The sequence below is a fragment of the Canis lupus genome, chromosome 26, assembly GCF_048164855.1.
Source record: "Canis lupus baileyi chromosome 26, mCanLup2.hap1, whole genome shotgun sequence".
Lineage (NCBI taxonomy): Eukaryota > Metazoa > Chordata > Mammalia > Carnivora > Canidae > Canis > Canis lupus.
Genome location: NC_132863.1, coordinates 45,608,196 through 45,750,367, shown reverse-complemented (window position 1 = coordinate 45,750,367; position 142,172 = coordinate 45,608,196). Strand labels below are relative to the sequence as shown.

The 142,172-nt window shown below is 48.4% G+C and overlaps 2 protein-coding genes, 2 long non-coding RNA genes and 1 pseudogene across 17 annotated transcripts; 2 read left to right on the top strand and 3 right to left on the bottom strand.

The window, feature by feature from the left end:
• Positions 1-33,731: 33,731 nt before the first annotated feature.
• Positions 33,732-35,882, bottom strand: LOC140617804 (phosphorylated adapter RNA export protein-like; annotated as a pseudogene).
• A 7,948-nt stretch (positions 35,883-43,830) lies between these two features.
• GNAS (GNAS complex locus) lies at positions 43,831-111,179 on the bottom strand. Of its 9 annotated transcripts, none has more exons than XM_072801592.1 (13): positions 111,052-111,179; positions 58,979-59,051; positions 55,719-55,763; positions 51,397-51,451; positions 51,191-51,310; positions 49,142-49,239; positions 45,914-45,968; positions 45,709-45,782; positions 45,536-45,594; positions 45,307-45,427; positions 45,001-45,131; positions 44,606-44,673; positions 43,831-44,369 (listed from the first exon to the last, which is right to left on the bottom strand). In XM_072801592.1, exons 1-13 carry the CDS (start codon positions 111,092-111,094, stop codon positions 44,223-44,225), a joined length of 1,089 nt encoding a protein of 362 aa, XP_072657693.1. In that variant the 5' UTR covers positions 111,095-111,179; the 3' UTR covers positions 43,831-44,222. The 9 variants fall into 9 exon arrangements, with proteins under 9 accessions (XP_072657693.1, XP_072657686.1, XP_072657695.1 ...); XM_072801585.1 differs by lacking the exon at positions 111,052-111,179 and adding an exon at positions 96,920-98,828; XM_072801594.1 differs by lacking the exon at positions 111,052-111,179 and adding an exon at positions 65,655-65,681 and having other exon boundaries at positions 51,397-51,455; positions 55,720-55,763.
• Positions 57,707-67,758, top strand: LOC140618718 (uncharacterized). 3 transcript variants are annotated; one of them, XR_012018795.1, is made up of 2 exons: positions 57,707-57,782; positions 66,960-67,758. It is a non-coding gene; the product is annotated as an uncharacterized lncRNA (long non-coding RNA). The 3 variants fall into 3 exon arrangements; XR_012018796.1 differs by lacking the exon at positions 57,707-57,782 and adding an exon at positions 66,286-66,730; XR_012018794.1 differs by lacking the exon at positions 57,707-57,782 and adding an exon at positions 66,286-66,850.
• Positions 100,745-134,803, top strand: LOC140618717 (uncharacterized). Of its 4 annotated transcripts, none has more exons than XR_012018791.1 (5): positions 100,745-101,540; positions 103,146-103,322; positions 107,616-107,715; positions 109,731-109,865; positions 131,402-134,803. It is a non-coding gene; the product is annotated as an uncharacterized lncRNA (long non-coding RNA). The 4 variants fall into 4 exon arrangements; XR_012018792.1 differs by having other exon boundaries at positions 100,754-101,540; positions 109,731-109,821; XR_012018793.1 differs by lacking the exon at positions 109,731-109,865 and having other exon boundaries at positions 100,776-101,540.
• LOC140618715 (neuroendocrine secretory protein 55-like) lies at positions 111,094-112,205 on the bottom strand. The gene has a single exon (XM_072801595.1). The coding sequence runs from the start codon at positions 111,835-111,837 to the stop codon at positions 111,094-111,096; it is 744 nt and encodes a 247-aa protein (XP_072657696.1). The 5' UTR covers positions 111,838-112,205.
• Positions 134,804-142,172: the final 7,369 nt, after the last annotated feature.

Below are 142,172 nucleotides of genomic sequence, written 5' to 3'. Positions count from 1 at the left end.
CACAGAGAGAGGCAGAGACACAGGCAGAGGGAGAAGTGGGCTCCATCCTGGATCTCACCCTGGGCTGAAGGTGGTGCTAAACCACTGAGCCACCAGGGCTGCCCAGGCAGTGTTTTTTAGAACTTGATGCAAGCCCAGTGGAAACCTATATATTTGAAAAATCCATTTAACTGTGCAACAGAGCAGCTTCCACATAACTGTCAATTGGAAGTGATTAATCTGTAAAGGGATGACATGCTAAAAGACAAATATCGAGAGAAGAACCTGATAGAATTCTGTAATTACCTTGTATGTGATGAATTTGTTTAATTAAAATCACAGGCTTGTGGACTGATACCAGTTTGGGCTGTACCTATCTGCAGAAAGAGGCATTTTCAGAGATGACACACATCAAATCTCATTACAGATTAGCGTTAATAGATGAATTTTTGTGATTGGTTTTGATTACAGGGGACACTCACTTTGCTCACCAATTAAGTGGATGTTAGTCCAAGTGTTTTGCTAACCAATGTTAGTGAAGAGTATTCTGTTCTCGAGAGTAGATCTATATACCAAAAATTATTATTATACTTTAAACTTCATCAGTTAAAATTTTGTAAAGTTTGTTTCCTCTCTTAGTATAAAAGTGCCCATTATTGAGTTCCCCCCCTTCATTCACAGAGCCTAACATATTTACTCTCAGATGTTTTCTCTAAAAGCTTACATGTGTCTCACATTTAGGTCTTTCAACCACTTTGAGTCTATCTTTGTGTGTGGTGTGAGGAAATGGTCCAGTTTCATTCTTCACGTGTCTGTCCAGTTTTCCCAAAGCCGTTTGTGGAAAAGACTGTCTTATTTCCTTTGGATATTCTCTCCTGCTTTGTCGAAAATTAGTTGACCATAGAGCTGAGGGTCCATTTCTGGGCTCTCTATTCTGTTCCATTGATCTCTGTGTCTGTTTTTGTGTCAGGACCACACTGTCTTGATAATAATGGCTTTGTAGTAGAACTTGAGGTCTGCATTGTGACGCCTCCAGTTTTGGTTTTCTTTTTCAACATTCTTTTGGCTATTTGGGGTCTTTTCTGGTTCCATACAGATTTAAGGATTATTTGTTCCAGCTCTGTGAAATAAGTTGATGGTACTTTGATAGGGATTGCATTGAATGTATAGATTCCTGTAGGTAGCATAGACATTTTAACAATATTTGTTCTTCCAATCCATGAGCATGGAATGTTTTTCCATTTCTTTGTTTCTTCCTCAATTTCTTTCATGAGTGTTCTATAGTTTTCTGAGTACAGATCTCTTGCCTCTTTGGCTAGGTTTATTCCTAGGTATCTCATAGTTCTGGGTGCAATCGTAAATAGGATCGACTCCTTCTTTCTCTTTCTTCTCTCATTGTTAGTGTATAGAAATGCCACTGCATTGATTTCATATCCTGCCACTTTGCTGAATTCCTGTATGAGTTCTAGCAATTTTGGGGTTGAGTCTTTTGGGTTTTCCATATACAGTATCATGTCAGCTGCAAAGAGTGAGAGTTTGACTTCTTCTTTGCGAATTTGGATGCCTTTTATTTCCTTTTGTTGCCTGACTGATGAGGCAAGGACTTCCAGTACTATGTTGAACAGCAGTGGTGAGAGTGGACATCCCTGTCGTGTCCCTGACCTTAGTGGAAAAGCTTTCAGTTTTTCCCCATTGAGAATGATATTTACTGTGGGCTTTTAGTATATGGCTTTTATGATATTGAGGTATATTCCCTCTATCCCTACACTGTGAAGAGTTTTAATCAAGAAAGGATGCTATACTTTGTCAAATACTTTTTCTGCATCTATTGAGAGGATCGTCCTTTCTTTTATTAATGTAGTGTATCACATTGATTGATTTGTGGATGTTGAACCACCCTTACAGCCCAGGAATCCATCAAAATCCTAGAGAAGAACACAGGTAGCAAGCTCTTTGAGCTTGGCCACAGCAACTTCTTGCTAGACAGGTATCTAAAGGCAAGGGAAACAAAGGCAAAAATGAACTGTTAGAACTTCATCAAGATAAAATCTTTTGCACAGCAAAAGAAACAGTCAAAAACAAACAAACAAACAAACAAACCCAAAAGACAACCGGCAGAATGGGAGAAGATATTTGCAAATGACACATCAGATAAAGGGCTAGTATCTAAAATCTGTAAAGAACTTATCAAACTTAGGGGATCCCTGGGTGGCTCAGCAGTGTAGCGTCTACCTTCAGCCCAGGGTGTGATCCTGGTGTCCCGGGATCGAGTTGCATCTGGCTCCCTGCATGGAGCCTGCTTCTCCCTCTGCCTGTGTCTCTGCCTCTCTCTCTTTCTCTGTCTCTCATGAATAAATAAATAAAATCATTAAAAACCTTATCAAACTCAAGAACAAAAAATCCAGTCAAGAAATGGGCAGAAGACACAAACAGACATTTCTCCAAAGAAGACATATAAATGGCCAACAGACATGTGAAAAAATGCTCCACATCGCTCGGTATCAGGGAAATACAAATCAAAAACCACAATGAGATATCACCTCATACCAGTAAGAATTGCTAAAATGAACAAGTAAGGAAATGACAGATGTTTGGGAGGATGCAGAGAAGGGGGAACTGTCTTGCACTGTTGGTGGGAATGCAAGTTGGTGCAGCCACTCTGGAAAACATTCTGGAGGTTCCACAAGAAGTTGAAAACAGAGCTATCATATGACCCACAATTGCACTAGTGGGCATTTATCCCAAAGATGCAAATGTAGTGATCCAAAGGGGCACCTGCACCCCAATGTTTATAGCAGCAATGTTCCCAATAGCCAAACTGTGGAAGGAGTCCAGATGTCCATTGACAGACGAATGGATAAAGAAGATGTGGTCTATATATACAATAGAATACTACTCAACCATCAAAAAAAAAAAAAAAATGAAATCTGGGGCACCTGGGTGGCCCAGTGGTTGAGTGTCTACCTTTGGCTCAGGTCGTGATCCCAGGGTCCTGGGATAGAGTCCCACATCAGGCTCCCTATAGGGAGCCTGCTTCTCCCTCTGCCTATGTCTCTGCCTCTCTCTCTGTGTCTCTCATGAATGAATAAATAAAATCTTTACAAAAAAGAAATGAAATTTTTCCATTTGCAACAACGTGGGATGGAACTAGAGGGTATTATGCTGAGCGAAATAAGCTAATCAGAGAAAAATAATTATCATATGATCTCACTCATATGTGGAATTTAAGAAACAAAACAGAAGATCATAGGGGAAGGGAGGAAAAAGTAAAACAAGATGAAATCAGAGAGAAGACAAACCGTAAGAGACTCTTAATCATAGGAAACAAATTGAGGGTTGCTAGAGGGGAGGGGAGGTGGGAGGACGGGATACCAGGGTGATGGGCATTAAGGAGGGCACATGATGTAATGAGCACTGGGTGTTATATAAGACTGATGAATCACTGACCTCTACCCCTGAAACTAATAATACATTATATGTTAATTGAATTTAAATAAAATTTAAAAAAAGAAATAACCTTTGATTCAAAAAAAAAAAAAAAAAAGAAAGAAAAAGAAACTTTGGTTGAGTTTTGCTGGTAAAATTAAGGGAAAGTATCCATAATTGTCTGAAAAGGCTTTTAAAGTATTCCTCCCTTTTTTAACTACAAAAAAGAAAAAACCAAAAAACTTGCATATTAGGGATGCCTGGGTGTCTCAGTTACTTGAGTGTCCAACTCTTGATTTTGGCTCAGGTCATGACCTCAGGATCATGAGATTGAGCCCTGTGTTGGGCTCCACAGTGGACATGGAGTCTGCTTAGGAGTTTTTCTCTACCTCTGTCTACACCGCCCCCCCCCCAAAAAAAAGCTTACATGTTAGACCAGATGGACTTAAGAAATATATAAAGACACTATACCCAACAACAACTGCACACACATTCTTCTGAAATGCGTGTAGGACATCTTCCATGATAGACCACATATTTGGCCACAAATGAAGTCTCAAAAGATTTAAAAAGATAGATATACAGAATATCTTCTCCAATCACAACGGGATGAAATTAGAAATCAGTAACAAAGAAAACTGGAAAATTCACAAATTTGTGCAAATTAAACAACACTTCACCAGTGGATGAAAGAAGAAATCATATAGGAAATTTAAAATATTTAGAGATAAATGAAAACACAACAGACCCAAACTTATGGGGTGCAGTGAAAGCAGTACTAATGAGGAAATTTATAGCTATAAACACAGTAAAAAAACAAGAAAGATCTCAAATCAGCAATCTAAATTTACAACTTGAAGAACTAAAAGGGAGAGAACACTAAACCCAAAGCTGGCAGAAAGAAGGAAATAAAGATTAGTGCAGAGGCGTCTGGGTGGCTACGGTCCTGGGATTGAGCATCACATTGGTTGACTGCTCAGCAGGGAGCCTGCTTCTCCCTCTCCTTCTGCCCTTCCCCCAGCTCGTGCTCTTACTGTCAAATAAGTAAATAAAATTTTTAAATAAATAAAAATGTGGGTACCTGGGTGGCTCAGTCAGTTGGGCATCTGCTTTTGGCTCAGGTCATAATCCCAGGGTCCTGGGATCAAGCCCCACATTGGGCTTCTCAGTGGGGAGCCTGCTTCTCCCTCTGCTGCTCCCCCTGCTTGTGCTCTCTCTCGCTCTTAAATAAAATATTAAAAATAAATTATTTAAATAATTTAAAAAATTAGAGGAGAGATAAATGAAATAGAGATGAGAAAAACAGTAGAGAATGAATAAAACCAAAAGTTGATTCTTTGAAAAGATCACCAAAACTGACATGCCTTTAGCTACATGTACTAAGAACAGAGAAGACCCAAATTACTAAAATCAGAAATGAAAGTGGGACCGTTACTACCAATTCTACAGATATAAAAGGATTAAAAGAGATTACTGTGAAAAACTGTATGCCAACAAATTGGATAACCTAGATGAAATGGACAAATTCCTAGAAAGATCAAACCTAACAAGACTAAATCATAAAGTAGAAAATCCAAATAGACTTATAACTAGTAAAGAGGCTGAATTCAGTACTCCAATCTCCTGAGAAAGAATGGCCCTGGACCCGTTGGTTTCATTGCTGAATTCTACCCAATATTAAAAGGAGAATCCTTTTCAAATGTTTCCAAAAGATGGAAGAGGAGTAAACACTTCCTCACTCATGTTCTTTTTTTTCTGTGCAAAAAGTTGTTTTTTATTTTTAATTTTTAATTTTTAAAAAGATGTATTTATTTTAAAGGGAGCGGGAGCAATAGGGAGAAGGAGAGCAGCGAACTCCCTGCAGAGTGCAGGGCCCAAACCCACGGTTCTGCGATCATGGCCTGAGCCAAAATCAAGAGTTGGACGCTCAACTGACTGAGCCATGCAGGCGCCCCAAAAAGGTATTTTTCTTAAAGCCCAGGGACAGGACAGAAACAACCGCACTATGATTATGAGGAATGATTGATTTTTATGGGGCTACCATTACTCTGATACCACAGCCAGATAAAGATGCTACAATAAAAGAAAACTGCACACCAATGTACTATACTACAATAACAATGATTATTGCAACTGATGCAGAAAAAGCATTTGACAAAATTTAACACCCTTTCATGATAAAAACATTCAACAAACTAGGAACAGAGGGAAACGATCTCCACATAAAAGCCACCTTTGAAAACCCTCAGTGAACATCATAGTCACTGATTGAAAATTGAAAAATTTCAATTTTTCAATGAAAAATTGAAAAATTGATTTCCTCTAAGATCAGGAAGAAAGAAGGATGTCCGCTCTCACCACTGCTATTCAACATTGTGCTGCAAATTCTATCTAGACAGAGCAATCAAGAAAGGCAAGTAGGAGGTGTCCCAAATGGGAAGGGAAAAAGTATAATTGTGTCTCTCCCCAGCTGATATGATCCCCTGTATAGAAAACCCTGTATAGATCTCACACACACAACCATTAGAACTATTAAATGAATTAGGCGAAGCAGCAGGACACAAAGTCAACATACAAAAGTGAGCTACATGTATATACGAGGACAATGGGTAACTTGAAAAGGAAATTACAAAACCAATTTCATTTATAATGGCATCAAAAAGAAGAAAAAATCTAGAAGTTAATCAAGGAGGTGAACTATGTACAATGAAAACTACAGAACACTGCTGAAAGAAATGAAAGAAAACATCAGTAAATGGCAACAAATCCCGCTGTCATAGACTAGAAGACATAATATTGCTAAGATGTCCACACTACCCGAAGCCGTCAACAGATCCAGTGTAATCTATACCAAAATCACATTTAAAAAATTCTGGGTTCGGGATCCCTGGGTGGCGCAGTGGTTTAGCGCCTGCCTTTGGCCCAGGGCGCGATCCTGGAGTCTCGGGATCGAATCCCACATCGGGCTCCTGGTGCATGGAGCCTGCTTCTCCCTCTGCCTATGTCTCTGCCTCTCTCTCTCTCTCTCTCTGTGACTATGATAAATAAATAAAAATTAAAAAAAAAAATTCTGGGTTCTACAGAGTAGAAAAGCCCCATCCTAAAACTCACATGGAATCCCAAGGAACCCTGAATAACCAAAACCATTTTGAAGAAGAAGAGCTGGAGGACTTACATGTCTTAATTTCAAAACATTCTACAAACTACAGTAATCAAAATACTGTTGTACCAATGTAAAGACAGCTAGACAAATGGAACAGAATAGAAAGGCCTGAAATAAGCCCTAACATGTATATTCAAATGATTTTTGACAAGAGGGGCTGAGACCAGTCAATTGGGACAGGGTAGTTTTTTCAATACATGATGCTAGGAAAACTGTGTAGCCACATGCAAAAGAATGAAGTTAGACCCTTACCTAACACCATATACAAAAATTAACTCAAAATGGATGAAAGATCTACATGTAACACTTAAAACTGAAAAACCCTAGAAGAAAACAGGGCAAAAACTTCACAACATTGAATTTGGCAGTGATTTTTTTGGATATGACCCCAAAGGCACAGGAAACAACAACAAAAAAACCCCAGAAAAATTAGGGTCCCTGAAAATTTAACAATTTTGTTAATCAAGACAGTATCAACAGAGTAAAAAGTTAACCTCCAGAATGGAAGAAAATATTTGAAAATCAAAAAAAGGAATGAATATCTGGAATATTTAGAGAACTCCTAAAAATGACAAAAATCAACCTGATTTTAAAAATGGACAAAAGACCTTAGTAGACATTTCTCCAAAAAAGATACACAAATGGCCAATAAACACAGGAAGGATGCTCAGCATCACTAATCATTAGGGAAATGCAAATTAAAACTACAATGAGACACCACTTCACACCCATTAGGATGGCAACTATTAAAAAAAAAGAAACAGAACTAGTGTTGTCAAAGATGTAGAGAACTTGGAAACCTCATGCACTGCTGGTGGGAATGCAAACTGGCGTAGCCACTGTGGAAACAGTATGGCAGTTCCTCAAAAAATTAAAAATAAAACTACCATATGATCCATAATTCCATCTCTGTATATACCCAAAGAATTAAAAGCAGGATCTTGAAGAGATATTTGTATGCCCCATTTATAGCAACATTGTTCACAGCAGCTAAAATGTGGAGGCAACCAAAGTGTCCCTGAGTAGGAATGGGTAAACAAAATGTAGTTTGTACATACAGTGGAATATTATTCAGCTTGAAAAAGGAAATTCTGACACATGCCACAACATGGAGGAGCCTGGAGGATATTATGTTACGTGAAATAAGCCAGTTGCAAAAAGACAAATACTATGACTTCATTTATATGAGTTAGTGTAGACAAAATCACAGAGTTGGACAGCGGAGTGGTGAATGCCCAGGCTAGGAAGGAAGGTAAGTGGAGAGATATTGTTTAATGGGCATAGAGGTGGATTTTTTTTTTTTTTTAAGATTTTATTTACTTATTTGGGAGAGAAGAGAGAGAACATGAGTCGGGGGAGAGGCCGACTCTCTGCTGATCACAGAGCCCGACACAGGGCTCAGTTCCTGGACTCTGAGATCATGACCTGAGCCAAAGGCAGACGCTGAGCCACCCAGGCGCCCCTTGTTTTGTTTTTTTAAGTAGGCTCCACGCCCCTTGTGGAGTCCAGTACAGGGCTTGAACTCATGACCCTGACCGAGATCAAGACCCTGAGATCAGGACCTGAGCTAAGATCAAGAGTCGGTTGCTTAACTGAGTCACCCAGGCGCCCTTAGAGTTTTGGTTTTAAAAGATAAAGAGTTATGGGGATGGATGGTGGTAATGGTTGCACAACATTATGAGTGTGTTTAATACTCCCGAGCAGCACACTTAAAACCGGTTAAGATAGTGGAAGAAGAGGAGGAGGAGGTGGAGAAAGATCTTGCTCCGTGGTCCTAAAATCTACTTGCTGTGTTTTCTATGGACGAGCGCAGGCCTCTGCTCTTAAGACATCACAGAGGTCTGTTCTTCTTTCCCTGGGCTTATCTGATACTTGGAAATACAGTTGACTCCAGAACAACATGGCTTTGAACTCTGCAGATCCCCCATACGTGGATTTTTTTCCCCCAATAAATGCAATAAGTGTCTTTTAGCATTCTTACAATTTTCTCAATAGCATTTTCTTTTCTCTAGCTTACTTTGTTGTAAGGATATAGTATATAATACATGTAACCTACAGAGTATGTGTTAATTGACTGTTTATGTCACCAGTAAGGCTTCCACTCAATAGTAGGCTCTTAGTAGTTTAGCTTTGGGGGAGTCAAAAGTTATAGGCAGATTTTTGACCATGTTGTTTGAGGGTCAACTGTAATCACCCCGAATCTTTATTCTTTCAGAATAAAGTCTTTAATTCCCTTGAAAAAGATGTTAATATGATACTAAATAGATTAGAATTCATGCTGATATTATTAATAGTCATAGAAACCTAATTGGCTACAGATGGAAGATGTTGGAGAATGAACAAATTATTTTGAATACTAGTAAGTAAAGACAGAGAATTAAGCATTTACCTGTCTATCCTATACATACTATATATTTGGTAACCAAATAGTAGATTAGGGGAAGTTTCTTTTCAAAGAAGCATTCCAGCTAATACATGAGAAAGGAAGGCGACTCTTAGTTTTTGACCATATTACAGGCACTGATGAATTGGAATTGGACAAACATATAATGACATGTACCCGTAATTATGTTATCAGAGTAGTTTCTCTGCCTTAAAAATCCTCTGTACTCCACTTATTGATCCCTCCCTCAACAATGCCTGGCAACCACTGAATTTTCTTTTTTTTTTTTTTTTACTGATCTTTTACTGTTTCCATAGTTTTGCCTTTTCCAGAATGCCATATAGTTGGAATCACACAATATGTAGCTTTTGACTTAGTAATATGCATTTACATTTCCTCCGTGTCTTTTCATGGCTTGATAGCTCATTTCTTTTTAGCACTGAATAATATCCCATTGTCTGGATGGACCACAGTTTATTTACACATTTCTCTACTGAAGAATATCTTGGTTGCTTCCAACATTTGTTAATTATGTGTAAAGCTGCTATAAATATTTGTGTACAGATTTTTGTGTGGATATAAGTTTTCAACTCCTTTTGGTAAATACTACGGAGTGTGACTGGTGGATTGTATAGTAAAAGTATGTTTCATTTTGGAAGAAAAAGCCAAACTGTCTTGCAGAGTAGCTGCGCCATTTTGCATTCCCACCAGCAATGCGTGAGCGCTCCTGCTGCCCCCCACCCCCACCAGCACGTACGTGTGAGTGGATTCCATTATTTCACTTTGCATTTCCCTGATGACATATGATGTGGAACATCTTTTCATGTGCTTATTTGCCATCTGTAAACCTTCTTTGCTGAGTTGTCCATTAAGATCTTTTTTAGTTGTTTTTTTCCTCAATGTTGACTTTTAAGGGTTCTTTGTATATTCTGGATAACAGTCCATTATCAGATGTCTTTTGAAGATATTTTCTCCTGTTCCATGTCTTGTCTCCTCATTCTATTGCCACTGTCTTTTGCAGAACAGAAATTTTTAATTTGAATCAAGTCCAGCTTATCTGTTCTTTCTTTCGTGGATCATGTCTCTGGTGTTTCATCTGAAAATGCATCCCCATATCCAAGGTCATCTTGGTTTTCTCCTCCGTTGTCTCCTAGGGGTTTTACAGTTTTGTGTTTTACATTGAGATCTGTGATCCATTTTGAGTTAGTTTTGTGACGGGTGTGAGGTCTGTGTCTAGATTCATTTTTCAGCATGTGGCCTTCCAGTAGTTCTAGCCCCATTTGTTGAATATGCTGTCTTGACTCCTTCATATTGCTTTCGCAATCAAAGATTAGTTGACTATATTTATGTGGGTCTATTTCTGAGCTGTTTGTCTATATTTTTGCCACTATTACCCCATCTCGCTTACTGTAGCTTTACAGGAAATCTTAAAGTCTTGGAGCACTGGCCCTCCAACTTTGTTTTTCTCCTTTATTACTGGGTTGACTCTTCTGGGTCTTTCACCTCTCCACGTGAATTGTGGAATTTTTTGGTTGATACCCACAAAACAACTGCTGAGCCTTTGACTAGGACTTCAGTGAATCTATAGACTAAGTGGGGAGAAACTGGCAATCTGACAGTATTGCATCTTCTTATTCATGAACACAGAGATCTCTGCATTTATTTAGTTCTTCTTTGATTCTGATCATCAGAGTTTTATGGTAGATCTTGTACATATTTTGTTAAATTTATACCTAAGTATTTCATTTTGGAGTGCTGATGTAAATGGTACTGCATGTGTGCATGTGCATGTGTGTGCGTGTGTGTGTGTATGATATTCCACTTATTCATTGCTGGCACATAGGAAAAGCAATTTACTTTCATATTTTAAAATTGTATCCTGCAAACTTGCCAGGATCGCTTATTACCTCTCGGAGTCCCGCCACCCCCATTCTTTGGATTTCCTACATGCATGATCGTGTCATCTGCAAAGACAATTGTAGGTCTTCCTTCCCAATCCATATACCTTTTATTTCCTTTTCTCATCTCTTATTGCATTAACTAGAAATCCCAGGACAGCGTCGAAAAGCAGTGGTGAGAGGGGACATCCCTCCCTCGTACCTGATTTTAGTGGAAAAGCTTTGAGTTTCTTGCCTTTCAGTGTGAGGTCAGCCATGGGAGGAGGGGGGGTTGAGGATATTCTTTATTTTTTTATTTTATTTTTTTTTTTGCAGATATTCTTTATAAAGTTGAAAATGTTCTCCATTTCTAGCTCACTAAGAGTGTTTATCATGAATAGGTGTTGGGTTTTGACAAATGCCTCTTCTTCATCTATTAATATAATCATGTGGTTTTTCTTTTTTAGCCTATTGATGTGATGCATCACACATTAATAGATTTTCCAATGATGAGCCAACCTTCTTGCACCCCTGGGATAAATCCCCCAGGGTCATAGCATATAATTCTTTTTATACATCATTGGATTCATATGCTATTTTTAATAGTTGACCTAGAGTTTGCAACATGCAGTTACAATTAATCCCAAACTTGTTTCAAATAACACTATATCATTATACCATGTCACAGGTGGTACAAGAACCTTATAATAAGAAATGATTCCTTATTTTTTTCTCCCATATTAGTATTGCTGGTGCCATTCCTTTCACCTATACATAATCCTACATAAGTACTTGCAGGTACATTGGCACACAAAATTGAATACTGCTGTTACTATTTTGAACAAAGTATTACTGGTTAGGGGATCCCTGGGTGGCTCAGTGGTTTAGCGCCTGCCTTTGGCCCAGGGCGTGATCCTGGAGTCCTGGGATCGAATCCCACGTCGGGCTCCCTGCATGAAGCCTGCTTCTCCCTCTGCCTCTCTCTGTGTGTCTCTCATGAATAAATAAATAAAATATTTTTTTTAAAGTATTACTGGTGAGATCTATTAAGAATATGAAAAAATTAAAGTTTTTATTTTATCTTCACCATTCCTACTCTGATGCTTTACCTTCCTTTAGGCAGATCTGAGTTTTTGACTACATTACTTTTCTGTAAAGAGCTTTTAACATTTCTTGCAAGGCAGGTCTACTGGCAACAAATTCCCTCAATATTCATTTGTCTAAGAAGATCTTTATTTCTCCTTCAAGAGGTACAGAATTGTAGACTGGTGGGGACTTTTTCCTCTCGAAACTTTGTAAAAATTCTTTTTTAAAAAGTATTTTATTTATTTATTCATGAAAGACACAGAGAGAGGCAGAGACACAGGCAGTGGGAGAAGCAGGCTCCCTGCGGGGAGCCCAACGTGGGACTCGATCCCAGGACCCTGGGATCATGACCTGAGCCAAAGGCAGATGCTCAACCACTGAGCCACCCAGGTGCCCCTAAAATTTCATTTTAGTGTCTTCTTGCTTGCATGGTTTCTGAGAAGTCAAAAATAATCCTTACCTTTATACTCTATAGGTCAGGTGGGTTTTTTCCCCCTCTAGCTCTTGTAAGGATTTTTTTCTCTATTCATCTTTGATTTTCTGTAGTTTGAAAATGATATGCCTAAGTGTAGTTTTGTTTTGTTTTGTTTGTTCGACATTTATCCTGCGTGGTGTTCTCTGAGCTTCCCAAATGTGTGGTTTGCTGCCTGACATTAATTTGGCAAACTCCGCAGTCATTATTGTTTCAAGTATTTTTTTCTGATTCTTTCTCTCTTTCTCCGTCTGGAATTCCCATCACACATATGTTACACTTTCAGTTCTCTTTGCTTTTCCATTTTTGAGGATTCTGTTGAGATGTCCTCTGGCTCAGAGACTCAGTCACGCGCAGTCAACGAGTAAGCCCATCAAAGGCATTCTTCGTTTCTGTTCCAGTGTTTGTTTGATCTCTGGCATCTCTTTCGGTTCTTCCTTAGGATTTCCATCTCTGTCACCCTGTGCCTCTGTTCTTGCACGCTGCCTGCCTCATCCATTAGTGCCCATGGCACGGGTGGATGTTGGAAGCACTGTGGGTCTGGTCCCAGGCCACCTCGACAAGGCCAATATTGCAGAAACGCGAGTGAAATGAATGTTTGGGTTTCCCAGCACGTACAAAAGTTATGTTCATCCTATGTTGTATTCTATTAAGTGTGCAATAGCATTATGTCTAAAAACAATGTACATACCTTAATTTAAAAGACTTCATGCTGGGACACCTTCGGCTCAGGGCGTGATCCCGGGGTCCTGGGATCGAGTCCCACATCGGGCTCCCTGCATGGAGCCTGCTTCTCCCTCTGCCTGTGTCTCTGCCTCTCTCTCTGTGTCTCTCATGAATAAATAAATCTTTAAAAAAATAAAAAACAAAATAAAATACTTCATGCTGAAAAATGCTAACCGTAATTTGAGCTTCCAGCGAGTTGTGACCACTGATCGTAGATGACCGCAACAAGTGTAATAATGATGAAAAAGCTCAAAATATTGCAAGAGTTACCAACATGTGACACAGAGACATGAAGTGAGCAAATACTGTTGGAAAAATGGTGCTGACAGACTTGCTGGCTGTAGGGTCGCCTTAAACCTTCAATTTGTGTAAAAAAAAAAAAAAAAAAAAAGCGGTATCTGCAAAGTGCAATAAAATGAAGTATGTCTGTATGTTTTCATAGTGTTTTAAATTTCCAGTCTGATAATTCCAACATCCCTGCCACATCTGGCGCTGATGCTCTCTGTCTCTTCCAATTGTTTTGCTTCGGTTTATTTCTCTTGAGAGCAAAACATGATGTACTGGGTAAAGGAACTGCTGTAAATAGGCCCTGGTAACGTGGTGGTGAGGGTCAGAGCTGGTGGGGGAGCATCCTGCAGCCTGTTGTTGCCCGTGATCGGTCTTTTCAGGAGCTTATGGGCCTGGACTTGACTCACCCATGTTTCTCCCACGGAGGTGGGGCAGAAAGGCTGTAGCGGGCTGCCCTGGGGTGTTCACCTTCCCCGGGCCAGTTGGCTCCGGTGGGCAGGCCTGGCCAAGGACAGGTCACACTGGGGTATTTAGAAATATTGGGATTTTTCTCAGATACTTATTGTGGGAATCTGTTGAGCTCCCACTGTTAAATCTCACAGCACTGGGGGGACCTCTCCAGGAGGGGTCTTTACCTGGGGGGTGTTGTCAGTTTGGCTCCCCCTGGGGTGGTCCTCCCTGGGCCCACCTGCCCCGTATGTAGCAGCAGGTCCCTGCATTCGCTTTCCAGCCGAGAGGCAGCGCTTTGCCCTGTGTCCTCTCTCTCATGGATCCTATGTCAAGAAGCGCTCTTGACTTTTCACTCTGTTCAGCTTTTTACTGGGTCTTAGGATGGAGTAGCAACTCCCACACTCCTCACGTATGGACCGGGAAACTGGAAGTGGGCCCCACAATGCTCTTTTGCAGATAAATTCCTAGAAGTGGATAGGCTGACTCAGCACTCGTGTGACCCATGAAGACTTCCCTCCTTCCCCAGCTTAGCCTTCGGAGTCCAGCATGGAACCATCTCCTTACCGATGCCCTAATTCCACGGCCCGTCATCCTTTTACCACATACACCCCCAACCCTGGGAGACACTCCCTGTGTCATGCCTACAGCCGGGTGGCTAAGGCTTACAGAGAAACAAAAGCACACAACAGGGCAACCTGTTTCCTGGAAATTCCTAATCACCAACATCAACCAAATGGTTTATCTTTATATCCTGCTTCTCCCTTCTGGTCAACACCTTCTCCCTCTCTCTGCAAAGATGTTTCAGACTTTCTGTTTCCCTCCCCAAACCTCTGACGTCACCAGGCTCCAGCCAGGAGGCCTCTGCTACAGAGAGATCATCACGGAGGCCATCGCCTCGGTGCCCTGCCAGTGAAGGCAGATCCTCGTCCCCACCGGTGCTCACGACCCTCCCCACCCTGCCTCTCGGAAGCTTCATGCTATGGATCTATGGATCTATGGAGGACTCCTTTGTCCCCAGATTCAGTGTTTCCTTTCCAAAATAATATATATATTTTTTCCCTTCAACATGTAAACCTATTCAGGTAGCTTCCATCCTAAAAAGCAAAGCAAAACAAAGACCATCTTTCCTTGACCTCACCTCCTTTGGTCAGCACCCCATTTTTCTTCTCTGCTTGACAGACCACGTGTCCCAGTTACTCCTCCAACCTGAGTGACATTTATTATTCTAGTGTTTTCTTTGGGTCAGGAAGCAGAGCCCAGGGGGGATGACTAGCTTCTGCTCTATAGCCTCTGAGCTTCAGCTGTTGTCCCCAGACTTGGGCTGGCCTTCCCTGCAGGCTTGCTCACTCACTCGGAGGCGGCTGGGGGCTCTCTGCCGGGGACCTCGGGCCTCTGCACGCACCACTTGGGGCTCCTCTGTGGCATGGCAGCTGGATTCCAAGGAGGCAAACACTACGAAAGAGAACCAGGGTCAGTCAAGGTCCTGGAGTCAGAAAGTAGATGGGGGGGTGCCACGGGCTGGGCAGAGAGGGAAGGGGGGCTCGTGTTTCATGGGGGTCACAGCTTCCCTTTTGTGGGTTGACAAGAGTTCTGGAGATGGGTTGCATGACGGTGTGAATGTACTTTACACTAACGAAGTGTACATTGGAACGTGATCAGAAGGGTAAGTTTTATATGTTTATTTTCCTTGAGAGAGAGAACACGAGAGAAGCTGCGTCGTTTTTATGGCCCAGCCTCACTAAGCCCACAGCACCACCTCCTCCGTCCTCCATTGGTCAGAGAAGTCACAGGTGCGCCCAGATCCAGGGCTGTGGGGATGGACTCCCCCTCCCGATGAAGAGAGGAAGGTTCTGGAAGAACGTGCGGAACGGAAGACAGTGCTGTGGTGTTTGCAAACACAGGCTGCCACACACGCCGGGCCCTCAGCTCCCACAAATCCCTCTTCCCTCCAGGCTGGTTTTTGCTGTGTAGCTGCTCACGGGAACGTCACAGATGATTTCCATGTGGATAAATCAGCTGGGTTGTCTTTATTTTCTTTTGTTGTGATGTATAGAAATGTTCCAGCATCTTCAAAAGGGGAGCGAATAGCATAAAGAGCCGCCCAGCATCACCCAACTTCCCAAGTACCAGTATCTGCAAACCCCTTGCTTTGATTCCTGCCACCCTCCATTCAGTGACTTTGTAGACAAGCTCATCTCTCTCTCTCTCTCTCTCTTTAAAAGATTTTATTTATTCGTGAGAGACACAGAGAGAGAGACAGTGACAGTGACACAGGCAGAGGGAGAAGCAGGCTCCCTGCGGGGACCCTGATGGGACTCGATCCTGGGACCCCGGGATCACGACCTGAGCTGAAGGCAGACGCTCCACTGCTGAGCCCCCCAGGCCTCCCAAGCTCATCTCTCTCGACCCCCCAGCAGCACTGGACAGAGGTGGCCTCTCCCTCTGCCTTGAGACACTGGCTTCCTTTGGCTTCCAGGGCACAGATATCCTCCAGTGCCCCTGTCCTTCTAGGCCTTTCTTTCTCAGTCCATTCCTTTATCATCGTCTCTCTGAAAGCACTCTGCCTCGGAGGACCTCAGTGCTTGCCTGGGCCTTCTTCTCGGCCACCTGTCACAGCCATGCCCTCGTGCAGGTGGCTCCTGGGGCGGAGACCACCAGATGCCAACACCCATCCATTCCTCCTCCTTAGGAGCGCTGACTGGTAGCCGGCCGTCGGGCTGCCCAGGGAAAGGCCACCATTCCCAGCCTCCCCTGCAGCGAGGAGCGCCATGTGACAAAGCTGTGGTCATTGGGAGGTGAAGGGAAGTGACCCGTGTGAACTCTGGGTGGCCTCCTTCTCTCCGCCCCTCCCGGTGCTTGGATGTTGTCCTCGTGATGGGCCACCAGGCCCCTGGGGATGAAAGCATCCCGGGCCCTGGGCCACCTCCTGGGGTGGGGCCACCACACCTGTACCTTCTCGGGCTCCTCCGGGGGGCACCCGTGAACCCACTGTGCTCCTGTTCCTTCGGCCTAACCCGAGAAGCCAAACTTAGATCCTAACTACGCTGTTTCATCAATTCTAAGACACATTTATTCTTTTCATTTTAATTTCTCTGCAATCAGACCTGGTCAGTTCCTGGCAGGTGGCGCCTTGTGTCTTCCTCGGTGGCAGGGGAAGCAGGGCGCACCCCGACCAGGGGCATCGTGGCTGCACGCGGTCCCCTCCCACTGGCTCTCTGGCACTTCTGTTTGATGTCTTGAGGGCAACGAAGCCATCGTATCTGTGATCTGCCCGCCGCCCCCCAAAGTGGATCCAGCACCCCCAGGGACCTCCCGCCCACTCACCACTCCTGTCCAGGCCATCACCCATGTTTGGTTTTTCTCCTCTTTGCCATGTTTTGCTGCTAATATGGACTGCCGTCATGTCTGTTCTGAATTCCAGCAACACCCCACAACTGATGGCCCTTCTTCCATTTAACCGCACCCCCGGGCCCCTCACCACACCACAGCCAGAAGGATCTCAAACCCATGTTCATTCTTGTCGGTGCCTTTACCCAGAATCCTTCAGCAGGCCGCCCGATGCTCTTAGGACAAGGGCCCTCTCAGAAGCTTTGGATTATTCCCCCCTGTGACATACAAGGGCCCCAAAGTAAGAGCACCGTGGGTTGAGGTTCCCGGGGCTATGGGAGCCTTCCCTGACTTGGCCTCCCCCCACTGCGAGGGACTTCCCATGCACGTGTGTAGACACCCTAGGCCACGTATCCAAACTCTGTCCACACCCTCAACCACAAAAACTTGCCTCTTGCTCACCCCTTGGTCACCCCTCGGGCCCAGAGTGCACACACTCTGTCTGTCCTTGGAAAGGTGGCCCTGGGAGAGGAGACTTCACAAGGCCCGGAAGAAGGTGGGAGCTGTTTGGGGAGGGGACTCCAGGCTGTAGGGGGTTGGAAGCGTTGTCTAGGACAACACAGGCTCCAGACAGGCACCGCAGATTCCTTGTCCTGGAGCGAGGGACAGAGGCCAGCCAAAGCGGAGGGCTCTAAGGACCTTCAGTGGGGCCCCAGCTGCCCAGCCCCATGGGCAGCGCCGCGCTCATTGACATGGGTCCTGGTCTGTCAGCAGAGCCCACACGGGCCTCTCCCTCACACCCTCTGTGCCCCAGTCACCATGACCTCTACTTCCCCAGACAAGCTCTGTCCCTTCTCCTCTTGGGGCCCTTGCACATGCAGATCCCTCACTTTGGGACACTCTCTCCTGCTCGTCACTTGGCCAGCACGTTCCTTAGCCCCTCGATAAATAGGTACAGGTCTGAATCATAACAGTTTAAACATATTTTTTAAAATATTTATTTATTTGTGATAGAGAGAGAGAGAGAGAGAGGCAGAGACACAGGAGGAGGGAGAAGCAGGCTCCATGCAGGGAGCCTGACGTGGGACTCGATCCCGGGACTCCAAGATCGTGCCCTGGGCCAAAGGCAAGGCGCCAAACCACTGAGCCACCCAGGGATCCCCTGAATCATAACAGTTTAAAACATTTGCCAATTTCTAATCAGAAAATCAGCTCACCTGTGCCCAGTGAGCAGAACTGCAAATTGGCCCAACGTGAGCAGGTCGGCTCCGTATCAAAACTTGACATTCATTTCTTCATTCAACAAATATTTATTGTAATAAATATTATGTGGGTGAAATGTCTTAGGTTCATCATCACGTCCAGATTTAGGCGCATTAGGGTCTCCTGCTACCTACTCTCAAGGCCCATCCCCTCCCCCTTTACTGTATTACTGAAGATGGTTAGGCCTCTCTTGTCCATTGGTTTGTAACCTTCCCCTTCCCCAGAGGATGCAGACTCCTAGTGGGGGCTGTGCCTGCTTGTTCACACGGTATCTCGGGGGCTTGGAGTAGTGTCTAGTGTGCACACAAGTTATATTGGCTGAATGAACCAATGCATCTCACTCTTTGGTACATGAAACCAACCCATCTTCTCAAAAGCTTGGGCCAGTTTATGCTCCAACCAACCACACCCGAGCATGCTGATGTTCCTCCCGCGAATTCGCAGGCTTTGAAAACGTTTATTATTCACATGGTTCAGACATGTAGTACCCTTCATCGTCCTGCTTTCTCAGAATCATTCATGTCTTTTTTTTTTTTTTCAGACTTCCATCGGCGTGGCCATCTTGCATTAATCTCTGAGAACTCTTTGGCATAAATGGGGTACCAATGCTTTGCCCGACATGTAGGTTACAAATCCCCCCACTCCCATGTGTCCTTAGTCTCTTGGTCTCGCTTATAGAGATTCTGGTGGTTTGGTTTGTTTTTGTACTATGGAAGTTTAGTATGTGTTGGGTTTTTATTTATTACATTTAATTTTAGCGTCATGGTTAGGTATTTGTGAAGGCTCTAATTCCTTCAGTCACCATATGTTTTGCTAGCTCTTGACTGGGCTTCCCCCCCTTAAATCTTTGTCCTTATAAAGCACATATTGACATCACGAATGAGGCAGAAAAGGGGCATTTCTGGGTTGTCCCTGTCCATTGTATTTGCTCTTTCTCTTTCCCCAGTGGTGCAACCTCTTGGTGGTCTGACATGGTGTGACCTCATCCAGGTGTGACCAGACATCTCCATCTCTCTGGCCACAGGGATTGGTCCAGGGAAGGGCATGTGATATAGGTTGGGCCAATCAGAATTTCTCTCTGAAATAGTTTTTTCTACCCCAACGATTAGGAAAGAACCACTTTCCTTAGGCTACGCTTGTTAAAGTACTCTGTGTGTTTGGTGATAGAGGCTACCACGCACATGTTGGGGAGAGCTTCTCAGAGACAGGGAAAGAAAGATGGAGATCTGATGACATTATTTGAGCACCTAGATCCAACGGACCCACTACCCACAGTGACTTTTGAGTTACTGGAGCCAATATGTTCCTTTAAAAAAAATGACTTGCAATCAGAGGCATCCTGGATGCATGACCTTACTTCCTACACCAAACACTGAGCTACGATCATCTATCTCTTTGTCTGCCTGTAAGAACATCCCTCCCTTCCTCTCACCTCCCCGCACCCCCCACTTGTCCTGGGAAAGTTTTCTCTTCTATTCCTGCCCTGTGGTTTAAATAGAAGCTGTCATTTTATAGAGCCACCTTCCCAGTCACCTTTGTTTTTAAACTTAAATTCAATTTAGGGGCCCCTGGGGGGTCAGTTGGTGAAGCATCTGCCTTCGGCTCAGGTCATCATGGTCCTGGGGTCCTGGGATTGAGCCTGGCATGGGGCTCCCGGCTCAGAGGGGAGTTTGCTTCTCCCTCTGCCTCTCCCTCTCCATTTGTGCTCTGTCTCTTGCTTTCTCTCTCTCTCTTTCAAATAAATAAATTAAATCTTTTTTTTAAAAGAAAATTCAATTTAATTAACATAGAGTGTGTTATTAGTTTCATAGGTAGAGTTTAGTGATTCATCAGTTGCATATAACACTCAGTGCCCATCACATCACATGCCCTCCTTAATGCCCATCACCCATGGACCCCATCCCTCCACCTCCCTCCCCTCCAGCGACCCTCAGTTTGTTTCCTAGAGTTAAGAGTCTCTTATGGTTTGTCTCCCTCACTCTTGTTTTTCCTTCCTTTCCCCTATGTTCATGTTTTGTTTCTTAAATTCCACATATGAGTGAAATCATATGGTATTTGTTTTCCTCTGACTTATTTCACTTACTTAATACCCTCTAGTTCCATCCACATTGTTGCAGATGGTAAGATTTCATTCTTTCTGATGGCTGAGTAGTATTCTATTGTATATATACATATATAGACCACACCTTCTTTATCCATTCATCTATGGATGGACATCTGGACTCTATCCAGTTTGGCTCTGGTGGACATTGCTGCTATGAACATTGGGGTGCAGGTGCCCCTTTGAATCACTATGTTTGTATCTTTTGGATAAATACCGAGTAGTGCAATTGCTGGGTATTAGAGTAGCTCCATCTTTAACTTTCTGAGGGGCCTCCATCCGAGTCACCTTCGATTGGCTCAGGCATGTCTCCTGATTCAAGCCTGACCTATCTTCCTTTCATGAGATTTTTTTTTCTCCGAAGAGTTGGGAGATGAGATGCGGAACAGGAGTATATCCATATTCATATTAGGCTACATCCAAAAGATCCTAAAGAATATACAGCAAAGATCTCTACAAGTAACTCTTGAAAATCAATAAGAAAAATATAGAAACCCTAATAGAAAAAAAAATGAGCAAGCAATTTACAAAAGAAATCTAAAATCAATAAGCATACGAAGAGATGCTTAAACTCATTAGAGATCATAGAGCTACAATTTAGAGCAATAACAGCTATCATTTTACACCCATTTGACTGGCAAAATTTAAAAAAACTGGTTATTGTCAAGCATTGGCAAGATATGGGGATAAATGCACCTTTGTGTCTGCTTATAGCGTGCCCTGGAGTAGCCATTCCGGAGAAGGATCTGGTGCCCTTAGTGAAATTAAGCACCTGCCCACCTGTCCAGAAATCCCACTCCTGGTTGTAGTCCACAGCAATGGTCCAGTGGGCCTGCGGGGGACACATGCGGGATTGTTCATCATACCATCGTTTGGGGGGGGGGCAGGGAGATGAAGGCAACATGAGGGCGTGTGACACTACTCCCCGGGACTGTCTGTGACTATTCCGACCCTCTCTCTTTCTATAGTCGCATGGTAGGACTGGACTTCCCTGCCATTAAAAGTTACGTGGATCCATGTGACATTCTCTGACCATCAAATACGGCTAGAAGGTATGTGTCTCACATTCAGGTGAAAATCAAGTCAGTGCACGACATTCTTTTACCTCTGGCATAGCACCTGGCAGCAACAGAGATGGGGCACGGGTCCCTGGGTGGTTGCAGGGAGCAAAGCCCTCCTCCCAATCTAGAGTGAACAGGAAGCACGAATGAGAAGTCAGCCTTTGTGGCTTTAAACTATTTCAATTTGGGGCATCTTTGTTACTGTAGGGCAATACACTCTGACTGATACAGCGGCCACGTGTGGACATTGGAAGCAGTGTGCTAGGCACACACACAGCAATGTGGGTGGATCTTAAAAATGGTTCTAGGGGCCCCTGGCTGGCTCAGTGGTTGAGCTTCTGCCTTTGGCTCAGGGCCTGATCCTGGGGTCCTGGGATCCAGTCCCGCATCGGGCTCCCCACAGGGAGTCTGCTTCTCCCTCTGCCTGTGTCTCTGCTTCTCTCTGTGTCTCTCGTGAATACATAAATAAAATCTTTAAAAAATGGTTGTGGGTGGGGGGGAAACTGAATGAAGGTCTCTATCATAATACCATTTACATCAATTAAAAATAACGTGCCCCAAACAACTCAAGCATTTTTCTAAGAACACATCCACACAAAAAGGGTACACCTCAAACATACTAGAATTGCTGTTGATGGTGGGAAGAGAAATACAGCTAGGGGACTACGTAATTCAATGAAACAAGTGGCCCTTGCACAGGCCAGTGATGGCCTGGCCGGAAACTGGGAGTGAAAATTAACTCTTCTCCTGAGGCCCAGGAGAAAGATTCCCCCTTTGAATCCCCTCCCTGGAAGCATCTAATCATACCTGTTTACTATGTATCCCCTTAGGGAGCTTATATTTATCTCATAAATATAATGTAGTATGGTATAATAAGTTACATACAATTTAGTATGTAGTACATCAGCTTTTACATGTATAATTATATGAAATGAATATATGCAATAATATTAAAATATAGCACAATATTAATCTATAATACAATTTAGTGTTTAGTATATTGATTATATATAATTCAATACGTATTTCATGTGTATGTGTGATTTTTTTTTGTATTTTTTGTATGTGTGATTATAGATGAAACTATGTCATAGAAATATATTTGTTGTAGTATGATGTGTTATGAATAATTTATACCATCCTGCAACGTGGCACAAATAGTATCTAAAGTCTCTTACAATTGATCAGAGTATTTAAAAGTATTTGACAGGTCCTAGTGCATCATAAACACCCAAGAGGTGTGAATTTTACCGTTACCGTTGTATGTATATGAGTGGCAAAGTATCAAACAGTCCTGGGGATACTCCATCATTTCTGTTTTTATCGTTAGGGTCACACATAGGTGAGCAGTAGCACACGAGGCAGTGCGGGCGCTCAGCAAGTGTGCAGTTGAGTTACAGTACCTGCAGGGGCTACGTGATCAACTTTACCTTCTACTTTCTCAGGGTTTTAAATCCAGTAGTGGGCAGCCCGGGTGGCTCAGTGATTTAGTGCCACCTTCAGCCCAGGGCGCGATCCTGGAGACCCGGGATCGAGTCCCACGTCGGGCTCCCTGCGTGGAGCCTGCTTCTCCCTCTGCCTGTGTCTCTGCCTCTCTCTCTCCCTGTGTCTCTCATGAGTAAATTAATAAAATCTTTTTAAAAATCCAGTAGTAATTACTATTATTTTTGGCTAATTGCCCTGGAAGTGTAACCAGAACTTGCAGAGTGAAATTACATAAGAGTGATGAGCGCAGGCACTGTTCTCGCTCCTCCTGACTTCAAGAATGTCGAGAATATCACTGGCTGTGGGACCCGTGCACACACGATGTCGTATCCTTTTATTACTATGCTGCCAAGGACTTTAGAACACAGCCAGGAGGGGGCCCAAAGGTCTCACATGCCCTTTGAACCCTTACCAAGCAGCACTATCAGCCTTTTCTTTGGACCCATTAATATGGGGAATCCCACTGGCCTATTTTGCGATGCTCACCCTCTGCCTTCCTGGGATAAACCCCTCGGGCCGTGGTCCGGAGCCTGTTTGCTGTGATCTCCATCATCTCTCAGTCTGTAAAGAAGTGTGTCAAGCATCAGGGTCAGAAGACAAAGCGTCATTTCAGGAAGAACCAAAGGAGCAAGATGTGTTGCCAAGTTGTTGAACTGTTGTTGACAAACCCAAAGCTGCAGTGGAATGCAGAAGAGAAGTGGTCAGAATTGCTTGTTCCGAGGGCACGGGCAGAAAGCTGGCTCTCAAAACTCATCTGAATTTAAGCTTTTACAATGAGGATTTGGGTTTCAGAAGATACATTGAATTACACCTGAAAAAGCCCTTGTCTTGATCAGGTGTGTAGATAATTCTGTGTCTGAATTGCCTGGTTGAAGAAGAAGTAGGTGACTTATAAGTTCAATTTTTATTTGAGGTAGGTAGGTGTAAAGAAAATCCTGGGTACTTTTTTATTATTTTCTTTTTTTTCCTCCCCCCCCCCCCCACCACACACTTTTTGTATAGAAAGAAATACAAGACTCTGAGCTTTTACTTTCAACACATCAGTGGGTTTCATTGAGGGTTGAACCTTGATCGAGTGAATTCATATTGTCATAGGCACACCCGGGGGAATCCTGTGGTTTCTGTACTGGTATTGCTACTTAATAAAAGTAAGAGCCTTAAGGCAAATGATAAGCTACTATTACAACTTCAATTTATTGCTAAAACTATTATAAGAATATTTGAACCTCTATATGAAGATAATGGAAATGTTTATAGTTGTGGATGGAAGCTATTATAGAATCCTACATGGGGTAATTTCTCAATTGGTTGTACAATAAGCTATAATTTTATGGGTAAAGGTTTAATGCTTTGTTATCATGTGCTGTCGTTTGGAATTTAACTTGTAGTACCTGCTGATTTTTAGATTTTCGGTTACTAATTAAGGAAAGACCTCTTCTTTTTTGTGAAGTGTATTCATTTCTGCGTTGCATTCTTGTTCCTGGAGATAAATAAGAATTATTCCAGCTATTCCAGTGACAATAATTCTCTTCTATGTGAAGTCAAGAAAACGTGAATTTTTCCTTAAAACTTGCTGTGCTTGCAGTCTGGTTTCTCCCTTACTTGGTACCATTTTTCTTGAGGGGTCTATGCTTCTTTGATCTATGTCTTTTTATGGCCAATCTCTGTAATCTGGTATTAAAAAAAAGTTTTCGGGCAGCCTGGGTGGCTCAGCGGTTTAGTGCCTGCCTTCGGCCCAGGGCATGATCCTGGAAACCCGGGATCGAGTCCCACGTCGCGTTCCCTGCGTGGAGCCTGCTTCTCCCTCTGCCTGTGTCTCTGCCTCTCTCTCTCTCTCTTGTGAATAAATAAATAAAATCTTTTTTTAAAAAAAGTTTTCAGTTTGAAGCTAAGGAAAGAAATTGTAGCAGCAAATTACCCAAATGGAACTACATTGGAGGGTTCCTCAAACTCTAGGAGCCTAAGACATTTCACACTTGAAAGGCATCGGAAAAATGTTGTCATTGTGGACACTGCCAACAAAGGCTACTTAATAATTGAGAAAGACAAAGCAGAGGGAGAAATATTGAATAATTGCAGATTTACCAAATACAGTGTGATTTTTAATTTTTTTTTTTGCAGTGTGATTTTTAATGGGTCTTCAGATGTTTGCTCAGCACTATTAAATTATAAAACCCTAAAGAACATAGTTTAGAATGTCCTCACTGGCCAGTTATTACAATGTGCAAGGATCCCCATTTTGCTAGTGATCTATGAAATTTTAAAGCAATACCAGACAATCAGGGAGTAAAAGATGAGAAAACACAAAAGCATTCTTAGCCTTTGTCTGAAGGGCTGTTTGGTAATCCCAGCCCTGTGTATAATTATCCATTGCTTAAAGTCCCTGTTCACTGAAACCCAGTTTAATGGAGACTCTCTCTTTCCTTTGAGGATCCCCAACCTTGGGAAACAGGGTCATAGAAATTTTTTTCTTTGATTGTTTCTTTTAAAAAAAAAAAAAAGTGAGAAACTGATTATTCCCTCCAGCTCATGGATCCTTATTTCCAGCAGCTGATCTCAAATATACTCAGACTTGACCTCCACCTCTGAAGCAGTGCGTGTGTAGAACAGTCCAGGCCGGTGGGGGGGTCAGGGAAGTCCTACACTCACCTCCCCAGAATCGAGAGAGCCACTTTGATGAGCTCACTCATTTCACCAGGAAGTTGATTGAAATGCCCTCCTGTTTCCCCATGGGGTCATTCTACAACTCTGCTTCCAACAAGTGAGTCTTCCCATCACCTGCCCTCTTCCTTACCCCACCCCCAAGTCCACCTGGCCCAGCCAAACTCTCCGCTTTTGGCTTGTGTTTCTATAGAGCCTCGCTGTGGAAAGGAAGGACCCGAGAGGCCCAGCCAGAGAGCCATGGGTGGTGTCATGAAAATCCTTAATTATAAGCACACATTTGTGTCTCAAAATGTGTGCTTCAGCGACGTGGAGCACACCCGGGACCTTCCACTGCCCCAGCTCCTGCCTCGCCTCACATTTCTGGTCTCAGGCCAGTATCACCTCCTCAGGCAGGGCTTCCCTGATCACGCTTCTGAAGTGATGCCACCGCCACCACATGACCTTCCTGTAGATGGACCTCGTGACCCTCCGAGTTACCTTGGTGATGGAGCTCCTAGAACGAGAGGGCTTTCCTGCCCTGTTCGCTACTGTGCCTAGCACCACGCGTAGTGGGGAGGAAGTACCCAGTAACTGTCTGCTGAGTGGGCAAAATAGTCCATGCTATGACAAAAAGTGAAAATATTTGTTTTGGGTTTTTAAGTTTTCATTTAACTTCCAGATAACATACAGTCTAACATTAGTTGCAGGTGTACAGCATAGAGATTCAGCGCTTGCACACATCACCCGGCGCTCGTCACGACAGGTGCCCTCCTTCATCCCATCACCTCTTCCCCCAGCCCCCACCCACCTCCCGTCTGGTGACCAGCAGTACGTCCTCTGTTTCTGAGTTCACCTCTCTCTTTTTTCTCCTTTGCTCATTTGTTTCTTAAATTCCACATATGAGCAAAATCATATGATGTGTGTCTTTCTCTGACTTATTTTACTTAGCATGATACTCTCTAGACCCATCCATGTCAGTGCAAATGGCAAGATTTCATTCTTTTTTATGGCCTAGTAATATTCATATATATTGCATATTATTTATAATATGTATATATTGCATATATGTATAATATGTATATATATACATATTTATAATATGTATATATACATATATATAATATGTATATATTGCATGTATATATATATATTATTTATAATATGTATATATTGCAAGTGGGGTGGGGAGGTCCAGAGGGAGAGGGAGAGAGAATTTCAAGCAGACTCTGTGCTAAGCACAGACCCCAGTCCGGGGCTCAATCGCATGAATTAGTGTTTTGTGTCCTTTGGGTAAATACCTAATCATTCAATTGCTGGGTTGTAGAGTACCCCTATTTTTAATTTTCTGAGGACCCTCCATACTGTTCTCCAGAGCGGCTGCACCAGCTTGTAGCCTTACCAACAACGCAAGAGGGTTCCCCTTTTCCCATATCCTCACCCATACTCATTTCTTGTGTTTTCAAAATATAGAAAAATTACTCTTAACAGATTTATGCTGAGAAACTACCAGAAAGAACACCGTGTTGATAAAAGACTAACCTCAATCTTTATATACCAATAATCCTTGCAATCTTGCTCCACTGAGCCCCCCCAAAATGAAATCCCATTGTGGAAATGTGCTTGGCTTCCCCGCTCCTGAGGACAGGAGCCAGATCTGCCTGGGTCACCATCATCTGGTTTAGTTCTAGTCTAAAGGAGGCACTCACCAGATTTGTATTAGAAAACAGTTCTCCTAAACAGTGCGTTGTTGGTGGGCTGCATCATGGGTTTATTTCCATTCTAGCAATTTGGGGTGTTTTTTTTTTCAAAAAATTAAGTGGGGTGCTTGGCTGGCCCAGTCAGCAGAACATGTAACTCTTGGCCTCGGGGTCTTAGAGATTACTTAAATAAACTATAAATAAAAACCAAAATAAAGTAAAATTAAGTGTCTTGGGTCAGAGTTTAAAATATCAGGCTCTGGACTCGGACTACCTGGATCTGAATCCCAACTCGGCCACTTTTGGCTGTGTGAGCATAACCCTAGGAAATGGTTTGGCTTTCTGCTCCTCAATCTCTTCATCTGTAAAACAAGGATGATAAAAGCCCCACATTGTCCCTCAGAAAGCTCTTAAACCAGGGTCAAGCAGGTCATAGGCACTCAGTAACATGGTGGCTCTTACTGTCATCATGAACCACTGAGGTGGCCATGTGATTTCTTTATTTTATTTTTTTTTTATTTTTTATTTTTGGCCATGTGATTTCTATTCATAATTATCTGCAATGATAAACCGTAACATTAAAAGGCTTAAAAAATTTAATCTTGCAATTTAGGGTTTTCCTTTTTTTTTTTTTTTTTTTTTTTTAGGGTTTTCCTTTTTAAAATTTGTAATTAAAATGTCAAGCACAGGGGCACCTGGGTGGCTCAGTTCATTAAGTGTCTGCCTTCGGCTCAAGTCATACACCCAGGGTCTTGGGTTCAAGCCCCACCTCGGGCTCCATGCTCAGCGAGGAGTCTGCTTCTCCCTCTCTCACTGCCCCTCTCCCCAGTCATGTGCTCGTGCTCTCTCTCCCTCTCAAATAAATAAAATCTTTAAAGAAATGCCAAGCTAAAGAAAGAAAGAAAGAAAAAATAAAGAGATGTCAAGCATATACAGAATGAGTTGGAGCTATAACATACAGCTCGGTGAGGATAGTTAACAGAACTATATTGTATATTTGAAAGTTACCAAGAGAGTAGGTCGTTAAAGTGGTCACCATGAGGATAAAACCAGGTTTGTAACTATGAGCGGTGATGGATGTTGACTAAACGTATTGCGGTGATCATTTTGGAATCGATACGTATATCAAATGATTATGTTGTGCACCTGACACTAATACAATGTTATGTCTATCATACCTTAATCAAAAACTTTAGAGAGACCAGGAAAAAAAAATTTAGAGATGAGGAACCCCCATGGACTCATCACTCCATTTCAGCAAATACCAGCTCCCATCCAGTCTTGTTTTGCCTCTGCCCCTGTTGGTGATGTCCCGGAGCTGGATGCCCGGGTCTGCCAAGAGCTGGTCATCTTCCTCTCTTCTCAAATGATGAACCACAGGGAGTTTGAATTTAACTGTGATGGGCATGTTTACATCATGGAATTTGGCAAATACTCCCCATCGGGGCTCCCCTCCCCCCACCTCTGGGCCAGGGAGCCTGCTGTTAGGCCGTTACCAGCACACCCTCGCTCCAGCTCCCCTCCTCCCTCCGCCCAGCTAGTTTATTTGGGGACATCATATTTTGTTTCAGTGGGTACACCTAAACCATGAGAATTCCTTAAAACAATATAACTGTAATTTCCCATTGCATGTAAAAAAGTTCCCACAACTTTTTTTTTCACACAACTTTCAAAAATATTGTCAAATGTCCATCACTGTTCCAGTTTCCCAGATAATTTTGTGATTTTTTAAAATAGTTGGTTTGGGGGTCCCCGGGTGGTTTAGTCGGTTAAGGGTCTGCCTTCTGCTCAGGTCATGATCCCAGGGTCCTGGGATGGAGCCCCATGTCAAAACCCCTGCTCGGCGGAGAGTCTACTTCTCCCTCTCCCCTGCCACTCTTCTCTCTCTTTCTCTTTCTCTCTCAAATAAATAAAACTTTAAAAAATAGTTGGTTTATTCAAACCAGAATTCCACATAGGTCTGTACTATGGGGATGCAGTATTTTAGAAAAATCTAAAATATGGAAAGCTCTATAGGACGAAGAGCCTGATTCCTTTTTTTATTTGATTTTTTTTTTATTTTTTCAAAGATGTGGGATCCCTGGGTGGCGCAGCGGTTTAGCGCCTGCCTTTGGCCCAGGGCGCGATCCTGGAGACCCAGGATCGAATCCCACGTCAGTCTCCCGGTGCATGGAGCCTGCTTCTCCCTCTGCCTATGTCTCTGCCTCTCTCTCTCTCTGTGTGACTATCATAAATAAAAAAAAAAAAAAAAAAATTCAAAGATGTTATTTATTTATTCATGAGAGACACAGAGAAAGAGGCAGGCTCCCCGCCGGGAGCCCGATGCGGGACTTGATCCCAGGACCTCAGAATCACTACCTGAGCCAAAGGCCAACGCTCAACCACTGAGCCACCCAGGTGCCCCTGAACCCAGCTCCTTGAACAGTGAAACTGTAAGGGGGTTTGGAGAGGGAGCCACAAATCAAATAAGACATATAAACCAAATGCAACATGGTGCCCTATGCAGCCAGTGGTCTCCTGTGTTTTCTCCTAAAAGCTTTATTATTTCACCTTTCCTGTGTTATTGATCCCCCCATCTTTACTGGGGTATAATTGATGATTTAAAAATATAGATTTGGGGCAGCCCGGGTGACTCAGTGGTTTAGCACCACCTTTGGCCCAGCATGTGATCCTGGGGTCCCGGGATCGAGTCCCACGTTGGGCTCCCTGCATGGAGCCTGCCTCTGCCTGTGTCTCTGCCTCTCTCTCTCTCTCTCTCTCTGTTCTCTCTTATGAATAAATAAATAAATGAAATCTTTTAAAAAATAAAAATAAAAAATATAGATTTGAGTTGTACAGCCTGATGTTTTAATATATGTCTACATTGTGAAACTATCACGTAGTCAAATTAATGAACATACCCACCACCTCCCCTGGTAACCATTCCCTTCTTTGTGGCCAGAACACTTACCACCTACTCTTGAGCAAATTTCAAGTACTCAATCCAGTATTAACTGTGGTCACATTGCCGTGCTTTCGATCTCCAGAACTTATTTGTATCACTGAAACGTTACCCCTGGCCAAGATTTCCCCTTTCCCCCTTCACCCCAGCCCCTGGGAACCACCATCCTCTCTGCCTCTAGGAGTCTATTTTAGATTCCACATGTAAGGGAGGTCAGGCGGTGTTTTTCCTTCTGTTTCTGGGTTATTTCACTTAGCATAATGTCCAGATTCATCTATATTATCATATGTGGTAGGATTTCCTTCTTTTTAAAGATTGAATAATATTCTAGTGTGTGTGTATGTGTGTGTGTGTGTATATATACTATATATGTATATAATATATATATTTATATATATAAAACGTTTTCTTTGTTCATCTATAGACAGACTTAGGTTGTTTCCATGTCTTGACCACTGTGAATCATGCTACAATTAACGTGAGAGAGCAAAGATCTCTTCAAGATATTGATTGCATTTCTTCTGTCTCCATACCCAGAAGTGGGACTGCTGGATCCTAAGTTCGTTCTATTTTCATTTTTGAGGAACCTCTATATTGTTTTCCGTAGTGGCAGAACCAATTCACATCCCCATCAGCAGTGTGCCAGGGTTTTCTGTTACTCCGACACTTCTCTTCTGCCTTTTGGATGACAGCCATTCCAATACGTGCAAGGTGATACCTCATGGCAATTTGGAATTCCATTTCCCTGGTGATTAGTGCCATCGAAACACCTTTTTTTTTTTTAAGATTTTATTTATTTATTCATGAAACACACAGAGAGAGAGGCAGAGACACAGGCAGAGGAAGAAGCAGGCTCCATGCAGGGAGCTCGATGTGGGACTCGATCCCGGGACCCCAGGGTCATACCCTGGGCTGAAGTCAGGCACTAAACCGCTGAGCCCCCCAGGGATCCCCAAAACACCTTTTATACGCCTTTGGGTCATTTGTATGTCTTCTTTTGAGAAAAACTTATTTAGTTTCTTTGTCCATTTCATAATTGGGTTCCTTGGTTTTTTGCTGTTGGTTTTTGGATATATATTTATTGGGTATTAACGCCTTCTCAGATATGTGGCTTGCACATATATTCTCCCTTCTGTAGGTGGCCTTTTCATTCTGTTCATTGTTTCTATTGCTGTGCAGAAGCCTTTTGGTCTGACATAATCCCTTTATCTGTTTTTTTGCTTTTGTTGCCTATGTTTTTGGTCGTATCTAAAAAATCACTCTCCAAACCAATGCAGAAGCTTTCCCCCTATGTTCTCCTCCTCTTCTCCTCTCTCCTCTTCTTCTCTTCTCTTCTCTTCTCTTCTCTTCTCTTCTCTTCTCTTCTCTTCTCTTCTCCTCTCCTCTCCTCTCCTCTCCTCTCCTCTCCTCTCCTCTCCTCTCCTCTCCTCTCCTCTCCTCTCCTCTCCTCTCCTCCACGCCCAGTGTCTGGAGACCCTGAGATCAAGACCTGAGGTGAAATCAAGAGTTGGACATTCAATCGACTGAGCCACCCCTATATTTTCTTCTATTCATTTTATGGTTTCAGGTCTTACTTTTACCTCTTCAATCCATTTGGAGTCTATTTGTGTATATGGTGTGAGACAAGAGTCCAATTTCATTCTTCTGCGTGCAGATACCCAGTTTTCCCTGCACCCTTTAATCAAGAGACTGTCCTTACCCTCATTAGTACTTTCATCAAAAATCAATTGACTAAAAAATAAAAAAAATCAATTGACTATAGATGTGTGGATTTATTTTGGGGCTGTCCATTCTGTTCTATTGATCTATTTGTCCATTCTTATGCCAGTGCCATGTCGGTTTGAATACTGTAACTTTGTAATATATTTTGAAATATATTTCCATGTGATTCCTCTAGCCTTGTTCTTGTTACTCAAGATGGCTTTGATTATTTGTTTTGTTCCATAATAATTTTGTTCCATGATAATTTTAGGATTTTTTTCTATTTCTGTAAAAACTGCCTTTGGGGTTCCAATAGAGGTTACACTGAATTTATAGATAATTTTGGGTAGTATGGACATTGTAACAATATTAATTTTTCCAATCCATGAACATGAGAGGTCTTTCCATTTACCTGTGTCTTCTTTAATGTCCTTCATTTTATAATTTCAGCGTACCAGTCTTTCACCTCTTTGGTTAAGTCTATACATAAATATCTTATTCTTTTTGTTGCTGTTGTGAATGGGATTGTTTCTTTCTTTCTTTCTTTCTTTCTTTCTTTCTTTCTTTCTTTCTTTTTCTTTCTTTCTTTCCTTCCTTCCTTCCTTCCTTCCTTCCTTCCTTCCTTCCTTCCTTCCTTCCTTCTTCCTCTTTTTCCTCTTCTCTTTTTCTCCTCCTCTTCCTCCTCTTTGTTGTTGTTCTTCTTCTTCTCCTTCTCCCTCTCCTTCTTCTCCTTCTTTGCCAGTATAACATTTTAAATACCCAGCGTTTTTTTAAGATTGATTGATTTATGATAGACATAGAAAGAGAGAGAGAGGCAGAGACACAGGAGGAGGGAGAAGCAGGCTCCATGCCGGGAGCCCGATGGTGGGACTCGATCCCGGGACTCCAGGATCATGCCCTGGGCCAAAGGCAGGTGCTAAACCGCTGAGCCACCCAGGGATCCCCCAATACCCAGCTTTTTGAACATAAGGTAAAACAGTCTTAGACAGGTAACCCCTGGGAATTTTTTAAATGTCCATGGCAATTACACAGATATGGATCACATTCAGTCTTTAGTGTTTGATCAAGTTAATTAAAAAGAAGTCAAAAACAAAGTTAAAGTTAAGAACTGATACTTCTTTGAAAAGCTTCTCATGTTAATTTACTTCTGGACAAATAAGTGAGAAGAACCATGAATGTAAACCTATTTTAATTTCAGTCTCTATCCTTAAAATTGTCTAGAAGTTCTTAGAACACAGAAAAACTAACTTTGAATACATTTGTAATAGATTAACAATTTATGGACCCTATTAGGATCTTTTAATGGAATGTTTTGAAATCAATCATAATTCTCTGCAAAGATAAATCAGAAAAAGAAAACAAATTTTTGAATGGCATGTTACAATGTCCTGGAAAAAAGTAATTATCAGCTGGTAATAATTAACACACGCGACAGATTGAGAAATTAAATCCTCTGCTATACGCTTTTAAGTATTTTGTCAGATATGAGGAATGTTTCTATCAATAACATTCATCTTCTCACAAATTCAATTTTATTTTAAACAAGAAAATAATTCTTTCTCTCCAGATTTTTATGTTTATCAGTACGAAGTGAAACAAAGCAATCTCAGGAGATTGCTTATTACAGTCTTAATTTAGGAAGTTTTTTTCCTCCAAAATGTACTAAAATGTGTCCAAATCATGAGAATGATGAATGTCAATGGCATCCTCTGTGTCTGTCCACCTTTGCCTCTCCGTGGCCTTCTGAGGGCTTATCTTTTTCTTGTCTGTTTCATTCGTGCCACTTGCAAAGGTTTCTCATAATGCATCTCGATCTTCTTAAAAATTTACATTTTTGGGACACCTGGGTGGCTCATTGGTTCAGCTCCTGCCTTCGGCTCAGGGCATGATCCCGGGGCCTGGGGATCGAGTCCCGCGTCAGGCTCCCTGCATGGAGCCTGCTTCTCCCTCTGCCTGTGTCTCTGCCTCTCTCTCTCTCTGTGTCTCTCATGAATAAGTAAAATCTTTAAACAAAAAATTAGATTTTTAATAGCTTGTTTCATCTTTTTTCTCCAACACTTGTGTTCTCTTCCTAGCAGCCTTTTCATGTTCATACTCCTTTTGATTTTCAGTGTAGAAAACATCCTTAATTTGTTCCTCACCGACACTAGGAATGTTTCCCAGGAGATCTGGGAAAACACCACCTGGTGTTCTTCTTCAAGTGCATCCATCATGAAAAGGCCAGCCGCATTTTGTTCAACTTTGGCATTTCTATCAGTTCATTTGCCTTTTTGTTCCCAATTATCCTCACTCCTTGTGCTATCAGATCTTTCTTTGGTGCCTGCAACCCGAAAGAAATTTTATCAGCCGCTTTCTCATGTGGATCGTCCTCCGTGATCTGATACTGGCCGGTACAGGTCATTTCTAGTCTGTCCCCAGGCCTGTCTTTAACGGGTCAGTTCTGGGTGAGGTGACCTCGCCCATTTTTCTCTCCCTTTGATCTCATTTTTTTGCCACCACGCTTCTATTCATCTAGGTCTTTGTCTGATTCCTTTGTATGTTCTCAAGATTTCCTCTTAAGTTTCCTAGCAAGCAAATAATTGTAGGTCCCCCATCGTCTGGTTCTGTCAACAGCACCCTCCACTCCCAAGATACCGAGTGGCCACTGCGCCTCGATTCTCTTCCGGTAGCCCAGCACCCCGGATGGTGTCACCTTCTTAGGTCCAGGCACACGTGGTTTCTGGCTGCTCTGACTTGGGAGGAGGCTTAAAATATTTCTGTCGCTTGCATTTCAAAGAGAGCTATTATCATCTGCATCAGAAAAACTCTCTTTGCTTGAATCCATACTTTTTTCTTAAGATTTGATTTAATTATTTGAGAGAGAGAAAAAGAGAGCATGAGCAGGGAGAGGGGCAGCCCCCCCCACCCCCCACCGAGCAGGGAGCCTGACTTGGGACTCGATCCTAGGACCTCTTTGGTCATGACCTGAGCTGAAGGCACCCACTTAATGGACTGAGCCAACCAAGCGCCCCTGGATCCACACTTTTAGAGTCTGCTAATGTGATACACCCGGGTGCATATTGGTGTTGCTGCACCCAGGGAGGGCCTCCCCGTGCTGCCCCCACCTAGTGTTTTCAGTACCTGCAGCAGCCTGTCACTGGGAGCAGTGGTGGTGTCGGAATCCAAGTGGGAAAGCTGCGCATCCTCCATGTCACCAGCCTCCCGCACCGTCTTCCCACAGCCTAGACTGTTTTCTCAACTTCCTTTTTGGATAATTTGTGTTTGTGTATAGAAACATGACTAATTTTTGTACGTTGATTTTTAATTTCGCAGCTTTACTGAATTCATTTATTAGTTCTAACAGCTGTTGTTGAGCTTTCAGAGTTTTCTGTGTATATGATCATGGTCATCTGCAAACAGAGATCATTTTACTTCCTCTTCTCCCATTTGGATGACTTTTATTTCTTTTTCTTGTCTGATTGTTCTGGCTACAACTTCCAGTTTTATGTTGAACAGAAGTGCCAAGAGTTAGCATCCTTGCCTTGTACTGGATCTTAGAGGAAAAGCTTTCAGTTTTTTCCCATTGATTATGGTACCAGTTGTGGACTTTTTTTCATACTGGCCTTTATGGAGTTGATATAAGTTCCTTCTATACCTATTTTGCTGATAGTTTTAATCATGAATGGATATTGAACTTTGTCAAATGTTTTTCTGCATCAATTGAGATGATCATGTACTTTTTATCGTTCATTTTGTTAATGCATTGTATCACACTGATCGATTCGCATATATTGAGCCATCTTTACATCTTAGGGGTAAATCCCACTGGGTCATGGTGTATGATCCTTTTAACGTGCTATTAAATTTTATTAGTATTATATCATTTATGTTCATCAGGGATATTGGCCTATAGTTCTCTTTTCTTGTGGTGTCTTTATCTGGCTTTGGTGTCAGGGTGACACTGGCCTCAAAACACGGGTTTGGAAGTGTTCCCTCTTTTTCTATTATTGTGGAAGCATTTAAGAAGAATTGGTATTAATTCTTCGTTGAATGTTTGACAGAATTCACCAATGAAGCCATCTGGTCCTGGGCTTTTCTTTGTTGGGAGGGTTTTGATTACAAATACAATCACCTTATTTGTTATTGGTTTGTTTAGGCTTTTATTTCTTCTTGATTCAGTATTGGTAGGTTGTATGTTCCTAAGAATGTATGTATTTCTTCTAGATTATCCAGTTTGTTGGTGTTTAATTGTTCATAATATTCCCTTACCCTTTTTATTTCTGAAGCACCTGTTGTAATGTCTCCTCTTTCATTTCTGATTTTAAAAATCTGAGTCAGGGCACCTGGGTGGGTCAGTTGATTAAGCATCTGCCTTCAGCTCCTGGGATCAAGTCCTATATCAGGCTCCCTGCTCCGTGGAGAGCATGCTTCTCCCTCTCCCTCTGCAGCTCCCCCTGATTGTGCTCACTCTCTCTGTCAAATAAATAAAATATAAATACATAAATACATAAATAAACAAACTGAATCTTCTCTCTCCTTTTTAAAAAAGATTTTATTTTTAAGCAATCTCTACACCCAACATGGGACTTGAAACTGTCAAGATCAAGAATCACATGCTCCAATGATTGAGCCAGCCAGGCACCCTTGAGTCTTCTCTCTTTCCTTAGTCTAGCTAAGGACTTCTTTCTTTTTCTTTTTCTTTTTCTTTCTTTCTTTCTTTCTTTCTTTCTTTCTTTCTTTCTTTCTTTCTTTCTTTCTTTCCTCTCTTCTTTCTTTTCTTTTTTCTTTTTTCTTTTTTTTCTTTCCTTTTTTTAATTCATGAGAGACACACACAGAGAGAAAGGCAGAGGGAGAAGCAGGCCCCATTCAGGGAGCCTGACGCGGGACTCAGTCCTGGGACTCCGGGATCATGACCTGAGCCAAAGGCAGATGCTCAACTGCTGAGCCACCCAGGCATCCCTAGCTAAGGATTTCTTGATTTTGTTTATCTTTAAAAAAAAAAAAAACTAATGGTTTTTTCTATTGGTTTTCTATTTGATATATGTCTACCTAATCATTATTATTTCCTTCCTTTTGCTAGCTTTATGCTTAGTTTGTTATTCTCTAGTTTCTTTAAGGTGTAAAGTTAGGTTGTTTATTTAAGATATTTCCTCTTTTTTTCCCTCTCTCTCTTTAATGTAGGTGTTTATCACTATAAACTTGCCTATTAGTACTGCTTTTGCTGCATCCCTTAGGTTTTGGTAATTTGTATTTTCATTATTATCTCTCTCACGATACTTTAAAAATACCTTTCAATTTTCTTTTTGACCCAATAGTCACTTAATGTATTCTTTAGTTTCCACATATTTAAATTCTACATATTTTATTTTATTTATTTTAAAGATTTTATTTATTTATTCATGAGAGACACACAGAGAGAGGCAGAGACACAGGCAGAGGGAGAAACAGGCTCCATGCAGGGAGCCCAGTGTGGGACTCGATCCCAGGACTCCAGGATCACCCCCTGGACTGAAGGCAGCGCTAAATCACTGAGCCACCCTGGCTGCCCAATTACACATATTTTAATTGATTTCTAGTTTTGTTTTATTTTATTTTGGATGGGAAAGACACTTGGAATAATTTTGATCTTCTTAACTCTGTTAAAACTTGTTTTGTGACCTAACATTGCTTTATCCCATTACTGTTAAGAAGAAAGTTCTGTATATATGTTAGGTCTACTTGGTCTATAGAATTGTTCAAGTCAGCTGTTTATTGATTTTTCTGTCTGGATGTTTTTTTTTTTTTTTTTTAAGATTTTATTTATTCATTCACGAGAGATGGAGGGAGAGGTAGAGACATAGTCAGAGGGAGAAGCAGGCTCCTCACAGAGAGCCGGATGTGGTCCTTGATCCCGGAACCCCGGGGTCATGCCCTGAACCAAAGACAGACACTCAACTGCTGAGCCACACAAGCATCCTCTCTCCAGATGTTCTATCCATTATTAAAAGGCTATTGATTTCTCATGTAGATCTTATAAACTTGTTCTTTACAAAATTCTTTTTTTTTTGTAATTACTTTTCTGTAGATTTTTTGGGGGAACTTATGATAGTTACATAATTTGCGGTACAAGATAAAGTAAAAGTTTTACTTCTTTCTTTCAAATTCTCAGGCCTCTAATTGCTTTCTTTTGTCTAATTGAATTGGTGTATATTTCCAATACAATGATAAATAGTATGGTGATATGGCATCCTGGTCTTTTTTGTTTCTTGTTTCTGACATTAATGGGAAAGCTTTTAGAGGTTTCTCATTAAGTAAAATATTGGTTTGTTTGGAGTGAAAAAATGTGTAGAGATACTTAATATATCTATATTAATTGGTTACTTAATCATCAGTTATAATATATTTATATCTATATTTAATGTGTGTATAATGTGTTTCTAATATTTAATACATTTACATATATAGAACATAGGAAAGTACATTTTAAATACTATATGTTCATATACACACAATGTATTTTATATATTATATATACACACATACATATATATATGTAGTATACCTATAGTCATTAAGAAAGCACCCATTACCATTTTATTGGATTTCCAAAAATATAAATGGGTATTAAATTTTGCAAATATTACTATTCTGCTAAGATTGAACCAACCTTGAATTCATAGAATAAATCTCATCTAGGCATGATGTATTATTTTTTAAATGTAATATTGGATTCTATTTGCTTATATTTTAAGATTTTCACATTAATATCATAAATGAGATTGGTCTGTAATTCTATTTTTGGATGCAGTCTTTGGCATATTTTAAAATCATTGTAAGGGGTGCCTGGGTGGCTCAGTCAGTGAAGCGTCTGTTTTTGGCTCAGGTCATCATTCCAGGGGCCTGGGATCGAGTCCTGTGTTGGGCTCTCTGCTCAGCCTGCCACTCCCCCTGCTTGTGCATGCTCACTCTCTCTCTCTGTCAAATAAATAAATAAAATCTTTAAAACATTTTTTAGAAAATCAATATTATAATTTCTTTACAAAAATAATTTTGAAATTTTCCTTTGGTTATACTCTGGAATAATTTAAGTAGTATTGGAATTATTTGATCTTTAAAGATTTAGTAGAATTCTCTGTGAAACTACCCAAGTCTAGTGCTTTCTTCCTTCCTCTCATTTAAAAAAATGTTTTTGAAGTATAGTGTATAGACTGAAATCTTCATGAATTGTGGCTATATAACTAAATGAATTTTATTAAATAACTTTGTTTAATCAGCATTTAGGTCAAGAAACAGATATCTCATAAGCCTCCCTCATGTCTCCTTCCACTTGCCAGCTTCCCACTCCAACATCAGCCTGGAGCCATCTTATCATGGTGCTCACTAGGCTCTGTGGTTTGTTTGTTTTCCTACAGTAACTGATTTGCTTAGATTGTTTTTGTCTCCACTGGAGTCAGTTTTGATAAACAGCATTTTTCTGGACAACTATCTATTTCATCTAGGCTTTCAAACTGATATGCATAGAATTATCCAAATTGCTCTCTTATGATTTGAGAGTTTTTTCCTATTATCTTCCCTAATCCTTAAAAACTACAAGCACTAGATAGATCTTTCTAGATGCTCCATCAAGGTCTGTGCAACAGAAAATTGCAAATCCTTCTCTCTCTGTGATAGTGTTATTAAGCATACATTTTTCTGTCTGTCTAGCTAGTTATCTAGGCATCTAACTATCTTGCTCTCTAGGTATCTATGTATATTTCACGTGGTTGAGAAAATGGAAGGGCAGCTACAAAGCGTTTGCATTCCTGATAAAAGAGACAGTTGACTAGGCTTTCTCTCCCTCTCCTCTCTGCCTTGGGCTAAGATGTGATACCATGTCTTGCAACCAGGAGAGAGACGCCAGGAGAATTGTGGCGGCACCGGCCCTGCCATTGATGAGCTGCTTAAGTAACAGGAGGAACCACTTTCAGAATTCTTCAGGACTCCTGTGAAGTGAGTTACAGGCCTCTCTTTCTCTGTGACACTCCAAGTCAAGGGCTGTAACGCGTTCCTGACTGATAGAATAAATTAGACAAAACCAGCAAACTTTAGATGCTCATAGTATATGCGTGTTTAAACATACCAAAATTATCACAGAGATGCCAAATCCCTTAACTCTAAAATAGGAACCTGGGTAGCAATTACTCCAATCAAGTGCTTACTGCAATGGCCTTTTTAGTGTAGGCATTGTTAAAAGCATAATTTGCATACATTATTCACCATGTCTCAGATATCACTTTTTGAAATTTTGTACAATGGGGTACAGATTGGGTACATCTTGTATAGATGACAGAACACATCCTCAAAGGGTTTCAAAGAGATTAAATGAGATAATTCACAAAAAGGGCCTCGGACAGCACCTATCATATGTTAAAGTACTCCATAAATATTAATTATAATCTTTTAATAATCAGGATTAATAAAACCCATTGATGTGAGCTACTTCTATGGATGGCAAGCGCCTTCTCAACTTTTGCATTCCCATGAGAAAATCACCTCCCCCGAGAGGCCCTCTCTGGCTGTTCTATCTAAAGTGGAATCCCTCCCCAAATACCTCCCATTCCCCATTGCCCTGTTCTTTTTATTAGCTCAGAGACCTTGTTGCCATCTGTAATTCTTTTGATTATTTATTTGGTAAATGTGTGTCTCCCCTGATAGAATGTAAACCCCATGAGAGCAAAACTCTCAGTGGCTGGCAGGGATTCTGTACTCTGTATGCTTGTATTGCATAAAGATGACCAGTAATATCCGAGGAACAATTATAATAGAAGGCCATTTGACGTAGAAGGGTTTTGCAGAGGTGGTCATTTTTTTGGATATGATTTCGCCCACATTTAAGTAAAAATGACAGTGGATAAAGATTCTGCTCAATTCTAGATACTCCTCATATACTAGGCCTTATTGGAGAGCTTGCTGGTTTATTATTATTTTTATTTATTCTCTAAATAGTCACTAAATAGTTATACATGGTCTATACACCTTTAGAAAGGGTGGCACAACTTGTTACCTTTATTTCTTAAAATCTTTAAAAGGTTTTATTTATTTATTCATGAGAGACACACAGAGAGAGGCAGAGACACAGGCAGAGGGAGAAGCAGGCTCCACGCAGGGAGCCTGACATGGGACTCGATCCCAGGACTCCAGGATCACACCTTGGGCCGAAGGCGGTGCTAAATCGCTGAGCCACCCCGCTGCCCACAAATTGTTACCTTTAGAAAAATGTTGTTTTGCATTCATATAGAGATGTAAAATTCAGCTGAAATTTTAAAAACTAATGGCTACTTGTAATCAAAGATTTAGATGAAATTCTTCATAATTTTTTGGTCTTCTGAAGGTCCTAGAATTTAGATTTTTAAAGTAGCCCTATAAAAGGAATGTTTGGGACCAGGTCCGACGGAAAATAGAAATGGAAATGTTTTAAGTAGAAGGAATAAATCCATAGGAACAGAAGGAACCCTCAAACACATTTGAGTGACTAGGGGTGGCCCCATGGCAAACGTCTGAACTGGTGGGGAGGCAGGAGTATGGCCAATGCCACTGTCAGAGGGAAGAGGACCCCCTCCCAGCTCAGCCACTGACCCCACCCACCCCATCATCACCACTGGCTTTGGATTCCAGAAGAGTCCTGCAGGATTTCCCCTCCTGACAACTGGCATCCTGGACCCAACAACAGGAGGCCATTTTCTCTTTTTTTTGGTATCTTCCAGAAGGGACAGTATGGTATGGTACTCAAGCAGTGGGCTTTGGCTACCAGAGTTTGAAGCCCAGATTCCTGGTTAAACAGCCATGTCTTTTGCAGCAAGTGATTTTGACCTCTCTAGGCCTTGGTTGACTCATTGGTAAAATGGTGGTGATGGCCGAAACTGTCTCATTGGGCAGTGGTCGGCACATAATAGGGGCTGGATAATTGTGACTTAAGTGACCCTCCTTCTAGAGGTTATTGTGAAGTTATTGTGAAGTCTGCCAGTTCCAGGGGGTGGCCAGGGGGTGGGGTTCTGGGGTATCATTTTCTGGGTGTAATTGCTTTATGGCCTGAGAATTTGTTTCTTAATTTTGATGGATCTGTGGCTAGTGCTGTGGTCATTTCCTGTGGATTCTTCAGAGAAGGTTCCAGAATATCTAGGGAAGCATACAGGCAGCCATCTTAGAAGAGCTGGCCATCTTGGTGGGCTGACCTTGATAGCTGATACCCAGATTTTAGTTAGCTGTTTATTTGGAGTACTTTGGAGGATTATGGGGATTGGTGGGCTGGTCTTGTGGCTTTATTTGCATAATAAGCACTTAAGTGGATTGATGTTAATTTGGGGGATTGTATGTTAATTTGGGGGTACTTTTGAGGGTTGTTTTGCAACAAAATCTACAGAGAATGCACACAATTTTTGTGTGGACTGAGACTGAATATTACGTAGGAAGCTTTCAAAGGGTTCATGGAAGTATTTGCTACTTTTTCTGCCCTCCTTGGGGCTTATTTTGCTCACCTCTGGTAAGCTATGCTAGAGGATTAATTTGGCTAGGATTAATTTTATCTGGAAAATAGAACCAGAAGTGGATTTTTGGGCTGAATTACAGAATCAACTTAAAGTTTCATTTGGCCAATTTCAGAGGGTGCAGAGGTTGATGCTGAAGAGGAGCTGGTCTCACTCTCCCACTTCCCCAGGAAGCCACACCAGGGGTGACCATAAGCTTAAGGTATGACCCTGGGGATGAAGATTAGGGAGCCCAAGTGGACATCAGGTCCAAGCCACCCACAGTTCATTACAGCTTTACTGAGTTTCATGTGGGGCCTGTGAATGCTGATGACCCCCACCACCAGAGTTTATAGTGTATATTTCATTTTAAGTTAAGACTCCCCATTTTTCCCTTTATTTGTAATTTTTAAAGTAAACTATGTTTATGAACTTTGCATTTTTATGATGGCTTATTAGGGAAATGAACCCTTTGTTACAGATTTTTACCCAGTCTCCACCCATTCATATTTTGTTTTATATAATCTTAACTTCCTATAGCCCACCCCACCCCCATGGCTTGTGGCTATTAGGTCATATAGAAGGGGCCTCCTATAAACCAATATTCTGATTGTAAATATACCCATTTTAAAGTACATTAAAAAAATTAAACATGTGATTGATCAACCTAAAATTCCTTTGTGTATGGAGTGAGGTAGGGATCCAGTTTAAGTCTGTCCCCAAGTGTTTATCCATTGGTTTAAAAACCATTTCTTTCTGATAGCTTGTTCATTTTTTCTGCCAGCTTTGAGGGTAATTGACGAAATTCTGAGATACTTATTAGAAGTGTACAATGTGAGGATTCGATAAAGGTCTACATTGTGCACAATTTGAGTAACCCCACTTCCCCTCTTTTGAAACTGCATTCCTGAATTTCCCCCGTATACGTGAGCCCATACCCTCAAGTTGGACAGAGCCCCAAACTGAAAACCTATTTCGGGGAGACTCTAGACACACTGTGATGCTATATATCAGGGAAGCTGGTGGAATGGGTAGGGTGGCAACCATCAATGCAGAATTCTTAGACATGGGCCAATGGTTTTCTATGGGGCATGGGCAAAGGACAGGGGTGGACCTTTATGAGTTATCTGCAAATTGTTTTCAGATACCCAAATCAGGTCAACAAAAAAACAGTGTCAAGATTTTACCCCATTTTATAAACCTTGGGGACTTTTCCACGTGGGGCTTCCCATCTCCTATAGCCATCAAAACCGTTAACAGGTATTTGCTCAAAACTGCAAATAATTCACAGGACTCACATCTTTTGCTCACATTTAATTTTTATTTTGATTTTTTTAATGCTGCACAAGACAATATTTATTTCATTTATTTCATTTATTTCTTTTATTTCATTTATTTCTTTTATTTCATTATCTCTGTTTGCTGCTGTTATTTTAATTACTGAAAGAGAGAGGGAACTTTTGTGGCCTTTTTCCTTTTCTTTTTCTCTGTAGGCCGCCTTAAGCCTTCTAAATTTGGAATATTTAAGCAAGCGGAAGGGAAGAAAAGGGGGTTTCGCAAAATCACTTGGGGAGAAAAGGAAAGGTTGCGTTGTTAATCATGCCCTATGGTGGGTGATCAACTGCGTGTACAATTACGTTTCACTCTTAATTAATTGTGCTTAAGGCTTTAATTAAATTTGGGTGTTCCCTTCTTAGAGCAGCTCATACTGACGAAGGTGCATGCGCTGAATGATGTCACGGCAGTCGTTGAACACACGGCGAATGTTCTCGGTGTCCACAGCGCAAGTGAAGTGGGGGTAGCAGTAGTGGCGCCCATCTCCACTAGCAGTGCTGATTCTCTGTGGCACAAACACAAGAAAATGGAGTCAGTGCCACCTCTCTACGATCATCAACTGGGGACCTGCTGAGGACTAGCTGACCAGCTACTGATGTTATGTTAAAGCTAAAATTCTCAGTGGCTATCAGTGACATAAAATGGAAGAATTCAACAGTTTAATCCCCAAATGTTCAAGTAAATTTGCACTTCTGAGAAAAAGAACCAGTAAAGAGAGATCTAAAGATGGACTCTACTCACCAGAAATTCGTCGCGGATGAAGTACTTGGCCCGGGTCACGCGTGGGTCCTCTCCGGGCTCGGGAGTAGCTGTGAAGAAGAGAAGTATTTTGGTAAGGTAATTAAAAGGTTAGGAGCAGAGCTTGAATGCTGGCATCCTTGTAGCCCCTTATCTCCTGGGATTTTTCCATATGCAAATTAGCAGAAATAAATTTTTCTTGCTTCCCTACAGACCCCCTTATAGTTTGGTGGTGCAAGTGAAGGGAGATTTCCATTCTTAGAGGTGGTTCATTTAGGTGATTCTTCAACTCTACGTATGAAAAACCTCCAGAAATGGAAACTTTTAGCACTTTCATGAATGTATAGGACCAATGAACTTAGACATGTCCCAGTGCAATGGCAGAAGGCCACACGTACCATCCTCAGGAGTAGTGTAGCGAGCAAATTCTGGAAAGTAGTCCTCAATCTTCGATTTTCCAGCAAGGACTTTCTCAGCGAGCAGGTCTTGCTTGTTGAGGAACAGAATCACAGAGATGGTGCGCAGCCATCTAACAAAGAGGGAGGCAGGTTTAATGTCCAGGAAAAGAAATCATTCTTTCTGGGAGGGGTTTGACATTCTTACGTGAGTCTTTTTATAATAGTGCAAATACAGGGCCTTGAGATCACAGTAACAGGACCCCTGGGTGGGAGGGTGGGAGAAGCCAGGGAAGATGCTCCACAAACCTGTTGTTCCAGATGCTCTTGAAGAGGTTCAGAGCCTCCTGCAGGCGGTTGGTCTGGTTGTCCTCCCGAATGACCATGTTGTAGCTGCTGCTGGCCACCACGAAGATGATGGCAGTCACATCTTCAGCACAAGAAAGCAAAAGCAATGCACGTTAGAGGTGAAAATGACCCTTAACGATCGAAAGAGCAAAACGTGCTTATAGAGCTGAGAAGTCCATGGCTTCCATACCATTGAAGCATTGGATCCATTTGCGGCGTTCATCGCGCTGGCCACCCACGTCAAACATGCTGCGGAAGACAAGAGGGCACCGGGTCGCTGCAAAGGGCTAACACCACTCCACCACTCTGCTGGTGGGAACGTAAGGGAACCATTCTGTTTCAAAATGGGAGTCATTCACTTACTGGAAGTTGACTTTGTCCACCTGGAACTTGGTCTCAAAGATTCCAGAAGTCAGGACGCGGCAGCGAAGCAGATCCTAAAACAAAACCCAGGTCAACAGATCTCCCCAAAACCAACTGCAATATTAGTAACTGCGAATTGGAAAGCAAAATCTTGACTAGCTTGGAATGAGGGCTCCGAGTCCCACGACCAAGAACTTCTGCATACCTGATCACTGGGCACGTAGTCAGCCTGCTTGATGACATCAATCTTGTCCAGGAAGCTGGGAGGCAAGGAGAGACACACCGTGGTTTTCAAGGAGCTCATAAGCTCATGGTGATTGGCCCCCAATTCCTGCCTCGCTACAAAGCTGAGCTCAATGGAAATGATGGTGTCATCGTTACGTGGCGTTAAGTCAATGGGAGTTTTGCCTGCGTTGGGTATGTTTATGACTCAAAGCTTATGCCTCAGAAAGGTTAGCTCAAGCAGCATTTAAGATAAATGCATTTGGCTGATGAGATCTAGGAACCAGGAAGTAGGATGGACTCTTGGGGCCCCTGGCCTACAGGTACAGCACAGGACAAAAGGTGGGGTTCTGGTTCTGTGCAACCAGCAGAGGCCCCCAAACCAGGCCTATCTGATCTTGTGCCATTTGAAAATGATTGACTAAAGATTTAAAATTTCTCGGGTTGTTTGGCTTGGACTAAAATGACAAGTAATCTGAAAACTGTATACTTATGCTCCACACATTTTTTTTTTTTTAAAGTAAAATGGCACACTTAAAAGCAGCAAGGATTTTCCCCTCAAGGGACTCATGAAAATGAGATTGTTTGAATTACTCAGAATGGGTATCCCTTCCTCCTACTTTTTAAGAATCTCACTTATTAAAAGAGAACAAAAGAGGTTGACACAAGAGGCCCTTTCTGGCCTAACCACACCGAACAGGAAACGAACACAAAGTTCCCTTCCGTTCTATTTGGTCCATGAAATAGAACACTCCAGAGAGGAGACTTTTAGTTATTAAAAAAAGAATCCCATAGCCCTCCAAGGTTATGGATCCTTCTCTGGCTCGGATCCTGCACAAAAGAGGGGCTTGGGGCTTGAGAGTGGATCTTCCACTGGAGGGGAAGTTATGTGGAAGAGGGGGCCCCGGCCATAAACTTCCCAGAGCAAAGAGGACCCTGCTGGTGTTGCTGGACTAGACACACCATTAGGAAAAATAACTTTGGAAAGATCGGGGGGTCATTTAACTAATATGCAAAGTTCATGTTAAAACTAGGGGGGAGTTTTGGGGGCGTGCCGAGGGGAGGAGGGAGGGGGTATGGAACTGTTTGAAAACAAAAAAAATCACAAAGGGAGAAGAAGTCTACTGAACGACATTCTGCAAGTTTTTTCTCCCCTTCTTTTTTACCAGTTTAGAGTTAGTCTGGCTTAGAGGATACACTAACTTGCCCAATCAGTCCCACATTACAGCACCGGTCCAGAAATAGCTCCCCAGCCGCCCTGGCCTCCAGCATGTTGCCATGGCAACAGAACCACAGTTCTATAAATAGATCATCAGCACCAAATCTTGTGAGAGAGACATCTGGAGCCCCGCCAGCCAAACCCCAGCTCAACAAATAAAAATAGGCAGCTTAAGAAATGGGCAAGAGACCAGGATGGCAACTTTAACGTAAAGGCAGTTAAACCAGACACACGCTGGTCAGCGTGAATGCGGGGCTGTTCCAATCATCCCGCCAGGGAAGACATTTTAAAAGTTTGAAGCTGGGTTTTTTTTTCCCCTCCAAGTTTCCTTAAAACTTTCCATAAACTGTGCAAACGTTGCCATTTTCAGATAAAGTTGCAGGAGCAACTGAATGGTGCTTTAAGAGAAAACTTTTAAATGGTGGGAAATAAAAATTAAAAAAAATAATAATAATTTAAAAAATCCCAGAAACCTGGCTAAAATTCCAGTCAATGAACTTGTTACACCCTCCCCTGCCCCCTTCCAGGGCACTCAAAGCCTCGAGGGTTAAACCCTCCTAATCTTGTACCTGTGCTTCTGACTTGGATCCAAAATACAAAACGCAAACAATTCCAGGATTTCCATTTGTTTTGAGTTACTATAATTAGCACTTCCAGCTTTTAGTTCAAACTTTTGAGAAAATCAGGGACTTTGTTAAAGAAGTGGTAGGGGGTTGGGGTCACAGGGACCGGCCAAGATGGACTGTTTTTCTGTTCCTTGAGAAAACACACAGATTGGCGTGTCTAGTCCACTGCGACACAGCTCTGTCTGTGACAACTGGAAACAATCCACTGGGCACTTCCTATGGGAAGGCGGGGCCAGGGAGGGAGGAATTGATAGGTTTCACAGACCCTACGAGAAGCTTCTGTGATTTGTAGATAACAGGATTCTAGGGGACTTGCTGTTTGTTTGCTGTTACCTGTTCCTCCCTCCTATTTATTCAACCGGTGGTAGAGTCACAATAAATCCCTCAGGTTTGGGGCTCCTAAGTAATGCACTTGTTGCTGTTGCTGAGCCAACTGGGAACCTTGCTCCTGACTCCTTATTTTCTATAGCAAAGTCGTTTCTGAGTTTCAGCTACCTACATCACCATTTGTCACCTCCCTCCCCCCACCAAGTCATAAGACACCCCAACTTCAGAATATTTTCACCGAGACCACGTAGCGTGTTTGCGCTACCTTCAAAAACCCTTTATGGCTCTGACCGTCATGTATTTACTGTGTCAGGTACGGGATCGGGGAGGCTGTAGGCTATTTAAAAGGCAACGCTCCAGGTAGGTATGGTGCTGTCCATTGGAAGAGAGCTCAGGAGGGGACAGGGCAAGGACCCCACAGGGGGAAGCATCCTTGAATTAAAGCCCTGTGTGAATGAACGAATGAATGAATGAATGAATAATACGGGTAGGCAATGGAATTCAACACAAAACCTCAGTCCACATGAACAGCATCCAGTAACGCTGGACACGTCCTGCAGTCCCTTACCTGACTGCAGAAATAGCAAGGCCATCATCAGCCACCAAGGAGGGGGAGGGGCATGGTTCTGTCATCATCATTTGTTAGGTTTTTAAATTATAGCAATAAAATATAGTATTTTTACATTATTCAAAGCCCGAGAGCTGCCCAGTCTTCCTTCCAAAAGCTTGGAGGTCAATCCAATTAATTACTTCAAGCTAATTAATTACGAACATCACTTTACTGCAAGTAATTATCATTTTGCTCTCACAGGCATTAATTGTTTATATAAAATAATGTCACTGCACTGAAAAGTGCAATTAAGGGCTTTCTGAAACAAATGAATCAGACTAGAACTTTCTACGTGCAGGTGGAGCTGACTGGCTGGCGTCTATGAACAGAAGCCCTCTGCCAGTAACTTCACAAGCGGGAATTGAGAGTTTGAGCACTTTCTCCACGTGTGCGTATCCCGCGTGTGGCTGTGGAAGAGGGGTTACTCACTACTGGGCGCAGTCAATCAGCTGGTACTCGTTGGAGCGCTCATAGCAGGCACGCACTCCTTCATCCTCCCACAGAGCCTTGGCATGCTCATAGAACTCCTGAGAGCAAACACAAGAAAGGCCAGGGATGAGCATGTGCCCGGGCAGGAGCACGACCCCTCCCAACCCTCCAACTCAGGCACCACCAGGTGCCCTGTGACCAGCATGGGGTGGGATTCCCGGTGGTGAGCCAAATTAATGACTCTCTGCTCACAAGAACTTCCATTCAATTTGTTAAACGTAATTAAAAGCCAAAGTAATTAATTCCTGCTGTCCTCTTATTGTGAATTAACTGGTCCTGGGTAGTGTTCCTCCTATGTTATTTTTTGGGGGGGCGGGAGGGGGAACACAGGGCAGAGTAAACTACTGAATCATTTTGTTTCCTCACACAATTGCCTTTATGGGAAAGATATACATTAATCTGAATTAGGAGAATATGCCAAGGAATGATTCAGTGTTGTGAAAACAAGATATTTCATTTGTAAGATGTGCTGGGATGAAATTTCCCTTCCAGGAAAATTTGAATTTTACCCCAAAAATATGATGGTTAGGAATTGCTGGCAAAGCTGGCCTTCTCGGTGCCCATCCCTCGGGGAGGGTGGTGATAGGGAGAATAAAAGGAGCAAATGACCTCTGGGTTGTTCTGAACTGCAGTGGGGGTTACGATGCCCATTTCATTTGAACATAGAAACGTTTTTAATTATTTGGGGGCGATATTCCCTTAACAAGGAAAAGAGGTTTTTTCTTCGATGTGAATTCAGCAAGAGAAGGATTAAAAGTAGGAAGGGACACAGTCTAGCTATCAGCACAACTAATAAAAGGTTACTGTTCTGGTGCATTTTCAATAGGCTGCCATCTCTTCTTCTATTAGAAATAGGCATTATATATATTGTGCTGACTGCTTGAATTTTTTTTTCCAAGCAAATGCTGTTTAAAAAAAAGCACCTAGCCCTACTTATTAATACTGCTTCCCTGCTAGTAGTAGTAGTTTGCAGCCAAGCCCATTTAAAATACACAAACACAAATTCCCAGGAAAGCCTGACAAAAGGCAACAATAACTCATTGTTTTAACTGTAGACAAGTCCTTTCCTTCTGGGCCTTATAAACTTGCGCATCTTTCCATCTTGTTTCCCCGTTTTCCTCTCATAAACTACTCCTCCCCTACAAACAGGGGTGGGGGGGGGTCAAAATGTATATGCTTGGGCCTGGGCAGTTTTGTGTTACCTAAAAATAGTCCTTTATGGAACAGAGGATTTTTGTAAACAGCGTCCTGCACACCAACCAGGGCGCACAGAAGAAAATCTCCAAGTTATAATTTAGGTGAAAGTCCTTTTTTTCCCTTTTTTTGCAAAAAAGGGAAAAAAATGAGAAAGGGTTTCATTTGCCCCAATGCCAAGGACTGATTTTTGGGAAAAACAAGACAAAAAAACCTTAATAAAGGTCAACTAGCAAATTGTTTAAAATGAGAAAACTCAGGGCTGGCACTTCGTTTCTGCATTCTTTGGTATCTTGGGATACTTTCCTCTAACTGGACAATTAGCATTTGTGTGCCATGTTTAACATACAGCTTTGCTTGTCACAAGTCGCGTACAAGGGCATGATTAAGGCTGCGACACAACTCCTGACACTTTCCCGCATGAAAATTTACGATCTAATCAGGTTGAAGATTAAAGTGTGTTTACTTGTGGGGATGGGCGAGGCAAGATTTACAAGGGGTGATGGAATTCTGCTCACCCATTTTGAGCAAAAGCTCTAATGATCTGATTATTAGGGTTTTGTTTTGTTTGTTTGAACATTAAGGATCCTAAGGGAATTCACTTTTTCCTAAGAATCAGGATTGCTGAAACGAGTTTTGCCCGAAGTGTGTGGCTTTGGCACAGGTGTGCCTGGGGGTTGTGTGTCACCCATGTTCCTGTGCCACATACAGGTGACTCGCCAACAGAGCTCACCACCTGTGCCGCCCAGCGTGCCGGGGAGGGGGTTAAAGGGACAATCCAGGAGCTGAGCTTACAGGAGGGAAGTCAAAGTCAGGCACGTTCATCACGCTCAGAATGTAGTCCACTCTGAACTGGTTCTCAGGGTTGGCCAGCTCCACGGGGGGCACCAGGTTGCTCATGGCGGCCACGATGGTCTGAAAACAATTTAGCAAAGAGGTCAGGGGGACAGCACTGTCTGAAAGGGAGGCGAAGAGAAAAGAGAAAGGACCCAGACACGTACTTCGATCGCCTCTTTCAGGTTGTTTTTGATGTCCTGAACTTTGGTTGCCTTCTCACTACAGTGGGATTGAAAAGAGAAAGAGATCATATTGCATCACATTGATGAGCAGGGCCTCTTTAGTCAAGATATTCCAACTAAAAGCATAGTATTCTGTTCTTGTAAGAGCCGTGGCTTCCAATCTGTCCAGATTGGAGGTTCCTGAATAAAGGATGGTTTCAAATTATCACTCCCAAAGGTGTGTCCTGAGGACATGCCCGATTGGGGCAGATTAGCAAACTGGCATCAAGATAATGATCAAGTCTACTGTACCAGAAGTCAGGCCTGGCTCATTGACCGTTTCAGATGGGTTCCATTTTGTGAAGCTCCCACTGCACAGCAACACTCCTACAAGGTTCCTATTGGCCCTTTACAACACCCCTGTGTGTGTGTGGTGTGTATATTGGGGCTGGGGGAGGCTGATAGGTCAATCACATATTGGGGAGGAGAAAAGGTTTCATGGTTCCACTTGGGGCTTACTCCATCACTGGATTAGTACAGGGAACCAGTGAATGCAGATGAGGATACTATGAATTTTAAGAATTTGGGGCCGTTTTTATTAAGTCACCATGTCAGTCACCAGCCAGCAGCAATGATGTTTTTCAGTGACATTAATATAGGTTGATCCTTTGATATGAATAGGGATAATGTAAGATTCTGTCCCCAGAAGGCTTCATGACCTGGGACTTGTGTGCTGGGGGTGGGGGGTGGCAAGGGGGGGGGTACCTGTTAGGAGAAGTTAAAGGTTTAGCAGCCTTTTTAATTACGATTTGAACTTAAGTCATATAGGACATGTGGGATGATCTTTATTCAGAGTCACTGGGGCTGTAAGTAAAGGCCACACCCTTTGGCTCGTGGGGGCGGGGCAGGGAGGGACCCTGATGGAATGTGTCAAACAAAGTGCGGCAGGTGTCTTTCAGCGCTGTCATTTGAGACAGGACCCAAGCAGATTCAAGTCTGTGTCTTCAGGGAATAAAAAGGACCTCTGCCTTGGGGTATAAATCTTATCACACCTATTGCCTCAACCTTGTGGTTTTGGGTGGGGGGGGTGGAAGGGAACCCGAATGCAGGACACACCTACAGTGCATTAGAGCCGCACCGCAGGAGTTGATATTACTGTCACGTGGCAGGAGGGTGCCACCCCTCAGAGGGAACTAAGGCTGAGGAAAAGTGAGTCACAGAAGCAGAAGGAACAGAGCCTCCTCTTTTTCTTGCTGTGTAGGACTTTTAAAAAGAAGCTAAGATTCGTATCTGTGAAGCTTTCACTTGGTGGATTCACCAGGAGTCCTGGAATGGGGGGGGGGGGGGGGAGAATCAGGCCTGTGACCACCCAGGAGAAGAGGAAACACAAGGAGGGGGGGTTGGTTAACAGCTCCCGCAGGCTGCAGGGTGGTTAGTAGTAGAGCAGGGTGCAAGGGGTGCAGGGTAGAGGGGAGGTGCAGGGGGTCATGTGCTCACCTGCCAACAGCCCTGCCCCCCGCCCATCCTGGCCTTGGGCGTTCTAAGGAATAGCTAACATTTGCTGTCTCAATCCTATCAAAATAGAGATCTGCATATTGATCTGAGGGGTGAGCCCAGATTTCGGATTTCATTTCACCCCTTCTCCAGAGTCAGCCCTCTTTCTCCCTTAAACTGGCCTCTGAGAAACTGCTTTTGATATCGAAGAGGCTGGTTTAGGAGTGTTCTCATCAGTGGGGGGAGGGTATGTTGTGGGGTGGGGGTAAAATATGGTCCCAGGAACACGCCCCCCCGTCACACCCACTTAAAAGTGCTGAAGTCAGGAGAGCTTGAGGAGCAGACATGACAGCGAGAGGCGTCCTGCAAACAGTCCAGCAAACCGGGAGTGTGGGCATTCAGGCCTCGATGGGAGGCTGGGCTCTGGCCCCCTCCTCTTAATGCAACCTCCCTACGCTGTCCTGACCCTCCTTGTGGGGCTTTTCTGCTCTCCACATGCACCACTCACTGAAGCTTATTTCTGAAATTAGGAACCCTGTGCAGACCCAGTGCTACTAGGGTCAAAATCAGTTATTTAGACATGAGAAATTTCTAAAGGATGTGTGTTTGCCCCTAAAGTTCACTTATGGACCCAAATTTACCTAAAATCCCACGGGACAGATCCATTCCCATTCATTAAAAACAGGCTCCATTTGCATGGTAATGAGAGCCATTAACCTTCGCTTTCAACGTCTCAGAGTAGTTAAAATTAGAGATGTCCGGGTATTAAATACCCAAATGTACATACAGCAAGAGGAAAGTACCTCCAGAAACTAGGTTCTTTCATTCAGTTTGATATTTTGGTCTAAGTAGTAGTATGATAATTGGAAAACTTCCAGTCTTAAATACGGATATTTTGAGAACGTGTTCAGTATTCATCTACGTATGTGAATAGGTGTGGGAGTATATCAAGTATAAAACAGCTAAAATAGAAATCTAAAATCTAATTCGGGTGTGTAATACTAAAACATAAAATTCTTCCATTGAAGCAATTACTATGTAGATGGAGATATTATACTGGGGCTGGCAGGTTTATCATCATTTTTACTATCACTTAATGAATTTAACGTTGATTGTGAAAATCAGAGAAAAATCCCTCAGAGGTCTCTAAAACTACTTACAAAGCCAAATTATGTATCCATGATCAAGTCTGCATGGACTAAAATATCAGGACTGGGGCTGAAGTGCTTTTTTATTCAAAGCCTGTTGTCAGGGTTTGAATTTTAAGAGCCCGTCCCCTCCCCCTCGTCAGCTGCCTAAGGGGTAGGGGGGAGGCTAGGTCGTCCTAAGAGTCTCTTTTCCGTCCTATAATACCTTATCATTGTGCTTTTGTGGGAAAGGACAGACAAAAGAAGACAGCAGACAGACGCAGGATACAGGGATTGCTGAGACATGCAGAGAATTTTTATTTATCACGTATGTTAATTCTTATATTTACTTGCAGAACAGTCACAGATAGAAGTGCAGGCAAGGTATTAGTAGGGTGCAAGGGTCTAGTACACAGTAGGTGGTTAAGGGCTTGTCAGGTAGTTCTCAAACGCCAACTTTTGGTACAGTAAACGGTCACTTTTATGTAGATGCCTTTGAATTGCTGTTACACTAAGTTTTTGCCAATGAAGGATTTCATGTCATGTATTTTTTTTTGTGGGGTTTTTGTAAATTGTTTTTGTTTTTTTTTTTTTTGAATTTTTTTTCGGTTTTCGGTTATCTTTAGAGGTTAGGTGGTAGGGCCCCATTCCCCTCCCCCCCACAACAGAATAGTATTCTTATTAGAAGTTCCTAAGACCAGGCAATTCCAGCATGCAAAGTGTGATAGGACATAGCCAGGAAGATGAGAAACTGTAGCCATCATCTAGGGATAATATATTCTAAAAGAAACAGATGAACAAACATGTGTAAGTTACTTTGTCCCAGGATCCTTTGCCCCGCCCCACCCTGGCCTCAGAAGCTATTTCTTTGAGATACCCTAGGCTAGGTCAATTGGCTCTGCGTGTTCTCATGAGAAATAGCTGCTTCATCACTGCATGCTGAATGTGCAAGCAGACCTGCAATGGTTACCTGGCATGCGTGTGCGTGTCGGCATGTGATGGGGAGTGGGGATGGAGAACTGAAGAAACACAAAAAAATTGATAATGAATGGAGAAAAAAAAAAAGCGGATGCCATCGTGAATTTCCTATCCACTAGCTAACACAAAATGCCTCCAATTAAAAAAGTACTTGAAAATCTTGAAAAGATCGGAGACTTTTCGAGATCATTCTTAACAATGACCTCCTGAGAGGTGCCGAGGCACTTTTTTTCCTCCCCAAATTACAGACAGTGCAGCACCACGTATTTTAATAGGAGAGAAAGATTTTTGTCTCCCCCCCTCAAAGGTCTGAAATTTTAAAATCAGACCAAGCACTGGGTGGAGGGAAATTAGTAGATAGTTTTTAAAAACAAGTAGCCAATTTGAATGGACAGCTGGGGTAGGGGTGGGGAGTGGGGAAACAAACCATACGGAAAAACATCAATTCTCGAAATCTTAAACTGATCAGCTAAAGCTGAAATGAAATCTATAATTTGTCCCCAGCTGGATTTAATTATACTTAAAGCCCCCCCCCCCCCTATTACGTTCTGCGCTTCCCTCGCTCTGCAATGTTAAGAGACTGTTCATGTGTCATGTGCGAACGTAGACCATGATGGCTGATGGCCCTGAAATGATTTTGTTTCCTCCCCGGGTCTCGGTTTCCCAGTGTGATCTTCGTGTGTGTGTGTCTGTTAAAAAAGTTTTTCTGTTTTTGAATGTGCCTACCCATCGCTGTTGCTCCTTGCAGCTTGCGGGTCCTCTTCGCCGCCCCTTTTAAAGAGAGATTGAAAGCTCACCTAATCTGCAAGGCACCGCGATTTCCCAAAAACCCCACACAGCCTCTCTACATTCCTAAACAAATGTCCGCCATCCTCCCGGGTCAATCCTGGTCGCCTTCCTGGCTAAGTTGGAATGTCTACTGAGACTGCGGCCGTGGAGGGAAGAATGCCACACCTCCGCCACCCTATTAGCCGAGCCCTCTGGAGACTCTCTGGTCGGGTATACAGAAGGGACGGATAATTATTTTCTTGTGCTTTCACTAAATGTACACGCATCAGGGAGATAAAGCAGTGATTTATCTCACAATTCTTTTGAGAATATAGCGGCTCGTAAGGCTTATTTCTCCCAGATCTCAATCTTTCCCATGTTGTATCTGAACACACAAAGGCAGACATGCCTGATTTTTGCCCATGATTTCCTGGTGCAGTATTAATTTCCTCCCTTCTTGTAGTCGGGGTAACTACCTCTAAAGTGTTTTTATTTATATAATTGTTCCCGATAAATTGTCATCAATTAAAATTGTGTCTGCACCATGAGGCAGCAAAAAAAAAAAAAAAAGAAAAAAAACTGGAAGAACAAAATCCACTACTACCACCATAAAAAAATAAAAAATAAACAAACAACCAAAAGCCCCCAAACCCTACTCAAAACCTAATCTTCATAAATGGTAGGAATTCCTCCTTGAAGGTGGGAAGGGCAGCGCAGCTAAGCGTTCTACATGGGTTTTTTTAATTGATTAGCTTATTAGCTCAACCAATGTTAATGGCACCTTCCCCCACCACCCCAACATGAGGAAGAGTTAGCTTTGAGTTAGGAAAATCCACACTTGACCTCTGTATTTCTCAAGGTCAGATTAATATTACACTTTACTCTCAAAATGTAACCGGCCCGGCAGTCTGCGGATAGTTAAGGCAAATTTAATAGCTCAGCCCAGCCCTGACAAAGCGCACATTTACGGGAGTGAGGAGGGAAAGGCCCCGCGCCACGCAGAACACCCCGAGTGGATGGATGTCACCATTATTTCATAGGGAATTCCTAGTGAAGAAGGAAACCGCTTTTGTTGCAATACCGCAGTGAGGAAAAAGAAAAGAGGAGGCTCATTTGAAGGAGACAAAAATAAAGTTTCTAGACTCACACGAAGAATTCCCCTGTATGTCACTTCCACGGGCTAAATTTAACATCCTGAGAGATTACCTATGGCTTCCTCTACCAGGCAGGCAGACTGGGAATGTTGCTTCCTCTTTTTAAAAAGAAAATAGAAAAGAGAAGTTCTGGTTTAAATGCCTCGTGTGTGTTACAGACTGCTCGTCAAGGGAGAACCCTTTCTCTAAAAATTAAAAAACTGTAGGGCAGCCTGGAGAGTGAGGAAGCCTTAAGTTATGGCAAGGATGTCCTACCTTCTGCTGGACTCAAGAAGGTAAACAGCGGCGGCTGCGTCCTTTTAAAAATGCTAGCCATGTCCAGTTTTAATCAAAATATTTATCCAGAGGGTACATGGTCAAATTATTTTTGCTTAACTAGCCTCGTGAAGAAGCACTCCCCGGCAAGTTGCGAGGGGCGGGAATAATTATACAAGATTTATCTTTAAATTACAAATTCACATAACTAAAAGTCAGTTTTGTTTATCAACTGCTGGCAATCTCTGGGAATAGGGCTTTATTGAAGGGTGTGTCAGGAATTAAGAATCTCAGAATTTGCTTTGTGACAAGTGAGAGTGAGCCACTCTATTAGTGACCTGTATGTGCATATTGATAACACATCGGGTCACTCTTAAAATTGGTAAAGTAGCCCATCCTAGCGAATCCATGCTTAAAGCATAGAAATCATCCTAAACTAAAACACCCAGTTGTATGTGTGACATCATCCTCAGCCCGGATTAGCTGACCTAAGAAAATTCTAGAATGTTCCATTAAGGGCTGCCTTTAAGTGCAGTCCTTTTACCTCTGAAAGGTAATAAAATCCATCATTGTGTCCTCAGTGCCTGGTGCGTAGAAGGCATCCGTACGTAAAGTATGTAAATGGCATTTTATTTGGGGGGGGTGGGCAGAGGGGGTACCTTTGGTGCATAACAAACTATGCAGCCTTGACTCAATGTCCCCTTTCGAAACCAAAGGGGATGCAACGGAGAGACAAGTTTTAAACTGAACCCAGGTTTAGGGAAGGGATTAGGACTGCTAACCAGCTAGTAATTCCAAACTAGTGCCTTCAGGTGTTTGCAGTCTAGTGCAGTGAATGGCTGTCACCCCAGTGAAAGCAGAGGACCAGAGATTTAGTGTCTTCTGTTTCCCCAGGGGGGAGGAGGGGGTGTCCATTTGGGGTCTGGAAAGAAAAGCAGTGCCCTGATGATATTGAAAGCTCCCCTCTGTTTGCATTCTTCATGGCAAACAGGACCCTACATTTCTCTTAGGTCCCTCACTCTTAATCTTTGTTCTCAATGCGGTATTGTCACCCTGTCCCTATACCACGATGCCTGCAAGGACTTTTCAAAGGCAAAAATGCCCCTTGACCCGGCCGGCCGGAAGTACCTAACTCCCAATCTCCATCACTTACATGTCTCCTTTTTCTTTCTTTAGGCAAGACTATTGATTTTTTTTTTTTTAAAGAAAGGGAAACAATGATTTGCCTATAATATTAATTCCAAAGGGGGCTGGTGGGGGAACAATTAACAGGGACTACTTGCCTCTTCTAACTTTGTTTTAGATGAGGACATTATTGAAACAGTGTTTTTCTCTAATAGCTTAAAACATCCTGCATTGGTGCATTGCGCTGACATCTACTGGGATGCGGGGGTGGGGGTGGGGGGGGCTTCTCTGCAGTGGCCAGGGTGCCCGCAAAGGGGGTGGCCTCGGCAGGTGTCAGCCATGTTGAGGACCCACTGCACCAAAATCTGTGGGCAGGTCTGCGGCAGACCTGTCACAGGGCCAGCCAGGTGCTGTTTTCCTGGGGTGGGGTGTGGGGTGGGGGTGTTTTCCTAAGAACCCTGGTGCTTTATTATTACTGTTATTATTTATTGCTGCACCAAAGATTAAAAGGAGGGAGGGGGGAGGGGAAATCCCCAAAGAGCTCTTCCCTGGATTTTCTAACATGTAGGCTGAAAAAATTAAGTGAAAATTGGCTACCCAGCCCCCAAAATCTACCTAAACTTCCTAAAGGTTAGTATCAAACGTGTTAATCCTGCTGTGCCCTTGCACAGAGTTGACACTTACTCTCCATTAAACCCATTAACATGCAGGATCCTCATCTGCTTCACAATGGTGCTTTTACCAGATTCTCCGGCACCTAGAAAATGAAAGTAAGTCTCAGGTTATGAAGGAGGCATTTTACACACTTTGGGCAGGGAAGAGGACTGCCGTCTTTTCCATAGGAGCAGCACGCAGAAAAACAAAATAACAAGACTTGCAATTTTCCTTGACATTTCGACGCAGAGAAAAATGAAACACATGTACAACTCTGTCTACCTGCAGTATTCACCATCACCGTTAACGAGAATTCAAAAGGGATTGCTGTTTTCAGGATTTTTCTGTCCCCCCCCCCTCTTTGGGTTGCTTTAAAATTTGTGGGGTGGGGAAGCCAAGGGGCAAAGGGAAGGAATGACGCAATTTTGTCATATGGGGGGGGGGGGGAGAGAAAATTGAAGTTAAAACTGAAACTGAATTCTTGAAATAGGAGCATTCACTTGGTGAAACGCACACATCAATGTAGGCAGCCACAGAATTCACTGTTTGTTGGAGGTTTCATGGTTAAAGCACCCAGGATTCACAAACAATGCCCAGACACCGCAGTCTCCTTCAGCTTTGCACTGACGCAGCATTTCCCTCCCGCAAATTCTCACAATGCAGCTTCTTTGCGGGCAGCTTTCTCTAGCCTTGGGCTACTCAAAAAATCAACCCCAACCCTCAAGGTTACGAGGATCCTCCCTCCCTCCCCGCCAAAGGTATTATCCTAAAGATAAATTCTCTCTGGATACAAGCACCACCATGTTGCAGGGGCGGGGGGGGGGGGGGGTAGCTGGGGTGCTGGGGGGGGGGGGGAGTGGAAGCCCATCAATTATATGTCATCTTTCTCGAAAAATACATTTTTAATATCAAACGTAGTGCTTGAGAACAACCATATTCACATACAGCAACAACTGTAGAAAGTCTTAAAAGGACACGACTTAAATCATGAGGAAAAATATTCCTGGGAGCTACTGAATTTTCAGAACCCCCAAGCCCTTCTCTGGAAGTCAGAAGGAGCACATGCCTCCATTTTAAGTCACCTTTCATTTGTAAACATATATTTTATGGGGGGGAAAAAAAAGGCACATTTCCACCCAGCTAGAAGGAGGATTGCTATTTTTTCATTTTCTTTTTTGCAAATGTACACTCTCTTCAACAGATACTCTGTGTGAAAAATTTTTTGCCCTCCTCCCACACAATCCTGTTTGGGTTTTTTAAATTTTTAATTTTTTTTACCCTTTTTCTTTTTTTTTTTTCACTTTTCATTTTATTAATTGCTTTTGTTTTACTGCCCAGAGAGCAAAGCATTCCTCCTTCTCTTGCCTTTTCATAAGGCTGTAATCAATATCTGTAAAAGTTAAAATTAGTTTCCACAGAAACATTGATTTCAAAGCAAACACTGTATCTTAATGAGACCAACTCTAATAAGTCAAAATATTATTCTCTAATAATGCAGAGAATACAGGACATTAATCAGGATCTGCAAATTCTTTTGTCAGAAGTGTTAACGTGTGTAACACCTCTCTCTCACAGACACAAACAGGTCTGTGCCTCAGTTTCCATATTTATGAAATTAGAGGATTGGGCTGAAAAATTACTGCAGGGGCTTTAGTGGCGCTGTAATTTACTCAATTTCATGTGATTAATAAGATGCATTTACAAAGAGGATCTGGGGTATCATTAAGGTTTCCTGGAGGGGGGCATTATTTGGTGAGAACTACCATTTAAAAATGCAAAATGTGTGGCACTGAGTTGGGCTGCAGACCCTTATGCCAGGGGCTATCAATAAATCATGATAAAATGTAGCCATAAAAGCTAGGACACCTGGGGAAAATTAGCCCACAGGGATGCAAGGTGTGTTTCAGAGTAACAGTCTCAAATTAAGTGGAGACTTTGTGATCTCTGAGCAAAGGTGTCAGAAATCTAAGGCACCTTTAGTATCACATTTGTTTCAAATTAGTATTCAGGTAGAAGGATGGCATTCCTAGGAAAGATTCTAGACTTTTCCAGGCTTCTACTTTGAAATCAAGTTATATACACATTAATATTCACATAGCATAATTCTACCTTTAGCAGTTTTAGGCAAGACTTCAACACAGGTTATCATTTAATTTTTGAAATGGCAAATGCATAAACACCAGACTTATTACCACTTAATTTTCAGCTTTATAGAAATCTGGACCCAGGAGAACAAAGGGGTGACCCATCCAAAAAAAAGCAAACCAAACACCACCAACAAAGAAAAATCAACCTTTTTACATTTTTATTCTTTATACTCAAGCTGTTTTGTTGAAATGTGACCATGAACTAGGCTTCAACCTAGCAAATTCACAAATTAACTCAGATAGCCAAATTACTAAGGAAGTGGAAAACTTCCATACTAATTAATGCTTGTGTAATTCTTCTGGTCATTTCAACAATTTCTTTTATGCTTCTGTTTTATTTTGTCCCATCCCCCCCTCCCTTAAGGAAAAAGGAGGAAAGGCCATCTCCTTATAGTTAACACGCCCCCCCTCCCCGCCTTTTTTTTTTTTTTTCTGGCCAAAGAAAAACCGCAATCAAGAGAAAACCCAAAACCAAACAACCAAATGTCACTTGACAAACAATTAATTAACGTCTTTTCATCTCCTTCCACCTGGAAAAGAAGTCTTCTCCTGAAAGCGCTCTCAATGCCCCCTCCCACCTTGAAAAGGACCCAAAAAAAAAAAAAAAAAAAAAACTCACGCCATTTCCAGACCAAGAAGCCATTTACAGACAAATGTCATTTTCCAGTTCTGATTTGTGAATGTCTTTTTTTTTTTTCCTTCTTTCACAAAGCACTCTCAATGTGGCCGACTAACAGGAAAATGTGTGTGTGTGTGTGTGTGTGTGTGTGCGCGCGCGTGTGTGTGTGTGTGTGTGTGTGTTAATGGTTTGGTGCTGGTGGTGGTGGTGGAGGGGCTACAATTAAATTCTCTTTGCTTTTCAAAAAGCCTGCATGTCTGGAAGAGGATAAAAAGGTCATACTGTAAAAATGACGTGTCATTTGGCTTCACTGGGCACTTAGCGTACTAACTCCATTTTTCCTTTTTTTTTTAAATTTTTTTTTTAATTTTTTTCTTTTTTGGGGTCTTAATTTTATTGGATTCTCCTGGTCTTCCTTCCACGGCCCGACCCGGCCCGGGACACGTCTGCTCCGCGCACACGGCGTGTCCTGCCCGAAACGCACCGAGTCGCGCCCAGCGGCGGCCGCGCTCCCGCCCCCCGCCCCCCCGCTCCGGCGCCACGACTCGCCCGCGCCCCCTCCCCCCCACTGCACCACCTTTACCGCTGCGATCCCTTCCGAGGGGCTGATGTCACCCGCCCCCCCCCGCTCCTCGGCCACTTCCCCCGCCGAAGCCTCCCCTTGGCGAGGTCCCCCCCGCCCCGCGTCACCCCCTCCTCTCCGGCCCCTTTCTTCTCCCTCTCCCAACAAATCACACATCCCACGGAGGCGGGTCCCCCTCCCCCTGCCCGCCACCCCATTTCCTGTCCCCGAAACCCTCTTTTTTCTTTTTTTTTTTTTGTCGCAGTCTCCCGAGCCCGGCGGGGCTCCCCCTCCCCCTCCCCAACATGCACCCAAACCCCTGGCGTCGTGTAGGCCTCGCGGAAAACAGAGAGAGGAAAAGAGAGCGAGGGGGAGGCGAGAGAGAGCGAGACGGACGGACGGACGGACAGAACGGGCGGGCCGGGGGGGGGGGGGCCCGCGCCCGCGCCGCCGCGGCCCCCTGCCCCGTTTTGAGCCCCCGCCCGGCCGAATCCGCGCCCCGGGGTCCCCCTTCCGGCCTCGCCCCCCCGGGGACGGCCCGCGAGCGGGCGGCGGGCTCGGGAGCGCGCGCCCGGGGCGGGGGGCGGGCTCGGCGCGCGCGGCCTGCGGGGCGCCCCGAGGGGCCCCCGGGCCGGGCCGGGCCGGGGCCGGCGCCCCCCGCCCCGCCCTTACCCAGCAGCAGCAGGCGGTGCGTGGCCCGGTAGACCTGCTTGTCCTTCTGCAGCTGCTTCTCGATCTTTTTGTTGGCCTCGCGCTGCGCCTTCTCCTCGTTGCGCTGGTCCTCGGTCTTACTGTTTCCGAGGCAGCCCATGGCGGCGGCGGCGGGGCGCGGGGCGCGGCCGGGCTGCGGCGGCGGCGGCGGGGCCGGGCGCGGGCGGCCTCACGCGGGCCGGGAGGGCCGGGAGGGCCGGGAGGGCCGGGGCAGCGCCGGGCGGGCGGGCCGGGCGCGGGCTCGGCTCCTCGGGGAGGAGCGCGCGGGGCGGACTGCGGGCCGCGGGGCGCGCGGGGAAGGGAGGTTGGCGGTCGGACCGAGGGGAGCGCGAAGCTCCCCGCCCCTCGAGCCGAGGCCGAGGGGGGCTGATGGCCGCCGCCGGGCCGAGGCGGACCAGAGCAGGAGCTGCGGGAGCTGCTGCCGCCGCTGCCGCCGCCGCCGCTCTTATTGCCTCGGCCCGGGCCCGTCGCCGCCCCGACCCAAAGCTTTGCAGCGGGCGGGGGGAGGCGGGGGGAGGAGGAGGAGGCGGCGGCGGCGAGGGGGGTGGAAGGAGGAGGAGGAGGAGGAGGAGGAGGAGGGATGAGGAGCGGCGGCGGCGGCGGCGGCGGCCGCGGCGGCGGGGAGGGCGCGAGCTGGCGGAGGGAGGCGCCCCCCGGCTGCCCGGGAAGGGGGGTCCCTCCGCCCGCGCCCGCGCCCGGCCCGGGACGGCCCGGGGAGCCGCCCCCTCGCCCCCCGGGCTCGGGCCCCGCTCGGGCCGGGCCGCGGGGGGAGAGGGGGCGGCCCCGAGCCGGTGACGACCCCTCGCACGACGCCAACGCTCCACCCCCCGGGCCGCGTAGCCCTGCGGCCCCCGAGGCCGAGCGCCCCCACCCCCCCTCCCCGCCCCTCCCGCGGGCGCCGCCGAGGGGCCGGGGTGGGCGGAAGGGGAGGGAGCGCGAGCCCGAGCCCGGACTTCGGAAAATTTTCGAAAAGAGAGAGAGAGAGAGAGAGAGAGAGAGACACGGAGAGAGCCAGAGAGCAGGGAGAGTGTGGAAAAAGCGAGGCGAGCACGAACCAAAGGACAGAGCAACCGAAAAGGAAAATGTGTCCAAACACACACACAAATACTCAATAAAAATCCACACTACACAGCGATGGTGGTGTCTGGTGGCGGTGGCGGGGGGCGGGGGGCGGGGGGCGGACTAGATGAGCCGCTCGTCGCGCCCCCGGCGCCGGGCGCCGTGGCCCGAGCCGAAGGCGCCGCCGGCCCCCGAGCGCCCGCGGCCTCTGCGCCTGGCGCGGCCGCCCAAGTAGGAGAAGAAGGCGCAGCCCAGGAACACTCGGAAGCAGCAGGTCGCCCCGAACACGAAGCCGCAGCCGCGGCCCTGCTCCGTGCGCTTCTGCAGCAGGAAGTTGAGCACCCACGAGGGGCTGCGCACCGAGAAGACCAGGAAGACCACGAGCGGCAGGTGGGCGCTCAGCGCGCCGGCCTTCAGCGGCCCGGGCCGCCACACGACGCCCCCCACGCGCGGCGCCGAGTAGTAGGCGTCGTCCTCGTCGCCCGAGTCCGTGTCCCACGCGGCCCAGGCCCTACTCGCGCCCCCGCCGCCGGCGCCCTCGCCGTCCCCGCCGGCGCCCTCCGCGGCGCCCTCGTCGGCGGTGGCGGCGGCGGCGGCAGCGGCGGCGGCCTCCGGGCCTCGGGCCTCCTCCGGGGCTTCGGGCGCCGCCGCCTTCTTCTTCTTCTTCTTCTGCATCTTCTCCAACTTCTTCCTCTCCTTCTCCTTCTTCTTCTCCTCTCTCCTCCTCTGCTCCTGCAGCTTCTTCTCCACCTTCCTGCGCTCCTTGTCGGTCAGGAACTTCTCGGGGGGCGCGCCCCGCGCCGTCGTCGGGGTCCCCTCGGCGTCCCCGCTCCTGCGCGGGGCGAGCGGCTCTCTCGGCCCGGCCAGCGCCGCAGCCGCCGCCGCAGCTTCGGCAGCCACCTCGGCCGCAGCCGCCGCCGTCTTCTTCTCGCTCTCCGCCGCCGCTCGGGCTTTGATCTTCATGGCCATCTTCAGCATGGTGGCTCGGCCCCTTCGGGGTGCCCGGCTCTCGCCTGGCCCGGGCGCCCTGCTTGCCCCCGGCCTCGGCCTGGCCGGACCCCGTGCGCCCCGTGTCGGGGAGGGGGCGGGGGTGGGGGGGTCGGCCGCGATCCCCGCCGCGCTGCCCGGAGCGGGGGACCCCGGAGCGGGGGACCCCGGAGCGCGCGCCGCGCCGCTGGCTCGCCCGCCCGCCCGCCTGCCCGCCCGCCCGGCCGGCCGGGGCGTCGGGCTGCTGGGCTGGCTTGCCTAAGAGTTAGCGCCAAAAAGGATGAGCAAACGGAAAAAAAGGGGTGAGAACAAACCAAAAAGCACCCAACAACAGCGAGAAACCAAAAAGCACCGAGAAATGTCAAACAACTCAAAAAAGAAAAGTGCAGAGGCGCGATGGCACGAGTTTGCTGTTACCCTCAGGCGCTCCTCGGTTTGGCTCTTGGGCACGCCAATGGAGAGGAGGAGAAAAGAGAAAAGAGAGAATTGGGGGGGTGCCCGGCGGGCTCGGGGCAGGGCGGCAGCGCCGGGGCGCCCCTGCCCTGTCCCGGCCCCGGCGGCTCTTGCCCCGCGCCGGGCGACTCGCACTTCCTCGGGAGGCCACGGTGCACCCGGACTTACATGTGAGTGAGGTGCACTCACACGCAAGCAGTGCCTGCCTGCCTGCCTGCCGGCCGCCCGCCGCCGCCCCGCGCCGGGACAGGGGTTCGCTCCAGCCGGCGCCGCAGCCCCGAGCCGGAGAGCCGGGAGCCGGGGAGCCAGCGAGCGCCGCCGGGCCAGCCACCTGACGCAGCCCGCTCCGCGGTGCCGACGCGACTGAGTGTCCCCGCCGGAGACGGCGCTCCTAAGCAGCCCGATGACGCCCCAGCCTCTTCAGAGGACGGACCCACAGCGGCGGCCCCTATAAACCGAAGGGGAAGCCGAAAAATCGGCCCGCCGAGGACGCGCCCAAACGGGCCGCCGCGCGCGCCGGGGGTGCGGGCCGGTGCGTGGGGGGCGTGGGCGTGGGCAGGGGGCGCGGGGGGCGCGGCGGCGCGGGGCGCGGGGGCGCCCAAGGCGGTGGGCGCCGGACCCCGCCTCCCGGACCTGCCTCCCAATTTTCGGTGAGTGGTGTAGCCCTGGGCGGCGTGCAAAGTGTGCGACGGCGGCGCTCGCCCCTGCCGCGCGCCTCCTTACCTCCAGCTCCGGCCGGCGCACGCGGGGACCGCCGCCCACCCCTCCCCTTCCCCGGCGGCGCGCGCCCGCCCGCCCGCCCGCCCGCCCGCGGAGCTGGGTGTCGGAGACACTAATTAATCGCGACGCCCGCGGAGGGTGCTCAGCTGTCCTGGCGGGAGGCGCCGTGCGAGCGAGCGCTGCTGCAGAGGCCGGCGGCGGGCGGTGCGCCGCGGTGCAGGGTGCAGGGCGCAGGGCGCAGGGTGCAGGCGGCGGGCTCCGGGCGGCGGGCTCCTGGCTGCACCCTCGGGGCCCGCGGCGGCTTCCCGGGCCGGACGGGACGCCTGCTTCTCCGCGGCCCGGCTGGGGAGCTCTGCAACAGAGGGGAAAAGTAGTTTACGGAACACGAATTAGTTTGAGCGTCGTTTAAAAACTTTATAAAAGTGTGTCCCGGCGCCAGGCACACGCACAGGACGCGGGGTGCGGAGCAGCGACACTGAAGTTCTGCAACACCGACGCTGCTCTCCTCCCCGCGGACCCCCCGCGTGAGTCACTTGCACCCGTGTCTGCTTGGGTGCAGCTCGTTCGTTCGTTCATTCATTCATTCATTCATTCATTCAATAAAGGTGGTGCATGCGGCTCACCTTGTGCGCAGGTGAGCACAGGTGAGCAGGCTAAGACACCGCGACTGCCTTTGGTGGGTGGGCGGGTACCACCACCTAGACTAGGTGGTTGTGAACTCTCTCCCACCCTTGACCTTCGTTGACTTAACAGACTTCCCGGAGCCTCCGGTTAAAGTGAGGAAGGAAGCCCACCTGTAAATGGAAACACACCTAACAGAGCTAGGGGCCAGGGGTGACTGATCCCATCGGACGCCTGGAGCCAACTGTCGCCAACAGTTCCTAAGTTTTCTTTGGAAACCGAAAGACACTAGTAACTGTTCAACGGCACTACTGAAATCCCCTTTCCCAAAAGTAAGAGAAGCTGTGACAGATGAAGATGTCACCTATTATTTTTCTTGGCCCCATCAGGTACACCTCCATCCCTGTTCTACAAGGCCTCTTTTTTATGGATCCGGGAGACAACAGGGCAATTCAAAGTCACTAAAAGAACACTTGGAGTTAAGCACAGGAAGCAGAAGCCGCAGGCCAGACCCTCATAACCCTCAGCGGCGAGGCCGCCGAAGGCCTCCGAAGCTCTCCGCCGGCCACCGGTTGCTGTGCTTGCCTTCCCCTCCTCACGCGCAAACTTCACCAGGTCTCTATCACACACATCTGGCCTCTCTTCCACACAAAAATATACCTTCTTTTGAAAAGAGCTCAAAAGAACTGCTGTTCCAGGTTGACTTTTTTTTTTTTCTTTACCTAAACCAGAGCGGGTAAAAATAGTGAACCCGTGGACCCAAAGGGGCCTGAAAGCCACCTCCACAGCAAGGCCTTCGGAGCAACTATTCTGTGGCTCTTCCGAGAGATCGTGACTCAGTCATTCACCGACTAGATTAGACACTAGTTGAAGACAGGGCCCACGTTTTCTATCTTCCTATATTGAATAAAAACTTCTTGGTTGAATTTGATTAACTGACTGTGGATTTTTAAAAATTGGCAAAGATTTATAAGGAGGAGGAACAGGCCAGAAATTTGTTACGCTCCATTTGTACAAAAGCATCTTCCTTCCTGCTCCTAATGTGGCAAAACACAAATATACTGTATTTAAGAGGAACAAGGTAAATAGTAACCAATGATACTTATGCCAGTAGCTACACCTTACTACAGTGAACCTAATGCCCAGTCTCCTTATTTGGAAAGCCTTGAGGTGGGTTACCCTCCTCCCCCCCTTCTAGATAAACGTCACACCTAAACTTTCAAAGGGACGAACCTGTCCCATGTCACACTCAGAAACATATTCCAGGCAAGGTACAATTGGGACCATTGTCCCGGAAATGTATCGAGCAAGGTCAGACTTCATTCATTTCAGCCTCTAACCCAGCAGGCCATCCTCCAGAGGTCTTTGTTTTGTCTTAGTGTAGGTTTCACCTATATGTCATTATGACCACTGATGGACAAATAAAGCATTTACTTTGTAAATAAATGACAGCAGGTGGAATCAAGGGTTTACAGGTAAGCAAATGACACCGAGCACCCTGGAACACAAGCTCGTTTGTGGTCTGTTCGGCTTTCTGTTTTCACCCGACACAAACTGAAAGACGAGATTTTACTTAATTGGCGTGGTGAGCCGACACCGTCTAGAGTTTTCGGTCTAGCATTTGACCTACCCAGGCCTTAAAAGCTTTAATTTTTTTTAAAAAAGGTTTTCACATTTGGAGGCCACCATGCGTGACCTTTTCATATGAATTAGTAATTTATTCTAATAGGTCGCTGCCATTTTAAGTACCTGGCTTACGCTTTGAAAGTACAGCAATCCATTAGCATAATTCTTGGAACAGTTCAGCTAGAGTTTTTTTTAATGGAAGGGGCCTCTCATTTGGCTCTGGGGGAGATGGAAGTTGTGGAAAATTAAAGGCTCCAGAAAGGGGCAAAGGGCCGGAATGTCCTGAGGATAAAATGTCTAGGGAGGGCACAGGTCCCTGGCTCAGGTGACCTGCTTCCTGGCCAAAGCCAGCAACTTGGGATAGCACACCCTTAACCTAAAACATTAGGTCCCCTCATGATACGCCTTGGATTAAGCAGAGCCGCACACGACCCAGAGGGATGGCCTAGCAAGAGATCTTCCCAACACGTTTTATGACAATGAATTCACATGTCTCGGTTTGAATTTTGTGGTCTTGCGAGCTTCGTATTTAGGGATGGATGTGTTCCTTGGCTCTTTTGCATCTTCCTGCCTGGGTAAGAAGGCCTAGTCTGCTTTTAGAAGCAATAGACTCGCTATAGCTTGGAATCTTGAAAATATTGTTACACTTAATGATGTAATTCAGTTTTTGGACAAGGGTGTTCTTACTGGCTTTTCATCTGTTGGGGTCATGGAAAGAGCCCAGAGAAAATATAGTAAGATTTTAACAGCCTCGGAAACAATAAATAGGTTTCCACTGAAACGGAAACCTCAGCTGTAAGATTTTAATAGTATTTAGTGCTTCCACAGTGTTTTCAGTCTTTAAAGCACATTCTGTACTTTATTTAGATAGAAGGACTAAAATGGTTGCAAATGAACGTGACCTGAAACCTGTGCTATGTAGATGATGAGAGTAAGAACTAAGACCCAGTAAATCCCTGGTAAGGAGGTCCTATTATTTAGGACCACAAAGTTCTTAAAATCTAACCTGGTGATTACCCAAGGCATCTTTTTCTTGTCATATTCCCTAGTTAGTAACTTCAATCACAAAGTACTTCTAAACTTGCATTCCAAACTAAACGCAATGTTTAAGTCAGTAAAACTTCATTTCAGAAGATCTGAAGTCAAAGAATTAACTACATGCCATGTGAAAAGTCCCTATTTCATTGCCATCAACTAATTTCAAAACAATTTGTTTCAAATTCAAAACACAGCTGATCCAAGCAGAATGTGGGAGCACAATGGTCCATGTGTTTGGACCCAATTTCTTGAGCACTGGCTCAAGAGCCAGTGCTTTGAGATGCCATTGAAGCATCTACTTGAAAATGATGGTGCACAATATGAGGGTGACTGAGACTTTTTGCCTCTTTACTGATCTTTCTTGACTCTGATGAAGGGGCCCCATTTATGAAGGGAGCTTTCTGGTCTCCACGGATGCCCTGTGTCTGGGGCCATGAGCGCCCTCCTTACCTTTCTCACCAAACCCCCAAAAGGCCCCAGAGTGGGTGGGAGTAAACCTTTAACAAAGCCAGCCACCATCTAACCTTAAAAGGGGGAAACCATCCAAGAGAGACTATGTGCTTTACTCTGTTCCTTTTAAAGCTTAAACCTAAATAATATGATACACATGTTAAACTTGACTGAAGATTCTAGATGGACAGACCCTTTGGATTAGGGGCACAATGACATCAAACATAACAGATCCATGGACCCACTAACTGGAGATCATAATTGGGTTTGAAAAAAAAAAAAGCTGTACGAGTGTTACTGCCCTTGAGCAGGAAAATTAATTTTCCTCAACTTAAAATATTTTTAACTCCCCTTGGGGGAAAGTCTTTTCATGAGGGCTAAGGTAATGGCAAAACCTGTTGCTTAGAACTTTTAAGTTGGCCTTGAGTACGGAAACTCATCCAGGATGGGGAGTGGTGGAGGCAGGGCCGGCTAACTTCTATTTTCATTTACAGGGTGTCTTATTTAAATGGCATTTTGATCCGACATCTCACTAAACAAGGAACAGCATAACAGGAAAAATATAAACAAAAAGCAAGTTGGCGCGATCGATAGAGCGCTAAAGTCCTAATCAGACCTCCTCAGATTAAAGAGGCCCTCTAATTGCTCTGATTTTAAAGATTTTAGTTTTTTTCCCTATCGCATTCAATTCTTCAAATTCAGCCCCCTTTAATTAAGAGTTTAGAGAGTTAAACGCTCCGGATTAATCAGGTAATAAATTTCCTTTCACTAAATGCTGCTTTGTGTATATAACATTCGCAAATGCAACAATTTCTAGCTTCAAGTTTTACGTCCTGGGTTTTACTTCATTTCCCTACCAACTAAACGCAGGTGATCATTTTCAAGTGGCCCTGCAGTTAGTTACTAGCCCCCCCATTTGCCATCACTGACATCCTGGCGAGGCTGGGGTGTCCTCTGCCCTCCTGGCTGGAGCCCCCTCCCCTTGTCCCATTTCCATCTGCTGTTGGTAAACCCTGAATGAAGCAATTCATGTGACATAATTAGTCACATGCCTTCTTCATCTAGACATGGATCTACCTTTTCATCTTTTTGTGTTTGCCCACACACGTTTAGACTGAAATAGAAAAATGTGTAATTATAGTGTGGCTCCACCTATTTCCCTGGGTTTTTGTTTGGAGGGGGGAACAAACCATCCGGCCGCCAACAGCAAGGCCCCCAGATGGGGAAAGCCGCCTCCTCCTGGCTGTCCCCCCACCCCCACCCTACCCCACAAACTCCACTAAGCCACCATTTGGTGTAATTCAGGGTTTGCTGGGAGGCCCAAGGCTGGTCCCCCCTGGCTCCCTTCCCTCAGGTTACGGGGTCAGCAGGGTGCACAACTGTGGCTGGCCTGCCTGTCAGGAGCCCATGGACATCAGCAGAGCCCCGCTGGCATTCTGGCTTCCTGAGGTCTCTGCTGACCTCTGGAAGTTAGGACGAGAAAAATCACTCAGCCAAAGCACCAAGCAGTTGCAACCAGTCTGGGGATCAGATGAAAAGGAGATGTTTCCATGAGCTCCAGACCTCAGCCCTAGCCACAGCCGCCGCGTCTCGGGGTCTCTGCACGCCCGCCCAGCACTGGGAAGGCGGCCTCTGCCGCTTTCCTGAACATTCCTGCCCATCGGTTGCCTTAGTCTCTACTACCTTCTCAGATTACGGCTCCTTTTGTGCTAATTACACTGAAAAAATGGAAAGAATGTCGCTGACTTTACAAAGAACACAAAGCAGGGTTGCCTTAAACCTAAATATAGCCAATTTCTTTCAGAAGGCAGACAACTCGGCTTTCAAACGAGCTGCACTTTGCGGATTAATTGCAGATGGCCAATTCATTTATTAAGACCCAGGTGACAGAAGGGCCCAGCGATTGGGAGGACAAATTAAAAATGTGTGTTGCTTTTGGGGGCCATTTACATAAAATGAGGAGACCTGATTAACGATGAGCTCCCCCCCATCTCACCCCATCCGCCCCGTCCTAGCACTTCATTGTAAATTATGACTTGCCAATGATGGCAGGCTAACGTGGCAACCCAGGGAAGAGGGAAGAGACCAAAGCTGCAGACCTGCAGAAAGCAGTACCTGTTCTAAGGCAGGTAAAGACATCAATGAAATGCAAGCCTCACTTTCCCCCCCTCCAAGGCGGTGGCTGCAGCCGAGCAGAGGATTTGGTTTCTGCTGCCCCAGCTCTCCACTAGGTAAGAAGCGGCCCCGGGAGAGACAACACCGGAAAAGATGAGCTATCCCCGGGAGCCAGGCAAATTATGGATTACACCACCCCTCCTTCTCTGAAATCCTCCTCTAAGGGTTAATAGGTGAGCAGTAGCAGCTTGGAATGATTTATTTTTCTAAGGAACATTAAATACTGAGTTGCTCATGCTGAAATAATGCCACAGCTGTGACCCGTAGGGCTGAATTTTGGACACGGGCTCTAGTGACAGGTGTACTTGATGTATGCCCAGCTTGGCTGGAGTTGCAATGCCCCACTCAAATTTTCCCCCCAATTAATTGGTGGGGACTCTGGAGCCGGCCAGGAAAGCAAGTGCCTTTTGCCACAGACACAGAAGACCATGTGTGCTCAGCCGTCAACAAAAAACGCCAGCCTGGGGGAGCTGCGGTGGGGGGGGGGGTGCACAATGGAAGCACTGCTCCCTGAAGGTAAAAGAAGAAATCCAGGCAGACCCTGGAAGGTGGGGGAAACGCAAAGGTGGGAGCGGAGAGAACTGATTGGGACCAAACCCTTCCCGGTTTTAAAGCAAACAGGTCTGTCCTATAATCACTTCTTGGAGGATTTTAGCAATTGAAGCGAGCCCGGGATTCTAGGAAATGTGTCACCAAAATTGGTATTATTAGAGGAAGTGGCACAAAGCTAGAAACGCAGAGTCTAATCTGTAACATACTAATTATACCTATTTTTATCACAGGGTTGCCGTGACCTAACACCAAGATACAAGATCTGTAGAAAACTGGCCCTTTGCGTATGTAAGACATGAACACCTTGGGAGTGGGGGTGCCACAGGACAATGGCTTCACTGAGTCCCGTGGTCCTCTCTGGGGTGAGAAAGCAGCAGTCACCCATGAAGGCAGCTGATTTTCATGGGAACTTGGAAGCAGTGAAAGAAGCCAAGTGAGGCTCTAGACCAAACCTTGGGAATTCTGGGGTGATGTCAGCACACTGGGAAGAGGGCAACTCTAAAATGTCAGTCTGGCGGGGGCAAGCTGGATTATGCCCACAGGGTGTCCTGGTCTAGAGAGAGAAGGAAGAAGGCTGGGCTGTGTTTTGTCAAGCCAAGATGGATCCTGGACAGGCTTTCCTTGGTCCTTCCCACTGACTACAAAGGCCCCGGGTCCCCTGTCTTCTGGCAAGATGGCGCCACATGGCTGATGGATAGAAGACCAGCTCCAAACGCTGCCACGTCTCCCACTTTGGAGACTGGTTCCAGTAAGACTGCTTCTCGCTAAGATGAAGATGGCTTAAGATGTTGACCAACTTAAAGCCATGTTAGTTTTCTCTGCTTCTTATTCTTAAAAGATTCTCATTCTTAATCTCTGCCTTCTGAGTACCAGTATTTCTTTAATAACTGGATCTCCAGAGCTGCTTCCAAAAGCATAGCTGTGAAGGAACCTTTCAAAGGAAGTTGATCTAGAACTTAGTTGGAACCCAAAGACACCTAAACTTCAAGTTAAAATGGATATTCCATTTACTCACCGCCATTGAAAGCATCCCCACAAGTCTAGGAAACCCTGACCCCAAATTCCTACCATGAGGTTATTAACCCATGCCTCAGGGGGGCGCCCCAGAGCAGGATAATTTAAAACCACTCTGTGCCTTAAAAGTGAGTTTCTTAGATGGTTTTCTGTTAATTAAGTCAAGGAGTACTCTAAATATATCATTTCAATGAGCTGCCATGAGTTGGCTGAATGCAAAATGTGAAAAAAAAACCAAACTGTTGACTAACTAGTGTGATCCCCAAGGACACTTAATGCTTGAATCTTCAATATAAAATACCTTGATATTTCATTTCCCTTGCACATTCTTAAATGTGTTAAATAAACGTGTTTTCTTCAACCTGGCATAGCTATCTATCTGACAGATTGACTGAAGCTACGGATAGCAGCGAGGGGAACTCTGGAAAAAGGAGAAGGAAGGCAGGACCCGAGGCGAAGGAGAGAATTCTGCGACAAACATCTAGTTTCTAAAATGGATGCCAAAGGCAGGGGGGATTTGGGAAGAAAAGTATACATGTCATTTCTAAAGCATGCAGAGCACAACAGCACATTCTGCAAACAAAAAATTTTTAAAAAGCGACCAGCGGCCCACAAACCCCAGGGAAACAGACAAAAAAAAAAAAAAAAAAAAAAAAAGATCTTTCTGATTTATCATAATGGAACCTTTGCTTAACCTTCTTCCCAATACCTGGCAATTCTGTGAAATCACCCAGCTGTCACTCTCTTCCTTTTAGGAACGTGACACTGATTTGTCTGGCCGAGACCCATTATTAGAATTCTGAGGTCTGCCTAATGGGGCTACTAATAAATCTAAGTCATCAATTCTTGACCTCTCTCTCCCGAAATTCTCGGTATTGTGGTCAACTGCTGCAAAGACGTTTTCCAGGTTCTGTAACTGTAACATAAAAATAAAGGATCGAGGCTGGGTGGGTTTGGAGGTCTGAGCACATCTGGGCTCTGCACTCCCTGTGGCCCGGAGGGAAAGTAAGACCCGGTAGAGACAGCATCTGGGGGTAATATCAACGCGCTGCGTTGGGCTGAGCTGTCTGCAAACAGGAATGAAGGGTAGGAGGCTGGAGTACGCCGGGGGCGCCAGTGCCCTTCCCTGCCTCTCCTCAGCCCCTTCCTCCTCCACCTGCCTGGCTGCTCACCGCACTGAAAGATCAGGACAAAATGTAGCCCAGAGTTGAAACTGGCTATCCACGCGAGAAAGAAAGAAAAAAAGAGAGAAAAGATAGATGATCTAGCTCTAGTTGTGATGACTTTGCGATAAAGGGGATGCGGGGGCCAGCTTTTTTGAGAAAATGAACCGTGGACTTTTTTTTTCCTTTCTTTTTCTATAAAAGCTGCATCTCTCATCCTTAGTGTTGACTGGTGGGACCGGGGCAGGTGGCTTTAGGTTTTAGCTTCCTCTAAATTCTAAGATGGCTGCAGACACCAGACAAATCTCGACCTTGATAAGGATGTTGCCGAGAGCGAAGTCGTAAAGCTGTCTCTTGGCATCGTTCTGCCTCCCTGCGCCTGCCTGTAGGGACCGCCTTGCCACTTGGTCCCCGCCGCCCCTCCGCAGCCTTCCGATGGCCGCTGCAGAGAAAGCGAGACCCTCGTGCCCTCCCTTCCTCGGCCCTCGGAGCGCAGCCTGGCTCCTAGGTCTGTTCCCTCTGGTTCCAAAAAATAAGTTTATCTACGGCATTGGGGTTGTGTTGCGGTGATGTCAGGGTAGGTGGCCGGATGTTCCTCTCAAGTGTTCGGGCAAACTGGCTGGCTGTAGACAAAACAACCAGATGCTCTTTCACGATTACATTTTTGACCAAATTGATTGGAAGCTTCGGTGGGAAGAAGACAAAAAAACTCAAGTCAAGAAGGTCACCAGAGCAGGAAATTTGTGGGCGCGAAGACGCCGTAGGAGAGTGGACAGCATTACATTTTTCTCGCAATGAAAAATCCGAGTTTCCAGATCGTGCTAAATGACTCCAAATTTGCCAGAACAAAGCCACCGCAGAGAGAATGGATTTTTTTTTTTTTTAAAGGTTATACTGTTCCTATTTACTTGGCGTTGCTGCTGCCAGAAAAGTGGCCCGGGCCCTCCTTTTCAGCACTGAATAAAATGTAAATGGTCTAAATTAAGAAGCCATCTAATCTCAACCAATATTAATTCTGATTCTGACATGAAAAATGAGACCACTTCTCCAGGCAGCATGATGACCACCACCGCCCGATATTAACCGATCGCCTCACCGTGTTTCTCAAAGAACGAGCTATTTTCCCCTTTCCGAAGTGCCTATTTCTCTCAAAGAGGGGATGAAATCCTCACTGTCTTTATTCTGACATCGGAAAGGCACAGTATCCTCGAGTGGGCTCGCCTTGACCGCCCCCCCCCCCCGCCGTCTCCCACTCTGCCGGCTTCTGTATCTTGTCTGTTTTTCTGTTCCTCCAAACTATAAAATCACTATAAAATAAAATATCGAAGTACCCTGAGGGCTGTAAGTCAAGATGCTGTCCTCGAACGTTTCTCTTTGCAGACCGAACTGCCAGCTCCTGATATTATTCTCCAAGCAAAGAGGGAGGGGAATGGGTTTGAACATCTTTTTCTAATGTTTTCCCCTCAACTGGTCCACTGAAATCAGCCCGATCATGGTGCCTCCATCTCCGTAGCACACAGAATCCCCGAGTATCTAGATAGAACAAGAATTTGCATCTCGGCTTGGCTCAGACGGGGAGACTGCAGTGGTTCCAGGGAAGGAGGCATCTCAGCCCAGCCTGCAGTACCGACCGCTGCCCCCTCCTCTACGAGTCTACAGATGTGGCATTCTGCTTGTTAATCCTCTTGTTAAGTGCGAGAAATAAAGTGGTTTTACTGGTAAATGTCCATAATTCATCTACCACAAAGCCCTAAGTCCCTGCTGTTTCATTATCCGCTGCCCGTTAATAATTGTCAAAATTAGAAGTGTCTCTAGCAGCACGCCAATTTAGCGAGGGCAATAAGGAGCCCCAGAAAAATCACAAATTGTTTGGGGGAAGTTGCTGCAGAGAGGGCCTCCTCGGAGGGACATAATGCCCACCGGTGTTTAATTCAAGGCCGAGGGGCACGCGGCAGCCGCGGCGGCAGTGGCGGCGGCGACATCACTTTTAACAGAGACATTGTGTAATTCAGTTACACAAAAGCAGCCGAGATGAGCAGGTTCAAATCATGTCTCCTGCTCTGTGCGATTCCGCGCTGGAGGCTCTGGACGCAGCCTACACCGTGCGTTTTGCGGCATGAAAGAGCCCTAACAGAGCGGGGAGGTGAAAGGTAGCAGGAAATAATGCACCTTCTATGTCTGTGTGTTTTCCCTCTGCTCCCCTCATCCCTGGGGACCCCACAGCCAACCTGGACGCCTTCTGCTACTCTCTTGCTCACATTCCTAGTCCCAGCAGCTACGGCCCTTTCCAGCTACGAGAGGCCGGCATTCACTTTTACATTTCTCTCTAAATGCTGCCAGCCCCGTGGGCCCAGTGCCTCGGGTCGGGCCAGGGTTTACAGACGAGCCGAGAGGATGGAAGGGGGAACCAGGGCTCTGTCCCTGATGCTTGCCTTGCGGGCACTGAACCCAGCCTATCGACACCTGCCTTCCTAACTCCCTTCCCTGCCCCTCGGAGCATTAGGCCCCGGCTCTCCCTGCAGCTCCAAGGCCCCTGAACGGCCATGTGGAGCCTGCACCTGACTTTAGGAAAAACTTCATTTTCAACGATGGGGTGTGTGTGACCACTCAAAACCCCTCCAGCACCGCTTCCAGCGGTGGTGGAGCCGAACACATGCTGGCCTCCTCCTCCTGGGGTGAAAGTCCCAGCTCACCCCCCACAGAAGGGAAGAGAGAGGCCAACACCCTGCAGCTTGCCGACTTCTGTCCTGTAGGCCCTTCCTATTCACTCCTCACCCCTGCGACAAATGACAAACGGCAAGGCGGGACCCACCGAGCCAGGCCGGGACCCCAGGCTGCTGCCGCTTGTCTGCCCGCAGCCCCCCCCCCCCCACCAGTGTATCCATCACGCGGGTGACAGGCGCTCTGCACTCCCGCTCTGCAGTCCTCAGGTCCCTTCCCTTCCCCCGCCACAAGCCTCCTCTGTAAAAACCAAAAAACATCTTGTTCTTTCATCATAATTAAAGTGCTGTCAGGGAAATGGCATGGCTGATTTTTGCTGCAGTTGAAATGACCCTCTCGTTCCTCTTCTCTCATTTGCTAAAGTGGTCCTTTCTCCGCCTGAAATCAGGCCCTTTGGGGATGGAAATTTTAGCTCGAAGCCGAGAGTTCTAAGCACAAGCCTAACCTTGGGAGGGTGGGGGGGGCGGAAATCGATGTTTCGAGCGGCCTCTCTGCGGCAAGGTGCCGGCGAAGCCATCTTAGCGGGCGGGAGCGGTGGCGGCGGCCCCTCGTTACCAGCCATTGTCAGGGTGCACCATTCAGCCACCCCGGGGGGCCGATCCCCCCGCCTCTGGTGACTGAGCAGAGGGGCAGGGGGATGCTGCTTGGAGGAAGCCAATAGGTTCTGGATCTGGGAAGATAAAATCCGAATGCCTTTCACGCTCCCCGGGAAAGCGTGACTGTGTGTTTAATATCAGCGGCGGCCTGCGTGTTTGTGTTCGAAATAAAGCTATAACTTACACGCATAATTAAATGCCCTCCTCCTCCCAGCCGAGCGCGACCGAGCCACTGGGTGACACTCCTGCCTGTCATGGACGCTGCAGCGTTTAGGGCTCTAGTCCTGGCAATGGCGTCCCTTCTGGGTTTTGTGCAAACGTCACGTTAATCCTGCTGGCCATCGCAGAACTTTCTGCAAAGAGCCTCGCAGGTGGGGTGCCCATCAACGTTGCAGAAAAACAAAAGGCAGGAAAGGGGGAAAAAACGTGGAAGGAAAGAAGAGGAGAGAGAGAGAGAGAGAACCCAGGGCCCCGGGTAGCTCTGAGCTCTGCCGCTGGAATCTATGACATATGTTCAAATACATATTATGGGAGGAAATCATAATATTCATCCTAGCCTTCAACTACTTACATTTTAAGGAAACTCGTATGTCAGGAGCTTTCAAAATTAGCTTAATTTCCTTTTCCTAAAGATCACACATCTTGGAAAGGCCCCTTTTGAGTTACACTGGGGAGCTTAATTGGCAGGCTTCCGGGTTTCTATGAGGGTATGCTAATATCTAGCAAGTCAAAATGGCAATCCAGGCCTCCCTCAATTGAATCATTAGTTGTTAATGCACCTCTGAGTAACTGGAAGCTAAGGTGTGAAATCAACCCAAGTGTCACTAAGCACCAGTTTTTCCTGAGGCTGCAACGCAGGACAGTTGGGGGGCTGTTTATGTAACATCCGGGCAACAAGAGTGTTTTTGCTGCGGGATTATTTGCCGGCCTGGTCTCCTGCCTCCTTGCTCCTTCTCTCTAACTACCCCCGACAGGATTTTTTTTTCCTTTTTCTCTCTCTTTTTTTTTTAAAGAAAGCAAAGCCACCATATAGTACTGGAGCCTTTTATTTCCTGACTGCTCTGTGTGTCATAGCAGAGGATGCTAGAGGAAAACATGGGGCTTGTTATTATCGACCTGAGCTGGAATGAGTCAGGCACCTAAAGGCTTCGATCTGGACCTGACTCGGCCACTCGGATGCCCACCCCCGGCCCCCCACTGCCAAGCGGAAGCCAGTAAGGCGCCCTGGTAGCACCTGGAGAGCTGGGGGTGGACTGGGGGAGTGGGTGGAACCCTCAAGTCCTGCAGGGTCACAAGGGAAAAAAGCCAATTCCATGAATTCACTGCATTACGGGGATGGGGGGTGGGGTGGGGGGGGAGAATGGGGGTAAAGCCCAGGACAAGGAATGGGGAGGGAAGTCCACTGCCCAAGGGCCCCCTCCTCATCCTTTCTCCGTGCCTCCAGTTACATTTTTACCTCCAAGGCCTCCACCATTAAAAATGTGACTCTGCTTTTTTCTTTTTTCTTTTTTTTTTGTAGCCTCACAGAGCTCTTTATTAAAATGCAAATTTCCCTTAAGGGTAGCCCTGTAAGCCTCTGCCAGCTAATGGGATTAACTGAACCGAACACAGCCACCTGCGGGGAGGTATGGAGGCCCCGGGTCAGGTCTCCATTTCTCAGATTTGCCAGGGGCTCGTCTGGGAGGGCGCAGGAGCCACGCGGCATCCCTGTCCCCGACCTCCAGGCCTCGCACCCCAGCAGGCGGACCAGCTGCCCGCGGCGTCTCCGGCCTGATGCCCTCGCCTCTGCCCATCGCTTCTCTTCGGGCCGACCCGGCTTGGTTACTGTCCTGGACACGCCGCCGGGGGACAGAGCAGCCCGCAGCCGGCCCGGGACGTGGCGCCACACGGACTAACGCATGTCACGAAGGATGCTTTCAAGGGAACCTGGGCGACTGACTTTTCTGAGCCACCTCACGCCCTGAGACCAGTCTCGGCCCCTCTACCGGCCGCGGGGCTCTCTGGGGGCAGAGGTCACGGGGTCATGGCCGGCCGGGGCCTAACTGCGCATGCCAACCCTCTGTACGTGCCTGCCCTGAGCTAAAGCACAGTCCCGGTCTGTAGACACTCGCACGTTAAAAAACCGTCTTTTATACAGAGATCACGGAGGCGCTGAGCCTTACGGGAGGCCTACAGGTAGCACCATGCCCCTCCAAGGCTGAGGCTTAGAGTAGTTCCTGAAACGGAAGTTGGAAATTAATTCTGGAATTTAAGGATGTGTGTTCTTTCCACAATGACTGGGAACTAACCGCGCTACTTGAATACAGAAAACCTCTACTTGCCTCAGAGAGCAGGAGAAAGGCTGAGGGCCCAAGATGGGGGCCTGGAACCAAGATGGAGGGCAGCTCAGGGCCCAAGATGGAGGGCGGCTAGGGCCCAAGATGGAGGGGAGCTAGGGCCTAAGATGGAGGCTTGGAACTAAGATGGAGGGCAGCTCAGGGCCCAAGATGGAGGGCGGCTAGGGCCTAAGATGGAGGCTTGGAACTAAGATGGAGGGCAGCTGAGGAGCTAAAATGAAAGCACTCCACGGCCCATCAGGACCTCTGGCGGCAAATTATGAGCACGTTCCCCTCCCACCCCGGGCACAGGAATCCCAAAGCAGATCCTCAGGTAGGGGGAGAATTTGGGCCCATCCGCTTGCAGAGTTTCCAGGTCTAGAAGGTCCGGGAGGCCCGGCGCACACACAGCAGGGGAGGGGGCGGCTAGCTAGGGGCCTGGCGGGCAGCCCGGCCGGTGACCTCTGGTGACCTCCAGTGACCTGGGGGCACGTCCCTCCCCCGGGAGAGAGGCCCGCAGAGGGCTTGACCCCGACCCCTGGGTACACAGTTCCAGCCTCAGGCGACAGGGTACCTGCCCTACGTGGAGACACCACTGTTTGTTTTGACCAAAAGCAGCTCAGGCGGGTTCCCTGCGGTTAAAGGTCAGGGCGCAGTCCTGTGACCTGCGCTGGCCGGGTTTGCTCTGCGGCCCGGGGGGCGCTGGGGGGTTTCTGACAGCAGTTCTCTGACCGTCCCTCCACTGTCCTCTCCACTGTCCTCTCAGCACAGACCTCCTGGGTTCCTTCTGACAGTAAGACCATCAAAGGGAGTCGCAAGTCTTACACCTCCGTCTTCCCCGTGGGGAAGGGCACATGTGGGGCACCACGCGTGTCCACTGAACAAGTCAATGAATGAATGAAGGAATGAAAATGCCCAAGAGAAGGCAAACTCACCGACCCGGCAAGCATTGCATCCTTCGGAGCGGCTTGGCAGATACACGGGCGGCGGCTAACGCAAGCTAAGAGATGCTACTAGGGAGGCAAAAAGGAAACAAAGCCATTTCAACATTCGACTTGACCCCCACTTTGGGAGATGACTTATCAGGGAGGGAGAATGGGTACACATCTACCAAGGACCGGGCAATATTCCATGCTCTTTGCCAAGTTGGACATGATGCTGCATATGAGGTAAACCTCGGATCTGCCAATAGTCAAGAATTTGAAAAATTAATTTGTGACAACTGTTTTCATTTGGAACGGAGACTTTCCTGGGCCAGGCGTGTCGTTTTATGCTAGATTCCCATTAAACGCTTCCCAGCCACCCTTCTCTTGCTCTGAAGAACCACCATGACCCCCCCCCCCCCCCCAGTGATTTCTAAACATCAGAGAAGGCCCATTTTATAAACTTATTTTGTGGCTGGTCCCTTTTCTTGGCCATCAGAACAGCAATTGTTGCTTCCCCCTCCCACCTCCCCCCATTGGCCCCTAATTGACCATTTGCTAAGTCTCAAAGCAATACAAATTTAGGTCAAATCAATTAGTGACACATTTCTAACTCTTGGCACTTGGTGTGAACTTTTCCTGGTGGAGAGAAGCTAAGCCTTGAGAGCAAACCCCTTATGCCTCTGTGGGCTGTGCTTTTTTAAAACAAACAAACAAACAAACAAAACAAAAAGGGCAAAAACTTGGGAGACTGGGGTCCCACCACAACAAATTAGGACAAGACTTTGATTTTTTTTTTCTTTCTTTCTTTTTTTTTTCTTCTTTCACTTGAGTTAATGAATAAAGGCAGGACAGAGAGGCCGCTGACGAAATATTTTCCCCACTAACTCCAGGAAGCTGAAGGTCTGTTCTAGTGTGTTGTTCCTTGTCATAGCCTGAGAGATTTGCATCTGGGCGTGATGGTCACTGTCGACCCCCCAGCACAGGGCAATCAATCTTGTGTCTCCTCCTGCAGAACCCTGCCCCCCATTCTTCCTCACTGAATAGAATGTCTCCCCTCTCTAATGAACATACCCAGGAGAATAAAACTTGTTTTTCCAAAAAGGGGGGGGGGGAGAAGAAAGGAAGGAAGGGAGGAAGGAAGGAACAGAAAAGAAAACAATGCCTATACTGGGTCTGGCTGGAGCCAGATTCTCGAGGACACCAACCTGTAAACTTCTAAGGATTTCCTCAACATCTGAGATGTATACGTAATGTACAGGGTGTTTTGCTTTTAACTTTGGGACTTGCTTTGTTTTGCTTCGAGTAATTATCGAATCAAAGAACTCATGAAGACTGGATTTTTTTTTTTTTTAAAGGACAAAAAGAAGGTCCACTGGGTGCCAGATTTCTTAAAGCAAAACCAAACCACGGAGTGGGGTGGGGGGTAAGGCCTGCGCAAGCAGCTTGGAAAATCAGGTTGTACTAGACGGGGCTTAGTTATTAGTTTCAAAAAAAAAAAAAAAAAAGGATTCCAGGAATTGAACAATCATTGTAGGACCAGGAGAGGAATGTGGGGACGCAGAAAGGGTCCACTGTGTGAGAGAGGAGGCGGTGGTCAGAGCTCAGGGAATGAAGAGCCACTGTCCCTGCCATGCACACCTCCTAGTCCACCCCCCGCCCCCGCCTCTGTCCCACTCAGGGGGCTCCTGGCATCGACATCCAACCCTGAGGGCCCAGAGGGATGGGGAGGATGAGGCCCCTCAGCTGTGCTGGCTCCTACAGGACTGGCCGCTGGCAGCCCTCCGTCCTCCGCCTGCTGCTGCTGCCCTGACTTGCAACCCGATCCTCTTTCCTCCTCCCTTCTCAACTGTAAGCTCCCAGAGGACAGGGACCCCGGCTGCCACTTAGACCTAAATTTAGCCAAGGCAACTTTTCTCTCTCTTTTAAAAACTTCCATTTGATCTCTGTGTTTAAGTCTTTACTTCCTTTTGCACCTTCTTTCCTTCTCTTTCCCTTTCAACAACAAAGGACTGGTGAAGGGGAGATGGTTTTTGACTTGGGGGGGGGCGGCGGTGGGTGGTTCACAAGCACTCTGGGATTTCTAGAGTTCAGAGGAGGAAAAACCAAGGAAGGGAATTCATAGTCCTTACCCCACCCGGTGCAGGGACAGCACAAGTAGAAGTGGTAGGCACCATGGAAAACGTGGAAAACCTCTAAGGGAGTCTGTGCGTGTGTGCGTGTGCATGTGTGTGCGTGTGTGCTGGGGGGCGGGTGAGGCACGAGCACAGAAGGGTTTGTATGCCGAGGTTAATACCCTCTTTAGAAACATCCATACATCTGGCTGAAGAACAGGAGAGATAAGGAGATGTAAAATCATGGCAGGATGAGGGCGGGGTAGGGGGATTTCCTGTAATATTATAATGTCATTTTAACAATAAGTACAACCTTCTGGAAGATAAAGGGAAAGGGGCCAGGGAAAGTCTGGGGCGCAGATTCCCAGTCCTGTGGGCAACACATGGGCAGTTTGGTCACCTGTGGAAGGCTCTGAACTCTAGAGGGCAAGGTCCCTTGTAAGGAAACGGGGTGTCTGTGCATATGTATGGGTTGGGGGGCTGGGGACACTGGCAAAGAGACCCCAGTGAACAGACCAAAGCCCCCCCCCCCCCGCCCCCCTCAAAGCCCAGAATGGCAGGACTGGTGTCAACACTAATCCCTCTAGGGACCCAGGACAAAAGGAGACCCCAACCTAAGATGTCCCTAAAAGGTGGGGCTTTTTTCCGTTGGGTTTCCTACATTCCATCTAGAGAATTCTAAGCGATCCCACTTCCTGCGAGCGGGCAAAGCCATTCTGAGCTCTCTGCTGACCTCTGGTGGGAAAGGAGCTCTACTGGCCCCAAAAAGGTGTTCTAAACAGGGGCAGCCCACCTGTCCCGTTCCCCAGCACCCCCAAAATCCTGAGTTACATCCCCGGGGGGGCCACCATGGTCACTTGCCTTGGCCAAGGTTCAGGGCTATAAGTTGGGAGGTGTGGGGAGAAAAGAAAGAGCAAGAAATGCTTTAAAGGAGCCCCAGAAGATTATGGGCTTAAGACAGGAATGTTGGAATAAACTTTGTTAACTTAAAAGAATTTTAATAGCGGAATGGGGGAAGCTCCTGCCTGAAATTAATACATTTTATTCAGTCCGTTTGGCTTTTCAACTATAAATGGGGGGAAAGTATCTAGGGATGGTGTATGGAGGATGAGTTTTGTTGGAAAGGGATGGATTCCCTTGACTGGCTTTGAAGGCCCTTCTCAAAGGGATGACCTCATGATTGTACAGCCACTGCAGGGAGGGAGGGAACGGGGGTGGAAAGATGGCGGAAGGGTGCCTGTTCTTTTTGGAACCAAGGAACCTAGCCCCAGACATCACCAGAGCGAGCTGTCCCTCCAAGGAAACTTGGTCTAAAGGTGGCAGAGGTGACCTGCTCCATGTCCTGAGGCGTAAGGTGGGGGTCCCATCCTTAGGCAGGGAAGGCTCTTCATACCCTAGTGCATTGTGGGTTTGTAGCACTGAAGAGTGGAGAGGGTCTGAAGGCGGAGGAAACTAAAACTTGCCCTGAAACCTCAGGGTCCCTGAAAAACCCAAGGACGCCCTCGTAAGCAAAAAAACAATAGGAATTCATCCTCAGCCAGAACCTTCTCTTGTCAGAAAGCACTGAGCCTCCAACCCATACTCTATTCCCTCATCTCGTTGTATCTTCCCACATTGTCTCCAACGCTAACTCCTCCACGAAGGCTCCTTGGGTTTCCCTGGTAGAAAAGGGACCTCTGCCCACCTCTGAATCTCTTTTCTTGCCCTTGACTGGGGTGGGGAAGATGCACCACTCACCCCTGCTTTCTGCAAAGATTCTCCCAGCCATGGCTATCCAGAAATTATTCATTATTTACCAAAGGACAACAGATAGGCTGAAAATTTCCTGTACGGTCTGCCATTTTGAAAAGGACACTTTAAAGGCGGTGGGGGGTAGAGGGCCATCCTACCTGTTCTAGTTACACTTTTTACGAGGGAACTAAAGTTTTATTTTTTTTATTTATTCATTTTTAAAAGATTTTATTTTATTTACTGATTAGAGAGACACACAGAGAGAGAGAGGCAGAGGGGGAAGCAGACTCCATGCAGGGAGCCCAACGTGGGACTGGATCCCAGGGTCTCCAGGATCACACCCTGAGCCTAAGGCGGTGCTAAACCTTTAAGCCACCGGAGCTGCCCGGAACTAAAGTTTTAAAGTGAGGAGGACATCCCTCTGATTTTTCAGATGAGGGAAAAGGGGACCCAGAAGATAAAGCAATTTGCCCCCAAGGTCTCAGAGCTGGTTCCTAGAACAACCACGGCACACGCGTGGGCTGGGACCTTGGAGGTCACTGTGATAGTGTGTTTTTCTGCACTGGCTAAAGTCTCCAGAGCCACTAGTTAAAAGTGACAGGATTTGTCCTCAGATATCAATTGTTCAACAGAAAAATCTTTAAAACTATCCCTAGGCTGTGGGGGAGGGGTCTGTGTCCCTGAGAAAGGGGATTAGGGGAGGGGGATGCAGAGGCAGAGTCGCCTAAGGCGGAGCACGTGGTGAGTTTTGAAAAGCCAGGCTCCCAATAGTAAAAGCCGAGCGCCATCTGCCAGCCAGCTCTGAACAGACTTGCTTTATTTTACTGTTTCTATATCTCAGCCTCAAACAGTTGGGGATCTCACCTCTTTCCCTAAAAACAACCTATTTACTACTCAGAAGCACCCCACCCCCGCCCCTAAAATTAAGAATCTAATTGTTAAAAAAAAAAAAATCTCAAAAGAGAGGGGAAAGAAAAGGAAAGCAAGAAGGGAATAAGAACTTCCTAGGAGGCTGATTTCTGCTTCCATTTCTGAGCGGGCCGACCTGTGTGGGGACAGGACAAGCCCTGATGGTGGTTGTCTTGACCCCTTCTTCCTGCGGGATGAGAGGTCAACCCCCAATTTTGAGCCTGCCTTCACATCTGAAGTCAGACCCCCACCTCTGGGGAATGAAGGTTTAGGGCCAGAAAGAAAAAGAGAAGAGAGCCCTCTGCTACCTGCCAACTTAAGTCTCAGGATAGGGGTTTTTGCAAGGGTTTTGATGTTCTCTACACAGAATCTTTTTCTCAAGCCCTGCCTTGGGTCATTACCTCTTTATACATAAAGTTGGACATAGAGACACCACCTGGCTTTCTCTTAGACTACCCATCAAATTTAAGTCCCTCTCTTGACCGTGGCAGGACCCCAGGACTACTCCTGCAGAATCATCACAAAATGAAGGCTTGTCGACATTTTTAAGAATCAAACTTTGGCCTTTTCTGGATGTCACACTTGGCAAAGTCATGGGATCTCTAGAAACCACCAACGTCCCAGGAATGAGAACCCCCACCCACCCCCAATGCCTAAGCCAGTGCTCTCTTTCCAATCTCCTAGAACCCTTCAGAAAAACTGGGGATCCTCTGTCCACTCCCTCCCCCATCAGACCAGACTCCCTCCCATCAGGGCAATGTGGGAAGACAGCAAGCAATAATCGCCATAAGCTCACCCGATGCCAAACCACCCCACGATAGATGATTTCCTAAGACTGCTCCAGAATGACTGGATCCCATCAGGAAAATTTCCAAAGACTCCCATTTGGAAAGGGGAACCCTCCTTCAAGTGTCCATCTTAAAACCAGCCCTGGCCATTTGTTTGTAAAACAAAATGATCTGGTATGCTTCTCTTTTAGCAGCAAAAAGGAAGAAATGAAATCACACAAATGTTTAATTATGAATAGCTTATTAGTTTTCTGGCAAATCCAACTTTTAAAAAGTTTCCCCTAATGTCTGGCGTTTGTTTTTGGGTTCTGCCCGGAGTCTAAGTACTTCCTTGGAAAGATGCTGTACTTGGTCCCAGGCAAAGTGTCAAAATCAACATTAAAAAAACATGCCTGGGGTAATTTCTAGGATTCTGCAAGAAGGATGTGTTAGTTCAGGGGCACTTTACTTAGCTAAACTCGAAACATATAAAAAGATATTTTTAAGTTTTTACATATCCAATATATAACTTATCAAACTCCCAATCACTTTTTTTTTTTTTTAATTTTTTTAATGATAGTCACGAGAGAGAGAGCGGCAGAGACACAGGCAGAGGAAGAAGCAGGCTCCATGCACCGGAAGCCCGATGTGGGATTCGATCCTGGGTCTCCAGGATCACGCCCTGGGCCAAAGGCAGGCGCCAAACCGCTGCGCCACCCAGGGATCCCTCCCAATCACTTTCTACCCCTCACCCCTAAAGTCATCCTAATAATAAAAGCAAAAGTGTTTACATTCATATAGAGGTCTGTGGGTGGGAAGTAGTTATTCTTTTAATTTTTTTTCCTTCTAGACTTTACAATTAAAGATCACAAATTTCAAATGCTCTAAGCAAAAACCCACAACACTTTGCTTAAGAAAAATTCAATCTCTGATGAATCTGTAAGATCTGAAAGCTCTATAGAAAGACCAGATGGGGGCAAGATTATAAATGTGTTGGGCTCAAAATATAATAAAGAAGCAATAAAGTCTTCTACCATAATGATTAAGTGAGGGAGAGGCTGTTTAGGTGCAAGTGTGTGTGTGGGGGGGGGGGGGTCAGGCCACTGTTTAAAACTAAAATCATGATTTAGTCTTGATAGGATTATTACAAGAGGTGCTGGTTGTAGAATCCACCCTAGGATGGAGAAGGGGGCATTGACCATCTTATCCAGGACCAAGTACAAGACTCTTGACCAGCAAATGTCCTTGGATTATTACTTCTACTGACACAAATATGTTTTATTTCTAAAAGATCTTATTTTACCTTTCTCAGGCAGTCATTCAGAGGTATTCCTTGCCTTTGCCCCTCCCACCCCACAAGGTAACTTCCTGCCTTGAAATATCAGTTGCTAAAGGTCATAGGGTCACTTCCATGCACTGGGCTGCTTCCCTGTGGACCTGGGACCAAGATGACCCAGCTAAGAGCCTATACCCTTGTGTGCACACACACTACCAATTAAAGGCTCCATTAATGTTTGGCGGGCTCATGTCAAGTGGGGCCCAGCCATCCCAGGGCTGCTATGTTAACAGCCGTCTGAACACTAGTCCTGACTATCCTGGCATCTTTCTTTACACTACCCAGTAAATTAATTTAGTACACGCCTGACAGAAGAGAGAATCCCCAGCCTGCTCCCAGGGCCCCTTAAAGAACCTCTAAGTGGTAGAAATGATCATGTAAGGGTTAAAATCTATTTAAGCCCTGATTTATCCTGGCCCATTGATTAGCTACGGGACTGACTTCGTTAATCAGAGTCTTAGGCCAATTCATTACTTACATCCCTGGAATAATTCCCTTTTCTCTTCTACTTAGGGTCATCTGGGTCACCTCCTTTTCTGCGATTTTTAGAAATTACTTCTATTCACGAATGCGGGGTCGCCACCACCAGGCAGCAAACATTTCTGACTGGTTATTAGTAATTGGAGTCCCCAACCCGCTCTCTTCTTTTTCAGGTGCTCAAGTTATGACGAGTGTGATCCCTATCTTCCCCAGAACTTGATACTGATGATGCTAAGGCAGTAAGTTATCCACTGGGGGGTGATGTCATCCCCCTGGGGACATAGTTGTGGTGGTCGCACTGTGTCTGTACCTAGTGGTGGCATGGTGGGGTGGGACACGTGTGTATATGTCTGTCTGTCTGTATGGGGGAGGGGCAGAGAGAGATAGAAATGGGCAGAGGTCAGGGATGCTGCTAGACATCCTACAATCCCTCCCACAGACAGCCTCCATGACAAAGTATCAGTAGAACTCCTATAGAGAACCCTAGGGTTAGATATGGCCCCCTAAAATGCTCCCCAAATCCCAGTGCCTGGCCAACAGGGAGATGTCACAGCTTAAAAACAAAAGGCTGGGATGGACTAAAGCTTTGGGGCCTATGAGATGGGGGCTTTGTCATGGGATGGGGGAGGGGTGAAAGTGGAGCGGGACCCTCCCCCACCCATTCCCTGTCCCCTTCCCCTCTCATTTAAGGACAGATATGACCCTTTTCTTCTGCCTTATATCGTCTCACCATCTAGTGGCCACCTGAAATATCAACTCACCTTTACCATCTCTGGACCCTACTAAGTCAGTCATCAAAAAAAATTCACACCTGCGGGGGCAGTGGGCAAAGGACGCCTGAATGACCCATAAGATTTCTTTACTGTGGTAATTATGCAGCGTGTAGGCCTTAAGGGCCTATAAACACAGAGGCTGTAAGGAATTAAGATGGACACTTTCTAGGATCTGAGAACCCAAGAAAACCAAAAAATTCAGGGGACTGACGACAAATGAGGTTTCACTTTTTATAAAGAGGGGCCACACAGGCTTTTGCTTTTCTGTAGACAAGAAGCAGCCACCTATTGAAAGGGACATGTCCACCTGGCTCCAGACATTTAAGGACCCAGGACCCTTCCTAGATAACACCATCTATTCTCAACAGGTTGAAGGGGTTCCTCATTTTCAGTTGGACCCCAGCCAGTGAAACAGGCCCCAGATTCTAGCATGCCACCTGACTCTGGTTTTGGGCATTTGTATGAACATTAGTCTTTCTTTTCAAAAATCCTGCAGACTTACCTGAATGCAGGTTCCCTGTAAAAAAAAAAATCTGATCATCACCTGCACACTAGCCATTGGTTTGATGGAAGGAAAAACCGTTCCATTTACTAATTAGGTACGAGGAGGGAGGTGACACGGTCTGTTGATTGGGGGAGGCAAAAGCTGTGCCAATCAAGGGCGTGCCTCTCAGGGTCCTTGGCCTCCCTGTTAGACTCAACTGCGGTCTCGGGGGGCCGTGGAGCTGGATCACGGCACTCCTCAGGAAGTGGGTACAGATCTTCCTTCCCATTATCAGCTCATTAGAGGCAGTTTAAGGTACTCACTCTGTCCCACACACCAAATGTGTGTGACAACGTCGGAAACACTGACTGACTCATAATAAGTCTGGGATCAGATAACAATTTATACACCTCTCTCCTCGCCCCAAACTGAATCATTAAGAAGCATTTAGTAAGATCTAATGTTCAAGTTCTGTGGGCAGAGCTCCACGAGTCAAAGGCTCCCGAATTCTCCCGAGGTTTAACAAATTACTCTGTAGCGCAATTTGGGATTTTCCCGTTAAGTGAGTACAACAGAGGCACACTCCCTTCATTTCCATTACTCTGTCACAGATCAGCTCCCTAACACTCTTCCCGTGTGACAGCCCCTGCTTCCTGCACCGGGGCACAACCGCTCTGATAATTCTAACATGAAAGGTGTGCGTCTGTGTGCTCACGGTTTGTTGGGGACCAGAGCACCCCAAGTCCCAACTGAGCGTATGATCATCAACAATAATCAAATGTCAAACATTGCTTTTTCGTGTTGTTCTTACCTTATTCTTGGAGGTCTCATCTTCAATTTTCACTGGCTGGTCGGCTTCATCATCCGGCTGTCGAGAAGGAAAACTAGAAAGAATCTTTTTTTTTTTTTTTTCCCATGTGTAGTAAATATAGAACAAGCTGTGCTCAGGTCCCTGGGTTCAGTCATGGTATGGAGATGGTTTATAGATGGGAGAATATAAATAATAAAAAGAGAAAGAGGTGTTGGGGGGGTGTGAGGAGAAACTTTTTCAGGACAAGTAAAAACAAGTTCTCTCCTATCTCCTTTTGGCCATGTCACTCACCTGAGAGTGACTTCACACAAGCATAAATTTGGCAAGGTGTCCTCTGTCTCCTGTTTGAGCTGACCTTTATTTATAAAGGGTGTACAAAGAGTGTACTCTGAAACGTAGAGAGAGATAGGGTGCCTAGTACTTTTAGAACTTACAAGTTAAGTCTCATGGATAATACAGAAAACAAACCAAAAAAAACGAGAATCTTACTCAGAGCAGGGAGAGAAAAGTCCAAGAGAGTTTCTAAAAACAACAGTTATCATTTATTGTGCCCTTACACGTGCCAGGCACGGGGTTGAGAATTTATAGAGGGTTAACTTCACTTCTAGCACCTGGCCCTCTTTTTAGAGGAATTATGGGGCGGGGGGAGACCTATCTTCCTTGGATTCTTCTGGATGCCCCTCCTCTCCCTCGTCCAGGGCCCCCCTGGCCTACCCCCATGGTAACTCGTACCTGGGGCATCCCCCCTGTCCTCCACTTTTAGAAAGGCCACTGAGGATTTGCTGATTCTCCAGCAGGACTCTCTCTCAAAGACACACAAACTCAGGCAGATTCTTCTCCCTCCCTGAAGAGGTCAGGATCTCATGCCCAGGGTGACCACAGGCCAGAACAGGAAGCTGATGGGACCAAGCCCCTTTCCAGTCTAATTCAAGGAAATTTGTCTGGGAGGGTGTCAGCAGAGCCATAGTCAGAGTCACTGTTCCTGGGGGGCCACCGGGGCTGGGGAGGGTTAATTAGCGGGACCAATGCTTGACTGTTTCACTTGGTGGGGGCAACCCTGTCCTATCAGTTGGCCCTGCCCTTCCTATTTTGGAAAGGGCTCATCTTCCTTAGAAATCTGATTCTGAAATGGACAAGTGGCATGGTAATTTCACATTCCACTAGGAACCCCAGGAGGCACAAGGTGGGTTTGGAAAGAACCCTTTTGCCACCAGTTTAAGAAACCAAGAAGTGTAGAAACCAATTTCAATTCTATCGAATGAAAGGCTATTCCTGTGTCTCCTGGAAGTTACTTTCTGTAGAAGCACTGGAAGTGCCACATTTTGCTAGGGGTGAGGGTAAGTTTTATTTGGTGGGGAAACTGACTCAAAAAAGGAGAGGCATGACAGTATGAGGAATTTCAAATCTAGGCAACAAAGCTACCCTCTCTTAAAAAATATATATACTTTTTTTTTTTTTTTTTTTTTTGCTTAATGCCAACATTCCTGTATAAAAGTCAAAGGTGATTCCTAAGCCTATGCATTAAGTCTTGCTAAGTAGGAATTAGGCCTCAACTAAAAGTAAGGAATACCTTTTTATTTTTTAAAGATCACTATGAAAAATATTAAAACAAAGAGTTATTTTAATAGGGTTATTAGATCCAGGCCAGGATTTTAAAACAGTCTGCTCCTCTAACACTGCAAAGGTAGGGGAGGGAGGCATAAAAGCACACTTTTTAGTATTACTGTAAATTATTATTATTATTATTTTTTTAGTGGGACTCCTAAGTAAGGAAAGCTTTCAACCCCACTGAAGAAAACCACAGAGGATTCTAAAGGAAACCTGCAGTTAAAAGAGAACAAAGCCCAATAAACAAACTAAGACTGCAGTGTTGGCAGATGAGTTAAAACAAATGTGGAAACCAAATATCACCGTAGTGATGACAGGTATCTCAGAAATGGGGGAGCTCACGTGTCATGTACACTCAATGGACATTTATAACCAGAGATCTGTAGAGTTTGGCTATCCTTCAGAAAGCAGAAGACTGCTAGACACCTGTCATTTGACAAGGGATTTGAAGAGCACACAGCACACTCAACAGTCATGCTTTACATTTAAATAATGCCTTATCGCCTATTACCATATTTTTTTGGTTAAGCATGGTCTTATCTGAATTAGAAACTTTTGACTCCTTCACTTACCTTGCAGTCTTTGAGCAAAAGTCCCTGACATTTAATCTCTGAGCTTTTGGTTTTATTTGCCTATGACATGTGGTCCTACCACATTTTTATTGCCCAAGGCTGTTTCAAAGGACAAATGTGACTTAGATGAAAGGCTTTTAAAAATACAGTAAGAATGTGGTATCATTATCTGTGATCATCACTGTTACTGGTTACTAATACCTGAAGGCAGTGAGACTATCCCTTTCAAGTCAGGAGGGGATATGCAAAAAGCCCAAGGACCCCACTTTTCTTTGCCTAATACCAATTTCCCATGATATTCATAATGTGGGTAAATTATAAAAATGAACCTACTTATATAGAAAACTTTTTTTGAGAGAGAGAGAAATCTATGGGAAATTGGATTTTAAAAGGCAAGGAAGAATTTTGGGTTTCGAGAAGCATAAAATACTACTGGGAGACAGAGGGAAAATCATAAAAGTCTCTCTTAATTCTAAAGATTTGGTGGCCTGATAAGCTATGCCCTTCTCACTGCACCAAACAGCTCAGTGGAGGCATTCTGAATACGGAAAAATGGCTGTACTAAAGAAGAAGAAGAAAAAAAAAAAGGCGCTCCTGCACGATGTGGGATGCAATGCATCATTGTTGCACCTGGTGGCATAAATAAATTATCATACAATTAATTGAAATTCACTGTATAAATAAAGTGTCATGGCAGGATGGCCATTATTATCTATAGCGTTTGCCTGCACACTTTTAATAAACGTAGCAGATACTAAAAAATTCTGATCTGCAATCTCCTTCAAATCTTAAAATACAGGGGAATCATACCCAAATTGGGTTTCCAAAAACATGGGAATACTTAAGTCTATTACTGATAGTGTCAGATAAGAAAAAGGCTTCATCTCTTACACACTGTAAAATTTTAGTCATGTTATTGATTATCTATCTTCTTAAAAAAAAATTCCCTGGAATGTGGTTAAACTGGGCAATAAAAATGGAAACAGTGTATACACAGAATTACACACACACAGTTGTAAAGCAACAGATGAATATGCATGTCACAAATTAGTAACCATATGAAAAGATGGTCTTTTGACATGCCTTTTTCACTGGTAGCAATATATGGATGTCTTGTTTTATGTTAGACTGTTAATAAGAGGTCTTGTCCTTACATTTGTAAGTCCTCATCCTTCTTCCCCCTCCTCCTCAATCAGTAACTCAGACCCAGATGGGGTGCCTCTCTTGGTCACTTTGGGCAAATGAAGCCTGGTCAGAAATTAGCCTGGTTTGACAAACCGCATTATGGCAGCAGGTGACAGTGGCTGCCCTAGTTCAGGGTCATGTCTGACATGGCCTGAGGTTTAGTCTTCTTGACCAGTGACTCCCTGAGAGCAGAGTCAGGACAACTGCAGGATGACCCCACGACATTCCCTTTAATTAAGGTTAATTTTGCACCCTGGATACAAAACAAGGGTAAGCAAGGTAAACTTCTACTATTCTTAAGACTTGACCCCAGACATGGACAGGTTGCTGCAGGGTGGGCATCTGCATAACCCATGGTTTAAGCTTCCAGTTCTGACTTAAGTGGACTGTGCTTTCCACCCCTCCCCCGCTCCTCCCCCAATAGAGGACTCAAGACATGGAACAAAGGTGACTGTGGTGGAGATCTGCTGGGAAAGCTTCATGTCACAAATGAGACAACCAAGACCCCAGGAGATAAGGGACAATGCCAACTAGGGTTCAAGCGGACAATCGTCACTTGGCTTCCTGTCTGTACCCACTATGTCCCCTCCCCATCAGAGGCTGGCTCCCTAGAGCTATGCTTGGAATATTGAGATGGGACTGTCAGGGCAAAGCCAGTTGTCTGCAGGAGAACAGCGCACTGTCCTCTAAGGCTCTGGCTGTAGTACAGTTGGGACATCCCAAATTTAAAACTGCTTCTCTTCCATAGGTGTTTGGGAAAGTGATGATGTCATTATTACCCTGGGTGGGCGTCACTGAAGTGACCACCATATGTAAAACTGTGATTTGTGAAAGAAACACATGTCACAAAAGCACACAGTTATGTCCATAATGTCATTAATAAAAAAGCGTCACACATTATAAAATATTTAACAAACAAATGTAGCCCAGCTTTAGAAGTTGTGATCTTTAAATCCCTTGAAAGGTGTTAGAGAATAAAATAGAGAAATTAAGATCATGGAGTTTCGCTTTTGAAATCTTCATTCAAGCCACACATTTAGACCCTTGTTAATTGCTGCTAATTTGATGGACTGTGGCACAAGAAGCCAAACCTTCAGACAGGAGCTAAGGTGAGGGTGGAGCAGGGGCAGTGGGGGGGAGTGGGAAGGACCACTGAGGTAGGGATGGGGTGAGGGAGGGACTTGTGTGTGTGTGTAGGAGGGGGGGAGAGACTCCCAGAGGGGTGGGGGTGGGGCTCTCAAAGGTGAGAAAGATGAAGAGAGGAGGGGGGTGAGGCGGAGGGCCGCCAAACGTACCAGATATGGTTATGAACACAAGACCTTTTTAATTTCTTGGTATCCCAAGTCCGTGCGCAGAGGATCTTACCTTTGATCCTCTCTGCCCCCAGCTAAAGCTGCTTGAAAAGATTCACATGCAAACATTTACATATTTCACAAGTCAGAGTCACATTTTTACCACGTTTCGTCCACATACTTAAAATACACTGGAAACATTTTTAAAATGTTTTTATTTTAATTGCATTTCGAGGACAAGACAGCATTCCACTCCCAACGCATAACACTCTTTTTAAACCAAGCCCCTCCTCCTGTACTCTTTGTAATAGCGTAAATGATTGGCTTACCTCGGGCTCTTCCCTAGGAAAAAAATTATTTCATATTTTTTAAACACAGCCACGCCCACCCTCTTGGAACCAGCCCCGTGTAGGTTTGGATCCAGACCTGCCTGTGGCAGATTAAGTGAGGTGTTGCTTTTTAAATTTTTTTCCCCCTCCTCCCTCCATCCCCCCACCAGGTGAGCTGAGTGTGTGCAGAATACTGAACTTCTGTGTGCAGCCCCGGCGCCCCAGATACCTGAGTGTCTGGTTTTTCAACCGTAAAGGCGGGAGGGTTTGGCGAACGAATGAGAAGTGAGGAAACGCTTAGCGCAAAGGGAAAAAAGAGAGAAAGACATACAGAAAAAAGGTTATGGAGGCCGACGAGGGGTGGCCGCCTCTCCCCCGCGCCAGGGACCCAACACGCTCCCCGAGACGTCCCTCCACCTTCTCCTCCGCATTCTTCGCGCCGCCCGCTGCAGAGCGCCAGCGCACAGGTACCACCAGAGTGTGCAAACACGGAAAGTTTTTGCCCGCGCCAAGGCGCAAAACACAAGACAGCCCGTTCCCCGGTACGAGTACACAGTCGGCGGGTAACCTGGGGGTGCCAGGGACGGGGTCGGGGGCACTTGAGCGGATCATGCACAGGCGGACACAATAAAGACACCAACACACACCAACGAGAAGCTGTCTGACCCAAGCAGCAGTGCCAGGCGAGGCGGGGGCGCACCTTCCCCAACGACCCCAGCCCACCGCGGCCCCAACCGGCCTAGCCTGGGGAGCCCCGGGGCCCCTCCCCGGCAGTTCCTGGCTCACCTGAACCCCCGCCTTCCTTGCTGGCCCCCACCCCTGGGCTCGGGGGCATCTTACGGTCGCTGGCGCTGGCTTGTCCAGCCGGAAACGACCCTCAGTGTTGCTCGGCACCACTTTTCTCCCTGGAGGGCACATACTTCGGCCACCCAAGCCCAACCGAGGCCCCCTCCCGCTCCCAGGGCAAAGTTGGGGCCCCTCACTGGAACTTTCTCGCAGTGTCTTCCCGCCTGGGCCTGGACCCCCTCCTCCCGCTGCCAGGCCCTGAGCTCCACCGGGCAGCCCTGCCACCCGCGCCCAGGGCCCCCCGGCGGCCCTGCTCCCCGCGGGCAGAGTCCGCCGCATTACCTAGAAGCAGCAGGCGGTGCGTACACATGTACCCCATCTTTTCTTCCTGGAGTTGCTTGTCGATGAGCTTGCTGCGTTTCTTCTCTGCGCGCTTCTGGGCGCGCTTCTCCAGGGCTTCCTTGCGCATCTGTCTGCGCTTCTCCGCCAGAGGAATCTTCTTGACCTTGGGGCTGTGCGCGGCTTTGGGCTGGGGGCTCTCAGCTCGGCCGAAGCAGCCCCCGAAGGCCTGCATGAGGAAGTTGCGGAGCAAGTTGCGCCGGGGCTTTCGGCGGCGGCGGTTTCGCCGGGGCTGCAGCCAGCGGCGGCATCCGGAGGTCCCATCGTCGGACTCATCGCTGCTGTGGTCGTCGTCGCTGCTGACCGACCCCTCGTCGTCGTCGCGGCTGCGGCCAGACCTGCCCCGCCAGGCAAATGCGCGAGGAGGCTGCGGAGTAGGCGGATCGGCAGCCTGGATCTCGGGGCTGGGGGGTCTGAGGAAGCGGAGCTTGGGTCGGGCTCCAGACGCAGGGGCGGCAGGGGCGGCAGGGGCGGCCCGGGAGGCAGGAGCGGCCCGGGTGGCAGGAGCGGCTGCCCCGGCGGCAGGAGCTGCCCGGGCGGCAGGAGCGGCTGCCCCGGCGGCTGGAGCGTCAGGGGCGGCTGGAGCGTCAGGGGCGGCAGCGGCTGCCCCGGCGGCTGGAGCGTCAGGGGCGGCAGCGGCTGCCCCGGCGGCTGGAGAAGCAGGCTTGGCCCGGGCGGCAGGGGCTCCGTCCCCCGGAGAGGAGACTTTTCCTCCCTCCGCAGCAGCGGCGGCCGAGCCTCCTTCCATCTCGGCTGCTTCTCCCTCAACTGGGGGTCTCTCTCCCTCTGCTCGCGCTCTCTTAACTGGGGCTCGGGAGACCTCGATGGGCGGGCCGTCAAGCGCGATTGGGGGGCTGTCCATGTTGACGGGAGCGTCGTCGACCCCAACGGGGGCGCTGCCAATCTCGAGCGGGGGTCCGGAGATCTCCATCGGGGGGCTGTCGCCCGCGAAGTGTGGAGGAGGTCTGACAGCCTCTCGGGATGGGCTGCCGATGGCGCCTGGGACCCAGAGGGGGGGCTCGTTCGCGGCGGGAGCGAGGAGGACCGCACTCGGGACCGCGGCTGCCGCGGACTCGCCGCCGCCGCCGCCGTCGATTTGTGGGATAGCTCGGGGGAGCCCGGGGGGTGGGCTGTCGTCCCCGAAGGCTGCTCCATCAAACTCAAATGGCATAGCCTCCTCAGGGGGAGGGCTCCGGTCTCCTCTGAAGCCTGCGTTTGCAGGTTTGAGAGCCCGGGGCTCCTGGGGAGGGGTGGTATAGACCCCTGCACCTGGGCCTCCTGGAGCCAGGTCTGAGACCTGCAGGGGAGGCTGGTTGCAACCTCCCTGTGCAGGCTGCTCAAACTCAAAGGGCATGGCTTCCTCAGGTGGAGGGCTGTAGCCTCCCAGGCCTGGTCTGGCATCATCGAAGGCTCCGGGCTCCATGAGCGATGGGCGGGAGACCTGAAGGCCTGCATGGGCCCCAGTGGTGTCTCCAGGCTGCTCCGGGGTAGGCCAGAAGCCTCCTGAGCTGGGCTGCTCGACCTCGAAGGGCATGGCTTCCTCAGGTGGTGGGCTGTAGGCTCCATGGGCTCCGGCTTCCTTGACGGTCTCGCCCAGGTCTTGGAAGTTGGGCCTGGAGACTTCTGGGGGTCCACAGGCCTCGCCTTCAGTCTCGACGGGGACGGGCTCGCTGTGAGGCGGTTGGGTCTCCATCTCTTCGGCTGCGCCAGGCCCAGGACTGGGGGCAGCTGCCCCTGGGGCCTCCAAAGATGGTTGCTCGGGCTGTTCCCCGAGTTCAAGGGGGATATCGCGTTGTCCTGACATATTATTGCCGTCGAGGCAGTTGCGCACGCCCATAACACGGTGGCGGCCTCTTAAAATAAACTTGGGGCCCCGTAACACGGAGCACCCAACCGAACTAGGGTGAAAAAATTTTTTTTCAAAAAAATTCAAAGTAGTGGCTGGAAAGTTCTCCAACCTCACTTTTCAACCCCCTTGAGGTCTGGGGGTTCAGGGCCTCAAACCCAAGATGGTGGCGGAAGCAACTCTACCGTTGCTGGTGGAGTCTTGGTCCTTCCTGGCCACTTTTTATCCCCTCAGGCTGGCCCCTGGCCGCCCCCCCACCCCTTGGCCTGTCCTTGTCCCCTCCTCTCTCTCTCTCTCTCTCTCTCCCTCTCTTTCTATCTCTGCTCCAGGCCAGCCCCGCCTGCTTGGATCTGAGGAGCGTGCCGATTCGGTCCGAAAATCGCTCGTAGTGTTCGCTCGCTGCCACCAGAGGACGCCGGCCCCGGGCCGAGGCGGCTCCGGGAGCCGGATCCTGGCGCCGGCAGCCCCGGACTTTGGGTAAGGGGGCTGAGGAGCGCAGGCCTCGCAGGGATGTTTTGGCTCCTTCCACTCCTCTCCCTGACTGATTTGGAGTCTTTCTCCTCTCTTATCCCCTGGCCAGAGAGAGAGAGAGCTCTCCTGCGTTGCGGGACACGTGACGCAAGACGTGGGCCCCGGGCTGCTCGAGCGCAGGAGCTGAAACCCTCCCTCCCAGACCTAAATGACTCTCCTTGGGGGGAGGGGGGAACTGCAGGAGGGTTTCATCACCCCAGGATACCCCTGCACCCCTGAGCCGCAGCCCCCAGACCCGGGCAGCCCCCCACCTTAAGCTCCAAGTCCGGAGTGTGAGGCTCTGGGCGCGTGGGAAGGGGGCGCGGTGCGCGCGGGGATGCGACAGGTGGTCGTGAGCCCACCGGCGCAGCGGACCGCAGGCGAGGGGCAAGGGGCTGCGGTGTGTGCGCACATAATTTGTTTTTAAAATGCCTTGGGGTACTTTCCGCCGCTTCTGCAGCTTTTGTCTGCCGGCTCGCCGAGGCTGGCTCCCCGTAAAGCACTTCAATGTCCCCCATCCCCACCACACTCTGGGGGTCCTCGCAGCAGTGTAGGGTGGCGCGGGGCAAGGGTCTCCCCTGGTTATGTATGATGATGCAGAGGAATTAAGAGGGTCTTGGGCGCGCCCCACGGAGACCCTCCAAGCGGTAGTCGCCCGGCACAGAACTGGGGGGCGCGGGACGCACAAGGAGACCCCATCCCGTGCAGGCCTCAGAGTTCCGGGGGTCCCACTGCTCTGGGGGAAGGGCGAAGGGGATTTCAGCGGGGATTTACGGCCGGCTTAGCGTGGTCTCAGAGACCGGACAGCCCCTGTGCGCACCGAACCCGAAGACAGACAACCGTGCCGCGCCTGCGGCAGCGGCTACAACGTGCCGCTTATCTGCCTCGGATGCCGGCTGCAGGGTCGGTGGGTCAGCGGCCCCAGTCCCTCTCCGGCCCCCTTCCAGCCCCTCTCCCTTCGCTACGGGTATCCCAGGGCACCGCTCCACTTTTCCACCGCTGGAGCCCTCAGAGGCGGCACTGAGCCCGGCCGCAAGTCCGCCGGCCGCCTGGCTGCGCTCCGGTCGCCGAAGCTCGCGGGGGGCTTGGAGCCTGCCGGGGAGAATGCCAGCCCTCTAGGTGGGCTTGGTGCGCGCGCACTGCTCTGGGTCCGGGGGCTGGGGTCTGCCGAGGGATTGGGGCTGCGGGAAAAAATTACTGCTTGCGGATCACGTACGATCCGGGACACGGGCATGAGGTCTGTCTCGCCAGCGGGTGAAGCGGACCTGCGAGCCACCTTTAGGTGCAGGGCATCGGGCACGGGGCGGGTGGTCGCCTGGCGGGCGGGCGCGCGAGACCGCAGGCTGAGTGTCGCCAGGGGTGGGCTGCGGCGAGCGGGAGCACCGCTTGGATCGCTGTATCTACGAGCCGCCGGCGGGTGAACCACGCACCGCTCAGTCTCGTTAAGTCGAACGCATCCCTCTTAGAACGATGGGACCACAGCCACGGCGCACCACTGCCCCGCATCCGCCATCCACGTGGCCGTGCTGCAGAGGAGAGCTGACAAAGTCGGACTCTGGGCAACGCGTGGGGTCCCCCAAAGGCGCATCATGTCAGGTCGGCGGGTCTACACACGTGGAAACGCCAACACTGAACTTTGGCTCAAACTTTGCCCAACTATCCCCACGCGCCAGGGCTCAGCCGTTTGAGCATCCACTGAATGGGCCAACTGGGTCGCGACCGTCAACTCACTCCCCTCCGACCCCAGCGCGGGGTCAGCCATTGGGCTGGGGTCACGCCAATCAAGGTTGCCTGGCGAATGAGCAGGGGGCGTCGGACCGGAAACCGGATATGAAGGGGAGGTCCAATAGGGGGCGCCGCGTTGGAACGCCCCAAGAGGTTGTGCTGCTGGGGTGGTTGGAAGCGGTTGGTGGGCGTGCGTATGGCGGCCAGGCCTGGGACGCCACGAGGCTCACTGGCGCCGTGGGGTCACTCTTCCCAAAGCCACAAGTCGCCAAGGCTGGAAGGGAAGGTCTGGGCCTACCAGGAGACAACCCTAGGGCTCGATGGGCAAACCCACCCTCCCGAGGGGACCGCCGATGAGGCCAGGCGAGGAGGAAGAAAATGTCTAGGGCCTGTTGGTAGAGGGCCAAGGCCCTGATGCACAGGAGGGGCCCAGACGCCTAAGGACCTGAGGCCCTGGGATGCTGCGCCCTGCCGAGCTAGAAGGTCAGTAGACATTGGGGTCTGCAGCCCCAAAGGGACGGTGTGCCCCCCCTCTCTCCTCAAGCACTGCTCATCAAGGAACGGGTACAGGGTCTCTTTGTTTGACATCCTCATGGGCATGGGGGACCTTTTTGTTCAACACTCTTTGGTATGTTGGTCCTTTACCTGGAGAACACATGCGTTGAGGGGATAAAGGCTGGGTAGATACCAGACCTCCATCCTAAAGGAGCAGGAACATAAAAATGAAAGATGACTCCTGGGGGTGGGGGTGGAGGACTCTTGGAAGTCTTGATGGGGAACATGGTGGCGGTTCAGATGGGCTTGCATGGATGGGTAGGGCCGCCGCCTACAATTGGGAGGAATGGGAAGAATGGGAGGAATGGGAGGAATGGGAGGAATGGAAGTAATGGGAGATGTGGGCCTACCCTTAACAAAGACCCAATTGGGGGAAGCGAGGGACTCCATGTGGAGTCCTGGGAGGGGCACTGGGAGTGAAACCAGGACCAACTGGATGGGATCTCTCTGGGCATACTAGGAAACTCTAGGACAAGCACTTTTGAGGCTGTTTTAGTAGGAAATGGAGATGTTGAGTGTTTTTCGTCCTGCGAGTGAGGCTTTGAGCCTAGTTTTAGTAAAGATGGAGGTGGTGTGGAGGATAATCCTGATGGAGCGAACATAGGAAGCTGTGGCTGGTCATGACCTTTAAGATGTGGAGAACCACATGCATGGAAGGAAGCAGGAAGGCTGAAGGAAGGGCCTCTAGAGGGATCCAAAGGGCCCTCTAGCAGCTTCTGTGACAGAACATCACCAAAGGTGGAGAAGCCAAAGTATGGCACTTGGATGATGGGACACAAGTGACACAGGGAAGCCCAGAGGATCTGGGGAGGAGTTGGGTGGTAGCGGAGCCCATTTGGTTTTAGACTGGGCAGAGGTGAAGGAAGGGTGGGCAATTGGGAAGGAGTTTTTCACGGCCTTTTAAGAGGGCGGGTCTGGTTTAGAAGGAAGGTACAGACCCCAAGTTCAAAGTCACAACCATCCTTCTAGGGTATGAGATCACTGGATCAGAGACTACCCCAAAGGGGAGGAATACATTGGGTGATAGGAACACAGAAAAGAAAAGGAAAGATGTCTCGGAAGAGAGCAGTGGGCTAGGACAGGACTAGTGGGGGTACGCTGGAGGTGGTGGTAGGCTGGAGGTGGTGGTGGTGGGGTGGGAATCTTAAGAATCGCTCAGAGTGCCTCAGGGAGATTGGGGTTTCCGAGCCCCTGCATGGTTCACATCAGGGCCAGCTGATTCTCTGCTGTGGACTGTCCTGGGCGCTTGAGGGTGTTAGCAGCATCCCTGGCCTCTACCCACTAGATGCCAGTAGCAGCCCCTTAGTTGTAGCAACCAAAAATGTCTGTAGATTTTGCCAAATGTCCTCTGGGGGGCAAAACCGCCCCCGGATGAAACCATGGCTGGAGGCTGAGAAAAGACCCTTAGACCTGAGTAGGAATCATCTTAATTTAAAGGTAAATTGGGACTGCGAAGAAGAAAAACCCCACTATTTAACTCCAGTGTTCCCCATTTTGTCTACTTTTACTTATTTACTTATTTATTTTCTGTAGGCATTGGCCACCAGAGTCTAAAAACCCCAAATCACTTATGTGAGGGGGTTCAAAGCAGAAACCATCACAGATGAGCAGTGGGACCTGGGACACCTCAGAAGTACAGCCAGATGTTTGAGGAGCTGGCTGAAAGGCAGCTGGTGCACCTGGCAACAGGGACCTGAGGAGCCCGGTGTGGTGAGCACTGGGGGCAATGAGTGGGAGGGTTGTCTGGGGGCTGCTGTGATTGGTGGGGCTGTCTGGTCAGCCCACCAAGGACTTGGCAAGCTTTCCGGCTCAAGACAGAAATGTGGCCTTGCCCTGGATGGAGATGGCCAGTTACAGGTGTGGTGGGCAGCCTAGTCCAGATTTCCACTTCTGGATGATTTCTATCAGGGAAAGAGGCCACTATTTGACAGGAAGAATCAGGAACGAGGAAGGCAAGTGGGTTAATGAGTTCACGTGGATGACAGGAAGAGGCAAGATGGGCTAGTCGGGGTGCCTGAGAGGAGGGGGAGTTGAGGTGAAGGGCAGAAGCTATGTGCCAGGGTCTGGGCCCTGTTCCCACAGGGAGTGCGGCAAGATGGTATACCCGTCAGGGAAGGGAAGGATTGGCTGTCAAAGTCTAGGCGAAGGTTTCTGGGAAATTGTGTATCTTTAGCTACTTAAAAAGAATATGTCTTCTACACTACAATGGAGAAAGGAACAGCAGACACCACTCATGGTTCAGTAAAAGTGCGTTTCTGAGGATGGTCGGCCTGTTCGCCAAATGGCAGGTGCCTTAGGTGGACTATCTGCTGGCTTTTTGCAAATGAGTAATTCCCAATAGAAAGAAGGTATTTCTGCACTGTTGGCTCTCCCAGCAGCACCCTTGCCATCTGCAGGGACGTGGCCCCCTTCCTTGGTGACCCCGTGTGGTGCCCTAGGCTTCCCAAACTCAATCTTCCTGCTCTGTTGATGCTGCCCCACTAGCACGCACTGCAGTCAGCAAAGGGCCACTGGGATACTTAGATTTGGGGGATTCTTATTCATTGCCTAAAGCACCAGACACATCCAAGTTTTTAAGTAGCTGCCTGTCAATTTTCTTCCTTAGTTCATCCCTGTATCCAAGAAAGAAAAAGCAAAGCAGACAGAGAAGGGGATGGTCGAGAGGGAAGAGAGCAGAAACCTAGGAAAAACCTTCTTTTTCTGGCAGTAGCATTTCGTCCTAGCCTGTGGTGGGGGTGGGGGCCATTTGCACAAGAGCTGGCTCCGCAGACCACCTCTGTCACTTGTTGTCAGTGGCTTGCTTTCAAAGGAGGAAAAGGAGAATCTTTGTACCAGTTGTGGGGGGGAGGGGGACAGAAAGGAGAGAACCTGGGAAGAGAATTCAGGCAACTATTCCGTTTCTCAACCTCCCAGTGACAAATGTTTTTTGAGTGCTGACTGAGTAGCCATAAGACTTTGAAGCTGTTCAGTTAATTACTGTTCAATTAAGACTTGCTGTGCCCATCCTTCTACCTTCCAGCATCTCCTCTGCCAGCCTTGGCCGGTGGAGGCAGCAGCAGCCTACTGCTGTCGGCAGAAGGGTCTGCGTGACCAGGCTGTTTCAGGCAAATGCCAGCTGAAGAGAAAATGCCTCAAATGGAGGTTAGGAGCAGGTGCAGGGCTGATCTACTCCATATGCTCAGATTAAAAAGCCCCGTGCTGGAGCCCTGGGGGCTGAGGGTCTCCTACCAGGAATTCAGACCCCTTCATTCAGCTCACTTGCTAAACTCAGCAGCCCTCCACTTGGAAGGGCTACCCGTTCCTGCTGCAGCCAGGCACATGACTGTCCCCTGACCACTCGCGCTGGTATGGTGGGTCCATGCCTTCTGGACAGTTGCTGGGCCTGGGCTGTGGACTCCTCCTTTAAGCTAGCCAATGATGCAGCAGAGAACCTGGAGGGGAGTGGCCATTCCAGAAAAGATGAACAGTGCCCCGAGAAGGGGGACTAAAAGGGGGGGAGAAGTGGGGAGGGGGGGGCGCAAGAAGGGCAAGAGGGAATCTCAGAAGAGAAATTCGGCTTTAGTGGAAGCTCTGTTTAAGATTTCAGTAATCATGGTGGAAACTCCAGGCACCCTGGGGGCGGCCGGGCACCATAATTTGAATGTAAGGGGAATGGTGTATTTCATGTTTGCGCCTGGCCTCAATTTCCCAGAGCGCATCCTCCTCCTGAGCTCAGATACAGACAGCAACATAAGCCAGGGCACTCAGAGCCGCCTCTCGCCGGGGGTGGGGTGGGAGGAGAAACTGGTTGTCTTCAGCTGGCGGCAGTCCTTGGCCAGTTTGAGAGTTGGGGCCTCTCCTTGAACTGAAATCCAAGATTTAGCATTTAAACTCTAAAAACAGTATTTCCTAGGTTTTAAATCTTTCTGTTGGGCGGATGCCGTTGGGGCAAATACACAAAAACCCCCGCTGCACCTATGAAATTGAAATTTCTGGCCTTCCGTGTGCCTAATCTGTAGTCCCCAGGGTGCTCTTCTACAGCAGGTGTGGCTATTAAAAATGCTCTTCCTGACGTTACTTCTGCTGCCACCAGATTTTTGAAGATGGCCATGAAGTCTCCCCTAAACCTTTTTCTCCCTGAATCTCTATTTCTTCATAAGAATCTAAATAGCCCTAATATTACGGGCTCTGTGACTCCTAGTTCCAGATAGTATCTTCTCTTCCTTTTCCAGTGTTCTTGTCTTTGTCTTCCAGTATTTTCTGTGATTCCCCCCAAACACTCCTTTCCCTCTGTTCTCAACTCTTCCTGCACATTACAGATACCACGTACCATCTGTGCATGTAGTCTAGTCTTACCCTGGCGTTTCTGATGGCCATGCCCCTCTGTTCATCTGCAGCATGCTCGCCCTAAAATAAGCTCATAGAGTAAAAAATAGGCCCTGTCCACAGGCGAAGCCAGGAAGGCAGCCTCCCCAATTCTACCTTGCAATAGGGAGTTTGCCGCCGTCGGCAGTGGCAAGGGAGTGTGTGTGTGTGTGTGTGTGTGTGTGTGTGTGGTGGGGGGGGGGTGCCATGGCGCCAGCTCCTCTTGGATGTCCTGCCTTACTGGCTGAGCGCTGTCAACAGGTGACGGTAGCCCTACACTGCAGACTCTTGGCCTTGGGGAGAATCTAAGTCAGTAGGCTGTTCACTCTGGCTCCTCTGCTCTGAATTAGCTAGGACCTAGCACCAGGACCAGTGCCAAGGGATGTGGAGCTGGGAGTGGGAGGTAAGATTTTTAAAAAGGGAAAACCAAACAGCAAAAATTTACCTTATATGTAGCCTTGTGATATATAGCCAAAACAAAACAAAAATGGGATGTTAAATCATTGATTTGACTGTTTTTTTTTTTTTTTTCATTTGCATTGTTATCCCACGCATTTGCAACAGGGGGAAATTGGTTTAGGAGGAAATGCAAAAAAAAAAAAAAAATCTTAGCTCTCACAAGGTCTTGCAGTATAGAAACAGATACATCTCTAGAACTGTGGTATTAAAATTTCATGGGAGGAGCAATTAAGAAAAAAAGTCTGAAAAAGCTCCTGGGAGGGAAGGGTAATAGAAACAAAGGCCGAGGATGCTGGTTATCCAAACTCACTGCAGCCTCCGAGCCATGTTTGCAGGTCTGGCCTAATCAGGACACTTACAAGTGTTACCAAATAATATATTCAACACTTGTGGTCGGTTAGCTAACGTTGCTGTCAGACTGCTTGGTCCCAGAGCTGTGAGCATCTCCAGGCTGCAGTACTCAGTGCAATGCTGGCTTCAGGCTGCCTGCTCCCACTCAGAAAAGCTTGTTTTCGCACACCATCAGGGAGAGGTGAGGGAAACGGGCACACAGAAGACACACACTATAGATCTGCTCAAGGATGGCCAGTTCCCCTTCCCCCCAGGCTAGTAACAAGACACAGTGGAATTCTGTATTCTCTAACTTGCCTTTTTAAATTTTTTTTTTGCCACCCATTCAAAAAGACTGGATAAAATGGAAATTGGAACAACACAAAACAGATTTCTTCACAACTGGTGCTTTTTATTTGATTAACCTTGAAAACCTTTTTTTGTTCCATTAGTGTTAAAATCATGGGTAGAGTCAAATTGGGCAACCCTGGGCTTAATCAACCTGCAAGCATTTGGAGCTGAAGGGAATGATGGGAACATACTTCATTTTCATTGAAGAAGTGGAGGCAGTGAGGTGCTGGGTCTGACCCAAGGCCACTGGGCAGGACGAGGCCTAGAAGATTCTTAGGTCCTGCTGTCCATCCCTGGGGCATCCAGACTTAGGAAATAGTCATTAATGTCAAAACCCCGGAGAGCAGGACGAGGGATTCCATCCCCCATTCTGGAACATGAGGATTAAAGATGGAATTTGAGGACCTCATCCCTTTTGCTGGGCAATGTCTAAGAGAAGGGCAGCACTGGGGCTGGCATATGACATCACTCGCCTCTGGAAGCTTAATTTGATTTTAGTAATTTGTTTTTTTGTTATAGGTCACCTTTCTGTTAAGATACATACTTTCCCCAACGCCATGGTTTCTGCTCAGTTTCCTCTCAATAGCTTCCCTCTGCATGAGGAGCTGTGATAACACAGGTAAATTAAGTAAAATCCATTCAGATTATTAAAACAAAGGAAAAGACCTCATTCTTACCCACGCTGAAGTTTCAGCTCCCTCATGAAATCTTCAATCCCAGCTGCTAGAAGTGAAGGCTAAAGAGTAAAGGGCTGTAAGCATTTCCAGGGGGGTGAAAAAACAGCCTCTAGCGAATTATAGAAACATCCTCCTAAAACAGTTCCAAACTTTAAAATTCCCAGTTCTTGAATTCTGATAAACATAAAAGTTTAGTTTGCCAAACTTTAGTAAAAGTAAACCTACACCAGCTGGCTGACAGCACACAATATTTGAACACTGCTATGACTTTCCAACTCAAAAAGTTCAGTTATAAGAAGACCTTTGTCCAAGAAAAAGCAAATTTCTAGTAAGTAAATGATTAATGTAGTAAAGGAAAATCCTAAATGCCAGAGCACACCATCACCTTTAACTAGCTTTATTCTCCTCCCCCTCTCCACATGAGATACTACAACCAGCTAGTAAATCACTTATGTGGTCAACTAGAAAGTCTGGTTTGGTTGTGGTGTGTTTTGTTTTTTGTTTTTTTTTTTTTCTTGAGTGAATTTCCTCACCAGACACACCCCACCTAAATTGAAAGGGCAAGTGAGCCCATTCAAATGCTAACCCCAATTTCGCAGGGTGAGACAAAGGGCCAGTTTGGAGACTAGTGAGTTGGGAATGCTTGGGAGAACTTGCCAGAAATGCCTCTGGGGATTAAAAAAAAAAAAAAAAAGCAGTGTAGCACCAGTGTCTCAGGTAGAGAGAGGGTTTGAAGTGTCTATGAAGTAAAATCCCATCCTTGGGTGGGTCCAGGGCACTTCCTAGGAGTTTGGCATAGAAACTGAGTTTCCTCAGTTATTCTGTAGAGTCCCCAAAGGCTTTTCCACTCTGGAATGGGAGTGGAGGGAAAAGGTAGAGAGAGGGGGTGGAGGGGGATGGAGAGTGGGGGAAGGGTGGGGGAAGGGAGCTGAGTGGCGCAGGGGGTGGGGGTAGGCAACTGACTTTCACAATCAGGTAGTTTATATGGAAGAGTGCGTCTAAAATAGGGCCAACTATTTGTGCGTTCTTAGATGGGGACCACCCCCTCCCCAACAATGATCTTGGTGTATTTCTTCCAATTAAGAAGCAAGCCTCCCAATATGGGGGTTCTGCTTAAAAGCAGACCAAGGTTGGCGTGAATGGTGTGTGCTTAGGCACTGAGGACTTCTTAAACTTGTTTATTCTTCCTGCAACAAGGCAAGATGCTAATTTCTCTACTGAAAAACCTAGCTCTGCAGGGGCCCCCCCTCCCCCAAGCTGGGAAGGGAGCTCCCACCGGGAAAAGCACGCCAAAAGAAGCCACCCAAACCCTGGCTTCTGTCGCACATTCACTAGACACCTTTTACTTGAACTCAGGCTGGTAAGACGTCCCCAGAGGAAAAACAACACTTATGCCACAGAAAGGAACCACAGCCATCACTGTTTACCCGGACTAGAAATTCCAACTTTGGGGAGCTCCATTCCACTTAGGCAATTTCACACATTTAAGCCAAAGGCAGGGCACTCCTGGCCCTGCGGCAAGTCCTCAGGAGCCTAAGACTTCTGACACTTGTCCGCTGCCCAAGGAAGCCTCTGCTCATCAAGAGCCTCCTGGGTCCTTCCTAGTGAAGACCTGTCCTTCCCAGTTAAGACCTTAAAGGCATCCAACGGTAGTTAGTCAGCGCCGCAGCCGGCGAACTAAGTTGGGGGCACCGTCGCGGTTCCTATGGAGGAGACCTGGAAGGAAGACCGTGGCAAGTGTGTGCCTTCTGGCTTCACCCCTGATCCTTTACTTGAGTCTATAAAACCCGACCGATCTTATCTTTTCAAGCCTCAAAACGCGCCCCCCCCCCCATCTCATCATTCCCATCAGACTAGCTCAAACCGGCGCAAACCAAGACGCGCGCACCACGAAAAGATCAATTGCCACATCAGGTGGGGTTTGTAAAATCTATTTCACTCTATCCGTCTTCTCCAGGGTCGGCAGTAAGGCACACTTTACGCACTGAAGACGCGTTACGGACCGCCGCGGTTTCTGTCCTCTGGCCACAGGACGGCTTCACCTCCAGGTTACAGATACCAAACTTAGCTCCACCCGAGCTGCAAATGGCCGGTGCGCCGCCTCCCCTCCCCGAGGCTGCCCAAGCCGCCGGCCCCTGCCCCCTCTCGACCGGTCGCCCAAGGACTTGCGTCCGATCCAACACCCTTCCCCAGCTCGGCGGTGCCGCGCGGTTTGGGGACGCGGTGTAGGGTATCCCGGTGAAAGATGCCATCCCCTCTCCAGCCCCGTTTCTTGTGCCGCTTTACCTTTCCTCCCGGCACCGCCTCGCGGGCCGCTTAGTCCCGCTCCCATCCCCAGGACCTTGCGCAAACAGCCCCAGACCTCTCCAGCCAAGCTGCACCCGGCCCCGCCGCCAGATCAGCTGCGCCAAAACGCTTTAGCGATGCCCCGACGTGACCAAACCCGCGCCACCCACCCCGGTAGCCTGTAGGGGCACCCCGTAAGACTCCCGTACCTTCTCTGCCAGCCCTCCAGGTACGCGTGAGTCGCGGGGAGCTGCCGGCCGCCCTGGAGAGGTCGGCTCCGGAGCGCGCGGGCAGGTGCGCACGCTCCTTGCGGCGGGCTCCGGCCCCACGCGCGCCGGCGGGCGGCGGCGGCAGCCAGGACTGGCGCACGGCCGCGGGGAGCACTGGCGCCGAGGTCCCGCGGCTCCAGACTGGCAGCGCTGGGACCCGGGCTCCGGGCTCCCGGCTCCGGACGCCTTAAAGCGCGGCGCGCGACTTTTCCCGGAGCCGCCAGTCCCCGGAGTTGCCCAATCCCAGCGCGGTTACTCTCCGCACGTTGCAACAGTGTCGCTACAGCGCGGCGGCTCTCCCCGGCCAAAGTTGGCGCGCGCACCTCAGAACCACGTTTCGGGCGCCTGCCGAGGCCACCTGGTCGGAGACTAGTGTTTAGTTAGAAAAAAAAGTGTGTAAAACAGGTGACTTACCTGTGCCTTGTGGATGTGCAGCTCGAAACCCGGGGCGCGCCGGGGCTTCCGCCGGCGTCCTGGACCCCAGCTCGGAGACCTCAGGCTGTCTCCAGCGGAGCGCGCGGAGCGCCCCGTCGTCCAACAGCCCCTCGGCCACCTGGGCGCTCCCGGCGCCCCGAGGAGCCCTCCCCAGCTCGCCCTGGCCCCCGCCTCCCGGACAGGCCAGCCGGGCCCCCTGCCCTTCCCTCCCCCTTCCTCCCTCCCGCCCGCGGCTCCCGCCCCGACCCCAGGCTCCCGGGCTCCCGGGCTCGGCGGCGGGCAACTAACCTGAATCAAAGAAAACAAGGAGAATCTGGACCGCGTCCTCCATTAGTGACGCCGGATGGGGATGGGTCCCCTTTTGGAAGGGGACTCCGGGGACGGGTCGCGGCGGGTGGGCTTCTTCGGCTTGCAGCGGCGCTGCTGCTTCTTCTCCTTTGGCTCCTCGGACTCTTCGGGGTCCCTCGGATCCTTGTCCTCGGGCTTGGGCTCGGGCTCCTCCCCCTCCCTGGGGTTCTGGGGCTCCTGAGTGCTGGGCTGCGCGCGACTCGGGGAGGCGTCGGGGCTCCGCAATCTTAGAGCGTGCAGACGCTCGGTGAGAGATTGGCCGAAGCTGCTGTGCTTGGGCACCACGGGGCCGCGCTCGTCTTCTGGCTCGGTCTCGGGCTCAGTGGCGGGGGCGGTCTCAGGCTCGGTCTCGAAGTCGGTCTCGGATTCGATTTCAGACTCGGTCTCGGTCTCGGTCTCAGATTCGTAGTCAAACTCTTCCTCGTACTCTAGGCACTCGGGGAGGGACAGCTCGAGGTCGGCCTCCTCGTGCTCGTGGTCCGACTCGGGGGGCTCGGGGAACACCTGGGCGCCGGAGCGGTGGTGGGCGTTAAGGAAGCTCCGGCGCTGCTGGGCGGCCGCGCGCTGCTGGGCGCGGGCGTTGGAGGTGGCGAGGGCGCGGAGGAGCGCGATGGAGCAGGAGAGCCAGAGGAGCGCGGTGGCTGCCCGGCGGCCGATGGGTGGGCACAGATCGTTGTAGTTGTGGCGAGCTCGGCGCCACTGCTGAGCCCGGGACCTACGATCCATTCTCTTAGGCGCACACCGAGAAGACCACCCGCCCTCTGGCTCTGCAGAGCGGGGCTCCGATGCGCATTGGCTGCTAGAGCCGACGGAGGTGCACCCCACGAGGTGAGAAGCTGGGTCCGGAGGTCCCAGCCCCACCTCGCTGTGAGGGGGGAAGAAAAGGAAGCACCTACCTTCCTGATCACTCAACTTTCTAAAGCTCCGCGCCTCTGCTTGCCTGTCTGAGCAAGAAGGGATGGGTAAGGGGAGAAAAAGTCTTCCTCCTCCGGGGCTCCTCTCTCTAAGTCTCAGACTCTGCGGCCTAAGACCCGGGAGAGGTGCCTCCGCTGGTCCTCTCGCCTGGGAGAGGAAAGAGGAGACTGAGGCGGGAGGGACGCGGCGGAGAGGTTCTGCAAAGTTGCGCGCCCGGACTTCTGCCGGGCATGTGCAGTAGGGAGGCGGGGGCGCCTCCCCGCGAGCTGCGCCGTGGCGCCGAGCCCGTGGCGCAGACCCTAGTGGGCCGGCAGGTGGCAGGAGGGAACCTTGTTTGAAACGATTTGGGCGACTTGGGCGAATCGAGGGGCGGGGGGGCCTGGCGGGTGCCAAGGAGCAAAACAAGTGAGCCAGCTAGCCACAGGTTAGGGTACTCGGGCAGCCGGGCATGGGTCCGGTTCTCCGTGGGGTCCATACACCTTCCCAACTCCAGGATTATCGGTAAAACAAGCCAAAAGACCAGACCGCAAAATCGCAGATACTCGGCGGAATGAAACGGGGGTCTGTGCGTGGGTATTAATGATCCAGCCCCGGGCGAGTTCCAGGGGTTTAATAGTTTGAGGATGGTAACCTCAGGCAGTCATTAATCACGAAACCACCTTTGGCAGATCCCTTATAGTGACTGTAATTAGAGCGTTTCCGAAAAATATCCCCCGCACCCCCCTGTAGTCTCAATTGGCTAATTACCTCGTGGACAAGTAAGCATCGTTCCTAGGAAGGGCCCCACAGACAGGGTGATGGTTTGCAAGTCCACAGACCCATCGGTGGACTGCCATGAGCTCTAGCTGAGAACATGTGCTGCTGGAAGACAGACTCTTAATTAGCTGGAACCACTAGTTAAGGCAAATCTTGCCTGCCCTGATATTCAGTAGGTACAGCCCATTCTCTACCCCTGTGGGGCGCTGCAGGCCGGTTAGCCATCAAGGAAATCTCACGGGGTACCCCTTAAAGCGCTTTCATTTCATACACAGATAGGTTTTCAACAAAGCTAGTTCATTCAGTGAATATTTATTCAGTGCCTGGCACATGCCAAGCCCTGTTCCAGGTGCTGAAGGTGAAGTTAAAAATGAAGAAAAGAAACTTACATTAAGGAAAGCCCATTTAGGACTAATCTGCTGTTAATCAGAGTGTTAAACCACTCCGAATTCCTCCTTGCCCACCAATATTTAATCCGTCTTTAATGCTCTGAGAAAGCTATTGGGTCCATCAGAGCATTAGGGTTAGGTGATGTGGCTAGATGTTCTAAGACCATGCTGAACCCCGGAGGCTGAAAGGTTGGAGGAAATTAGTACCTCTCTTTCTCAGCCCTGGAAAATCAAATGAGCTCCATGTCCTCCTGAAGGGGGATCCCTGGAGTGATCTTAGCTCAGGGAAGCATGGTCCTCGGAAAGCTCTTGAGTTCTATCTATAACCTGACTGCTGCTTCTGGGTTGTATATGACGCCTTCCCTGTTAGAGTATGGAGTGGCCCTTTTGCCATGGTGGCAAGTCCAAAGGTAGTTGCCTAATCCAGAGCCACACCGTCTTCCTAGAATTCTTGGACATGTCAATAAAGTTGCTCCACTTGGAACACATGGGGGTTTTTTGTCTTTGAGTCAACATGGGGGAAATCTGGAGAGGCATGCCCTCACAATTCTGCTTTCCTTTTTGAGGTCACCTACCAGGCTTTTGCTCCTGGTACCCCCTTCTTGGAGGCTAAAGAGTCCTGTGCCTACAGCCATTACCTGGCATGGTGGAACTTGTCCTCATACCTTCAACACCATGCTTACATGCAGCTGTCAAAACCAGAGTGTAGACCAGACCTTAGCAAGATTCTAGCAACTGCTTTCGATGTGCTGAGGGTTTATTTTTTTATTTCTGCATCTTGGCTGTGGATGTTCTTGAATGTTCCTGACTCGGCTTCTTGGCTGTGTCTGTCTTTCCTCTTGTGTTCTTTTGAGTTCTTTTGTGGCATTAAAATACTGATTGGTCTAAGAAAGTAGGGTTGATTTGGCAAACCCCATAAAAGGACAAATGTCTGTATTCTAGTTGTGCCTACTGTCACACTTTGCAAAGGAACTGAAAGGGTCTCCTCACAAGAGCCTGGTTCCAGTCATCATGTGATTATTAGTAGGGGGCACTGGATGGGCTGTTGGGTCCTGCATACTTCAAATCCATATCTCTCTGCCTCCATCAAGGAGGGACATCTCTGAAGGTTTTGCTCACATTGACCCACCTGCTTTATTTCTTTCAATTAGCACAGCCCCACTGACAGTGCATGGAGCATAAAGACGTCGTTCAAGGGATTTTCAAGGCACGCTGGGGAAAAAAATCAGGAATATGTGGGTGCTGGTGAATGCCCTTTCAATGGAGACGAATGCCAGCTGTCAGCAACAAGGTGGATTATGATTCTTTAGTGTTCATAAGAAAGTACTTCGTTTTTCAGAAGGAGTGCTTTATGCCTATAATGGAGATGGCAGCCCCGAGCTGATCCACTAATATAGATACACCGAGATTGCCTGCATTATTAACAAATGTGCATTACATAATACGTACTTTTGGACTAGATTCTGCATTAGTAATGCACTTTCTTTGCAAGATGCATTTTAATCAGCAAATGAACATTTAACAAAACACTGCATTTTAGAGCCCTGGTCCTGTATAGTTACACATACATTTTGGTGAACATTCCGCATAGTCTCCGGGAGGAGCAGCAGGACCACACTGAAATACTGCTCCATCTCGCACTTAGGGCCGAGGTCGAGCAAATGGATCTGTGCAGAAAATGCTGTTTAAAATGCATTACGTGCACGACTTTAAAAAGTGCTTGCTGCAGAGTGAATTTCAAAAAGGAGCAAGTGGGTGATGAACAACCTCGGGTTGTTAGCAGCTAAGGAACAAGGGGCTCTGTCTGTCTGCCGGTAAATAAAGTATGGTCATATGTCACCTTTGGGCTTTGCCAGAGGGAGGCTCCCGAACCTGTTGGACAGGAAAGTGCACTTCCCAGTTCATCCGAGCATCATACAATAAGGTTCTGATTGGGATGAATTGTGAAGAATATTGTCTTCAGCCCCTTAAAGGATTGTCCTGTGGAACAGGCATTGAGATGTATTTTACGTGGCTCCAGAGGGCAAAATTATAACCTATGGGTAGTAGTTACAACAGGCAGATTTCAGCTGAACCCAAGGAAGAATATTCTAACAATTAGGGCTCTGAAATGGAATGGCTGTCAGGAGGCAGTTGGCTCTTTGTCAGAAGCGGTGTTAAATCAAAGGACAGATGAGCACATATTGGAGATGTTTTCCGTGGGACTCATGAGCCAGGCCGAGTTGGAACTCGATGCGCGCCAAAATTCTTTTCAACTCAGATTCTGATTCCATGAAAGGCATTTGGAGACCTTGGGAGAGGGGCTGGGGGCTCTATTGATGGACATGCCCTTCCGACTCTGCTTCTATTTTAGAAGCATTTGAAAGTGCAAGCGGCTCAGTGACAGGAAGGAATGTTTGGGTGGCAGTTTCAGGACATGAGCAAACAGGTGTATGCAGAGGGAACCAGCAGGGCTGCTGTGCGGCTTCTATAATCGGGCTCAGGCTCGGAGGCACTTTGTTCCATAGCCCTCTTGTCAGAGCAAAGAAATTTGTCAAGTCCGTCTAGTAATTCTTTTTTTTTTTTTTTAAAGATTTTATTTATTCATTCATGAGACACACACACACACACAGAGAAGCAGAGGCACAGACAGGGGGAGAAGCAGGCTCCATACAGGGAGCCCGATGTGGGACTCGATCCCGGGACTCCAGGGTCAGGCCCTGGGCCGAAGGCAGGTGCTAAACCGCTGAGCCACCCAGGGATCCCCTGTCTATTAATTCTATCGGTCCTTGCCTCCCCTCCCAGAGCTGTCTTGGAAATTAGGAATGAAATTGGCTATTTAGCCATCAGGAGTTGAGTCACTTGTGTGAGCAGGACGCTGTCGCAGGTGCTGTGGGGGGGCATGGCAGTAACAGAATGAACTGCAGCTCCCCCTCCGACATGCATGTCAGCGCGAAGTGCCCCCAATTCTACAAAGTGGGCTGCCAACCAGTGCCAAATAGTGAACCCTACAGTATTGGGGAAGTGCTGATACAGTCAGGGGAAGTTCATCTGTGGGGGGAGGTTTCTGGAAAAAGATGTGGTGGTGTTTTTTTTTTTTCCCCCCTGGCCTGACTTTTTAGATTTTTTTGTTTTTTTAAAAGTTCTGTGGTGAGAAGATCGCTGTGCTGGTCTCTCTGAGAGAGACCAAGAGGAATCCCATGAGTTCTCAAAAGGCTTGACAGACTATTGTCATGGGTTCCCCTAGACACCAACACAGTTTCCAAGATGAGACACGAGATAAAAGACTGGTTCTGCTCTGCCAGGTGAGTGGGTATAATCACCCTTGAACGTATTTTTTGGACAATCATTGAAAAGGACTATTTTTCGAGATGGAGAGCTTTTCAAACTTTCTTTTGGGTAGAAATGAATTCAGGGAGCTTGAAGTATTCCCCACCCCTGACTGTGGCAATCAGCCAGAAAGCCTCAGCCCTACTGAGAATTTGGCACTGTACGTCCCACTTGCCCCCAGGTCTGGGTACAGTACAAGAGCATTTGGCTCAATTCTCTGGGGCGTTATTTTGCTGTTACTCAGACTGCACTGATCCGGGTTGGCTCTCACCAGTAGAAATAGTGACAGGCCCAAACTCCTGGTTCTGTGATTTTGGGGGAATGCCATCTCGAGCTAAAAGCAAATGATAGGGTGAAATAATCACCTATTTGACATGGCCGGATGCTGTCCAGGCCACTGTTGGGATTATAATACTCTATTTGTGCCCTGTGGACAGAGCTGCTGGGAGTTGTCTTCTCGAGAATGGCCTTTCTTTCCCTTGGGTTTGGGTTCTACCAGTGTTCTCTCATCCATCCAGCACCCACTCACCTACCTGCCTACCTACGTACCCACCTCTGCCACAGGTGGAGCACTTTCTAGGCTCCTAATCCAACAGGAAGTGTCTGGTAGCTCCCTTATTTAGGCAAAGCGTACACTTGGGCACACAGGTCCTCCTTGGGCATGGTGCCTCCTTTTCTCTGCTTCTGCTCTAGCTGTCAGCTTTCATGTGGTCCCTGGTTGACAGCCTGGACTCTGGCCATTTGCCTGGCCTTGTCCTACAGAAATTAGGACTAGGTTCTCTCCATCTGCCTGCCCTCAACTTACACTTGAGCTTGCCTGGTTCTTTCCCATGGCCCGCTGAGACATTGGTGTCCCAAGATGCCCACAGCCCCTGTGATTCTAGTGTCTGATGTCCCCGCTGCCCTGCATACCAGCTTCCTCCTGGAGATGGGCTGCTGATCGCAGAGGACTCCGCTATCAGGAATGTCCTCTGGCTTGTGCTTTTAGCTCGTGTCCAGCTCTCCTGGGCATCCAGCCTTTACCTCCAGCCACCAGCACTGACAGAGAGCCTCAAAGTTGTTTTTCTCTCATCTGCTGAGAAAGTGACTCACCCCTTCAGATTTGGTGGGGGAGTGAGCAAACGAGCAACGCACCCAGAGGGGAGAAACTCTGCCTGGTGTCATGGTTCAGGCTCATGCTCACAGAAACCCTTTCAGCTCGAGCTCTTCAAAATATGATTAGACCAATTTTACATGTCTAGTCACTGAGGCTCTGGTAGATTGGGACTGTTTCTATACGTGCAAAGTGAAGTGGGGAATTGGGGCAATTATCTTCAGGCAAATGGCTCTGGGCTCTGTAATCAGTCCGGCCTGGTAACAGGGGAAATCAGCCTCATTCACTGTAACGCTGCTCTGAGTTAAAGAGGATTCTAGGTATTTGTTTGTTATTTGAGCTGGGCTTTGTTTTTCTAAAAGGCAGTCTGGTGAAGCTGCATCCCACCCTGCACAGATGTTAGGGCACGTGGCTTTTGGTGGCAGGGCACTGTTGACCAGTCAGACGTGGGGGACAGTGATATGGATCTGTATGTAATCAGCAGTTCACCTGACCACCTCTGCTTCCGGTGGAAGTAGCTCTGGGCTCGCCTGTCTTTTCTCCACACCCCTTCCCTCCTCAGGATCCATAAGGATCCTGAGACATGGGCCAGGTGATTGACAGGGTCATCCCTATGCCCGGACCATCCAGGTTCCAGCGGGGCCCACGGTCAGACATGGACTATGCATGCTACAGAAAACATCGTGAAACTAGACTAACACAACAGAAATGAACAAAATCGGAAATGAAAACTCATCAATAGGCTGGCCATGGCTTTCCCCTCTTCCACTCATGGTTTTGGCTAAACATCATTGTAAATTGGGGGTTTTCCCTTTACTGGTCTAGAAATACGCTCACAAAACACCATCACTTCCCTCCGAGCTCTTCACTCATAGAGCAAGAGAAGACTCCTGTTTTTCCAAAGCACAGAGGTCTGGTTTTGTTTTGAGGCAAGTGCGGACTTCAATCATAATTGCCCTTGAGGACAGTCCTTGCCATTAGGAAGCCAACCAGCGGGTAAGCTGGCCGCGTGGGGCCTGCTGGGGGACGCCGGGCATGGGCCCTGGCCAGGGAGCCCTGGTGGGAGATTCTTGCCTGTCCACTGCCCATGTCTCCTTCACCTACACTGGTGCTCACAGAGAACAAGAGGATCTAATTAACAAGCACCCCAGCAAGGACGCTGTGGGTCTTGAGATGACCATGGGGAAATAAACAGAGGAGGCAGAAAGGTGTTTTTTTTTTAGACTGTCAGACAACTTCATCTTTGTCACTTGGAAATTGCCTGATGTTTAGTTAAAGCTAAAACTTCCTTTCCATATTTGAGATAAGAGGGTCTTGAAAAACCTCAGGCCAGACTATTGTGACATTAGGTGGCTTGTGTATTTTTTGTTTATTGATAGCTACTTTATTCCTGCTGCGTTTGTTAAATCGTAATGTCTTTCTCCATTGTTTTACCCTGATTGATTTACAGCCTTAATGATCATCACTTTATACTATATTTTAAGATCTACTGGGGCAAATGCCTTCTTATTGGATATTATCTCAGAACCCTCTGATAGTTTTGTGCACTTATTTTCCTATAGAATTTAAGAACCACTTTTATCAAGTTCTGTAATGACCTTGGTGATCTTTTGACTGGAATTCCATTCAATCTATAAATTAAGTTGGGAAATACAGTCATCGTTTCTGCGTTTAGCCTTGAGCCCCAGTATGATCTCACTCTTCATTTACTTGAGTTTCTATCTCTCCCATTAAGGATTTGTGTTTTCATTATATAATGTCCACGTATCATATGTAGAGTTTGGTATGTGAAAATATATCATGTATTTCCCAAGTATTTGATACTTTTGTTGCTATTATGAATGGGCTCTCTCTTTTCATTTTATTTGCAGGCTGTTTACTGTGCGTTTATAGGAATGGTATTGATTTTTGTGCATTTTTCTCATATTCTGTGACTTTTAGAATTGGTTGGTTTATGAGGCAACCAGCAGCCTGCTCAAGCAAATACTCAATGAAGGTTGAAGAGGATTTTGTCGAAGGGATTCCTACATAAGAGAGAGAGGTGAACAACGTCAGTGGTCACTAAATGCAAACCCGCGGTGAAGTGTGAAAAATTAAAGACGATGGGGTGGGTTTTTCATCAGGCTCAAGTTATTCAGAGAAGGGACTTTTTTTTTTAAAGATTTTATTTTTAATGGATCTTTACTCCCAACATGGGGCTTGAACTTAATAACTCTGAGATCAACTCCACCAACTGAGCCAGCCAGGCACCCCAGGGACTATTCTTGACCACGGAGCCTGCAGAAGCTTCCCTCCTATTAGTATGTCAGTGTCACCCCCTTTTGAATCAAACAGATAGTAATGTGAGGTTTTTGTTTTAAGATTTTAGAGGTTTTTTTTCTTTAGAGCTTCACAAAATGTTTTTCATTTTTTAAAAATGATTTTACTTATATTAAAAAAATAAATTGGCTGCCCCAGATTGGCATCTCACATTTCTTTTGAAATTTTAGTGTTGTCTGAAATCTCTGAATCAGGGACTTCCACCTCATTGTCCTCTTGACAAGTGGTACAGTTTGTGATATTTGGTAATTCTGGGCTTCTCTTTTTATTTAAAAATAAGTTTGGGTTATTCTTTTATATTCTTCTGGTTAGTCACGTCATTTCATTAGATTGTGATGTTTTATGTCTTCTTTCATCCTTTTCTAGTCTCCTCACCCTCCCTGGTGCCTCCACATGCTGTCTGACAGCATATGGCAAAGAAGAGCCCTTATTCCTTTATGAAACAAGGGAATGGGAGGAGGGGGAACCTCGCTGTGTTTCTTTTTTTAAGGGATTTTCTCTTAATGTCCTTTCTCTGAGTGTATTTGGGTGGCTTCTAAGAGGAAGCAAGATGGCATCTAATAAGAGGGACTCAGTAGAAAGGCTGAGAAGTGTGAGAGGTGAGAAGCCAGTGTTGGAACCAGATGGACCCAGATGTGCATCTTATATATTCTGCTTCATAGCTGACCAGTGGCATCACCTGTCTGGACTTCCATCTCCTCCATTGCAGGAAAGGTCTTCCAAGGGTCCAAAAAACTCTCCCTTCCAGGGTTATGGAGAGCATCAAATGAGGAAAGAAATAGAAAGTGCCCAGCAAGGGTCTAGAACAGGTGAACTCTGAACCAGTAGTTTGGCTGATGGCAGCTCTCAGTGATGGTGGTGAAGTTTGTGATGTGAGTGGTGGTTGGGATGATGTAGTGACGATGATGCTGGTGCTGGTGGTGGTGCTGGTGACGGTGGTGAATGTGATGGTGGTAGTGGTGGTGATGGTGGGTTTTGTTTCCAGTTCTCTCATAGTGGCTTCCTGATGAAGGTCTTAGGAGCGGTGGTTTGATGTACAGAAGTGCACGGAATACTTGCTGTGGGCCATGCACTGTGCTAGGCACCAGGAATGTGTTGGTGAGCTAAACCAGCCTCTTGTCTCTCTACTCTTTATTCGGCGGGGGATCTGGAAATAATGAATCATCACGCTAAGGAGAGTCTCGTTACAACCTGAGCTAAGGGCACTGGAAAAGAAACTTTTTTCAGAGCGTACAGCAGAGGAAGCTGCCCTAGATCTGGGCATGTCAGGGAATACTTTCCTGGGGAAGTGATATGTGCACACTTGAGCTGTGAACTGAAGGATGAGCATGTGGCAGCGGCAGGGGTGGCCCGGGTCCAAGCGCAGGAATAGCGTGTTTGCAGGCCCTCTGCTGGAAGGGACTGGATGGATGAGGGGAACTGGCAGAAAGTCAGCAGAACCTGGGGGACAGAGTGAAGTGAGTCGGGGAGGTGGCCCCAGGGCTGGGGCCTCCTTGACCCAGCAGAACAGAATGCGGTCTTGGGTCTCCACCACCCTTAGGACGGTGGGAAGCCCTTGTCCTGGTGGCTGGGAGGTGCCACGATCAAGTTGTCTGTGACAAAACTCTCTCTGGCTGGGGGCTGGGGGTAGAATTTGGAGGCAAGCCAGAGATGGTGGGAGTAGTTGGGTCTGGGGAAGGTCATTCTAGAAATACAAAACTGGTGGCAGTGAGAGTGACCTCGAGAGTCGTTGTTGGGGACATCAGCTGACAGCTTGGCGGCAGCGTGGAGTCAGGGAGTGGGCTGTGTGAGGGGGGACACGCAGCTGGAACTGGAAGGGATAGTGGCTACCTTCCACTGAGCACGGGAAGGGCGGGGGGTGTGGAGCGCAGGGGGCTGGTGGACCTCAAGTCCTGCCGAGCCTTGTGGGGCGAGTTCTGCCCCTGGCCCATTGAGTTAGAGGCGCCTTGCATGGCCTGCGAGAAGGAATCTACTAGGCCAAAGGGTAGGATCCTCCATAGTTGGATGGAGGGGCTGTGGCGATAGCCGGGAGCCTAGTGGGAAAGCCCGGGGACGACAGGGCCCCGGAGTTGAGTTTACAGCTCCACGTGGGGCGGGAGCCCTCAAAGATCGGGTTCTTCTGCCCTGCTGCTGTCCCCGTGCGCCGCCCCGAGCCGAGGGTCTTCGCGGGGGGATGGAACATGAACCCCGCGCTCAGATGTCAGCCCCCTTGATAGCAGATCTATTTTTTGTCAGCATCCAAACGGACAATGTGCAGCTTTGCATTCTTTTCTTGATCACGTTAGAACTGACATTCTGCTGGCTTCTTGTTAGAGAAAGAGCAGGTCGAGAGCTGGCTGGACGTGGCTCGGAAGCTCGAAATAGAACTATACCATGGCCTCGCTGCTCTGGCCTGGCAGGGTCCCCGCGGCAGCCGAGGACGACTTGGGCAAGGTGAGAGCCAAGAGCACTCGGTAGCACTCTTTTCCTGCCGGTTATTCAAAAATCCAGCCAAGGCCCAAAGCGCCAGCTGTTACTTGAAGCCAGTCCCCGGGATATGGGGGAGTAGGTACAAGAAAGGCACACCCGTTTCCCTCAGAGACCCTTTTGTGAGATGCCTACTCTGAAAGCTGTGATGTCCTAGCAGCGTCTCCTCTCCGTTATGGCAAAAAATACAGCACTGCGTTACATATGGCGGGCATGAATTAGATACGTTCCATAAATTCGGTGATACTGACCGAGGCTTAAGCCTAGAGTCTGCTTTAGTGGCCCTCGTCCAGCCGCAGCCTCCGTAGCCCACCCCTCACGTTCCCCCGAGGGACCAGCTTCACACAGAATGACCTATTTCCATAGAAAACGTCTTCCTTCCACCCTTCCAGGCCCCACATCCAGTGTGGGCCCCGAACCTGTGACCCCAAGGTCAAGTGTCAGACGCTTAACCCACTGAGCCGTCCGAGTGCCCTCAAAAAGTGTCTTTTTTTTTTTTTTAAAGACAAGTAGTGACTTTGCAGCCTTTTCATTTGGCAGCGTTATCTTGCAGACCCTCGTATGTCGGTTCACATAAGATCTCTGTGGTTCTTTTTAATCGTCGCCCCATCGGCTGTGGTCCCAGTAAAGGACTGTCAATAGCCGTTTTTCCTGTTGATGTGTATTTTTGCTGTTTCGACTTGGTGCCCCGTCCTGGCACATACTTCTGCACACATTTACTAGGGTTCTCTAGGGTCAGTCCTAAGGGAGGTCACAGGTAGACACAGCGCTTTGCCTTGGTGGCCCTTTAGCCCGAGGCTACCAGGCAGCATGTGTCTGACCCTCACCTTCTCGGCACCCAGTTGCTCTGGCCAGGAGGGCAGTGGCACCAGTGCTGTACCCAGACCCCCACATGGTCTGAGGGGCATGACCTTGGCTCTGACCGGTCAGGAAGAAGAGTGAAACTTTAATGAACTACATTTCAGAGACCTGCCGCCCAGAGGGGTGGGGGGAGACCTGGCCTAGAGGCGGCCGGGGCACAGGCTGTGCACTCAGCTTCTTCCAAGTTCTGGTGAAGGGCAGCGTGCCTTTGGGGAGGCAGCATTGACAAACCGTTCTTGCTGGCGATCCCTCGAGAACTCTGAGCTGCGCTCTGGTCTTCTGATCATTTTGAACCCGCGTGGTAGGCCTCCCTGCCTAATCCCCCATCTAGGCAGTTTAAATTGGGAATGGTCACAATGGAAAGAATGCTCTCCAGCCTTCGAGATCGGGGGACCCTGTCCCCCACTCCCCTCCCTGCCCTGCTCTTTGCAGGCTAGACGAGTTAGTCATGGTGTATAACCAGGGTTACTGTGTAATTTGTCATCCAGCTGGGACGTTTTTGAGTGTGGAAGGCCGTGTTAACTGGAGGGGTTTCTGGGATGACAGGGGTAATGTAGGGCTTTCCTGCAGACCGGGTTGTACGGGCTGCCTAGCTTTTCCTCAATAGTAACGTTAATTTGTTATCCATAATGTAACATTGTAGGGAGATATATATCTACAAAGTTAATGAAATAATATGATTGACATTAATATTATGTTTAGTAGGTTTAAAAGAGTAACTTCCCATTTCCAACTAGATTTATTTATTTATTTATTTATTTATTTATTTATTTATTTATTTATTTATTTATTTATTTTTCCAACTAGTTTTAAAATAGACTTCTGTCTGAAGAGAGAAAGGTCTGCTCTTAGGAGCACCTGTTACATTGGGTGAACTATCAGCGTGAAAAGGGAAGTTTGCTCGTCTGTGTTTCTGAAGTCATCGTGGAAACGTAAAGAAGGAAAAGAGCAAACTTGGGAGAAAGAAAACACTAACTTGACCTTTCATGTGGGTTCCTGACCTGAGAGCTGGTGCGTGACCACCGGCCTAGGGGCTCCGCTCAGCATCAGCGGTGGGGACTCTGGGCTCCTTCTTTCCCGTCTCATGCACCCGGATGGGACAGAGAAGACTGGAGGTGGCTGGCCTGTGGTGTGGATGGAATGTGGTCAGAACTTTCAGAGCTCAGAAGCACTATACAAGTTAGAAAAAATTTTACAGTCCCTTAGAAATAATTGAGATTTTTGCTCAAACTTCAATTATTTCCATACCAGCTGGATGAGTTTTGCCATATTCCCGCACTATAGCTGCACTTAATGGTTTTCTTTAAATCAACTTGTTGTATCTGTGTAAATGAATTTAGTTTTAAAGGAAAATTCTACCGTTACTGCTTCGCTTCTGGCTAAGAATTTTTTAAATACTTGAGAAGATAAATCCAAAGCTCAGTTGGCCCTTGGCCCATTGGGGTTATCCTGGGCACCAGGTTCGGTTGGTCCAGTGCAGCACTGTCTTCTCCCCGGCAGACGGCGAGGAGCTGAGTCTGCTCATCCCCTTCAGGAGGTACTGGTGTGGACCCGAGAAAAGATGTCATGACAGGTGACAGCACATTCTGGTCTCCCTCGCCAACAGATATGTACCATCAAGGGGGGACAAATTAGATTTTGACCCCAGTATCTAATGAGGCAACTCTTAGCTGAGGAGTGCTGGGAAGGCCTCTGGTTCCAACCAGCTGAAGCCTGTTGAGTTTGCACAGGACTAAATTACTTGGGGCATATTTTCTTTCCATGACATTTGCCTTCTAATAATAAATCGACAGATGTAGTTGTCTTGATCTGCCTTTACCATGACATTTGCCGTCACTTCACATGTTTTTGTTTGCAGACGCAGCCAAGAAACAGGCTTATCAGTGAGGCTTTAACCCGTGCCCTTGGCCTCAGCAGAGCTCTGTCCCAAACAACAGGAGCGTGAGCTCAGGCACCTTCTCTACTTCCTGCTGGCACGTCTTGCAGGGCCCACCCACACCCTCTTTGAGCTGAGGCCTCTTCTCTCATGCTGGGCTTTTCTGGGGATTTGGGTGGGGGTAGGTGGGTCTTTCTCCCATCATGCACTTGGTTCTTGATTGGATGCCAGAAAATGCCAGAAAAGAGCCTGTGCCTAAAAATACGCCCTCAGAAGTGTGGTAGGATATGCTTTTCATACGGGTCAAAAGCCAGCAAAACTAAGCCAGTATGTACATGATAGAAGAAACACATTCACAGAAAGCAGAAAGCCTATGATAAACTAGAGATTTGTTACTGTGTTGCTGTGGCGGCGAAGGTGGGTGAGGGCAGGCGAGAAAGGCGTTCTAGTAGATGAGGTTACCGGCTGTGTCTTGCTTGGGTTGGCTCGTTGTGTATTTTTAAATACTAAATTTAAAAAAGTATGTGTTGAGGCTGTCTCCATGGGTCAATGGAATGGGACAGTTGAAACAAATCCAGGGCATTTGGGGAGGAGACCCGTTGTGCTGTGGCCAAAAGGAGGTCGTTTTCAGGCGGGGCAGTTGCTGACCGGCACACCAGCGCTCTCTGCTCACGTCTCTTTCTTTTGTACACGTTGAGAAGTGTCCCAGAAGGGTTCCTAGCACACGTGAGGTTCTCCGTGATTTGTTGATTTGTTTTTTCACATGTATGTTGTGAGTATTTTTGAGTGTGTTCAGATTTTGTTGAATTTTTGTTGAGTCTTTTTTTACATGTTGAAGCTTAACCTTGTTAGGGAAGTTTGCCAGCACACAGAGGTGGAGACGAGACCCTGGGGCCCCAGCACAGCTGTGCTAGCCCATCAGCTCTTGCTCCCTCTTTCACCCCTACTCCTTTGGGTAGCTTTATTAAGGCATGTCCCAGAAATCATACCATTTCACTCTGCTCTTTCTGGGCTCTTTTGGGCTCTGTTGAAGCCACCTTCTTTCCGTTAAGAAGAGCAAGTCACGTAACTGCCCCTGCTTTTCCCTCCTCCTCTCCATGAGACACTTAGTCACTACACAGATCTGGGGCACCCTTGAGAGGGGAGTAGACTCTAATCCCTATGAGCCCCAGGAGATCCTGGGGCTCCCACCCGTCTTCTGGATCCCTTTTTCAAGGCCCCCAAATCGGTCACTGGAGATGTTTTCCCAATTCCCGAAACAACATAGACACATTTTCAGTGACCAGGCAAATTTCAGCAATGCTCTTTCTAAAAGAATGCACATTTGGAACGTACAGAGCCCAAATCAGTGTGATGTCAGTTGTCACTGTCCGTGTGGAAAGATTTTGCCACGGCCAGCTGCTGGGCCTCTTGGCGCTATATTAATAGCAGAGCCATGGGGCCCAGTGGGGTGGGAAGCCAGGGAGGGCAGGGACAGCTGTGGCGGACATCACACCATGCTCCAGGCATGTGCTCCCGTGTCCTGGGCACACAGATGGCCCACACCTTGCCCTGCCGCTCAAAGCCCCCCGGGCCCACGCCTGTCTTCTCCTTGTAGGGGCAGGAATGGGCTCCAGCGGATGGTACACTTGACGGAGGAGCCAAATTAAGATTGGCGTGATTGGAATAGAGGGTTCGGGTGGCCCGATGTTCTGGGTCAACTTACGCTTTTACTGGAAGCACGGGCATGTGCGGGCCGAATGAGGCAGTGGTATTTAAACAGCTGGGGGTATTGGGTTCTATATGCCAAGGCTGGACAGATATTTTTAAATGTCACAGGCCAAATGGAAGCTCCGTTGGCAGCAGGATAGAGGGGCAGGGGGATTTGGAGGACACTGCATTACCATGGCTAGATATGGTCAGGAGAGCTGGGAAGGATTAGTGCCTGGGAAGGAGCCCAGCATGTGCAGTTCGGTGAAGAGGTAGCAGGAGGGTCATTTGAGTAAGCGGTAGGCGGCGGCGGGCGGGGGCGGGGGCGGATGGAAACGTGGGGAAACGCCAAGGACAAGTGTGGAGCCCAGAGGTCAGCGGGGTTGAGCCCCCTCGCTCGCAGGGACGGCCCCGGGGCGCAAGCCTTGTGGGTGAGGTCCCTGGTTCTGGTGTCACGCAGAACCGAGCGCCAACCTCAGCCCCCCGCTGTCGGCCCCGCGCCCCTGGGGGCGCCTCGATGGCCTGCCCGGTCGGTCTCCTGGTTTACGAGGAAGGAACCAAGGCTCTGCGCCCTTAAACTAGATGAGCAGCACCTGACGCCCAGAAATAAGTCCCGAAACGGTGGCCGCTATTACTACCGGCAAAAACTGATGTCGGGGAAAGCCGCCCTTCTGGAAGGGAGTTGGAAACCGCCCCGCACGCCGATCCCGCCCAGAAACGGCTTGTGCTTCAACCGCACACGACAGTCTTCCTAAGTCTCCATCATGGTAGCCGCCAGTGTTTAGGTATTAGGAGATATTACCAAAACTCGGAGGGTGGACTTCTCCTGGCCCACTCCCGGGAGCCTCTAGCCGCCCGGGGCCCTGTCCACAGGCGGCCGTCGCCGAGGGGCGGCCGCCCCCTGTCGGGGAGCCGAGGACCGCCACCGCGCTGGCCGCCACCTGGCCTCGTCACTCATCTCTGAGCAGGGCCTGGCCTCTGTAGGCATTTGCACTTGCTCTCCGTGCAGTGAAGTGGACCTATTATTATCTCCGAAGGGGCGAGGGCTGTCAGAATTAGCCACCCAACTGCTGGCTGGGGCCTCCTTGACTTTGCCATGACATTGATCTTGGGAGACCTGGGCTCATGGGAGAGCGCGGAGTGGCCCGGCCTGGGAAGGGGGCAACGAGCTCTCACGAGGGCCTCTGGCAGGCCCCTGGAGGCGGCTCGGCTGCCGGTTTCCCTCCCTGTGGCCCCTCGGTAACCTGAGTAGGAACACCACAGGGTTAGGGCGGTTTCTGTGGCCACGCCAGCATCCGTGCGGCTCTGGGCCTCTCAGCCACGAGGATGGGCTTTTGGAGGCCTGGGGAGGCCGGAGCGGGTCTGGAACCTGGATGTGGCTTCCAGAGCGGAGGAGGAAGGCAGGAGGGTGGGGGGTGGTGCTCAGGGGGCTCTTGGGGCTCTTGACTGGGGGCAGGCGGCCCTCAACTTAACCCCCGTGGCTGCGCAGAACCTCCTGTTTATCCAGGCCCCTGGGAAGAACCCGAGGCAGCCGTGGTGCGGCTGGGCCGTCGGGGCCCCGGTGTGAGGGCTGGGGAGACCACTCCTCTTCTGAAGAACCACGTCTTCTGTGGGAGAGACGCACACAACCAGCCTCACGCTCGGGAAGCCCCGCTCCTGACTTGTTTGCTCCTTTATTGGGTATGTCTCGTGGTGCCTCCCACATCCAAGGCATTAGGGAAATACAGTAATTTATACAATCTTCATAGCAACTTCACCGGGAAACTGAGGCGCCCGGGTCAGATAGCCTGTGCAAGGCCATACAGCTGGACAGTGTGGAGTCAGGATTCTAACTCCAGAGCCCACCTTCTGAACCGCTGCTTAGGGATGGGAGGGGGGAGCTCCAGGGAGGAGTCTGAGGTGGTGCTGGGGCTGAGTCAGGAGCCCCCGTGTCCCCGTGTGTCGTGTGTCGTGTCCCCGTGTGTCGTGTGTCGCACACTAGGGGAAGGGCTTGGGGTGGGAAGAGCTGGTTGCAGGAGTGAGAAGGAGGGGATGGGCTGGACCAGGGCCAGGGTCTGAATCCACCACCTCTAGCGCCCTCTCTGCTACTGTGTAAGAGGCATTGCCAGAGGCAAGAGGAGCAGCTGGGAGACCAGCTGGTCCAGAGGCCTGGCTGGTCCCGTCAGTGGGGATGGTCAGCGGGGATGATGAGTATGTTTGGGATGCATTTGGAGGCTCACAGCGCTTGCCTAAGGATGTGCTAGCGGTGAGAGGTCAATTTGATTTGAACAGAGCTGAGCTGGGGTAGCTGGGGTCTGATTTCCTGATGTGGTCCAGTCTGAAGGAGGCTTTCACTCTGAGGCCTGTTTCTTGACAGCGTAGAGGAGGGTAGGGTCCCTGTTACTTCTGGAATGTTTGTCAGCCTACGGTCAGAGCTGGTTCCTTCCAGCCTGGAGCAGACATGGCCTTGGGGCAAGGTGGCCTTGGAGCACTGACTGGGGTGTGGGATGTGACTATTAGAGTGTGGGCAGGCTGAGGGCAGAGGCCAGTGTGTGCATGGTGATCCGATTTCCAGCAGTGCCTTCCCTCTCACCTGCTCTTCTGGAAGGAGCAGTAGGACCTGTACATGTGGAGTTCCAGAGACTCCCCATTTTCACTCTCAGGTAGGGGAGGACAGTGAGCCTTGAGAGGTCAGTGCCTGAAGCCACGCCTCACGTCCCATGAAAATGGTCAACTAAGTGGGTGTGTGGGTGACCATTGCTCACTGTGGGTGCACTGTGAAGAGGTCTTCTGGACAGCCCCATGTTGGCTTGGAGCCCTGCCCTTGGTCTTCCTCTCTTTGGGTGATCGATGTTCCCAGGGGCTGGGACCGTGCCACAAAGTGCCCCAGTTCCTCACCACTAGGTGGCGCAGCTGCAGTAATGATGTCGACTGCTCTCCATGCCCCTTTCTCAGGAGAGTCCCTGGGGTGGGGGTTCCTATGGTCCCCTTGGCCCAGGGGACCTCTCGGACCTGCTCTGGACCTGGCCATGTGGTCTCAGATAAGTGGTGGCACCTGCATGTGTTTCCTTGCCTGGAATGCCAGTTGGGTACAGAGATGATGGGTTTCCATTGGCGCAGTCATTCGATGGTGAACGAGGCCACGAATTCAACTGCCTTGTGTCTTCTTGGGTTCCCTAGCCTCTGTCCCTGCTTGAAAAGATCAACAGGCCCGCCAAGTTCTGTCTCCTTCCTCTTGCCAACCAGAAAGATTTGAGAGAAGGTTTGACTTGAAATCTTGACTCCTTGTGCTTTGCTCTTGGCTGGCCGAGGCTCTGGAGTCAACTGTGGGTGGATGATCTAAGATCATCACACAGGAAGGCCTTGGAGAATGTGGCTCGCGGCTGATTTCGTGAACCACCCGTTCTCTCTCATCAGAAAAGGGGCCACGTTTCCAAAACCATTGCTGCTTCTCTCTCAGATTGACAAGAGACAATAGTCTAGAGATTGCCTGTAAATATAAGTTGCTCTGATGGCTCTTCTGGCCACTGGAGGAAAGATCAAGTAGAAAAGCCCCCTGAATGTGACCTTGGGGGTTGTGTGCATGTGTGTCTGTGTGTCTGGCTTTGTTTATCCTGTTAACCCTTCCCCTTTTCTGCTTTCTTTCTAACCCAAATCTATTTGCTCTCGGGTGTCCTTGGAACCTCCAGCAACAGTGTCCCCTTTGAAACTCCAGCACCATTGAGCCTTGTTAATGCCACCTCCTTGATTTGACATCTTAATGCTTCAGACTCTTCTCCATGGGCGTTTACCCTTTGCTCTCTGAAGGAAAGGTCAACTAAAAACATAGATTTGTGTGAACAAGGTCTTAGGAGATAAAGACTGATCTTTGCCTTCTACCGGAACCCAGCCATTCTTAAGGGTTTCTAAGGCATGTTCTCTGCAAATGTCGGTTGGGAGTTGAGTCATTTGTAGCTTTGAGCACAGGCCGGGCGGTGGCCCCTTACAGACGCCGAGTCAGAGCTCACTTTGGGTTCGCCACCGGGCTTCTGTAAGATGGCTTGATTAATTCACAGTGGCAACCCCACCACCCAAAGCCTCCTGAAATGAGAGGATTTACTGTACCAGTTTACTGCCAAGCCATATCAGGTGAAAGCAGGGAACTCCAGACCATCTGTTGTTAAAAAAAAAAAAAATTAATAACGGAACATCCATAGAGCAAACACTTTGTACTGCTGCATAATAAATGTGGAATGCAGTGACCTTGGTTGGGGTGGCCATGGGCCTGTCTCCCCACTACCTGCTTGTCTGGGGCGCCAGGCTGTTAGGTCTGTGGTCTTCTGCCCCCCGAGGAGAAGGTCCCACTCAGACGTCCTCTTCCTGATCCGGTTGCCGTCGTCATTTTCTCACTATCTCCTCTCGGCCGCAGCGAATGTTCTAGGCAGAACGTTCAGGCTCCCGTTGACACTCCTCACCCTCCAGTGCCATCAGCCTAGAACCACCCAAGTCAGCGGTGGGGGTGAGCCCTGGAGCAGGACGCGGGGCACACGGTGGGCTGAGGGCGGAGGGCAGGCTGCGCTCCCGTGGTTTTGCACCACCAGGAAGGACCAGCCTCCTGCTTCCCCAGGAGTGAACTGACAGCTCCTTTTTGATTTGCAGCTTTTGTTCAGAACGAGGCAGGGGTTCGCCGTGGTGGCAACCCTCAAGTTAGGCCATTGTTCATAGACTCTTCTCCTGGGGCCCCGCACAGAACAGCGTCGTGAGCACGCACCCGCTGCTCAAATCAAGGTGGCGACAGAACCTTCAGGGAGAAGCCTTCAGAAGATGAACTGCTGAGGCCGGCTGTCAGCGCGTGAGGCCGAGACAGAGCCGTGATGAAGTTCCTCTCCGTGGTGCTCAGAGCCTGCCGCCAAGGCCCCTGCAAACCCACGTTCAAAGGCCGTTTCTTCAAAGTCAACAGTGCTGCCTTTGAACTGGGATGGGGAGCGGGCGGTCGGAAGGCAGGCTTCGATGTGCATGTTTGAGTGGAGTGCATGAGGTTCGTGGTGGCATTAGCCCTTGGGGGGCAGAGAGGGGCCACCGGTGTCCTGTGCCGTCTCTGTCCACCTGGGGCCACCAGAGGTCCCCGTGCAGGGCCGGGCCAGGAGGGGTGATAATGAAGATGAAGGGCTCTTCCGGAGGGCACCCCCCAATCCTGTTGTGCTGGATTCAGAGGGTTGGGTGGAGGCTTTCCTGAAGGGCTGGAGGAGCGCTGCGCCCACGGGCTGGGCTGTACTGTCAGGAGGCGGGACATGGGGAGCCTGCCCCCCAACCAGCGAGTCCCCCACGTGGTGGCCTGTCCTACTGTTGTTCTGCCCCAAGCCTCCTGTGGCTACCTGCAGTACAGCCCACCCTCTGAGCTTGGCCTTGACCACCAGCATTGCCCCCAAATGCCCCCAAATGTTCCATACGCTGTTCAGCCCACAGTTGCCTGAAGACCTGCACCTGGGCCTGCTCTTCCTCTCTTGGGGGCCAGAGGGGTCTTTCTCACCCTGGCTTCCCACCTGCAGGGAGCCCCCTGCCACCCAGCTCTCACGGCCCCCATCATCCCTGTCATTTTGCTGGTAATGTTTGCTGCCCCCTATTCTAGTCCGAGAGCTTGTGGGATGGGGGCCAGAGCTGTCCTGAGGATTACTACGTTCACCAGCCTGGTCCTCTCCCAAGGTGTGCAGTGGGTGCCTAACGAATACCTGAGCTTGAGTAGGGTAGACGTCTATCTCTTTGTTCGTTCTCCATAGAGGCCTCCCTGCTCGCCTCGCACCCATGGCTCCCTCGTCTTTTCTCTGGTTCCCTGGAGCTCGTGGCTGCTGCTCTAGGGGCTCCGCAGGGAGCGTGATGCCCGGGTACCCCCCGTCCTCTCCCACGGTCACAGGTGGCTCTCTTCCTCCGTGGCACTTACCATAGCGTAGAACTTACTTTCCTAATGCCTGGCTCCCCCCCACCCCCAGACTGAACCCCCGAGGGCAGGGCCTGTCTTTGTCACACACTTGGAACGAAGCAGGCAGCTGGATGGACCGCGCCGAAAAAGTCAGACCCTTGGGACATGAAAAAGGCAATTGAAGGAGTGTCCCAAGTGCTGGGCGGCTTCCTGACAGTGCTCGGGACACTCGGGCCGCGGGCACTATGAGAGGCCGAGAGAGGAACGAAGGACAGGGCCTCTGCTCCCAGAGTGCAGCTGCGGGGGAGGCTCAGCATCAGCAGCTCTGGAGCCCGCGTCTCAGGGTGGGGGGTGGGGGTGGGTAATGGGCCTAATGGTCCGGTTCTGGGGCCAGGCACCCCCACCCACTCCCCATCGCCAGCACAGCTGTAATGCCAACCACCACCTGCTTCTCTCGCCTGTAGCTTTTCCTCCTGTCCCCAGCGAAGACTACACGCCCGTCCTTGCCAAGGCCAGCCTTCCTTCCTCGTGGCTTCTGCCCACTGTGGCCTCCTCCTCCCTGCCACCTGTTCAGCCGTGGGCACGCCGGCCCTGCCGAGCTGCACAGGAGAAGCAGGAGTCCCTTCGAGGCGTTCCCTCCGTGGGAAGTGGAAGGCTATACAGGAGAACTAGGAATTAGGTAGCATGTTAGTGTTCTGTGTACCTGCACTCGGGCGGAGCAGGAGGACAGGCTGCAGGTTTAATCTGGGGACCCCACGCTCCCCACCCTGTGTCCAGGCTCAGGGCTTCACCTTCCACATCACTGATATTGAGGCTGGCCACACCCTGGGCCTCTGCCCCCACCAGATGCCAGTGGCCGCCCCTCTGCCCATCTCCAGACATCACCTGGTGTCCTGGGAGGGATCCCACACCCCACTGGGAGACTACAGTTAAGAGACTTACCTAAGTTTTACCTTGACCTGATGGGAAGAAATAAATCAGGACAAAAAAATGTTTCACATACCGTCTGCTCTGGACTCGATCCTCCTGCCCCAGGGTAGCTGAGATGTGAAGTCTGTGCCCTTCCGCGGGTCCTGGTGTTGGAGGGCCTTTGATCCGACATTGCAGAAATAGCTCTAGATCAGTGTGCATCGTGTGCACAATACACAGACGGATTTCCCAGCTCTGCTCGGGGCCCTGGGAAGCCCTGGAAGCAGGGGCACCCCAGCAGCCGCAGCCGTGCCCCACCTCAGACTTGGTCTCCGATGCCAGTATCTGGTGGAAGGAACCAGCCTCCTTGTTACAAGAGCTTCTTCCTGGGCTGAGGCGAGGACTGTGATGAGCCTGGAGCCCAGAGTCATGGCAGAAAGTAAGGATGTGCTCAAAAACCAAAATGAGGGCCTGGCAAGGGACACAGGAGCCACCCAGAGTGCTCCCAGGGACCCAGAGTGGAACCATTCAACTCACAGGCTAGTCCGGGATTAGGATTCAGTCTACACTGTTGTAGATAACTGAATAAATAGAGGAATGCGTGTGAGAGACAAATCTCTTGTATGGAGAATTGCAAAGAATTCATATAAAAGCCCCTTTAGAAGCGGGGACACAACTACCCACCCCTTCAGTCTGGGCAATGCTCGGGGTCTTGATTCCAGAGCACAGTGGAGAACCTTGGCTGAGGGGAGCACTGCACAGCAGCCGGGGCTGAGGTTCACTTCTCCCATTGACTGTTGGTCGGGAACACAGACCCAGGTAGGGCATGATGAGTAGCCTCCACGTCCAAGAGTCCCTCCTGAACCCATCATCCCAATGATCCAAGTATAAACCCAACCCTGGGGACGTCCTACCAGCACTCCTCAGGATGGTCAAGGTCGTTAAAACAAGGGAAATCCGAGAAACTCCAAGCCAAGAGGAGACCTAACAGTAAAATGTAATGTGTCCAGGAATGGATCCTGCAACAGAAAATAAAGGGCTTTTGGTGAAACCTGAGTAACACCTGGAGTTGAGTTAATAATGTATCAGTATTGACTCAGTCACCGTGGCAAATTAGCCCAGCAATGTAACAATAGTAGGAACTGGGTGCTGGGTGCACAGAAACTCTGGACTCTCTTGGTAACTTTTCTGTAGATCTAAAACGATTTTAAAATAAAAAGCTTTTTTTTAAAATATAGGCACGTGTGGCCCAGTCTCATGAGAAATAGAAACTGAGGCACCAGGCCTTCCTGGATGCAGGTCAGCACCACAGAGAGAGAACTAAAGTAAAATCGCACCCTCTCCCATACCCATGTGGGCTCTGGATGCCCCGTCACCCCCCATCCTCATCTCTCTTCTGTGCCCTGACTCACAGCATGGTGTATTTACAGTGTAAGGGGTTCCTCTTCTGCCTGAATGCAGGCTGCACAGTATGGGGGCGCTGCTCTACTCTGCCCACTGGTGTCCCTGCATGTCCTAGGACGCTGGCACCAGCAGGTGCACAGCCAGCATCAGGAAGAAGAGACAAGAGAGGACGGTCCCTTATGTGGGGGTGACTGGACAGGAGAGAGGAAGTTGGCCCGGATACCTGGTGAGGGAGAAGAGCTGGGGCCCTGGCTGGGACCAGCGGGGCAGTGGGTAGGTCAGAGGGGTGGTGCTGAGCCCGAGGTAGGTCACAGGAGGGGGGTGGGTGGGGTCTCTTGCCCGGAAGCCCTAATACTCCAGCGTGTGCACCAGGACCTCCCGGGAAAGGCCCAGGCCTCCTTGGGCTGGAACTCCTGAGCCTCCATGACCACTTCGGGCCTGGCAGGTGCTCTCCCCATGGCCCGGAGTCAGTGGGGCCTGGGCTTCCCAGCTGCAGGCCACGGTCTGCACAAGTTGAAGAAAACCCAGAACACACTCTTGGAGGAAGGAAGTCCAGGGCAGGGGCCCTGTCTGCCCCAAAGTATCTCCCCAAACTCCCCTGATACTCTCTTCACTTTCTCAAAAGGAAGAATGTTCTTGTAATCAGGTGAATTGGGACTGATACCATCTTCTCAGAAAGAAGGTGTTCCTGTGTACTGGGCATTGGCACCTGCCTGTGAATGGGAGCCATCTGTGGCCTGTTCCTTCACAGCTAGCTGTGATGCCTGTGGTCCAGGCCAGGGTCATGAAGGGGTCCCTGTCCCCTGACCAAGGCTGGGGTGGCTGTGGTGGGGCACCCCCCAACTTGGCTTTCCTGAGCACCATCCTCCTCCTGGGAAGAGGTCCAGAAAGGGCAGGGGAAGGGAAGCAGAGGTGCCCCCCCCCCCCGGCCATCCCCACCCAGTTCTCTGGGGCCAGCCACTACCCATCCCTCCCCGCAGCAGTCTGAAGTGACGTATGCCGCAGGGACGCAGAAGAGGACAAGATGGACATGGGTCTGTGCATGTAGAGCTCAGAGCCTGTGACCCTGTGACAGGGGCTTGGCCAGGAGAAGCAGGGAGGGCTGCCTGAAGGAGGCGGCACGGACACGGACACGGACACGGAGGAGGTAGCCAGCTGGCCAGGCGGAAGGGAAGTGTGTGCCCGTGATGGGGAGGGGGAACGCATGGGGTGGTCTTGACCCTCAGGACTCCCCCAACCTACCCCACCGCCCCAGCTTGGATTTTACTGAGAGGGCAGGGATGAGCCACGTGAAGCATTTTAGACACATTGACAATCCGGCTTGCATTTGGGAAAGTTCCTTCGAGAAGCCTGGAGGCGTCACCCCTCGGTCGATGGGAGCCCGTGATGGGAGCCCCTGAACGGGGAGAGGGCGCTGGCAGAGGGAGGAGAGAGGAGTGCCAGCCCTCCGGTGCAGAGCGGGCCCCAAAGCCGCACAATGGGCACAGCTGGGGAAGGCGGTTTGGGCAGGACATGCGGCAGGTTGGCATCTCCCGCGGTCTTGGAGGCCCCTTTATGAATAGGGGAGCTTAACTGGCCGTTGGCCAAGTGCCCTCCCAGCTCGGGAGCCCGAGGTGCGGTGGACCCGTGCTGCTGCGCCCACCCGCCGCCCCAAACTTTGGGACCCACAGTGTGCGTTGCGGTCCCCTGTCTCTGAGTGAACATTTAGCCGTCCTCCACCGCAGCCCACGTCCACAGCCGCCGGGTGCCCTTTCTGCATGGGTGACTCACCAGAATTAATGTTCATTTGATTTTTACTATAAATTACGCCTCACATAATTTCTCCATTACGGGCGGAGGACGGCTCCTCGGGAAGGCTGGAGCGGGCCATTTGGTCACTCCTGCCGGGGAGGCACTGAGTCATTCCTCCTCCCCCGCGCTGGCTGGTAGCGGACGGCCATCGCAGGTGCTTAATGGATGTGTCTCCCCAATCCTCTAATGGGAGATGCTCACCTCGGTCCCCAGGAGGGGAGGAGAGGCGGGCAGAGAGTGCTGATACTCAGGTGCCACGTGAATATGGAAGACTGGGATGTTGAAGGTTAAAAAAAAAAAAAGAAAAAAAAAAAAAAAAGAAAATCACACTTCTAAAGATGAAGGGGACTCCCCTCCCGCCTTCCCTTCTTCTTGCCTTCCTTCCTTCAGATATTCATCGGCTGTGCCTCAGCCATCAGGGTGCTTATGGCCCAATGAGATTAATTGGATAATCACAGAAACACGTGTCAAACTGCCACCAATGATGACGTGCAGCAGAGGGGGCTGGTCCCGACCCAGATGATGCGCTGTGGGGCCGAGATCCAAAGGACAGGGAGGCATTACCTGGCACGGGCAGACTGCATGTGCAAAGGCCCTGTGGGAGGGAACCATGGGAGCAGGGGGGCCCAAGGAAGGTTGGGCCACCTGGGAGAAAACCAGGGTCTACGCAGGGCCTGTGGGCCCTGGAAAGAACTGCAGTTGTTACCCCGAGGCTGGGGGGTGCACTGATGTTTCAGGTAGTGGGGATCATTTTAGGAAGCAGTCAAGCTCTCCTGGTCCCACTGGGCTGGGTGAGGGGCGGGTGCTGGAGTCTGCATTTTGAGGGAGACCCAGGGGTGTGCGTGCAGAGGTGGGGGAAGGGTGTGGGTGGGGGTGGGGAGAGCAAGGAGCCAGAGGCTTTGCACCAGCATTGAAACCATACGCTACTTTGTAAAAATCCAACAACTGGAGGACTGTGACTCATCCACCCCAATTCCCCCGGCAATGGAATAAACCAATTTGCTTAAACCTCCAACTGATCTCATACATTTGTCTTTTTTTTTTTTTAATATCTAAAGCTCAAAAGAAACCAAAGTTTACACGAAAAGAAAAAACCTAGCACACTAGATTGAAGCAGACGTGTGCTTATCTGTTTTCCAAAAGAATTGAATTAAAAAACAAAGCCCACAAACAGAACCTCACGACGCTGTCTGCACCAGCCCCCTTGCTGCTCCTCTTGACTCGGTGCCTGGAATAAATCACCCTGAAACCCTGCAGCCGGCCTCGTCCCTGAGGAGGGGCCAGCCTCCCTCCAGCCCTGGGGTCCCTGCGACCAGAGCCACAGAGCCAGGCACGTGGTGACACCACCCAAGCAAGGACTTCGGACAGGCCCGTGGGGTCATTCCCGGCACAGGCGCTCTGTCCCTGTTTCTGGAGACGTCAGGTCATCTACCTGCAGCTCTGACCTCATAAACATCACAGCTGGTCCCCGCCCCCTGCCCGCAACTCTGATGCTAAATACCAAGGGACACAACAGTCAAAACCCTTACTCTTTCCGCCCCCACCTTCTCTCTCTCCAAACATTGGGTATAAACAGAGCAGTAGAATCATGATTCCATTTATCTCTGGGGTTCTCAACTAGGGTCCGTTTTGCCTCCTCCTTCTGGGGGGACATTTGGGTTCTCAGAGTTCAGGGATGGGGAGATGCTCTGAGCATCTAATGGGTAGAGGCCTGGGATGCTGCTGAGCACCCTACCATGCCCCGGACGGCCTTGCAGCAGAGCCCAGAATGTGAGGGGCAGGTGGAGAGACCCAGGAGCGGCCAGCAGGGTGTTGTGGGTAAAGTACATGCACGCCCGCATGCAGAGAGGGCTGGAAGGATCGGCACCAAAACGTCTACATTTGTTTATATCTCTTGCTGAAGGGATTTGGGTAATTTTTTATTTTTCTTCCTTATGTTTTTCTGTACCGTTTGAATTTTTTTTTTTAAAGAACAACGTGCATGTATCATTTTTATAATCAGGAAAAAAAAAAGAACTGTTTTCATTTTGTAAAAATAAAAAAAAAGGGGGGGTACTCATGACTTATCGATTCTGATCCAGTTCTCCCACTAACTAGCTGTCAGGAACAGCTCTCTGGGAAATATGTCTATCTGGAGAGTGAGAAGAGCAATCCCTTCTTGCATTATATTATAGGAATATAAAGTAACATTGTCCTGGAAAAGCTCTCTGAGCTCAGAGGAGAAAAATTGTTGAGAATACGAAGATATTGCTTCTCTCATATATTTCCCCTCTGAGCTGATGTGTACATGTTTGCAGCCTAGACTTGAGGAGACGGGGGACTCGGTGAGGGTCTAAGTGCCAGAGACCTGGAAACAGAGAAGGGGGAGTCGAGACATCAAGCACGTTTCCTGCCTTCAGGTGAGGGGACCGGGTTCTTCCACCTTTCAAAGACAGTGTTGAGGGACACCTGGGTGGCTCAGCAGTTGAGCGTCTGCCTTTGGCCCAGGGCATGGTCCCAAAGTCCTGGGATCGAGTCCCGCATCAGGCTCCCTGCATGGAGCCTGCTTCTCCCTCTGCCTACGTTTCTGCCTCTCTCTGTGTCTCTCATGAACAAATAAAATTAAAAACAAACAAACAAAGACAGCGTTGAGTCCCCAGACCATTTTTGATGGTGTTGCATGGCCGGGCCAACCCGCGCGTCACTGACATTTGGCGTGGGGTAATGCACCGCTGCCAGGAGGCATCCTGGACGTGTAGGGTACTTAGCAGCCTCTCTGGCCTCTGCCCACAGAACACGAATATTTCCCTCCTCGCCCAAGTCGTGACAACCCAAAGTGTCTCCTAGTTGAGGTCAAACAGTCTAACACGGGAGCGCCAAGATCGGGACCTGCACGGAACCACGGTGTGGGCTCTAACGTGGTGCTCTAACGTGAGGACCCCCAGAGGCGGTTCGGGCTCCTGAACCAGGACCCCACGTGTGGCCGTATTTCTGAGTCACTGCCTCTGGTGTCCGCCTTCAAAAGTCTCCCTTTGTGCCTACCGGGCCCAGGGGAGCCCCTCACGAGGGGGGGCACCCAGAGATCCAGGTGCCCCCGCGTCTTTGGGACACGTCCCACGGCCACGAGGCCACGGCGGGGCCTGAGGCTGGGGTACCAGTGATCCCGCAAATACTGCCACATGGGCAGGCCGTGCTCCAGCAGCCCCGCCAGCGGGACACCCAGAAGGAGCCCGCGTCTCTCGGGGAGCCCATAAACCCACCTCCTAAGCGTGAGGGGGCCTGGAGCGGGGCTGCTGCGGCCACTTTGCACACCCGTGCCAAAATCCGAAGCGCAAGATGAACTTTCAATTAAGTAAGATAAAACCAGTTTGGAAATTCAATATCTCACCTCCCTTCCTGTCTTTTTAAAAATCCGTAATTCATGGAGAACCCAATGGTGTGTGTGTGTGTGTGTGTGTGTGTGTGTGTGTGTGTGTGTCTCAATGGAATTCTCCATTTTTTTCCCAAAGATGGAGACTAGGAGAGGCCTGTTCTTAAATTGGAGGAAATAGAACCAGCTCTTTGGAGCTCCTGTCCCCAGACGTTGACCTCCTTGGTGGAGCCCTCCGTCCCACGAGGACAGGAACATCACAAACACGTGCGAACAACGTTCTAAGGCTCCTGCTAATTGCACTGCCAGGAACTTCTCCTTCCGATGCCCTGCCCAGGCCAGGGATGATGAATACCCAGGTTTATTCATTGCCGAGTGGTTGGTAACAGCAACAGGCTGGCAACAACGTAGATGCCTGCCATCGAGGGCTGCTTAAATAAACCCCATTCCTCCCTTGCGATGGAATTACCATGTAGCGCTAAAAACAGAACCCGGAGGCTCATTGTATAGTGAGAGGAGATGCGTCATCACATTGTTGAAGCCACGGTGGGGAACAATGTTTATAGTATGCTACCATCTGTGTTTATAAGAAAAGGAAAAAATATACACGTATGCATTGGCTTGTATATACCTAGTGTGTCCCTAGTCTGGCTGGCTCCCAGGAGGGGGGGCGGAGAGGCCAGAGAGAGAGAGGAGGGAGGCCATGGGACACCTCCCCGCACACCCTTTTGTATGTTTTGGTTTTTGAGAACCAGAAATAAGTGCTCAGAAATAAATACATGAAATTAAATTCCCTTTACAAAAAAAAAAAAAAAAAAAACAACACAAACAAACCCCACACAGTGCTAATTTGTTACGAAAAACACACCATAGGGAAGGGATGGTGAATTCCTGTGAAACAGGCAAGAGTGTCGCCTTGGGGACACCCAGGCCCCTCTCTGGCCCTCAGAATTTTTCCAAACTCTGCAGTAGTTCTCTTGCTTTGCCAATACTCTTTGGTGATACTTTGGTGTCTTCCACATTGTAACCCGGCCACCGACACCCTCTAGTCGTGTTCCAGGACCCTCGTCCCCCTAGTCCCGGGCCCCTAGGCGAGGTGGTGAGGGTTGCTGTTACCACGTTTGATAAGTATGGACTTGTTTTTATGTGTATTTCCTATTTGTGGCGAGTGATACAGATTTTTCCATTCACCGTGGTGTAGCGTAAAACATCTCTTCCAAGTAATTCATTTAAATAATGCAAGAGCAAAACAAAGTTAAGTAAATAATGGCACAATAGCTAAGCCAGCAGATACGCAGAAGCCACAGACGTGGAAACGTGGTGGGCTGAACTTTGGGGCACGCGGCTCCGTGCAGCATCCCCGCCCCCCCGCCCCCAGCAAAGTGACTTTCCGTTCAGTGGCCTGGTCTCTTGGGCTCTCTGACTCGATGGGCTCAAGAAAAGAGAAGAAATAGGCACCTGCAGTGAGCTTTCCATTTACTCCGCGGAGCAGAGTTACATGTCAGAGACCCAGGGGAGGGGCTCCAGTGGAGAAGGGACAGGGTGGTTTCTCCTGAATTCTAGCAGAGTGGGACGAGGGCCACGTGTCGCCGTCACTGCTACTCGGAGGCCGTGCTTCCTGGGTCCGCCGCACTCCCGTTCACCTTGAAGATGCCCAGAGTGTCTGCTCATTTGGAGCTGGTTACTGCACGGCCGCCTTGTGTGGGCCTTTGCACACCTTTCTGGCGGTTATTCTCTCCTGGAAAGCCCCGCCAACCCTTCTGTCCAACTTTGACTTAGGCTTGAGCTTGGGAAAGGGAAGACCAAGAGCACTCGCTTTAACCCAGATCAACACCTGCTGAGGGGGCGGGGGGCGCAGAGAGGCAGCAGAAGGGTATTTGCTGGGAGGGAGGAGGCCACCTTCTGCAGGCCCCTGGTCAGGATGACTTCGTCCTAGTTCCCGCAGGAGGGGGAGAGGGCGTGGGAGGGAGGGCTGGGAGGCAGGCCCCGGCACGACGTGGGCCCGGTTGGCCACGTGTACCGAGACATGACCGTTTTATACACCAGTGTCTAATGAAGTT

Excerpts from the sequence above, each read along its gene's own strand:
- GNAS (XM_072801585.1), bottom strand. The coding sequence starts at position 98,813 with ATGGGCGTGCGCAACTGCCTCGACGGCAATAATATGTCAGGACAACGC. Across the intron at positions 51,452-55,718 it reads GCAAGGAGCAACAGCGATGG|TGAGAAGGCAACCAAAGTTC; the intron begins GTAGGCACATTC and ends ATCCCACTGTAG. Across the intron at positions 49,240-51,190 it reads CTGACTTTGACTTCCCTCCT|GAGTTCTATGAGCATGCCAA; the intron begins GTAAGCTCAGCT and ends GTTTGCTCTCAG.
- LOC140618715 (XM_072801595.1), bottom strand. The coding sequence starts at position 111,837 with ATGGATCGTAGGTCCCGGGCTCAGCAGTGGCGCCGAGCTCGCCACAAC.